This window comes from Macrosteles quadrilineatus, unplaced genomic scaffold, assembly GCF_028750875.1.
Source record: "Macrosteles quadrilineatus isolate MER2022 unplaced genomic scaffold, UCM_ALF_1.0 Scaffold_2__2_contigs__length_208266976, whole genome shotgun sequence".
NCBI lineage: Eukaryota > Metazoa > Arthropoda > Insecta > Hemiptera > Cicadellidae > Macrosteles > Macrosteles quadrilineatus.
The window spans coordinates 134,370,472-134,495,617 of record NW_026542595.1 but is presented as its reverse complement, the minus strand read 5'-3'; the positions used below and the strand labels follow the sequence as shown (position 1 = coordinate 134,495,617).

The window sequence follows — 125,146 nt, the reverse complement described above, 5'->3', positions numbered from 1 at the left end:
CTTTCCTCTTCATGGTACTTTTCCATATAGGAATACTATTAAAAGTTAGGATGAACAATTCATCAGTTTCATAAACAGTGCTTCAGCATTAAAAGTGAATTGAAATAGTAGGCGTAGGTATATTTGTTCACCAGAAAATGTTAAAAGTGTGCACTAAGATTGTTCCCAGGGCTTCTCTTTTTACGTTTTGACGGTTTTGATTATATCACATGGCTTGCCAGATCTGACCGCTTGCCATTTTTTGTTATGGGATCTGGTTATGAGCAAGATTTCAGTTACAAAACCTCACACACTCGCTGATTTCAGAACTATAAGAAATCAAAGGGGGTAATACTATAATGTACGTGATACACCCTACTAAAAGGAATTACCGTGTGAATGTGGTTGGTGAACCCCTATATGATTTTATGTTCTATAAATTATAATGGTGTATCTTAGTAGTAGTGTGTGTTTATTTGATCCTAGAGAATCTTTTATTTTTAATCTATTAAATATAGTAGATTGATGGTCACAGTGATGAGATACGGCCAGTTTAATTTTGATTTCCGACTATAGAAACAACAAACAATAAAATTTCTGGAACTAGGGTCTTTCTTGATTTCAAGTACTGTAACAGGTTTCGCTGTTAAGATGGATTTGCTTAAAAAGTACTATCAATATATAGTTTGATTTTGAATTTAATAATGTTAAAAAATAACATACCTCAGAATTACTAGATTATAAACAATGCTGTGTGGTAAAGTTTCCTAATGTGGCCTACAAAAATTAATTAACAGTTTGTCATGTAAAGAAATCTACGTACCTCTAAAGATATTGAATTCACAATGGAAAGTTGGTTGCCTAAAGCGTTTAACATGTTTAACGTTGAACATAGCACATACATCTAATCATATGAAAAATATTTACACACTAACCATTAAAAGTTATAGATGTACACTCTCTTTAATGCCCACCAGTGGTATGTTACACACTTGAACAAATGGGTCAACCAAATGAAAAGTATGATTTTCATTTTCACAAAATGCGAATGTAGCAAACTTGACTTCAAAAGCAAATATTTCAATTATACTTTCACTAAGAGGATTTAATGTAACAATGACAAATTGACCATTTCATCAAAGATAAATTCTTTGAACTGTGTGAACTTGATAAAGATGCAACTGTGATGTTTTATCAGTCCATGTGCAATAAACCATTTTACAACAAAGTTGTAGTTAAACTGATTAGCGTTAAGAAATTACTATTGGAAAATAAAATACCTGTACATTATTCGACAAAGTTTTGTGGTTTATCAATAATTTATGCCCAATTTATTCAAATGCAAATCAATCAGCATACAATTATTTTTTTTAATGCCATGTTAAATAATTATGTACCGTAATATTTATAATATTGTATAGTCTCTATACATTTTATCAGAACACTGACTCACAATATTTGCTTCTCATCAGTTTGAGAGTTACCTTATATGAATACCTAGATATGAAACAATATGTTGTCAATGATAGAACAGGTGAATAGTTATCAACGAAGAAAAAGTGTGTTTATTTAATTTTTACATCTACTTTACGGTATTACAAATTTACAAAGAGTAAAATATATTCACAATATAATAACAAATATCCATGCAAACATTTATCACAGGTTAAGGAGCTTTTCCAAAACTATTTAAGTTAAAATAAACATTTATAACCATTTCAGTCAAATCCAATATGGAGACTAGATTGAATAATTGCACTTAGCTGAATAAGACTGTAGAGTACCTATTGAGACAAATACAATCACAAGAATATGAAGTTACCATCTTGTAATGCACTGTAGTGAAGTATCGTTAATTTAATAAAATTGAAACGAAGTAAAATCTTTAAAAAATCAAATCAATATACATCACATACCCTCAGGGGGGTCACAAGCATATGGGAGACCAGGTTCGTAACCCGGAGCTGCACTCTCAGACAAAACCAATTCTTTTCTTCTATGATCAGTACATTTTCTCTTTGGAGATCAAGCTTTTCTTTTCTCTTACTGAAGAGCTTTTACACTTCCGTTTGCTTCTTCGTTTCAGACAACCCCAGAGTTGTCTCTACGATGGCCTAGTGCTTATGGAATTTCAAGGATACAAGGAGACCTCCTGAAGTAAACTGCCTACCTCTGGCACGCAGTACTCGAGTGGTCGATTCTTTCCTTAGCTGATAGTATGACCAAGTAACCTCTCGATGTAGAAATATCACAACCATTAGGACATCCTCTGGCAAACCCGGCAACAGGGAAAACAGACATTGATATCAATGCAACCTTCAGAATAGTCTCTTTAGAACATCAGCGTGTCGTGAAAGTCGTAAAGGTGGTATAAATTTCCAAAAGAAATTTTCAGAAGGAGAGCAGCGTGCTAATCCTAAGCCCTGCACTTCTACAATCAGAACCAAACAAGTAAGACAACAGTTTGGTTTGGATGTGACAGAACAAAATTGGAGAAAAACCAAGATAGCATTGTTTGGTCTAGTAAGATTGGATGAAGAAAGATTAGCTTAACCCTTTCAGTGCTTTGCAATGATATATCGTTGTGCGTCTTTTTCCCGAAAAGGGCTATGGAACGATATATTTGTGGTTTCCGTTTCATCCGAAAAGCACTAAGCGACGATATATCAGGCCGGCCCAACTTTCGATTGTATTAGTTTAAATGAGCATATCGGTTGAGCGAAGGTTTCTTTTGAATCCTCATATGATCGAGGCCTGATCTATCGTTCTTTAGCACTGTTGAGATAACAAATTTTATTTTTACAGATTTTTTCCCTCCCACACTAGACTTTGCCCCCTTGGCAAGCCTAGCACGTTTCAGACAAAATAAATAAATAACTCTAGCACTTTTCGGAAAATTACAAAAAAATATTCTAGGATCAAAAGGGTTAAATCAAGCTGAAAAGAGAAATTTGTGAAAAGATAAGAATTGGAATACCATAAAATAATTGGTAAAACATTATAAAAGAGTGTGTAATGGCCAAAGCAATGAAATAGGACATTAACAGTGAGTAGAAACTTTTAAAAGTGAAGAAGGGCAATGTTACCTAGGGAAAAAGGATGAAAGACGGTTTTCAGCAAACCTGAGAGATCAATATATTGTAACAGATTATCAGATAAAAGTTTCCACAAATCCTTGTGAGACTTGTTTGTTTGAATAAAAATAGTCTGGTTCAATTGTTGACACATTAAGAAACAGCAGTGCCCCCACCCAGATGTGTCTTTTGCTTCAAACTCCCTCACTACCTGTACAGTGTACAACTTAAGGTGTTTTGTACATCATTTCATATGTCCCATAGCTAAAATGCTCTTCAAACGTTTCCCAATCACTGAAGATCACAGTGCCCTTTTGTAGTCTGAAGTATACTTTAAGTAATCAGTCATTTCGTACCCAAACAGTTCAAAATCCAGCTGATATTTCTTGTACAATTGCTGCACATCATCAGTAGTCAGCTGTGAGAAGTACATACGAGCAATGTCGCTAGCTGATGTATCAGCTGGTACTGTCTTGTGCTGCCACCTAGGATGCACTAGATGGTCAATGTTGGCTGCTCGTAAAGCATAAACTTGGTCCCATTCCAGGGTTTCCACCTGAAAAAAATACATTATTTTGCTTTCAGGCTTCAGTAGGGATACAATTTAAAAAAATAGTCTAAGCCCTTTTGCTATGAGGGTACCTTAGGAATCGCAACAATGCTTTTCGCACTAAGATTTGAGTTGATAACCTTTATGCTGGTAAGATATACAAAAAAAAAAACATTAAAACTTAATTTGCTTGAGGTGTTTGCATTTATACATATGCATATATACAAGGTTCTTTTGGGGGAGGGATTGATAATAAGGGGATCTGATGGAAGGTATATTTAAAGTAAATATTAATTATGCATCAATAATTATTTTTTAATTGAAAACTAGTTTTCTATAGGATTACTTTGAAATAATGCAAATAAAAATAAAACCCTCTGATGTATTTATTATCATAGACAAAAATAATTAAATATAGACTGTCAGCCGTGCTGTGGTTACCATGGTTACCATAGGTTCAGGCGCACACCACTGGGAGCGCCATGTAGTTACATAGCGCGTATGCCGTAACTACATGGCGCTCCAAGCGGTGGGCGCCAGAACCTATGATAACCGCAGTACAGCTAACGGTCTATATTTAATTCTTTTTGTCTATGTTATTATGCCACAAATATGAAAAGTATATTAAAAAGATAAAAAATCCCAGCCAGCCCATGATTAATTTTTTCTAAAAACACTGATTTTCTCTTATGTAACTAGAATAATGAAGTTTGCATACCTTTGCAATAATGTCATACTTAAGTAGACAAGGTGTGCAGAAGAGGTAGATCGGAATCCAATGGTCGTCTGAGTAGTTGAGTAAATCTAAATCTATCAAATATCTGCAACATATTACAAACAAAATTTAAAATAGTTGTGGTAAAGTCTAATATTTTATAGTTCTTTTAACTCATAAAATCTCACTTTGTAGGACAGAAAAATGCAATGAAATATATTTAGATCATCATTAAAACATCAATAAAGGATTACGTTTGATCTACATATGTTGACAATGAATACATAAAGGTGAAAAAGACATTTATGTTGTTTGTAAGTCATGTTCAAATTATCTGTTTTTGGTTTTAGGTTTTTTACAGTATAAATTCAAATTCAGACACTATAGCAGAATGTGTTGTTGCAAAGGTTTCTTTGTTATACAACGAGTTCAATCAATCATATGCTCAACTTAGAGGACTACTAAAACATTTTCATATTTTTGTCACATCAGCACTGAGATTAATATCAAAACTTTCAGTGCAAATAACATTTTGACAATATGACATAAAAACTAGCTTTTCTGTTCAATTTAGATATGTTTATCAGTATCAAAAGTCAATACTAATAGCTTTGTTCCAACAACTTCCATTGTTGTGCTCTGATTTGTTACCTTACAAACTCGCGGAAAGTAGGTTCCACGCCTGCAGGCTCCACTTGCCAAAGGTACTGCCCTGGTTTCAACAAGTCCTTGGTACGGGTTTGGTTGCCCCCTGGTCTGTACTTTGCGACTATCTTGGCGCCAAATTTCCAGTAGAAGTGCAATGTCCCATGCTCTCCTCCTACTCTGGTGTTCTCCAGCTTATCTCGGTAAGCCGAGAGAAGACGCTCAAATGGATGACGCACAACCAGCAACTTTAGACTGTTCTGCAGAGCCTAAGGATTGATTAATGGATTATTACTGAAATTCGCAATCACTGATTGGCAAATTATATTGAAAGAAAAGCATAGTGGCTGGCTAGGAATGATTTTGAAAAGGGATATGTTTCAGTTCGCTTTCCTGAGAAAATTATAGGGTCAGTCAGTTGGCTAACAAAACTATGATAAAAGTAAAAGGTAACAAAATTTAAAACTGATATTTCGTCTATATATTGTATTTCTTCAGAGGAAGGTTGAAGAAAAATGTTAGTGGGATCAAAAAGTGATATGGAATGTGAAACTAATTTTTTGAACTGGAATTCTTCTGATTTTGAGTGAAGTGTGTGGTGAAAAGGAATGAGGACCTTTTGAACTACCTAAGAAGAGGAGTACGAAGTGTATAAAGATATGATGAAAATGAGAGTTAGTGAAGATGTTGAGGCCTTCAAGACGAGGAGGCAAATTGTTAGCGAGGCCAAATACCACGGATAGAAATGACCATAAAAATATTTATACATCTTTTAAATGAAAACCCACCTCTTCAGCCTCGGGATATTCAAGCTCAGGGAAGACTTTACGAGCTAAAGTGCTCAGTTGCTGTGTCCGCTGATCTTCTCTCAGTTGATCTTCACTGTAACCTCCTAGCAGACACAAGTTGTACAGCCAAGTAGTACTGGCTGCCTTGTATACTGGACACCAGCTCAGTTTGTGAACCCTAGCAGAGAGAATATTAACTTGAATATAAGCTGGTACTAGTCACCCACTTGCCTGAACATCCAGCGTCAAAGTTCAATAAGCCCAGGTTGCTGCTAAATTTATGAAATCAAGAATCAAGAGTTTTATTGCCATTGACCTTTATTTGTACAAAGGAATAAACATAGTCAAAACACATAAAAAACATTCCAAAATAACAAATTCATTCCTCAAGGATGAAGGGAGACCCAAAGATAATTAGCATTCCGAAATTGGAATGTATAATGTGAATATGTGAGCTACCCTAAGATATTTTAGGTATAGAAAGTGGTATGTATTTATTTAATGAAGTGATTGGTTAAATGAACCCTTTGACTGTGATTAGAACTAAAAACATAGAAAGTAGACATGCCATTTCCATGGTCCATGGTTGAGTCCAGTTTCAGAATTAAAATGGATTCCTCCTAAAGAGTGTCCTGAGGTAAATTACTGTCTGTCAAAAACTTCAACAATTGAACCAAGGCACAACCAAAAACAACTCCCATCAACTACTACAGTACATACCTAACCAAAATTTAGGGAGAAAATAATATTTTAGAATTTAGTACTAGCACACTCGATGATGGCCCATTAAACTAAATAAATTTTGATAAAAGTTTGGGTGCATCTGGTCCATAGATGGTACTTCTGTATCCAATAGTCAAACACAAAACTCACCAAACCTAGCTCATTTTACCTTCATGTTTTTTTGTTTTTTTAGCTGATATTTGAAAAAGGTTTAGATTTATATTACAGTGCCAGGGTTTTATTAGCTCCAACTCACAAGTCAATGTAGAAGACGCCATACTGTGGAGTGGGAGGATGCTTAAACCCAGAAGGAGAAGAAGAATCTCGGTAAAGCCCCAGGTTGTATTTGTGGCAAACCGTCTGCACTCGAAGCAGTCTCTTGGAATTGTGAATCTCAGCTTTTCTCTGGAATAAAACATGAAATGCAATCAAACAAACTTAACTGAGCAAGAAGATTGCTTAAACCAAACAGAAGAAGCCTCATCAATTCTACTACAACCAGTGGCGGATCGAGAGGGGGGGGGCAAAGGGGGCAACCAACCGCCCCCCCCCCCTCGGGCAAATATATATATATATATATGGCATATATATATTTTTACTGGATGTAAATCAGTAGTGCATACACATTGCGTAAGATAATATGTCCCACTAACTTTGGATAAAGAAATGGGATAAAACTGTCATTTTGGAGACTTAGTTTACACTAATTTTTTGCCCCCGAACCCCCTGGTTCGCCCCCCACCCCCCCTATGACTGTCCTAGATCCGCCACTGACTACAACTTGTGAAAACAAACATGAACAATAGAATGGAGATGCCCCTTAAATTTTGGATGAAATGTAGAGCACAAGGGCCTGAGTTTGAAGAATGTTTGTGAGGTGCCCTCCAACTAGAAATTGTGTTTGGTTAGTAATTGAAAGTAACGTTTTTTATTGTTCTGAATTGTGTTTGATATGAAAGTTTATGATAGTTAGTGCCAGTCAGAGTACCTTACCATATTATGACTTTAGTTTCAACAAGATTTCCACTTTCAGGTAGGAGTTTAAATAATTGCGTAACACAAGACATGTTAATACTACCAGCCATCAAACCCCAAATTTTGAGGGACCTGGCAGTGAATGTGTTAACATAATGCATGGTTAAATTTTATATCTAATTACTTAAAGTACGATACTCACGATTGCATACTGTATTTGTCTCTCTGACAAAACTGCATCAGTCTTGTGTTCTGAGCTGGGGAGATCCTCTGTGTATTTGACAAGAGTGATGGTAGACAACACTGTAGTCAGCAAAACTAGCAGTGCTACCAACCTAGGCCAGGTCAGCCTCCACCTCCACATCTACAAATCAAACTGTATCAGTCTTGTGTTCTGAGCTGGGGAGATCATCTGTGTATTTGATCAGGGTGATGGTAGACAACACTGTAGTCAGCAAAACTAGCAGTGCTACCAACCTAGGCCAGGTCAGCCTCCACCTCCACATCTACAAATCAAACTGTATCAGTCTTGTGTTCTGAGCTGGGGAGATCCTGAGTGTATTTGACAAGAGTGATGGTAGACAATACTGTAGTCAGCAAAACTAGCAGTGCTACCAACCTAGGCCAGGTCAGCCTCCACCTCCACATCTACAAATCAAACTGTATCAGTCTTGTGTTCTGAGCTGGGGAGATCCTGAGTGTATTTGACAAAAGTGATGGTAGACAACACTGTAGTCAGCAAAACTAGCAGTGCTACCAACCTAGGCCAGGTCAGCCTCCACCTCCACATCTACAAATCAAACTGTATCAGTCTTGTGTTCTGAGCTGGGGAGATCCTGAGTGTATTTGACAAAAGTGATGGTAGACAATACTGTAGTCAGCAAAACTAGCAGTGCTACCAACCTAGGCCAGGTCAGCCTCCACCTCCACATCTACAAATCAAACTGTATCAGTCTTGTGTTCTGAGCTGGGGAGATCATCTGTGTATTTGATCAGGGTGATGGTAGACAACACTGTAGTCAGCAAAACTAGCAGTGCTACCAACCTAGGCCAGGTCAGCCTCCACCTCCACATCTACAAATCAAACTGTATCAGTCTTGTGTTCTGAGCTGGGGAGATCCTGAGTGTATTTGACAAAAGTGATGGTAGACAACACTGTAGTCAGCACCACTAGCAGTGCTACCAACCTAGGCCAGGTCAGTCTCCACCTCCACATCTACAAATCAAACTGTATCAGTCTTGTGTTCTGAGCTGGGGAGATCCTGAGTGTATTTGATCAGGGTGATGGTAGACAATACTGTAGTCAGCACCACTAGCAGTGCTACCAACCTAGGCCAGGTCAGCCTCCACCTCCACATCTACAAATCAAACTGTATCAGTCTTGTGTTCTGAGCTGGGGAGATCCTGAGTGTATTTGATCAGGGTGATGGTAGACAACACTGTAGTCAGCACCACTAGCAGTGCTACCAACCTAGGCCAGGTCAGCCTCCACCTCCACATCTACAAATCAAACTGTATCAGTCTTGTGTTCTGAGCTGGGGAGATCCTGAGTGTATTTGACAAAAGTGATGGTAGACAACACTGTAGTCAGCACCACTAGCAGTGCTACCAACCTAGGCCAGGTCAGTCTCCACCTCCACATCTACAAATCAAACTGTATCAGTCTTGTGTTCTGAGCTGGGGAGATCATCTGTGTATTTGATCAGGGTGATGGTAGACAACACTGTAGTCAGCAAAACTAGCAGTGCTACCAACCTAGGGCAGGTCAGCCTCCACCTCCACATCTACAAATCAAACTGTATCAGTCTTGTGTTCTGAGCTGGGGAGATCATCTGTGTATTTGATCAGGGTGATGGTAGACAACACTGTAGTCAGCACCACTAGCAGTGCTACCAACCTAGGCCAGGTCAGCCTCCACCTCCACATCTACAAATCAAACTGTATCAGTCTTGTGTTCTGAGCTGGGGAGATCCTGTGTGTATTTGATCAGGGTGATGGTAGACAATACTGTAGTCAGCACCACTAGCAGTGCTACCAACCTAGGCCAGGTCAGCCTCCACCTCCACATCTACAAATCAAACTGTATCAGTCTTGTGTTCTGAGCTGGGGAGATCCTGTGTGTATTTGATCAGGGTGATGGTAGACAACACTGTAGTCAGCACCACTAGCAGTGCTACCAACCTAGGCCAGGTCAGCCTCCACCTCCACATCTACAAATCAAACTGTATCAGTCTTGTGTTCTGAGCTGGGGAGATCATCTGTGTATTTGATCAGGGTGATGGTAGACAACACTGTAGTCAGCAAAACTAGCAGTGCTACCAACCTAGGCCAGGTCAGCCTCCACCTCCACATCTACAAATCAAACTGTATCAGTCTTGTGTTCTGAGCTGGGGAGATCCTGAGTGTATTTGACAAAAGTGATGGTAGACAACACTGTAGTCAGCAAAACTAGCAGTGCTACCAACCTAGGCCAGGTCAGCCTCCACCTCCACATCTACAAATCAAACTGTATCAGTCTTGTGTTCTGAGCTGGGGAGATCCTGAGTGTATTTGACAAAAGTGATGGTAGACAACACTGTAGTCAGCAAAACTAGCAGTGCTACCAACCTAGGCCAGGTCAGCCTCCACCTCCACATCTACAAATCAAACTGTATCAGTCTTGTGTTCTGAGCTGGGGAGATCATCTGTGTATTTGATCAGGGTGATGGTAGACAACACTGTAGTCAGCACCACTAGCAGTGCTACCAACCTAGGCCAGGTCAGCCTCCACCTCCACATCTACAAATCAAACTGTATCAGTCTTGTGTTCTGAGCTGGGGAGATCCTGAGTGTATTTGACAAAAGTGATGGTAGACAACACTGTAGTCAGCAAAACTAGCAGTGCTACCAACCTAGGCCAGGTCAGCCTCCACCTCCACATCTACAAATCAAACTGTATCAGTCTTGTGTTCTGAGCTGGGGAGATCATCTGTGTATTTGATCAGGGTGATGGTAGACAATACTGTAGTCAGCACCACTAGCAGTGCTACCAACCTAGGCCAGGTCAGCCTCCACCTCCACATCTACAAATCAAACTGCATCAGTCTTGTGTTCTGAGCTGGGGAGATCCTGAGTGTATTTGACAAAAGTGATGGTAGACAACACTGTAGTCAGCAAAACTAGCAGTGCTACCAACCTAGGCCAGGTCAGCCTCCACCTCCACATCTACAAATCAAACTGTATCAGTCTTGTGTTCTGAGCTGGGGAGATCATCTGTGTATTTGATCAGGGTGATGGTAGACAACACTGTAGTCAGCACCACTAGCAGTGCTACCAACCTAGGCCAGGTCAGCCTCCACCTCCACATCTACAAATCAAACTGTATCAGTCTTGTGTTCTGAGCTGGGGAGATCCTGAGTGTATTTGACAAAAGTGATGGTAGACAACACTGTAGTCAGCAAAACTAGCAGTGCTACCAACCTAGGCCAGGTCAGCCTCCACCTCCACATCTACAAATCAAACTGTATCAGTCTTGTGTTCTGAGCTGGGGAGATCCTGAGTGTATTTGACAAGAGTGATGGTAGACAATACTGTAGTCAGCACCACTAGCAGTGCTACCAACCTAGGCCAGGTCAGCCTCCACCTCCACATCTACAAATCAAACTGTATCAGTCTTGTGTTCTGAGCTGGGGAGATCCTGAGTGTATTTGACAAAAGTGATGGTAGACAACACTGTAGTCAGCAAAACTAGCAGTGCTACCAACCTAGGCCAGGTCAGCCTCCACCTCCACATCTACAAATCAAACTGTATCAGTCTTGTGTTCTGAGCTGGGGAGATCATCTGTGTATTTGATCAGGGTGATGGTAGACAACACTGTAGTCAGCACCACTAGCAGTGCTACCAACCTAGGCCAGGTCAGCCTCCACCTCCACATCTACAAATCAAACTGTATCAGTCTTGTGTTCTGAGCTGGGGAGATCATCTGTGTATTTGATCAGGGTGATGGTAGACAACACTGTAGTCAGCACCACTAGCAGTGCTACCAACCTAGGCCAGGTCAGCCTCCACCTCCACATCTACAAATCAAACTGTATCAGTCTTGTGTTCTGAGCTGGGGAGATCCTGAGTGTATTTGACAAAAGTGATGGTAGACAACACTGTAGTCAGCAAAACTAGCAGTGCTACCAACCTAGGCCAGGTCAGCCTCCACCTCCACATCTACAAATCAAACTGTATCAGTCTTGTGTTCTGAGCTGGGGAGATCATCTGTGTATTTGATCAGGGTGATGGTAGACAACACTGTAGTCAGCAAAACTAGCAGTGCTACCAACCTAGGCCAGGTCAGCCTCCACCTCCACATCTACAAATCAAACTGTATCAGTCTTGTGTTCTGAGCTGGGGAGATCATCTGTGTATTTGATCAGGGTGATGGTAGACAACACTGTAGTCAGCACCACTAGCAGTGCTACCAACCTAGGCCAGGTCAGCCTCCACCTCCACATCTACAAATCAAACTGTATCAGTCTTGTGTTCTGAGCTGGGGAGATCCTGTGTGTATTTGATCAGGGTGATGGTAGACAATACTGTAGTCAGCACCACTAGCAGTGCTACCAACCTAGGCCAGGTCAGCCTCCACCTCCACATCTACAAATCAAACTGTATCAGTCTTGTGTTCTGAGCTGGGGAGATCATCTGTGTATTTGATCAGGGTGATGGTAGACAACACTGTAGTCAGCACCACTAGCAGTGCTACCAACCTAGGCCAGGTCAGTCTCCACCTCCACATCTACAAATCAAACTGTATCAGTCTTGTGTTCTGAGCTGGGGAGATCATCTGTGTATTTGATCAGGGTGATGGTAGACAACACTGTAGTCAGCACCACTAGCAGTGCTACCAACCTAGGCCAGGTCAGCCTCCACCTCCACATCTACAAATCAAACTGTATCAGTCTTGTGTTCTGAGCTGGGGAGATCCTGAGTGTATTTGACAAAAGTGATGGTAGACAACACTGTAGTCAGCAAAACTAGCAGTGCTACCAACCTAGGCCAGGTCAGCCTCCACCTCCACATCTACAAATCAAACTGTATCAGTCTTGTGTTCTGAGCTGGGGAGATCATCTGTGTATTTGATCAGGGTGATGGTAGACAACACTGTAGTCAGCACCACTAGCAGTGCTACCAACCTAGGCCAGGTCAGCCTCCACCTCCACATCTACAAATCAAACTGTATCAGTCTTGTGTTCTGAGCTGGGGAGATCCTGTGTGTATTTGATCAGGGTGATGGTAGACAACACTGTAGTCAGCACCACTAGCAGTGCTACCAACCTAGGCCAGGTCAGCCTCCACCTCCACATCTACAAATCAAACTGTATCAGTCTTGTGTTCTGAGCTGGGGAGATCATCTGTGTATTTGATCAGGGTGATGGTAGACAACACTGTAGTCAGCAAAACTAGCAGTGCTACCAACCTAGGCCAGGTCAGCCTCCACCTCCACATCTACAAATCAAACTGTATCAGTCTTGTGTTCTGAGCTGGGGAGATCCTGTGTGTATTTGACAAGAATGATGGTAGACAACACTGTAGTCAGCAAAACTAGCAGTGCTACCAACCTAGGCCAGGTCAGCCTCCACCTCCACATCTACAAATCAAACTGTATCAGTCTTGTGTTCTGAGCTGGGGAGATCCTGAGTGTATTTGACAAAAGTGATGGTAGACAACACTGTAGTCAGCACCACTAGCAGTGCTACCAACCTAGGCCAGGTCAGCCTCCACCTCCACATCTACAAATCAAACTGTATCAGTCTTGTGTTCTGAGCTGGGGAGATCCTGTGTGTATTTGATCAGGGTGATGGTAGACAACACTGTAGTCAGCACCACTAGCAGTGCTACCAACCTAGGCCAGGTCAGCCTCCACCTCCACATCTACAAATCAAACTGTATCAGTCTTGTGTTCTGAGCTGGGGAGATCATCTGTGTATTCGATCAGGGTGATGGTAGACAACACTGTAGTCAGCACCACTAGCAGTGCTACCAACCTAGGCCAGGTCAGCCTCCACCTCCACATCTACAAATCAAACTGTATCAGTCTTGTGTTCTGAGCTGGGGAGATCATCTGTGTATTTGATCAGGGTGATGGTAGACAACACTGTAGTCAGCACCACTAGCAGTGCTACCAACCTAGGCCAGGTCAGCCTCCACCTCCACATCTACAAATCAAACTGTATCAGTCTTGTGTTCTGAGCTGGGGAGATCATCTGTGTATTCGATCAGGGTGATGGTAGACAACACTGTAGTCAGCACCACTAGCAGTGCTACCAACCTAGGCCAGGTCAGCCTCCACCTCCACATCTACAAATCAAACTGTGTAGGAAATTCTCATAAAGATATCCTTTTACATTAATTTGCCAATATATAGCAACATATATGTATGGAAATATTTGTATCTGTTTCCTCATAATAATCGCAGCCATCAGCTGTAAAATTTGAAGATAAAAACCTTCCTTTGTCTAAAGATTTTTTTTTTTTATTATGTGTAATTGTTAACACCAGTATATTTAACAAAATCACACTCACATATTTAATTGTGCATGCTAATTTTGTTGTTTATTTTTTGCCCAGTATTTTTTCATAGTCAAGATTATTTATATTTTCTTGTTGTTGCTTGTACGTTGAATACTCTTATCCATTATTCTTTGTAACAAGGTTTCTTGTTATTTAGATAATCATTTAGTGTTTCTTTTAGCGACAAATTTCATTGCATGATAATTATATGGAGAAGTTTTTGATAAACTAAAATAAAGTAGTATAATATCTATCTTTTTTGGATAGTATTGGTACTTAGATACACTCATAGATTTATTAACCCTTCGGACGGGCAAAATCATGACATAGGACAGGAAAAAATTAGAGGAAAAAATTAAATTTGTTTTTCATTTTTGTGTTTTGTTACACAAGTATACATAAAAGAAACACAGTGGAACACATCATACTGTCAATAGTTATTTGTGTAACTAGTGGTGAAAGTGGCACTTTGCTGCACACGAGAGCAATGTTTACGCACGAGCCGCAGGCGAGTGCGGAATGATCTCGAGTGCAGCAAAGGCCTTTTTCACTCGTGTTACACATTATATTTTTCCTACAGTCACTATAAAACATAAATAATTAATCTTTCAAACACTATACAACACGTTTTTAGGTTCAGCTAGCAACACAATTACACAAATGGTGCCCTGGAGAAAGTAGTACCCGTGGTCCGTATCACTCCGCTATTTTTCCTTGGCAAGAAATGTGCTCCGTCTTTTGAGAATATAGTTCCGTATGTTTTTGTAATTTGAAGTGGTTTCCGCGCCTAAAAAAAATGCTTTAAAGGTATTTTCTTGTTTATTAAGACCGTAGGAATGTTTTAAAACGTTTAATAGAAATCACCAAAGACTTATACGGATATATCCGTCACCGTCCGGGAAGGGTTAAAAGTGGACATATCGGTAGGATTGATAACTAATGGTAGATGTATAAGAATTTAAACATCTCTGCCGCAGCTAACCTGCCAATTAGCAAATTTTTTTAATCATCTCTTAGGTTTGCTATAGGGATGGTAAGTGTGGTTATAGTAAAATGTATGAAAAAATTATGAAAACTTGCCAAATTTGGTCAAAATACATCTCTAAAGAAACATAAGATCTACAAAACGGTTTGAAAGAAAATGGGGAATATTAAGGATAAAATATGAGAATAAAACTCATTTTCGCCCCATAAAACTCCACCCATAGACAGAGCATGCTGGTTTGCAAACTTGTTCAAATAAACATAAGCTCACTAATTTTTAGGAAAATTATATTTATTTCTAAAATTAAATAATTTAATTGAATGAATTCCATATGTCAATAAGTAATATGCTACTACAAAAGTAGGAAACACAAATCAAACATTTTGTTCATGGCAGAAAGCACTTCCCATTTCACTGTTTAATATTTTATCTTAAATCATAAAGCATGACTTAACTCATTCATAGTACATCACGAAAATAACATTATTAGTTTAACAACCACATGTAGGCCTACCTATCCAAATTAATTCTTGATGCAAACAATTTTGCAATGTAACATAATCAGAAATCAGAAATATTTATTTGTCATTGGAGATTACAAAAATGCATTGACAATTGTCATGTATATAGCATGGCTACAGTCAGGCTAGACATTACAACTAACATGTCCAATATGTTAATTATTTTGGTGTCAGCTCTGTGGATTACCAACAGTATGGAATGCGATTTAACAATAAATACATTTTGTAAATAAATATGAAAATTTAACAAAGAATAAATTATATGAACCAACAACAAAATACAGATATTAAGATAAAAATTTATAAAAATTAACAATTGCAACAAAGTTGATGGACAATTAAAATATAAACAACAGTAGACAAGGTCCTGCTAACAAGAGATAAAAACAGTATAACAAACGCTGATAGACAATTAAGTTAAAAGATTAACAACAGTATAAACTAACCAAGATTAACAACAATATAAACTAACCTAGGCACTGACAATGAGTCTAAAACTGAACTTCCTTTACGGCCATGAAGTCGTCAATAGAAAAAAAGGGTTTCTTAATAGCCAGTCATAAAATTTACTTAAAAATAAAGAATGTCTACCTGGATAAAATTGAACGGTCTTACTCAATTTATTAAATACCTTATCGGACATAACAACATGACTTTTCAATGTTTTACTCAGCCTATTAAATGTTCTGTTTATCTGACAATTACTTCTTGTATTATATGTATGGACTTGATTGTTAAAAATTGAAGTTGGTAGATTCTTTAAAGCATAAGACATAAGATCAAAAATGTACAAATTAACAACAGTTTGAATTTTTAACTCGAGGAATAAAGGTTTACTATGAGCGTCTTGGGTGGAACTGCAATCCTACATAATGTAATGTAATAAAGAATTTACACATCACTTCATCTAAACTATTCACTCTTAAACAAATCAGCTGATGTAAACAACTAACCTCACTCAACGCTGTGATGACAGTGGCAGTGGATGTGGAAGACTCCAAGACGATATCAAGTAAGCACTGGTTGTGGTTGACCTTGAGAAGAGCATCGAACCTGTCTTGTTTGGCTATCTCAACCTGTCATAGTTGGTTGACCACCAGAACCGGAAGGCAGTGCCATTGTTATTGTTTAATTTCCTTCCAAGAGAGGGAGAAGTTTTCCTGATGGGATCAGTTAGCTACATTATGGCACTTAACAAATAACACAAATGTTTATTTTTTTAGTAACCTGACCATTTAGTTTTGGATAATTGATCAAGGATGCACCTTGTTTGTATTCTATTAATATTCTAAACAACAATTTTTTGTAAAATAAGTTAGGCAAAAACACTCCTTTTTAAATGAAAGAAAACAATGTGTACAGTAAATTGTATTGAGTTTAAAAAGACTCTTTTCACACAAACGGTCATTGTATTTTGTCCATATAGTTAATTTGCTTTATGCTTGGAAAAGAAATTTTAGTATTATTTTATTTTTTTATTATTATTTCCATAGTTTACTGTTAATATGAGTATTTAGAAGAATTTAGAGAATTTATAATTATTTGTGTGATTCTTAAAAGTTAGTTTCTTTATAAATAAATGTAAAATAAGTTGGTTAATCTTCCTTCAAACATTTTATCTTTTAAAATTCATGTTTCTGGCCCCTGTACTATTTTATTTAGACAATAACAGGTTTTACGTACCTCCGTCAAATAGTCCAAAATGATTAAATTGCACAGTCAGTACTAGTAGCTTATGCTTACATGTTTTGTCGAGAAGAGAACATTCTCAAAGCCTGCAACACAATTAGAACACAGGTAAAACCAACACGACACGGACATAAAATGTTTTAATAGTTTGTTTTAATTGTGTTCTTGACAAGATGTAACTTTTGAGAATGTTTTCTTCGCAACGAAACATGTAAGCTGCTGAGCAATCTTAATCATTGGACTATTTGATGGAGGTGCTTAAAAACCTGTTATTGTAATTTTATACTTAACTCTTATTTTGTTATTGTGTTTTCCATTTATAAGAAAAATGTAAAATATTTTCAAATAAATATGCAATTTTGCATACCGTAGTATTTTTTTTTCTTTTAGTGATAAAATCAATATAACCAGTACTAGATTGTTGGTACGGTATGTCAAATAATTTATCTTGCATTAAGTCAAATTTATTGAAATGAAATTAAAATAAAATAAAAAAGTGCTGTGTTAAACAAGAAGGTAAAATTACACATCGTAAAGTTATGAGACCAGATGTTATCATTGCAATATCAAACAACTAGGTCGCTGGTTCGATCCCAGCTGGATCGATTCTGGATCCAGATCAGGGCTGTTTTAATATATGGGGCCCATAGCGCATCACACAAAAACCGTGGGCATGATCCAGATGCTATTAGTCATTGGTCTATTAATAATGCTATCAATGATAAAAGACCAGTGTTAAATACAGTAGTACCTAACAAGAAAATTGCTTAGATTATTCCCTAACAAAAAGTGTAAAAAAACCCAATGACGTCAATAGGCCTACCTAATGCACTAACAAAGTTACGTTTGGTCAGTAAGGCACAAGGAATTGAAGAAAAACTTTATTTCAAACATAATTGACATAACCTAGATAGTTGTTTTGTCTTTGGCGTGACCCGACGAAAGACGGCCGTTTATCAAACAACGTTTCTCTGTAGTATAGTAGAGCCATACAGCAGCATTGCAATGCAATAACAATCAGCTGTGTCCTGTGAACAAATCAGTTCTTGAGTTTTGTCAACTTTAGAATTTTAATAGTTCATACAGTTTTATAGCAATACAGTTGTCATTTGCACTGAAACTTTGTTATGAGTGTTATTGTTTTTAATGAACTACCCAGCACTAAACCTAAGATCCTCAGGTTTTAGATTGATGAATTAAACATCATCAATCTAAACACCCCCTCAGCTACGCCCTTGTACATTTTCACAATTTTTTTGTTTTATAGGCACAATCTGTCCCATATATAGCAGTACAGCACACTTTACTCTTGAAAATAGAAATACTTTGTTAGAAACAACACACAGTACAACGTTGAGTTTTAACGAATATATTATTACGGTTTATTACACATACATTTTTATTTTTATTAAGGAGAAAGGAAGGATACACAACTAACTCACCTGAATAAAGAGTCCCAGAAGGTCAATAGAACACATAGAAAGTACACATTAAACTGATATTTCGCCCCTTTCAGGGGCTTCTTCAGAGGTAGAAGGTAGAATGGCAGTTATAGTTCTAATCGTAACTGCCATTCTACCTTCTGCCTCTGAAGAAGCCCCTGAAAGGGACGAAATATCAGTTTAATGTGTACTTTCTATGTGTTCTATTGACCTCCTAGGACTCTTTATTCAGGTGAGTTATTTGTGTATTATTCCTTCCTCCTTAATAATTATTCCAAAGCCAAGTTGCCTTCATGACACAATTGGATTTTGTTGCTGCAATGAGGATGGTTACTAAACATGAGTAATAAAAAATCCGAATTTACAAAAGTTTTTTTAGTGAGGGTCGGATCTGGATATCGGACTACCGGATCCGCCGGATTTGAGCTAGAACCGACGCCCGATCGGATCCGGTTTTTTCAAGGTCCGAATCCGGATCTGGTACCGACATTTTATTGGATCCGCCCATCACTAGTTTTTTTACTTCGTAACTGATGGGCCCACAGGTTACCATTTTGGTAAAGAATATGGTAATGAAAAGGTAACCCGAATAGACATAGCATCATAGCTGCTTACAAAAATAATTTACCAAGCCATAAGTAAACTTAACCAACAAGTATTGTCAAGATACAAAATCTAGCAAACTTCTTCTAAATGTCTCATATGTTATCCAAGTAAACTGGCTTGGTAATATGATTTTTACAATGTAGTTGACTTACCAATAAGAGTATCCCAGATGTGCTTTTCCATTGGAATCGAGGAGACCAACTATCGTGTCCACAGTTCCCATGTTTCTGCTCAGATTAAAGTAAAATTCGATGCCCCAAGTTGCTAAAGATAACGACTTTAAGACACCTGAAATATTAATATTCAAATAAAAATTTAGTCTGCTTTTCATTGAGAAGTCTTAACAATTTTAAATATATACCTTAAAAATGTGTAAACCAAAACCAAAAAATAGCCAGCTAAATATTTCTATTGCGAGACTGTATAAATCCATCAAAAGCCACAACACAATTCACAAGTCCTCCAATCGTAGTAAAATTCCCATCATCCGTATCACCAATTATCTGGATAACTACAAGGAGAAAAATATATAAAATCTACCAGAAAAATTAGTTTTTAGAAGTTTGCAGTAATCTTTTAAATATTTTAATTTGTGTAATGTACATAATGCACTGTTCTATAACACTGTGTTTTATACTATGTATGTAATGTCAAAACAAACATTTACTAAAATTAGTTTTAAACTGTTTATTGTTTATCATAAATAACTTTTTTCATAAAACTAAAATAATCTAAATTTTTTGATTATTTGTATAAGAAATTTGGGAAGTTGGTCCCAATGGACCCGGATAGTAGGAATTCTGATGTAAAGTTTCCAATAGACTGCCTGTATTATATCAACAGCAAAGCTTTGAAAAATTAACAATAGCATGGTGGACAGACTCCTTGAACTGTGTTTCTTTAGGAGATATTTCAAATCATAACATTTATAGTACCATACAGTAGTCACTTAAACAACACAAAAACAATACTTACAACAGGAGCCGAACCAGAGGTATAGGCCTCGGATGGAGAGCCAATAGCAAGACGGTGTGTGGTTCACATTGTAGACTGTCAGGATCAGAGCGATCAGACTTGCAAGTCCGCTCAGTACAACAGCCACCACGGTTGCCAACCACGCAACACCATTGATGAACCTCTCTCTGACCAACAGCACCGGCAGGGCTACCAACCTTACGCCAAGTCAGAATCACACAATTGTCATCATCAAGCAGAAATTACCGATACTATAGTTTTGGACAGCCTATGGTGAACCAAGAGTTGGGTCTTGGTCCTAAACCAGGTATTGTTTACTAGGTGGTCAATCCTTTATTACTGCTACTAGTGCTACTTGTAAGCTCACACTAAAAAGAACCCTACTCAAATAAGTATTTTTTTGCAATACAATATTACAAATAAAATTATAGTATTGTTTTCTCAAAAATGTCTGTTAATTTTTCGGTTGATAGGTCTACTTATCTGAAACTGTTTATTGTTTTTCGGCAAAACAGCAACCAGACATTGTTTTAAAAAAAAACCATTAGACAAAATTAATTTTTTTTTTCTTAAACAGCAATCTCACAAGAATCCATTTTATAGATCTGAATTGCAAATTATTTAGTAAAGAAGACATGATTGATACATGTGAGTGGGGTAACATTGTACACAAGAAAAGGTATACTTCATCATTATAATGTACAAAAGACTTACCAACATCCTGTGTCGTGTTGGAGCAGGAATGGAGGAGTTTCCCGGAGTTGTAGAGCTCCTGGATGTCATCCTGTGGGTGACCCTCACACGACCAGGCACATACGTTCAGGTACAACAGACAGGTGACTGCAAAGTTATAATATATTAGTGTGGAGTTGGTATAGTATTTTTTTTTTTTACTTTAGTGAATACACAAGTTCAAACATCATAAGCCACTAACATATTATTGGGCTTTATTTCCAAAACTAAGTTGAATTATGTTGAATTGAAATTGAACCATGCTTGTTTATTAGTGATTGAAATTTTTCAGAAATAGAATCACATCACTTTTAGAAGGATGATTGCTAGAAAATAAAAGTAAATAGCTCATGTAAAGTAAGTCTCAGGTACAGTCTATGTACAATCTCCGACAGAACATGTACTCCATGACAACACTATAAATACCTCAGGATACTTACTGGACAACATAGCTTCATCAGAGGTGTTGCCACACACCATGGAGCCTTGGTACAGTCCGTAGCTAATGTGACACTCAGGTACAGTCACTGCCACAACCCAGCTCTGTGACATCTCCGACACTATGTGTACTCCATGGGAGCACAGGGACAACACGAATGTTGCCAAGATGTACCCTCTGTATTGCCTCTTCATCATGTGTTGAGTGTTGTCTTGCATTACATCAGTTCCTATCTTATCTAGGATTATTGGTTATTACTAGCCCTGGCTAAGATAACACTGCTATTGTGACACAGATGATAATATTGATATGGTTATAATGCTGATGAGTGTACTCATTGCAAGGAATCTTATTTAACATTCTCATATTCCTTTACTCCCTAATAGAACAAACAGTTTACAATACACTAAGGTTTGGCTTAGGTTGATATTTATTTAGCTTATTTGATTTGAGCTCTCTATCATCTTTTTCAATGATATGACCTGAACCTGAAAGTAAAGCTTATTTATTATGCAGTACAATCTCCAAATAGGCCTAGGATTCAGTTTTACTATTCAAAGCAAATGGAAAGAATTTTTTTTTAATACCGTAGTTTTTTTTAACAAGTGATTTAGCCTAGTTGAAATTTAATGTAAAATTTCTAGTCTCTATTATTTTCTAAAACATTCTAACTCTATACATACCCTTTTGTATATTCTTTCTTCAATTTATCTTATTAGAATCAAAATAGTATGGTTAAAGATTTTAAGGTAAATAAAAATGCACAAATTAATTTGAGGAAATATGCTTTTTTAATAATTACAACAATTCAAACAAGTATTATTCTTCCAATATTGAAGTAGAGAGCATTGCACATATCATAAAATCGTATTGTAGATTATAAAATTTTCAGCTCAAATACAGGGAGCGGCAGAAATATCTGACGGTTTTCAAGCGAGTACAGTCCGGCAGCCGAGTGGAGGGGGGTGGTGGGGAGCGGCTCATTCTCAAGGCCAAATGTGACTATTTTAGTCGCCATGGAGCAGTGGACCAATATACATCGCGCGTTTGCCGTTGAGGAGTTTTTTAAAAATGGCGATTCTGTTGTTGGTACGCAACGAAAGTTTCGGAGGCATTTTAATGTGGCTCGTGGGGAACCTATCCCATCCCGAAACACCATCAAATTGTAGGTGGATACCTTTAGATCACAGGATCAACTGCAAAACGTAGGCCTACAGGCCGTCCAAGGCCAGTGAGGACGCCTGAGAACGTGGAGCGAGTGCGACAAGCTGTGCTAACGACCCCGCATCGCCCGGAGCGTAGACAAGCTGCTGCTCTTGGCATGTCTGATCGCTGTCGGGTGAAAGTGAAGGCCTGAGTGCAATATTCATCGAATATAGCGATCAGACATGCCAAGAGCAGCAGCTTGTCTACGCTCCGGGCGATGCGGGGTCGTTAGCACAGCTTGTCGCACTCGCTCCACGTTCTCAGGCGTCCTCACTGGCCTTGGACGGCCTGTAGGCCTACGTTTTGCAGTTGATCCTGTGATCTAAAGGTATCCACCCACAATTTGATGGTGTTTCGGGATGGGATAGGTTCCCCACGAGCCACATTAAAATGCCTCCGAAACTTACGTTGCGTACCAACAACAGAATCGCCATTTTTAAAAAACGCCTCAACGGCAAACGCGCGATGTATATTGGTCCACTGCTCCATGGCGACTAAAATAGTCACATTTGGCCTTGAGAATGAGCCGCTCCCCACCACCCCCCTCCACTCGGCTGCCGGACTGTACTCGCTTGAAAACCGTCAGATATTTCTGCCGCTCCCTGTACTTAGGATTATGATTTTTTTAGATAAATGACCTTTATTATTTTAATGATATATAAAAGGTTTCATTTCGTTAAATTGCCTCCCTGTATATTATCAACAGGAAATATGTTAAGTATCAAAAGCAATATTCACAAAATGATGCTTTATACTTTAAAAAACTAGCTACTGGCAGATTAATTCAGGTACATAGAAAAATTAAAACAACAATTTACTACAAATAGCACTTACATGGAAATAGAAATACAAATATGAGTTACAAGGCAAGGAGAGTATTTTATAACCTAGTTATAACCAATTGCAAAAGAGGAAATTGTGAGTAAGGGCCCTTTGGTGGCCGCCACTGGTTGCCCGGCACAGCTTTAACATTATTTTAAATGGGAGCATTCACACACAGCCATTGCAGTTGCCGGCCAGAACAAAGTGGCCGAGCAGTGTCTCCTCGCGCAACTGCTAGTCGGCAACCGCAGTGACGGCAACTCGTCGCGAGGCATTGAATTAAATGGGAGCTTTCACACGAAGCAACCAGTGGCTGCCACGGTGGATGCGTACGCAGCTACTATTTTGGTTCAGTTCCCGTGCAGACTGCAGAGACAAATGCAGTGTGGTAGTTGTTGTGTGTTTTCGTATTGAATTGTTTGTTTGTGAAAATGAGTGATCAGAAGAAAAATAAAGAGGACGTTGCTGAAAAAGAAGAAAGAAAGAAGACAAAGGAAGAAGAACTGAATAAGAGACTAAACAAAATAATAGAAAACAAAGTGAATACAGATCTAATTTGCGAAATTGAAAAGTACCCGGCAATTTGGGATAGTACGCCTGTGTCTTCGCCTTCTTTATGATCAATGCGAGAAGATGTTCATTGTTCGACAGCATCTTTGAACTTTGATTTAAAGGAGACCACAAAAGTAATTTATATCAAGTTGTGTAATGTGTTACGATTTTAGCCCAAAGATAAAGAGGATAGGGTCTGGTTGGTTTCCAACCATTGTTAAGTTTCTGCCTGACTGAACCATTTTTGCCTGACTGAAAAGGAAAAGTTTTAATTAATAGGCGAGCACAATTACAAAAAAAAAAAAAAAAAACAATTTTCTAGTCAAGTAACCTAGTTTGTATCCTGGACTAATTTTAAAACAAATATTGAATTAGAATTTCTCTATTATTGTTGACAATTTTGATATACCGTACCAAATTTGTAACTATTAAGTGTTCAATGACCTTAAAATTGTGCAAAATAAATTTAGTTAATTTATTAATAAGTCTTATTTTTGGTAACAAATATCTAAAAAAAAAATCTTTTTGACAATTTTTGAACCATTTTAAAAATATAAAAAATGTTAATTTTTATTCTTAAGGAATAACCGATTAAAATTGCCTACAGCTTTATAACAACAAATTCTTTTGTAGAGGAGATTTGAAGAACCTATAAAAAAGGGATTTTGTGGGCCCCACTCACTTTATTATTTTCTTCACAACTTGTTAGGCAGACAAAGATACACAAAAAATCTAGTAACTCACAACTAATTAATTGTCCTGATAGGTAGGCTATATCAATACTCATCAGGTATGCAAAACTAAACCAAGTTTCCTTTAACTCACTTTTTTTCAGAACTAAATTTTCTTGGTATCTTTGTGTACTTGACAAGTTCAGGAAAAAACAAAAGTGAGTTAAACAAAACTTGGTTAGGTATTGCATACCTGACGAGTATTGGTATATTTATTAAAAACCCAAATTGGTAGGTTTTTCCTTAGCTCCTGACGAAATATAAGCATGGAATGTACATAGAATACTTTACAGGTAACAACAATATACGTTTTGTAATAATTAACAACAGTCATGTAACCACTTACAATCTAACATATGGCTTGCGTATGGTTACGCTAATTGGCGTAGACAACTTTTCCCACAGTAACTTCCGAAAGATCCTGCCAAGCCTCTAGGATTCCATCCACAGTGACAGTGTGGTGAATATTCGGTCTAGAGAGGAAAAAATAAGATTAAAAACTGTACTTGCAGCCTACCTAATGGGTGAGCTTTTTGAATATTGGAAATCCAAAAGGTTTCTCAAACTATTCTAGGTTGTATTAATATTTTTCTGTGAAGTTTGCATTCTGCTCATATATTATATTTTAGCAAGTTTATGTTTAACAAGACTTAAAACAATTGGGCCAGTTTACTATTACTAAACATAGTTTTGTTTGTATCCATTTTATTTGCAAAACCAAACTGAAAGGGTAACTTATATACCATAAATAAGCTGGTGCATAATTTATGCCCAAACAGCTATCAAAAGAAAAATTGAAAGATAATAGAACTACAACAAAGCACATTCTACAAGAAGTTCAATAACTAAATGTCTCTGATTAAAAAGCTTATTACAATTGGCTACAAACTTATTTAGCGAGCATTCTTTAACTTAAAGTACCTATCTTTGTTGTTGCCATTTCAATTAATAAAGTATAAAAGTATGTTTTTTACCAACCTCTCACGCTCTTTATAGTTTTCTTTTCCCCCTGACAGTTAGACTTTTTCAAACAATCCCCTGTCCCTAACTCTCCGACTATCCTGGTCAATGCTTATCAATTTAGGTTAACTCTGTAAAAGACATACCAATGACTTTTTCTATTATTCACACTTGGTGACTGGTGAATTTACCTGATGGTGTAGGTGGATAGTTTCTCAATGATATCCATGAGAATGTGCTGATATTTGCCCTGTTGTGTGCTAGAGAGGAACCACGCCTGGTCGAACAGAAAGCCTAAGCTAGCACAGCGCAATGACATCTGCCTGGAAACCGGAGGATCAAGCTGAAACAACAGACAACAGTTAAAGAGACTCAATTAAATTACTTTAAATATTCACAAATTAATAATTCAATACTTATCTGGTTTGTTGTACAATATTTGCCTTAACATAGCTCCTGTAACAGCATTTCACTGTCTACTATGATATTATTATTGGTTATTTCATGGTCTTTGGCTAAGTCTTCATTATTGATTTTTTACTAATCTTAAAAATATAATTGTGTTGTTTTAGCTTAGTGAACTACCAAAATAGCTTTGAGCAAATCAGAAATCAACAAAAATTAAAATTAAAATTTTAAGTCAAAAATTTTTTGTAGACTCCTAAATTTCCTGTTACTGTAATAATTTTTTTTAAAAGAGCTTCATTGATTAAATCAATATGCTGGTTCTTTGTTATAAAATATAATGTTTCCAATAACACTGAGGTTTAAGTCCTAAACACAGAGCACAGAATAAATATAGAGGCAGCACTTGCTGTCTGGAGTGAGGCAGGCTTGTCGCACCAAGATGACGGCAGGCCCGGTCTGCATTTACATTTAAACCAATATATTGTTACCATGGAGACCACCAATCAATATTTACTTTTAAAACTCTCACCTCAGAACTTTGAAAGCCCACGGGGCAGAGTCCTAGGTCAATATCAAAGGGGGAATAGTTTTATGTTTATCCTCGGAGCGGTAGCTTCATCTAATTCATAAATTAGCATAGAATAACACAGTGGTAATGACGCTGAGTTTTCCAAGTTTTGAGCCCGACTCTCTCACCAAGATGGCGGAAATCGGCTTCACTACTGGTATAGCTGTAGGTATAGGAGTGATGACTATATTTATTCTATGCTCTGTGGTCCTAAATGACGTAGTCTGTCTAAACCTTGTAGGGTTCTACACTCTGCAGTCCAGACCTTTTACATTGGATCAAACATTTTGGCCCTTGGGTTTCAGCAAAATCAAGTACGTTCCCGCTTTCACAGCAAAGTCGTGAACATCTTCTGGGGTTACAGTGAAATCTGAAACTTCTTCTGAATTCACAGTAAAATTTTGAACAACTTTCGAGGCCTTGAAAAAATCAAGAACGTCTTCCGCGGTCACTGCAATATCGGAAACTTCTTCCAACATTATCATCGTCAATTGTAAACTTAATTGACCTGGTGTATATTCATTACCTGTAGGTTACAGTTGGTGGTGACCCATCTAGCCCCCACACCCAGACATGACACCAACTCATGGTTGCTAGGCGACACCCCCTCCTCATCCTTGCTGAGGTTGGAGTCCATCTCTCCGCAATTCTTGTTACTCTGAACATATCAAAATACTTGTTCACTGGATATTTAGATCTTGGCAGTTTAAATGCTAATACATTTTTTTCAACACAGTTCTAACATTACAAACTCTGAAATGTAAATTAACTTCAAAAACTCATTAAGTCAACTACAAAATATTAAATACTACATATAAATCCAGGTGGTAAGATTGGTAATTTGGTAATTGGTGAGATTAAATTGTTCTACATACAGTAAACTGAGAGAAAAGGGTCATAACCGAAATGCAACACTAAACTATCAGATGCAAAGTTTCTGTACCTGTGAGGAGTTAGGAGGCCTGAGATCGATGACCATGTCCACTCCCAGATCAGCTGTTTCCTTCATACAAGCAGCACGTAGTGTCGACTTGTTCTCCATATCCACAACATGCACTGCAACATCCAAGTAGTTCAACATAAAGAGTCAATTTTTGTATGGTATTTATTACAGGATTTTCACCATATTTAATAAAAAATGGTGACAATTTTAAAACCCTAAAACTACAGTGATAAGATGGGGAAAATATAATGAAATTGTTGATGAAGAAGACATAGGCCTGTAGTCACAGCCAAATCCTAAACATCTCCCGCAGTCGTGTTGACATCATCATGGCCTCCCGCCGTTACAAAAACATGATCGTCTTCTACGATCGTGGCAAAAGCGTGAATTGAATACCTTGATCGTGAAATCTTTACAGTCTCATTATGCGATCGCAATATTATCAAGATAGGCCTACTAAAATCTCGGCTTATTAGCTCAAATTTTTACTAGGTCAACTCACTCTAACGTTTAGGCTAGGTCTGACTCAGCTCAAAAATCTTTACTGTGTACTTCATGTTCTCTATGAAGTATTGTCTATAAAATACCCTAAATTTTGGCAAAAACCCAATTATCCTAATAGTTGATTAACCAAATGTGAAACGGTCGTATTTGATTGGATATTTGGAGTTATACAGTAAATATTAATGAGTGTAGGAATTAATAATATTTTTACAGTATTTTGTTTACAGGAAAAAACTTATTGCCTACATTTCCTACCAGTTTTGTTGTGAAATTTAAGTTTTATGCTACGATACCTGAAATGGTTAATAACCAATACAAACATAACTTACCATTTCCAATAAAAATGTTCGACAAAGAAAATTATAACTAATGTGACATACTAGGTACCTAAAACTGACAACCTATAAAACAAAAATGGAATTGATAAAAATTGCAACCGAGACATCACTAGTTAAAATGAAAACGAACTTTCTGATGTCAAAACATAGCTCACCTATCTCAATAAAACACTTATTTTATCATTATATAAGTGTGTTACACTTACCAAGTTTGTCAGACAATGTCTGCAGGTATAATTTCTCATCAGAGGAAGAACAGGTAGCGATGACCCTGGCACCCCAATGATGAGCCAGCTGTATCAAGGCACTACCAAGGGCTGTAGCTCCATTCAGCACCAATACTACACAACGTAGTAAGTACAAACAGATGCCTTGATCTATCTTGATTACGCACTAAGCAGTTTGGATTTTTCAAAAAGGGAAGAGCTGAGCTAGCTTAGCTAGAGTCCAGGAGCTAAAGCCGGGTTTACACGATGCCAGTTGGCGAGACAATTGTCAGGAGACAACTGACTGGCTTGGAATTACTGGCTTCGTGTAAACACTTCAGGCCAATTGGCAAGCCAATTGGCCCGCCAACTGTCCCGAAATTCAGTTGTCTCCGGGAGTAGACTGAGGACAATGAGCTGGGCCCAGTGAGGCCCCCACCCCTCGAAAACCCAGTTGTTGTGACAATTGGCGCCGTGTAAACGGTGTAGAGGCCAATAGCACTGTCTTGTCTTTTGGCAGTAGTACCCTGGTTCACTGTATGTCTGGGCAAGTGTTGGCCACGTGTGAACAGGTTCTCGTTCAACTTGCCTGGCCTACGACAATTCCAAAACCACGTGATGCCAATTGGCAAAGACAATTGTCTCGCCAACTGGCATCGTGTAAACCCGGCTTAATAGATAATAAGAAGTCACACACAAAGTATAACATTGATATTTCGTCCCTATACATTAGCACTTCATTAGGGGAGATTGAAGAGAATTGTTAGAAACGGGTGTCTTCAGAGTTACCAACAGTGGCCACAAAAAAGGACTAGAAACTGATACTATGTTCAACTTCAACACAAGAAAAGAGAAGTATTCTGTATGTATTTACACCAACACTTTTAGGGAAATCTAAGAAGGTAACTGAGCGGGAATGTTTGAGTTATTATCTTAAATTAAATTGAGGTTAAAACAATTTCTAGAGTCTGTAATGCACTTGTGGTCTAATTTCCACCTTCTCAGTAGAAAAGTGTTGAATCGGATAGCCTATTCAGTTTATTGCTTTGGTGAAGCTAGAATCAAAATCTAACTAGTAACTGAACTAGTTCAAGTTCTTGTTAATTATAGAATATTATTTCTCTAATAGATTTAAAGAAAAAAAACTCTCATAAGTACAATTCTAGGAGAACCTTATATGTTATGCCTAGCGTGAACAATAAATATACCAAGAGAACTAAACATTATTTAGTGCCATATTTGTTTAATGAGTTACCATTGAGTTTGAGTAATTTTAAGTCATACTCTTCCTTGAAAGCTGAATTAAAAAGATTTTTAATTAATTTTTAAAGATTTCAGAATTTATCTTTGTTAATAGTTATAATTCTATGCGTTGTTATTGTTAAATATTGTTTAAATAGTTTAAGTAAAACATGGGATTGTTAATTAGGCTACCTGTAGTAATTTGTTGTTTTTTTTCAAATTATTTACTTGTATTAATTTTTTTGTTATATTAGTTTTTCCTATTATTGTTAAAACAATGAAAGAAATGGTAATGAAATGTGAAAACTTATCTATTTAATACAACGGATTGGGAGAATAGCTTGATTTTTGTGAATGGACTTTTGAACTGGACTTTATCTATAGCTGTGGACAAGCCTACTGAGGCTTTTGTAGCTTTGTATAAAATGTATTTTGTTTATTATGTTTTTGTTGCATGAAATAAATAAAATAAAATAAATATCTATTGAGCAGTGGATATTTAAAATCACTTTAAAATTTAAAAAGTACCCTTGTAATAACTTTTTACAGCGCTATAATTTCAGTATTTTAATAGCTCCCCCAAACAACCCTTCAAGTACAGTAGTCGCAGCTAGTCTGGGCGCGCGGACCCTTGTGTACTAACCGTCCCCCACGCCAAAGCCATGAAGACAGCGCTGAGGCGCTGAACAACCTCAGAGAGCCGTGTGGGCCAGATGTTTTTGGTAATGAGCAATAAACACTCCCCTCTACACCCCCCGCCACAGCGCTGCCGCGCGCCCAGACTAGCTGCGACTACTGTAACAACAATGAATACCGTTATTTCCAGAAAACACTCAAACTTTCTGGCCAGCCCTTTCCCAACACAGCCAGTTTCCCACGCATTAAATAGCTTGTAAGTCCTGCCAACCTATACATCCTACACGGTAGAGAATGTCATTTGCATCGTCGTTTTTTCAAAATCCAGAATGTATTGTTTGCATTGTTGTTCTACGGAGATTTTTCATTTAATGAAATAATTGTAGGCTAATGTATAATTTGGCAAGATACAAACCTGTATCTCCACTAACCAGTCGCCCCAAGTAGTACAGAGCGAGGTAAGATCGGACACATTCCCCCACACACCCTGCAGCGTCCACAAAACTCACAGAGTTCGGCTTTATCACTGGAAAAAAACAGATCTGCGTCACTTTTACTGTTGGAGTTCATCAACATGTTTAAAAAATTGATTAAAAGATATTCCAAGTCATTAGTCTTAATTAATTTCAATCAATACAAACGCATTGTCAACGCATGTTTTTGCTGATCGGCGCTGGGACAACCACTGTTTAACCTGGCATCTGACGGTCAACAACAATGCAAAATTATAATCGACTCCTGCCGACTCTTAAGTTAACTCTTCATTTCAATCAACCACGGTATAATTGTTCTTGTTACACCAATTTGTACGTTCTACAATAACTCAAAAGACAATGTCTGTGTCAAAATAAAATACAAAATGCAGAAGCTTTTACTCCTCCAACTTACCAACATCGAACTCCTGAAGGACAACTTTGTCAGCACAGCCTGATTGTTGACTATCAAGTGGAATAACACCTTCAACAAACACAAAATTATGTAAGTTATCATGGTGTTAACCATGTACAACATAAATAATTCATCTACACTTGTATGATTGAGATGGCATAGCATAGAAACAAATTTTTATTTTATGTACAGTAGGCTAACAGCCATTCTATGAGTGTACCTATTGAATTGGTCAGATAGCCAAGACGTTATAGTTATCGCCTTTAAATCCAATCTACCATCTGAAAAGTAGATGAGTTAACCATGCTTTTAGGAACGGTAGGTATCAAATGAGGCGACTTTCAAAGTGATTATGATTTTCATTACAGACCCAAAATAGACTAAATTTAAAGTTGAGTAGCCTAAGTAAGTGTTTGTTTCATGGTAAATTTAGGACAATTTCTAGACAATCTTTAAATATTTATATTAACTAGGCCTAATTACTAATAGTAATATCAAATGGTAGCACATCTGCGATTCACAAATCTATCTGTTAGGCCTACCTGTAACTTGGTCCCCAACATGAAGAGAAGTTACATCACTTCCAACAGCTCTAACGATTCCAGCAATATCTTGGCCTGCTGGTAATCGGTTGCATCCCATTTTACGGATCAGAGACGTCAAACTAGCTCCATCACCCAAAGGCACTGATAAGCCACAAGCTTTGACTTCAACAAGGATCCCATACTTCCCAAGCTCTGGTAGGGTTTCCTAAGAAATAATAACACTCGCCACATTAGGAAAAACTCGTACCTATAGACCTAATGGGAAGAACAATACAACTTCAAAACTTCTTGAGCATATTAGCCAACATTTCGTTTCCACAGTTTAATCTCATCTTCATCTCCAGCAAAGGATTGAGTGATGACAGTTTAATATCTTGCGATTAGCCTATATTTGTTATGTTATTAAATAGGCTAATTGACAACTATGAGTCAGATTGAAACAGATTTTAGATTCGCATTTGCGAAACTTTTAACTTAACACTTGACAAGCTTGATTTTGATACACTTATCACACGCATTAGCATTGAATATAAACACTAGGTGACTTTTTTATTCATGATTTTGTCCCAGGTTGTGCCACAATCATTGTAGCAGTTAGGATGATGGTTCCAATAAGTGAGGGATGACTGAGGAGGGCCTAATTCAATTTATTGCACATCTAAAAAAATATGAAAGAATATGAAAAAAGAATATGAAGCGGATATTCGGCATGCAGGTATCTCCTGAGTAAAGTTCGTTTAACAAGTAAGAGTCAGTTCTACTTTATAATTTGACGCTTGACGATGACGGAGGAAAATCTAGTTTGCATTTACGAATGAGCATAGTAAAGTTTCATAGCTCCTTTCTTCTTAGCTGTAGAGGAGAAAGTATCAGAACAGCCCAAGTGGGCTCATCACACAATGAAAAGTCATCGTCTTGAAGCCACCTGACAGCTTTTGACAGGATTTGACTGTTTACATTGAAATAAATTCTGTAAAGCACCCCTAGCTAGGTAAAAAAAAAAACGTAGGACTATGGTCTATAACACCAAACTCACTTAGTATATTTACCTCTTTAGACATGATGTAATTTGGCGTTATAGATAAGCTGTCATACTCTAGAAAAACCGAGTGATTCGTCTTCATTATTCAGATTTCGAAAATCGAGTATTTGAGATAAAGGAAGAATGAATATTGGATAAACTCCTCAACGGAGGTTCAATTCATTACTTTTGACAACCACCTTACCATAGATTATAGCGGAAAACTTGGAAGAGTATTTTAACTACTAGTTTGATAAACTAATTCTTTGTATTCGCGCCTAAAAGCTAATAAGTTAGTTTAAATCAAGAAAACGCGTCCTTGACCACAGATGATATAGATCTAGGTCTACACAAGACTGCAAACCAGAGAATCAATAATTTCAAATTAAGAAATATGGGAATTGTTTACAAAAACATAACCTAAATACCATATTTCATTCTTTTTGTCTATGATACCATCTACATGACAGATCAGCTGATAACCCTTTTTCCATCCATCACAGCAGAAGGCTGAAGAATCAGCTCATTTAGCTACAGAGTAATTTTGATACACTCATCACACGCATTAGCATTGAATATAAACACTAGGATACTAATTAAAAGTATGTTACAAATCTGATATTGCTTCTTATGTGATCATATAAAAGTGATTTCAACCAGAATCAACAATAAATTATGTGGCAATGACTTTTGAGTACTTGCAAACTGCAAGTAGACTTTTAATCCTATTATAAAAATTAGCAGCACGTCAAGGCACTACCACGACAACCTGCCACCAAAAAGAAGAAGAAATTGAGGCGGTGGTTGACGTGGTGGCTCCTTGTCGGTGTGGCATCCGGACGCGAGCGTGCACGACAACCAGCCATCTCGGGTAAATGTGTGGTGGTGGTGGTACGTTGTCAAGATGGTCCCTAGATGGTCCCAACATCAACTCGCCATCTCTTTACTTTAGTGTTGTCGAGGTGGCACCTAATACATAGTGCAAGGTGGCGGGTTTACGGCCCCATGAAGCGCACACATTAACCCGCCATCTTCTGAATAAAGTGGTAGCGAGTTTCAAGCTGGTATCTTGGAATGCTAACTATGTTATTCTTAATTTATGCTAATGGTGTTATTTTTAAAGTGATAATAAACATTATAAGAAGACTGACACTTGATTAACAACCCTGGTACACAAAAATAAATATATTGTGGCCCAAAATAAATAGTTACATGTGAAGGTTTTAATATTTGCTATTTAAGGGTAGGTACACGTCCCATTACATCCCAATCCCATTACAATTCCAAACATCCATTACAATCCATTAAAATAATCCCATTACATCCATTGTCACCATAGTGCAAGGTGATGTGTTTTTTTGCCGTTTTTGCCCCTAACCAAAACACCAAAATGTCAGGGTGGCACCTTGACGGCGGCCCGTAAAATATGAAGCCTTTTAAAACATATTTTATGTTGGTTAAAATTTGTCAAGTTTAAATTTAAATTTTTTTAAACAATAAAATGCAATTTGATAGAAATTGAAAGTAATGTATTGCGTTGATTCAGGTAAGGGAGGAAAAGCGCGCTAATTTACTATATATGAGCAGTCCCTTACTTTATCTAGATGTTAATTCAAATACCACACACAAAAATACTTCAATTTAAAACGTTTAAAACTCGTTGAAGTCTTCTGCGCGTCTGGTTTTTTTTAGGGCAGAGTGTGCTCACATCGTCCAATTGTTAATCTCTTATTTTATATACAATTCAGGAAATGTTATAAATAATTATTATAATTGAAGGGGTGAGTGGATGAAGGGGGTAAGTAACATTTTGTTACTTTTGAGATAAATGGACTTAAAGTTTGCAGGTTATAACTTTTAAATTTTTTCATTCTTTAAACGCTGTTAGGAAGGGGATGCGGAATACTATCCCCCGGAAAACTACCCCCCCCCAGGTGAAACGTGACGTCACAAAATCTGCTAACTAACCAATATGGGAGCCGTGTCCGCGACTGGAATACTACCCCCCCCCCCTAGAAAAACCATGCTATTTAATTTTAATTCAACTAATTCTCTTGTATAATAGAAAATGCATGTGGTGAATATAAAACATTTTCGATTTTCGAAATGTTACAGCAAGTTTGGTTGGTTAGGTTAGGTTAGATTAGAACTGTTTGACAACTAAATTTGAGTGTCCGTGACTGGAAAACTGCCCCCCCGGTCTCTGACGTCAATATGACGTAGGAATCTGTTTGGGGGGGGGGGGTAGTTTTCCGAGGGGCAGTCTTCCGGCGACCCGTTAGGAAGGGCAGAGAAGTAAATTTTTGTGTGCAATACTTAATGAAAATTGAAATGTTCCTTACTATTAAAATTTTAACTTTTCTATTACTTACCTCCTTTATCCACTTAAAAAAAATTGTTTCGTAGTGGAAGAAGGGGTTAAGTGATGTAAACGATTATAATAAATTATTTTTGGTAAAAAAAATACTTTATTTCAACATGTTACCGTAAAAAGTACATTTATATAAGGTTGTTGCACCAAAATAAACTTAAATGTAACAAGTCAACTTACTTAAAGTCTTTATCATAGACTTTATGTGCTGACTTGTAACTTTGTCCAAAAAATAGTAACTAAAAGCCAGCTATGCAAAAGAAATGCCACAATATAAAAAATACTAAATATTTTTTAAATGTGCAAGTAATAACTGTCTTTTATTAAATGCTTATCAGTCTTATCTCTGCAATCTTTCTAAGAAATATTTATTTTTCATGTACAATCTTTTACTTCTTCGAAGCAGTTACCTATAAAGAATAGCTAAAAACTCGTTGTACTAAGTGGGTCCAATACGGTCCGATACATTTTTAAAACGCACTAAAATGCAAATAGGAAATGTTCAAGGTAATGTTCATTGTCAGCTGATTTGGAAATTATGTTAGCTGCAGTACGTACGCTACTACTATTACCTAACAATAAGGGAGTAAGTGCAGGGGACAAGTGCGCAGAGTTATGGATGAAGGGGGTAAGTGAAACTTTACATGGATGAAGGGGGCAAGTGAAGCACAAAGAGTTATGGATGAAGGGTGTAAGTGAAACTTAACGTGGATGAAGGGGGCAAGTGAAGCACTTACCACCTTTATACACTCCATTTGGGTGCATTCCCTGTACTTAACCCCTAAGCTAAAAAAAAATACCTCAGCTATTATTATACTTAGGACTATGGGAGTCAGTGTACTAAATAGAGCATCACTTACACCCTTTAACTAACTCAATTTTTACAAAATTGTTACTTGCCCCCTTCATCCACTCAACCCTTCAATTGGTATTCTATTTAGAAAATATCATGCATGATACCTACGTAATACTATGGCAAAACCCAACAATCCGTGTGTTTCTCTCCTTTTCTTTTAGCTCTTAGTGTACGTTTTTACTCCGATAACATCGGGCAACAAAAAAAAAAAAAAACAAACAAACAAACTTCTAGACTTAAAATGATGTTAAACAGACACCATTCTAGTTTACGCAAGTGTTACTAAAATAGGAACAATATGACTGGGCATTAAGGTCTACAAAAACTTTTTGCAAGCAAATTTGTTTTAACCGTCATTGTGAGGAAAGTCCAAATAGTAGTTTTGTGCCTCGCCTGTTATCGACCAGTGATAAGATAGGTAGCAATCAATAACACACACCTTGTTTGAAACTGTTAATTCGATCTGCAATTGTAGCAAGATTGAACAGATGTATTCGGTTAGAATTTTCTAGTTTAATTTAATTGTTTTTTTGGTTGTGACAAGGTAGCTGAAGTGTTATGGTTATCACCATAGCGATCTATCACTCATCTTCGCCTAGCTATCTCAACGACATAAAATTAATTTAGTGCTGGCTGGTTTGACCACGTGGAAAGTCCAGCTGTCTCTTTAGACAGGACCAATATACATACTGTAGCTCAATGTCATAAGAACAGCTGATCCCAGTATTCAACCATTGAAAATTTCTGACTTCATCTTCTCGAACTGGAGACTTTCTGAATGTCGCAAGCACTAAAATGTTCAAAATTCAAAGGTTTTTAGATTCACACGTCTTTGGTTCGTCTTTTAAGCTTAATTTAAATTGCTTAACTCTGCCTCTTTCTGATGATTGAACTTGCGGTCTAGACGGGTCATAGAGAGGGCTAGGCATTCCATTTAACTATTATCCGTCGAATTGCGGTCAACATTGAGGAGGATCATTAGGTTTTTAATTCAATCTCCAAGAAACATATGGTGTGGCGATAAGGGTGGAATGGAATGAGCTGATATAAGTAGCTTTCTTACTGACTAAGATCAGCTGTTTCTTAGCAAAACACCATTTAGGGCTTTAGTTCAATGATTAAGGACAGCTGTTCCAGTTTCAACTGCTGACTTTTCATGATCAACCAAGACCACACTAAAAATACCCCCGCCGCAGCAAACCTGCAGACTAAGCGAATTTCAACTTGTCTGATTACATTTTTACTCAAATATTTCCATAAATAAGACATATTTATTCCCTATTTAAATAGCATTAAATTTAACAAGTGCTTAGGTTTGCTGCTACGGGGAAGGTAAAAAGTGTTTTTTGACCATACGTGAATAGTATGGGATGAAATAAATAAATTTGCCAAATTTTATCAATATATATCCATAAACAAGTAAACTACAACAATTTTTATTTTCTCCATAAGAATAACATGGGAATTTTAAATTAAACTATTTTTTAATTTTCTCCGTGACCGTTAGGCATACAACAGCGCTTCAATATACTAAATTATTTCTTTTTTTAAGCTCTACAAAACGGTTTAGAAATAAATTGCAAATTTTTTTTGTTTTTAGGGTAAAAAATGGGAAAAACACATTTTTACCCCATAAAACCCCCCATAAACCCCTGTTCCCATGGTCCGATTATGCTGGATCACGAACTCGTTCGAATAAACGTAGGTTTACACGTTTGTACCAAATTTCATCAAAATCGGATCATTTTTGCTCGAGTTATCGCGCTAACGGACACATATATATATATATGAATTTGAACGGATGGTGTTTTTGGCCTCTAGGGACCTCAAAATGAAAAAAAATCGGTCCCGCGTCCAGGTCTTACCATGAGTACTACGGTAATAGCTTATTCCCTATATGGGAAATTCGCTAAAACTATTTTTTTTTTTGCCTTGAATCAAACCACTAAAATTTTGATTTCCAGGCGAACAACATAACTTAAACTACAAATAAAACTACTAACAACGAATTTATTCGGTTATTGGGTCTGATGATGATTGGAATGTCCAATCGAAATCGATCACCACTTACCATCATTTATGTATACCGTCTTGTGAGTTAATAGTATAAGCGTAAGTATATGTTTTAAGTGTTATTAGACGTATCTTTTATTTACTTTCCGTAAACAAATTGGGAAACATTATCCCATACCATTTTTACTACAACCCCTCGTTGATTTGGATATACAACAAATACTTTAATATTTTTCAATGAAAAGGCGACCATACAAAGTAGAATATCTGCTACCTTTTAGTATGTGCCTGCATGCTCTATGCATAATTTTGGACGATAGAAATATATAGTATGCAAATAATCGATTCTATGGTTGTTCTAGAAGTAAAATTGTAACTAATATTTACTTAAACGGGATTTTCGGTGAAAACAAATGGATTTATATAATGAGATTAACCAATCTAGTAAATAATAGTTTCACAATTTAATTTTTAAGATAACACGTTTTAAGTTTTGGTTTCAAGATTGTGCATCAATAATACCACAGACAAAATAGTACTCTCTGTCTCGTGAAAATTCAAACTTAATAAAAAAAAGGAGCTATAACGGGGCCGTTTGGACACTCCTTTAACAGTGATAAAAAAGCTTAAAAGAGCTTGAAAAGGAATTTTTTGTCAGAAAATGAAATACAAACCAGTAAAGTACTGGTCAATGTAACCTGCACACCACCACATACAAACTCCTGTCGATTGGACTGGTAGTGTTAAAAGGGCCAGGGTTTACTATGCTAAAATCATGTGACAATGGATTTGTGAGTGAGATAGATAACCACAACACACGGCGAGGAAGTGAAAAATCAAACCAAAGTCAAAGTGAACCAAAGTCAAGTACAATCGAGTAATTGTACGAAGCCAGGATCGTGACGTCACATACTCGAGATAGGCAGAAGTGAGAGGCTATAAACTTATTGAACATTGTGGGAGCAATTGCCTACTCAGGTTCAATAGCTACATGAGTTCAGTCGAGTACCTGATAATAGGAAATCCATCATTTGGGTATACTCTCAATAATCGCGATTGAGCTGGAATCGGAAAGGTTTGATATATACAATCAATTAATGTCTATGTTACTGTTTTATGAACTTTTTGTTGAACTGGTTTTCATCTAACATGTGCGTTTCTCGTGTGCTCGTTTTTATAGAACTTTTTTTAAGACCTGATTACATTTTGCTTGTGGTTGTTAGTGCTCGCCTACTTATCAGGAAGTTGCCGCGGTGCGAACCTGACTCCTAAGAAAAGTCACAAGCTTTTGTTGGCTATAAACTTTACCCACCTGGTTCTTGTTCTAGGTCTAAGGATAGATTCTAGATCTCGAAACGTAGCGAATGTTGAATAAATCAGTAATGAATCAATGAATGACTTCCTCAGTAATATGTTTTTATAATTCAAATGCAGGTGTATGTCGAGGATTAAAAGGTGCGTCAACAAGGATTTCAACCACCTTATTTTGTAGCAGGAGAAACATGGACACACGAGATGAATACCAAATCTCTAAACATCCATGTCTTTTGAAAGAAATATGCGTACTGTCCAATGGACATGATAGCAGCCTTAGGCAAGTAAGTCGTTTATAGGAAGACAGACCTTTGAAGATCTATTCGATACAGAATCCTATTAGATGATAGTCTGCTACAAAATTCACCCTTGATGCATATTCCATAAGTTTATGATCAAGATGGAAACCAACAAGAACGTGAATAATTAAATACAATTTACATACGTGATTAAAAAATTATCATTTTGAGCCTTATTCTACAATACTTGTCATTCGCCTATTGGGCCTGATGATTGGAGTGTCCAACCGTAATCGACCACCACTTACCATATATTAAATATATTTATCGTCTTGTAAGTTAACAATAGTGTAGATATATGTTGTGTTATTAGACGTATTTTCATTTACGTTCCGCCCTATTCTACCACAGTACCTCGTTCAGTACCATAGTTACCTCGGCTGTCAAAGGATCGTATTTGTGATAAAAAAACACCTTGCTTTTTGTGTCATGTAAGGTTAAGTCTGAGCAAATTGCTCCTGATAGACTTTGTCCTTCACTATTCATTTTTTAGTATATTTAAAAAAATTTAAATAATTGCTACAGCTAATCCATATTTATAAATGGTATGTGTACCCTCAGGGTTTATAACTAAATACGACGTAAAATTTGTCTGAACTTCGCCCTAATGGATATTTTTAGATTTTATATTAATTTCATCCGGTTCTTCAATAATTTGCCGCTATATTAACAGTTTGTTTGGAGTGAGGCACACTTCTAACGATACTTTGGTTCAACGACGTGCACTAGACGCTAATCTCCAACTCAATTCGAGTACGACTATGTTGTAGTTTTCAAAGAGAGGCCAAAAAATGCCTCTTATTTGGGGGATTAATTTTAAGTGCGACATTGTTCTCTACCAACGATATGTTCTAGATAATTGAGCAATTACTGTTAAATGTGGTATTTTGTTGCCGAAAGAAATAGTCAAATCAATTGCACTATTTTTTGTTTGAAAATCCGATTCTTGTTATGCTATTTATACAAACTAAGCAATCGACGACTGTGATTTGTAAACGTTGTTTATACAAATTAAGCAATCGACGACTGTGGTTTGTAACCGATGTTTATACAAATTAAGCAATCGACATCGGTGAGTTGTACCCGATGTTTATACAAATTAAGCAATCGACGACTGTGGTTTGTAACCGATGTTTATACAAATTAAGCAATCGACATCGGTGATTTGTACCCGATGTTTATACAAATTAAGCAATCGACGACTGTGGTTTGTAACCGATGTTTATACAAATTAAGCAATCGACATCGGTGAGTTGACAGCTTCCGTGAAGGAACTGTGTGAGAAGACAAACAGATAAGAGCCTCGGCCGCTCCTTGAGTAAAGATTGCACGAGCGGTTATCACCTTGGACGTCAGCTGGTACAACTGTAATATTTTTAATCAGTACTTGACACGTTTGCCAAATTAATTAACCTATTTTAAGTGAGATTTTAATTTTTTGCAAACATTTTTTAGTGATGTTTAAACCGTCATCTTGCAAAAAAAAAAACGTAAACATGCAAATGGTTAACCAATGGTGTTTTACATATCAGATTCAAAAAATTAATACATTATGTGAAACAAACATAGGCTATTTGTTATTCGCCTCCTTCATCGTAGTTTCATTTTTTGTAGTTCATTGTGAATAGATCTATGCAACTTCAATTTCATCTCAGCCACTAGATTCAGACATGCCAAATCATGACAACAGCTTCTTTCATTAAAGAGTATGGAAGTCTCATCTTTACAGTTGTGACAAACATGATACTGTAACACCAAGGTTTGCGTAACATAGTGTGTAGTATGTAATGTACATCATATGCATCTTAAAATGATGCAACATTTGAAGATACGTTTCAAGCTTTTTCTTGATTCAGATGGCTTTTGCCATTGCTATTCATTCTAACAAAATATCCAAGTTATATAGCAAATCCAGGGTCTGGAACATCCCTTTCAAAAACAAAAAATATACCAATGAGAAAAAAACAATAAATTCAAAAAATAATCGAGTATGAGGTAATAACCATTTCTTCAATGCTGAAAATATAAAAACTTTTTGTAACATTGGTTGTCACATTGAATGATCATCATAAATCTTGAATATATTCAATTTTGCCTATAGCTAATCAAATACCAACACCAGTAGTTTGAGGCGAGATGTAGAGGATGCGCGGCGCAGTCACCTGATAAGTGACACCTGCCGATTATCCTATCAGTATTGATAACAGGTTCGATTGGGCCAATAGTCAGTGATAGTCAGGTGTTTGGGCGACATGGCGCTGTACAACTCCTACGACGCGGACCCCAGCTACATCAGCGACGGGTCTACATGGCACTTCCTGCCTCCGGACTACCCCATCTCTCCAGAGGACGACTTCCGGTATGGGTGAGTTCAATTGTTTATTAAGAGAATGTTTCAAGAACTTTTGGCTGTATACTTCGTCAAGGTTGTGTAAGCCATGTTGAAAAGCATCAGCGGGAGTTGTGTAAAGACTTAGAATATAGGTAGAACTAGGCCTACTGTAGAAGTTTCATTCCTGTAAATATGTAAAGACATACAATCACCTCCAGGGGGTGCTGAAGGTGCTCCAGCACCCCCTGAAATTCTCATAAAATTCAGTTATTAAGTTCTTACATTTTCCTATGGTCCGCAATGAATCGAAATAAGAGATTTTAAATTCTCAGATCATCTTACGCACAATTTTGCTCTAAAACTTACAACAAAGAAGTTTAAAATTTAATCCAAAATTTACAGCCTGGACCCCTTATGTGTTGGGGGGGCTAAACCCCCCTTGCTGACCCGTAAATGTAAACCCCCCCCCCAAAAAAGAAAATCCTAGCTACGTCCTTGTTAATTTGTAGAGTGGATTAAATTTACTCCTTTAGCCAGTTTAATAGAAATGAGAGTCATTGCATTGCATCCGAATGCTAATGTTAAAGGACCGTTGTCTTATATGTGGTGTTAAGATTAGCAGCTTAGACCCATAGTTTTGGTCGTGGTTTTTTGGAGAATCTAAACCTCAACGGAATTAGTTGAAATTGTCTAGTTGTCTGCCGTTTTTGGCAGATTACTATTTTAATTAGTCCTTAGTAAATTTGCCAGTATTAAAATTAAAACTTCGTCAAATTGTGTCATCTTTAAAACATACAACTGGCGTTTTGTAATATCTTTGATGGTAGATTAAACCAGGCATTCTATTTGCATGTTAAAGTTTTAGCATGAACTAAACGTACTACCTTAGTCATTTTTAGAAGATTAATGACAGTAGCTTAATTAAATTGAATCTCAAAGTCAATGAGAAAATTGTATGCCCGTCATATATGGTGTGACAATATATTACCAACACTTCTATGTCTTGTCTTTAGTTTCTAGTTTCTTTGAAGAATCAAAACCTCATTGGATTCTGTTTGAATTGTCAAGGTTGTTTTTGGCTGACCCGGGATTGAATTAGCTCTTTTACTACGTAGGTATAATTTGCCGGTGTTAAATTGGCCTCAGTAAGGATTTAAAGTTTTTAATTGAAAAAATCCCTTACTTCTTGGGCGAACCAAAAAATTTTAAACACCTAGCCTAATGGTCTTGGTCTAGTCAATACTACAACATATAGACGCATTCTTATGTCAAATCCCCTTTAGGGCTCCACCCCAGTGGCTTTGGAGTTTTCCATGTTAAACTTATGAGTATTCATATTTTAAAGGTCCGTGAAGTTGGCGTACCCATATTAGCGTATCCACTTTTGATCATACCAATCGTTAGTTCATCGTTAGTTCTTGATAGTTCCCAAATTTTGTCGTTAGTTCTCAAAAAATAAAAAAGTTATAGCCGATAATAAGTGGGTACGCTAACTTCACACTTCCGGGTTCTAGCGCACGCCGTTTCCTGATGAGAAATGTTTACATCTATATATCAATCGTTAGTTCTTCGTTAGTTCTCGATAGTTCTCCAATATTAACGTTAGTTCTCAAAAAATAAAAAAGTTACGAGGCATACAAAGTGGGTACGCCAACTTCACAATTATAGAATTTCCAGCAGGCACACTTTTTTGAATAAAAATGCTTACATCTATATACCAATCGTTTGTTCTTCGTTAGTTCTCGATAGTTCTCCAATATTAACGTTAGTTCTCAAAAAATAAAAAAGTTACGAGGCATACAAAGTGGGTACGCCAACTTCACAATTATAGAATTTCCAGCGGGCACACTTTTTTGAATAAAAATGCTTACATCTATATACCAATCGTTAGTTCTTCGTTAGTTCTCGATAGTTCTCCAATATTAACGTTAGTTCTCAAAAAATAAAAAAGTTACGAGGCATACAAAGTGGGTACGCCAACTTCACAATTATAGAATTTCCAGCGGGCACACTTTTTTGAATAAAAATGCTTACATCTATATACCAATCGTTAGTTCTTCGTTAGTTCTCGATTGTTCTCCAATATTAACGTTAGTTCTCAAAAAATAAAAAAGTTACGAGGCATACAAAGTGGGTACGCCAACTTCACAATTATAGAATTTCCAGCGGGCACACTTTTTTGAATAAAAATGCTTACATCTATATACCAATCGTTAGTTCTTCGTTAGTTCTCGATAGTTCTCCAATATTAACGTTAGTTCTCAAAAAATAAAAAAGTTACGAGGCATACAAAGTGGGTACGCCAACTTCACAATTATAGAATTTCCAGCGGGCACACTTTTTTGAATAAAAATGCTTACATCTATATACCAATCGTTAGTTCTTCGTTAGTTCTCGATAGTTCTCCAATATTAACGTTGGTTCTCAAAAAATAAAAAAGTTACGAGGCATACAAAGTGGGTACGCCAACTTCACAATTATAGAATTTCCAGCGGGCACACTTTTTTGAATAAAAATGCTTACATCTATATACCAATCGTTAGTTCTTCGTTAGTTCTCGATAGTTCTCCAATATTAACGTTAGTTATCAAAAAATAAAAAAGTTACGAGGCATACAAAGTGGGTACGCTAACTTCACAGTTATACAATTTCCAGCGGGCACAGTTTTTTGAATAAAAATGAATATATCTATATACCAATCGTTAGTTCTTTGTTAGTTCTCGATAGTTTTTCAATATTTACGTTAGTTCTCAAAAATAAAAAAAAGTTACGAGTCATACAAGGTGGGTACGCAAACTTCACAATCATACAATTTCCAGCGGGCACAGTTTTCTGACTATAAATGCTTATATCTATATACCAATCGTTAGTTCTTCGTTAGTTCTCGATTTTTCTCAAAAACGTACCCTCAACTATTCTTTCAAACATTCACAGCATCGTTCTTAAACAGTTTCAAAATACGTTCAAAATTAAAAGTGTTAGGTTATTAATATATACCGAGAATAAATATTGTTATCTTATGATAAATTAGTTATAATAAAATATTAATTGAAATTTAGTTTAATGATTTGAAAAAAGGGGATTTTATTCAAGTTCCATGCCTTTAGCCGGCTCCAGACTGTACCCACGCAAAGTACAGAACAGCAACTCGCCGAATCGCGAGTAGTATGACAGCAAATGCTCGTGCTCGTGTTTTCCGTTCATTGCCGGTATTTTTGCACACATCAAAGTGAAGGAATATTTTTGCCATTCTTGAAACGAACAGTTGGTGGGAAAACAGCACATGTGTGTAGACACATGTAGATATAGATATAAGCATTTATAGTCAGAAAACTGTGCCCACTGGAAATTGTATGATTGTAAAGTTTGCGTACCCACTTTGTATGCCTCGTAACTTTTTTATTTTTGTAGAACGAACGTTAATATTGGAGAACTATCGAGAACTAACGAAGAGCTAACGATTGGTATATAGATATAAGCATTTTTATTCAAAAAAGTGTGCCCGCTGGAAATTCTATAATTGTGAAGTTGGCGTACCCACTTTGTATGCCTCGTAACTTTTTTATTTTTTTAAAACTAACGTTAATATTGGAGAACTATCGAGAACTAACGAAGAACTAACGATTGGTATATAGATATAAGCATTTTTATTCAAAAAAGTGTGCCCGCTGGAAATTCTATAATTGTGAAGTTGGCGTACCCACTTTGTATGCCTCGTAACTTTTTTATTTTTTTAAAACTAACGTTAATATTGGAGAACTATCGAGAACTAACGAAGAACTAACGATTGGTATATAGATATAAGCATTTTTATTCAAAAAAGTGTGCCCGCTGGAAATTCTATAATTGTGAAGTTGGCGTACCCACTTTGTATGCCTCGTAACTTTTTTATTTTTTGAGAACTAACGTTAATATTGGAGAACTATCGAGAACTAACGAAGAACTAACGATTGGTATATAGATGTAAGCATTTTTATTCAAAAAAGTGTGCCCGCTGGAAATTCTATAATTGTGAAGTTGGCGTACCCACTCTGTATGCCTCGTAACTTTTTTATTTTTTGAGAACTAACGTTAATATTGGAGAACTATCGAGAACTAACGAAGAACTAACGATTGGTATATAGATGTAAGCATTTTTATTCAAAAAAGTGTGCCCGCTGGAAATTCTATAATTGTGAAGTTGGCGTACCCACTTTGTATGCCTCGTAACTTTTTTATTTTTTGAGAACTAACGTTAATATTGGAGAACTATCGAGAACTAACGAAGAACTAACGATTGATATATAGATGTAAACATTTCTCATCAGGAAACGGCGTGCGCTAGAACCCGGAAGTGTGAAGTTAGCGTACCCACTTATTATCGGCTATAACGTTTTTATTTTTTGAGAACTAACTACAAAATTTGGGAACTATCGAGAACTAACGATGAACTAACGATTGGAATGATCAAAAGTGGATACGCTAATATGGGTACGCCAACTTCACGGACCTATATTTTAAAGGAATAAAAGAATTTTGTCAGCTGTTTTAACTACACAAGTTGGTTCTATACTATTAAAACCATCATTGGCTATGGTAGATGTGCTATATAGTATACCGTAAATTAATAGCTATTTACCTAACCCGCCATGTTAAACTTCCCTATCCCAAGCGTGATGTATACAACTTCTTTACTTCTTCTTCGATGTAAAGTTGAAAAAACTCACTCGGTGATGTAATGAAACCCATTTAATTAACATTGAGTGCTTAACTTAAAAATTATACCTCTATCTCCATAGCTATTACCTTACAAGTGTAGTAAGAGCGTTTTTACATCACGCAGGTGAATGTTGTGCAACGAGCGGAAGCGAGTTGCATAATTTACCGAAGTGATGTAAACACGCTCTTGCGTAACGTGTAACGTACAAGATTTTACCTGACCCGACAATATACAGGAGGTTACGAACAATATTTTTCATTATCCATTTCACTCATCTTCTAACAGTAACGTTCATTTACAAACAAAAGCTAGGTTAGGAAAATTCTTCAAAACATAACAATAAATTTCAAGCGCACAGCTGATTTCTAGCGTTGAACGTCGTTGGCTCCATAGAGGTATATTTTTTAAGCTAAGCACTCAATGTTATTTAAATGGGTTTCATTACATCACCGAGTGAGTTTTTTCAACTTTAAATCACTCGAGAAGTAACGAAGTTATATACATCATGCTTGGGATAGGGAAGTTTAACATGGCGGGTTAGGTAAAAGAAAAAAAATTTCTTAAACCATGTCCTCTCCCTTTGCAAACGCAAAGCACGAGTATAACTGCAATAAGCATTTCATACTTATACGCCAACCCCGTACGAAGTACGGGTACTCTGTTAGTAACTTACATAATATACCGAAATAGTGTGAGCGGAGTAGATTCCGATCATAAATTGCAAAGATGAGAACCAAGAAAAACTTGGTGGAAGAGTGAAATAAAATTGTTTAAGAAAATAAGATTTTTGCTGTTCAAAAGTCATCACAATTTAACATAAGATTTTTAAATGGACGCATTTGTTACAAAAAGTTATCAAATTAAAAACACTGCAGAAGTCACTAAAAAGGTCTGAAACGTCAATACTATTATGGTATGAACACACCATATCAATGAATTGATTGATAATTGGTATAGTTCAAAGAGATATTGGCCAATAAAACATTTATCAAATAAAGTAGTTTAAGCTCTATCGTAAAAATTACCTAAACGTAAACGCGACATGTGCTAAAACCAAAAACTTTGAAGAAGGTATTAAAATATAGAATTAAATTTAAACTATTTTGGTTTTATTATATTGTCAGTTACGTAATTAAAGTAAACAATGTCTTACGAACGAATAAGCTTTAGCAATTCTTCGTACACCACCTTCTCCTCTTCAGTTGGTTCGTATGTCCACCTAGTCCCTTCTTCATCTTCATACACACCAGGAGGGATCCGATAAGCATCCTTCTTGATTTTCACTATGCCTCTGTAAGGATGGAAAAATTCAAAAGGAAAAACACACGAGCACATCCCGTTGTAGCACCACCAGCATAGGAGTAACAAGTAGGAGGAAGGAAAAACTACTAAAAATGTTTTCAGGAACAGAATGACGAAGTGTGAAAACCTTCTGGTGGAAACATTTAGAATTTCGTGCACGAGACAAGGAACTCCGAAAAATAAATATTTCCAAAGCGACATCTGCAAGCAACTCTCCGAATATTGGTCATTTTCGGTGACTTGGAACGCCCTGTCGTCCTCAGCTTGGGTGCTTGAGTTGGTCAAAGGAAGAACACTGGCGATTTCAGGCATCTCTGGTGTTCCACTTTCGTAATCCTTCTTGAATCCATCCAGATCGTAGTCATTTTCTGTCACAGTTCCGTTTAAAAACGTTTCTTCAGTGGAATCATAGTCTTTCCCATTCACTAGTCTCTTCTTAGGGGACTTTCTAAGCTGGTCTAACTCGTAGTCGATTTGGTAGTCGTATTCTCTCAAGGGAATTTCTCTATATTCTTCTCTTGTCTCTGGTTGATTGTCAGTTAAACTGTCGAACCGTTCTAATTTTCTTTCGTCAATCACAAGGCCTAGCGATGCCAACATTTTGGAGGGGATTCGTTCAAGATCTTCTTCGAAGTCACTGGAGCTAATCCTTATATCATTCTTCCACACGAGTCTGGTTTCAGAGATGTATTGGAAAACTTCAATTGTCACTAATAATGTGATGAGTTTCATAATTTGTTATTTTAAAAAGTGCGTTTATGGATAGAGAACTTAACATTTAACTTCCTCTGAAAAACATTTTCTTGTAGAATCAAAACATAACTGCACCACATTTTGTCTCAGCTGTTGGTGTTGGTACAATAAATCAGAAAAAAATAATGTCTACTTTGTCCAAACAAACGCTAACACTTAACTTAACAGGTGTAAAAATATAAGTTTTATAGGTATTTAATTATTGTTTTATTTTTGCGTTTTAGGAATAGAAAGGGGTTCAAATCTTATCTATTAACAGTTCTTTAAGGCTTCTGCTCGTGAGATACCAAACTAAAAAGTTATTTCTTTAATGCGATATTCACTCTTTTGCGTTCCTCAATAGAAGTCCTCGCCAAAAGATACTCACTAAACATTCATAAATGGCTTGACGTTTTTGTAAATTCAGTTTTTGACGACAACTAGCTAAACGAAAACGAACTTTACAGTGAGTAAGACTGACACAAAATGTTCAAATCAATGCAGACAGACACGTGTGTGCGCCGCCTCTGAACATGACGAGGTCTCAAAGAGCATGAGGAAAACCAACGAGAAAATGGATTTCCTATGGACAAAAACAATCGGCTAAACGAAGAACAATTATTTTTTTAACCTACGTAAAATGCAAAGGTTACAGAAATTCACCGGCTTAAAAATGAATGCATAATGACTAGTTAGTTGTTATATGTTTGTTGTCCTTTGTTTGATCAACCATAAGGTTCATTAGAGAGGAGTGTAAGATGTGTTTAGTAGTTAGAGGTGCACCCAACATATCTTTATCCCTTTCACATGATATATATAGACTTATCATCTACACTTAGTCCTGCAAAATCCACAGACTGTTCTTCCTTTTTTTTCTCATTCACTCTACCATACAATCCCCTCCACCCAGTTATCCACCAACGACTTATCAAATGACTTTAACATTCCCCGGAAATAATCCAGGAGCGGATGTTGGATGAATGGGAGGTGGCTAACGACGATCACGGCCTTGGCTGAGTCGGATAAGTGAATGGACGGATGAATGGAAGCTGTTTATACTGACATCAAGCTAATGGGGCCACCCGCATGCCTCTCAAAAACACTTTACCCTTTCCCGGCTACCGACCGTGGACTTTTGTGGGCCTTAGGGATTGAAGATTGAATACTATTTGACAAACGTAGAGAATTCGATTCGATACAGTTTTCATTGAAACACAATCGTATGTAGGTCTTAAATATACTTCCTGGGACTCATTACTTCTGTGATTATACATGAAGTGGGTGTCAAGTTTTTCTCTCATGTGGTTTTACTTCACGACTCATGCTGTCTGTTGGCCAACGGTTTTACATTAGTTTGCGCCTCAAGAAGAATTGATTAGGCTAAAACCCTCGAGGTTACTGATATAGAGCTAATACATTATCTTGTGAATATTCTGGCTTGAAGATCGAATAAACTTTGACAAACGTGGGGCATTTGAATCGATACAGTTAATATTAAGTCAAACAATCGTATGAAGAGGTATTATCGAAACACACCTCTTGGAACTTGGAGGATTACGTCAGAGCTCCTCGTCACTTCTCCAATTATTCATAAGTGGAAATAAAATGTTTATATATTCTTGAGTGACCATCAAACGTAAAATAAGAATAACAGTAAAAAGACTCATTTAAGCTTAAGATTAAGCAACCAAAAACTTTAGAAAATGAATTTCCAGCATATCATTTTCCACGATCAAATTAATCGGATGTTATGTTCGATAAAAATAGCTTCGACCTTTACAACACAAACTCCTTTAACCACTCAAAATGTACCAAGAATAAAATATAGACTTCTTTTTTGGTCTGCTTAAATAAATCCATATCCATAAACGATTTTACAGTGACATTTCCGTGTACAAATAACTTGTCACATTTTATTCACGATACGTAATCATAAAAGCCTAAATAGTTTCCTCTATTATAGCCCGTGTTAAAGGGGGTGAAGGACATTATCAACTTTATTGATAGTAAAATCTCTAATGTCAACTGGACCATTGAGTAAAGCTTAATCTATTTAACCTTTACCACCACCATTACGTCTGTTGTTAATGGATACACTTTATCATGTTTAAGGTCCCAATCCTGATATTACATAAAAAACATCGCCAACACAATGAGGTAATGCCTGGAAGTTGTTCTTAGCGAAAAAAAATTTAAGGTTGTTTTTTTTATTTGCAGATTAAATATGACTTAAGCAAACGAATGAACGATAGTAATCCCGAGTACAGTGTTGTTTTTTTCTGTAAAAGCAAAAAAAAATATCCCTGAATATCAATGTATCTCCTTAATGCAATATCCTAATGCGATAACTAAACTAGACGACCACAGAAGAAGAACTTGACAAGTCCAATTTTTTGCATTTTCTGTTTTTTTATATAAATTTGCATAATTTCTAAGATTTACTCAGTACAGAGAAATAACTTTAAACGTCTAGAGAAATAAGTGATAGAAGCTTAAATGGGAGAACTTGAGTTGTACATGTTTTAAAAACGCTGTCATGAAAAATATACATGTGCCTTATCAAGTTCTTCCTCTGTGGCCTTCTAATATAATATGTATACAATTATTTTAACTAAATACATAATCCTAACTAAATACAAAACCTTGATAGCTGAGTGGTTATAACGGTTGCCAAATAGTGAAACGTTCGCCAGTTCGATCCTGAGAATTCTAGAGGCTTTTTGGTGGTCATAATTGGGTTATATGTATATTCAACCTGCGCAGCCCGGTTGCAGAAATTAGCCCGGACAGCCCGGGTCTTATACAGGGTGGCTGGTCATCAGTGTTACAACATTTTTTTGGCGTAAGTACAAAGTAATTGCAGTGTAATGATGCATATAAAAGGTTCTAAGTCCAAAAATTAGCTTCCCAAAGAATAATTTTATGTTTTTCAAAAATAACTATGTTTTCAAACCTAATACAGCTATTTCTCAATTACCGGTAAATGGATTTGAGTAGACAATGTCATTTTCGTGTTCTACATTAAATTTTGAATAAGAATAATAGAAAATGACGGAGGATCAGTTGTAAAAACCCCATTGTAAATAGATTCAAAGATAAAAATTAAGATGTTTCATAAAAATTTAAAAAACATTGGTCTATTGTATTTGTTCACACCCTGTATACAAGAAAGTGGCCGATTATGTTAAAAACTGCGCCATTTTATAAGCTTTCTAACCATATGCTACACTATTGAGGTTTAGATATTCTGTTGTTTGTTTTAGTGGTTTGAATGCCAGAAAACAGGGTGTCTTTAACATTTAAAACATAGAAAGCCGGCATGTATATAAGCAAAAGTTGTATTTTTGTTTCAGCTTGAAAAACAGTAAAAAAGTTCCCTGTTTTCTGGTATTCAAACCACTAAAACAAACAACAGAATATCTTAACCTCAATAGTGTAGCATATGGTTAGAAAGCTTATAAAATGGCGCAGTTTTTAACATAATCGGCCACTTTCTTGTATACAGGGTGTGAACAAATACAATAGACAAATGTTTTTTAATTTGTATCAAACATCTTAATTTTTATCTTTGAATCTATTTACAATGGGGTTTTTACAAGTTATTTTTGAAAAACATAAAATAATTCTTTGGGAAGCTAATTTTTGGACTTGGAACCTTTTATATGCATCATAACACTGCATTTACTTTGTACTTACGCCAAAAAAATTTTGTAACACTGATGACCAGCCACCCTGTATATCAGCCCGGGAAGCCCGGGTGTAGAAAATAAGCCCGGTCAGCCCGGGTCTACAAATTCAGCCCGGGTGTATAAAATCAGCCCGTGCAGCCCGGGTGTAGAAAATCAGCCCGTGCAGCCCGGGTGTAGAAAATCAGCCAGGTTGCAAAAATTAGCCCGGACAGCCCGGGTCTTAAATATCAGCCCGGGATGCCGATTTTATACACCCGGGCTGATTTTCACACCCCGGCTGCTCGGGCTGATTTTCTACACCAAGGCTTCCCGGGCTGATATATAAGACCCGGGCTGCACGCGCTGATTTTCTACACCCGGGCTGATTTTCACACCCCGGCTGAAATTAGCCCGGACAGCCCGGGTTTTATATATTAGCCCGGGCAGCCCTGGTGTAAAAAAAAGCCCGGTCAGCCCGGGTCTACAAAATCAGCCCGGTGTAGAATATCAGCCCAGGTATATAAAATCAGCCCGCGCAGCCCGGTTGCAGAAATTAGCCCGGACAGCCCGGGTCTTATATATTAGCCCGGGATGCCCGGGTGTAAAAATCAGCCCGGGTGTATAAAATCAGCCCGCGCAGCCCGGTTGCAGAAATTAGCCCGGACAGCCCGGGTCTTATATATTAGCCCGGGATGCCCGGGTGTAAAAATCAGCCCGGGTGTATAAAATCAGCCCGCGCAGCCCGGTTGCAGAAGTTAGCCCGAATAGCCCGGTAGCCCGTGTGTATAGAATCAGCCCACGCAGTTTGGTTGTAGAAATTAGCCCGGGTGTATAAAGTCAGCCCGCTCAGCCCGGTTGCAGAATTTAGCCCGGACAGCCCGGGTCTTAAATATCAGCCCAGGCAGCCCGGTAGTAGAAAATAAGCCCAGTCAGCCAGGGCAGCCCGGGTGTATAAAATCAGCACGCGCAGCCTGGTTGTAGAAATTAGCCCGGGTCTTAAATATCAGCTCGGGAAGCCCGGGTGTATAAAATAAGCTCGGTCAGCCCTGGTCTACAAAATCAGCACGGGTGTAGAAAATAAACCCGTGTAGAAAATAAACCCGTGTAGAAAATAAGTCCGGTCAGCCCGGGTGTAGAAAATCAGCCCGGGTGTATAAAATCAGCCCGCGAAGCCCGGTTGCAGAAATTAGCCCAGACAGCCCTGGTCTTAAATATCAGCTCGGATGTAGAAAATCAGCTCGGGCGGCCCGGTTGTACAAAATCAGCCCGCGCAACCCCGGTTGGAAAAAATCCACTCTAGTACCATGAATAAAAAAATCCATGAGGGAAATTGGAGGGATAAGTATTTCGAAAAGTTCCCTCGCAAACTGACAGAATCCGGGTGGTCGTTCAATTGTTTCACAGCCAGGATGAGTGCGAGCACTCTAAGCGAGCCCGGGTGGCCTGGTAGTAGAAAATCGACCCCGGTCTAAAAATCAGCCCGAGCAGCCGGGTCGTGAAAATCAGCCCGGGCTGCCTGGGCTGATTTTCACGACCCGGCTGCTTAAATATGTCGGCCCGGAAAGCCTGGGTGTAGAAAATAAGCCCGGTCAGCCCGGGTCTACAAATTCAGCCCGGGTGTATAAAATTAGCCCGCGCAGCCCGGTTGCAGAAATTAGTCTAGACAGCCCGGGACTTAAATATCAGCCCGGGATGCCCGGGTGTAAAAATCAGCCCGGGTAAATAAAATCAGCCCGCCCAGCCCGGTTGCAGAAATTAGCCCGGACAGCCTGGGCTATTTTCTACACCCGGGCTACCCGAGCTGATTTTCACACCCCGGCTGCTCGGGGTGATTTTCTACACCCGGGCCGCCGGGCTGACTTTCTCCACCCAGGCTGATTTTAATTTTTTAAATTTTAAATTTTTTTTTATTTTAGATTTAAATTTTTTGCAGCCCGGGTGTATAAAATCAGACCGCGCAGCCCGGTTGTAGAAATTAGCCCGATTGTATAAAGTCAGCCCTTTCAGCCCGGTTGCAGAAATTAGCCCGTACAGCCCGGGTCTTAAATATCAGCCCGGGATGCCCGGAAAATAAGCCCGGTCAGCCCGGGTCTACAAATTCTACCCGGGTGTATAAAATCAGCCTGCGCAGCCCGGTTGTAGAAATTAGCCCGGACAGCCCGGGCTAATTTCTACACCCGGGCTACCCGGGCTGATTTTCACACTCCGGCTGCTAGGTGCGATTTTCTACACCCGGGCTGGTTTTTTACACTCGGACCACCCGGGCTGATTTTCTACAACAGGGCTGCCCGGGCCGATTTTCTGTACCCGGGCTGGTTTTAAATCAGTCCTGACAGCCCGGGTGTAGAAAATCAGCCCGGGCAGCCCAGGTGTAGAAAATCAGCCCGGGTTGTCCGAGTGTAAAAAACCAGCCCGGTTGTAGAAAATCGCACCTAGCAGCCGGAGTGTGAAAATCAGCCCGGGTAGCCCGGGTGTAGAAATTAGCCCGGGCTGTCCGGGCTAATTTCTACAACCGGGCTGCGCAGGCTGATTTTATACACCCGGGTAGAATTTGTAGACCCGGGCTGACCGGGCTTATTTTCCGGGCATCCCGGGCTGATATTTAAGACCCGGGCTGTACGGGCTAATTTCTGCAACCGGGCTGCCCGGGCTGATATTTAAGACCCGGGCTGTCTAGGCTAATTTCTGCAACCGGGCTGCGCGGGCTAATTTTATACACCCGGGCTGAATTTGTAGACCCGGGCTGACCGGGCTTATTTTCTACACCCAGGCTTTCCGGGCTGATATATTTAAGACCCGGGCTGTACACCCGGGTTGATTTTCTAAACCCGGACTTCCCGAGCTGATATTTAAGACCCGGGCTGACCGGGCTTATTTTCTACACCCGGGCTGCTTGGGCTGATATTTAAGACCCGGGCTGTCCGGGCTAATTTCTGCAACCGGGCTGAAAGGGCTGACTTTATACAATCGGGCTAATTTCTACAACCGGGCTGCGCGGTCTGATTTTATACACCCGGGCTGCAAAAATTTTACATCTAAAATAAAAAAAAAATTTAAAATTTAAAAAATTAAAATCAGCCTGGGTGGAGAAAGTCAGCCCGGCGGCCCGGGTGTAGAAAATCACCCCGAGCAGCCGGGGTGTGAAAATCAGCTCGGGCAGCCGATTGTAGAAAATCGTAAATTATCATATTTAGGGTTTCAACCCCCTCGGAAGGAGTAGATCTGTCAACACTTAGTACCATCATGAGCTTCCAAAGCTATATATCGCCATAAACAAACATATTTGAAGTATTTTTATTATTTTGATACAAAAATATAATATAATATATATAGTATGTTTTTAAAAAGTCAATGAGGGAAATTGGAGGGATAAGTATTTCGAAAAGTCCCTTCGCTACCTGACAGAATCCGGGTGGTGGTTTAATTTTGGGTTTCAAACCCCTAGGAAGGAGTAGATTTGCCAACACTCAAGTACCACCATGAGCTTCCAAAGCTATATACTGTATTGCCATTAGCAAATATATTTAAAGTATTTTTTTTGTAGTTTAATACAAAAATAAAATATAATATACGTACTGTAGTATGTTTTTAAAAAATCAATGAGGGAAATTCAAGAGATAAGTATTTCGAAAAGTTCCCTCGCTACCTGACAGAATCCGGGTGGTGGTTCAATTGTTTTACAAACCTTCGAAACTGACAATTATAATACGCTTTAATCGTCGCGGTTCAAGTATCTCGGGACGGCCATTAAACACGTGGTGGTTCAATAACAGTCGGGCTGTGTCCGGGCACTGTAAGCGAGCCCGGGCGGCCTAGGTGTGGAAAATCGACCCGGGTCAAAAACGTCGGCCCAGCAAGGAAGGGTTCCCCAAGGAGGCCGATGGGACAGGGCTATACAGGTCGCACGGGGCTGTCGGGTTGGCGACATGGGCCGGGCCGTTGTGGTCAACCCGTCTCTACCGGGAATGTAGAAAATCAGCCCGCGCAGCCCGGGTGTAGAAAATCAGTCCGGGTGGAGAAAATCAGCTCGGGTGGAGAAAATCAGCTTGGGTGGAGAAAATCAGCCCGGGTGGAGAAAATCAGCGGGTTCAAGAGGCTTTTTGGTGGTTCCAAACTGGACCCAGCATCCTTGAAATGGTCCAAGCTAAAGAACCATTTGGATTGAGTCATAAAAAAACTACACATGTCATTCATCCAACACCTTTCAATCATCACCGCCATAAAAGTGTTGTAAAAATCTAGTTTATCTTGTAAATCCCAGCGGTGACAGAATATAATATCCTAAAAGCTCGTTGTCTATACAATCCTTTACTCAACAATTTGGTAGAAACTCATTTAAAATCAACCCCTTGGGGACTCGAGACTCCGTCGCATGACGAATGTAACGAAGTAAGGTGACAGCGGCTCAAACAGTAATTGCGCCGGAGAAGGTGGTAGAGTGGATACTCCAGCGATGGACTAATTGCGCCCCTCACGCCATGGGAACTGAGCCACCTGGTCTGTGAGTGTGTCTGTGTGTGTTTGCTTAGGTGGCATCGCTGCTCCAAATCACCCAGGTTATTGTTATTGCCACCAAACGCCCCAATCACCAAAGCACCGCCGTTTACCAAGTTTTGTGTGTTTAGGTCGAACAGCCGACTCCTGATTTACAAATTTGTTTAGAGTAAACATTAGCCACGGATGTCTTTTGGGTTTGAAAAGGTTTGTAGGTTTTGTCATGCCACCTACGGTAATAGATTTTGTAATTTATTGTTTTATTTATTTTATTGGTAAAAAATGTCAATGCATTTCAAGAAAAAAAGAATTCAGTCAATATTGAACAATTTGTCAACAAATACAATAATTGATATAATAATTGATTTATTCATTCACCGCTTTGCACTACACCATTGCTTACATGTTAAGGTATATTTGTTGATTAGTTATTACTCCCAGTGGCTAATACTCGTTTACCGAGTGTTAAAAATTTCACAAAGGTGATTCATAGCCTTTTTCCACATTGAAATATCTGCATTCGATAACGTCAATAGTGCCTGTAACTGAATAAAAATAGTTATATTGAGGTAAAACAATTTCTATGACAGTTAAAGGAATGTTCACGATCGAACTTTGGAAGAGTACTAGGCATAGATCAAAGGAATAGACACTCCTTTTATTTTGTCTACTCCTTGTATCTATGATATAGGGTTCATGCCTATTGTGGAGTCAGGGAGTCAGCCACTGAGACATTTAAAATTTCAGAGATCTAAAATTCTCTTCCTGTCAATATTTTAGGGTACAATGTTAATAAACATGATTAATTTAGTCGCTGTATTTTTAACACAAACAACCAGTAATAATATTCTCCCAACAAAACTGTCGAGGGTGGCATCGTCAAATGTTAATTGGTGGAGCGAACGTACAACATTAAGGTCAACTTTAAGTATATAAAAAAATGTATAAATCATAATACAAATTAACATCGTTCACTGTCACGATTTGGGGAAAATAATCACTACATTACGAAAATATTTCGAGCAACGGAATCGTAGGGCGGCATCTACAGTTACTCAGAATAATAAAATGTTTATTGGCGGAACATAAAGCTCGTTCGTGTTTCGGCGGGGTGGGCAGCTTCGTCGTTAAAGGATGATTTGTGACCGGGAACTGAACAGGTGGCGCTCCGTGGCACAGACTGGTACTAACTCTAACCTAACCTAATTATCCCATCGATCAACAACAACTCTATCCACAAGTCTTTGGTTCATGCCTCCAGCCAATCAGGGATAAGTATAGCGCAGTGTCAATCTGGTCCTTGTAACTCATATCTACATCTTAATAAACTCTTAATTCAACCATTGATATTGGGGACTGAAATTCGTTTATTCAGCCAAAAATTTAAAAACAACATTTGATTAGCCAAGTCTGAAAAATACAATTCATTTTAGGATAATCTTGAAAAAGTATATATACAAATCAGCTTAATAACACAATAATCTTACCATCTATGTACAACGAAAATTAAGCTTATCATCCTCTGTTACAGATTGTAAAAACTCCTTGACGCTGTAACATGGGATGAGGAATTCATTAGATGTTCTTTCAAACGTTTTATTCAGGCACAGAGATAGGTCATTGTGTAGTTTAATACCGTTATAGAGTGTATGTTTTCTAAAGATGGAGGCTAGATATTTAAAAATGGTAAATCGTGTAAATTTCACATAGTATGGACAAAGATAAAACATACTCCCTTATGGACAAGTTAAAGATTTATCTGAGGATACAATAACGAATATAAACTAGGGAAGGTTAAAATTTGCTATTTCTTGAAGTCGGCATCATCTTGAAGTTGGTGATAGGGTAGTGAAAACATAATTCGCACTGCCCATTGGTGTTTCTTCCAAGTAGGCTTGAAGTAGACAACCATCTAAGAGTAATGGACCAGCTGTAGACAATTGTTTATCCGAAAAGTTCTGAAGCTAACGAGTCAATCAAGTAGAGCGCAACTGTCTAAAATTATATTTTCAATTTTAGTTTTTGTTGCTGTAAAAGTTTATTTGATTTGCAAGATGCTATTTTTTGACGTCGTTGTCTCTGTTTGACTTGATTAAAAGTTGTATTTGACAGAAATAAATAATTTACATAAGCGCTCTGATATAGTGGCTCGATTCAACAGTGTTCATTTTTGTTATATGTACACAGAAACAATAAATATCTTTGTGTCCTTCATATACAACCAAAGAATGTGTATGAATATGTGTTGTTTATTTTCAACTCTAACAATACAGAAGTCTCGCATATCCAGCCCGGTGCTGTGCCAGATCGTAGGTGGGGTTAGTCACTAAGCCTGTTATCACAGTGATAAGCCTATAAGCCCTATCTTGTTATCAATATTGGGATCATGGTGATTTACAAATAGTGAATAACTGTTATCAATGAAACACAGGTGGTGAGTAGGAAACTCGAAAATATCAGTGATACATGCAATTGATATATAATAGGTATACATCCCATTGTTGTAGTCAATTTTGAAATAAATACCCCCGCCGCAGCAAACCTGCCGGCTAAGCGAATTTCCATTTGTCTTAATTGATTTTCAATTAAATCTATTTCAATAACATTAGATTATGCAAGGACCTAGGTTTGCTGCTACAATAGAACTAATAAAGTGTGTTTTTAGTCAAATATTAATATCTTAGTATAAAATAAATAAATTTGCCAAGTTTTATCAAAATATATCCATAAACAATCAAACTACAGAATTTTACAATATTCTCCATAAAAATAACATAGGGATTTTAAATTTAACATTTTTTTAATTTTCTTCGTTACTAATAATTGTACAAAAACACTTTAACATACTAAATTGTTAGTTTTTTAAGCTTTTTAAAAAGGTTTAGAGAGAAATAGGGAAACTTTGTGTTTTGAGGGTCAAATATTAGAAAATTCAATTTTTACGTCATAAAACCCCCGTAAAACCCCGTTCCCATGGTCCGATCATGCTGGTTCGTGAACTCATTCAATTTTATTCCACCCTATACCTTTAAACCAAATTTAATCAAAATCAGTCAAAAACTACTTAAGTTATCGTGTTCACGGATACACACACATGATTTTTCATGTTGCTATATATATAAACAAATTTGAACGAATGGTGTTTTTGGCCTCTGGGGACATCAAAATGAAAAAATAAATCGGTAACGTTCCTAGGTCTTAATGTGCCATCTACGGTAATAACTACTTCCCTATGGGTACATTCTCTAAAAGGAACAAAAATTACGCAACGTATATAAAAACATGTCACAATATGTATGCAAAATTAGCCATTATTAACAGTTGTAGTACCATCAGGGTGGCGAGGAGTAACAAAATTCGCTCGAGGAAAACTCCCCTCGTATCTCGTTTTAGGCCAAAGTATTCACGCAAAATCACTTTTCAACACGCCACAAATCCGGGGTAACAAGATGGCGTGGAAACTTGACGTTGCAACTTTACAGCGGGTAAAAGTGCAGTTGCACTCGGGAATCAATTTGGGAGGCCGCAAGCACGCCACAACTCCAAAACAATTCTGGGGCTGTCGCTCACGTCGACGGGCGACGGGCCCCCGACAGCAAAATTGATTCCACCAGGCTTGCTGTCAAGTGCTGCTTTCGGGGCTGCCTGAAAACTTGAGTAGTGGAAATACTTTTAGGAATTATTTATAGATGGGATAGGGGGTGAATTGATGTTAAGTTTTGATGTCAATGCTCTGAACGCAATCGAAGTTTACCTAACTACAAATTTAATTAGTTTAATAATGATCTAAAAGAAAAACTTTTTAGTTAACTTAGTTCATGCACGGGCATGTTCGTTTCACCCAATTAAAAAACAATGAATATCTAGTTGTGCATTCAACTATTCTATTACTGATCCCATAGATCGTTCCCCCCTATTTAGCACAAACTGCTATTTGGGTATTTTAGACCAAGTAGACACATTTTTTTAACTCTAGAGTATGGCTGTGACTACTACAGGGTGTTTATTCTGCAATTATTCCATTCACATTTTTGCATTTAGGTACTTATTTAAATCGTTAAATATGTGACATTGTGAAAAAACGACTCCTATTTTTGTCTTAAAAATTCATAAACATTGTGCAATGAAAAAATAGCGGTGAAATATTAAAAAAATATATATTTAAACCAACATTGCCAATTCCTCATTAATACTGTGCGAATCATAAAATTATACTGCCCATAAACACACAACGTCTAAAAAAACAAAAAAAACATTGACGGTACGTCGACATATAAGGGTTTTTATTGTGCGTTTATTCTTACCTTTAATCGCCTTTTAAAAGCTTTTTGCAAGGGAACGGTCCGATTCTATTTCACTCTGTGATACTTCCTTGCACCATTTACGTTTCAAACAAAACATTTAAAAATAAAAATACCCCCACCGTAGCAAACCTGCCGTCCAAGCGAATTTCCATTTGCCTGGATTGATTTTCAATTAAATCTATTTAAATAACATTAGGTTTAACGAGTACCTAGGTTTGCTGCTACAACAGAACTGATAAAGTGTGTTTTTAGTAAAATATTAATAGCTTGTTATAAAGTAAATAAATTTGGCAGCTTTGATCAAAATATATCAACAAACAAGCAAACTATAACATTTTACAATATTCTCCTTTAAAATAACGTGGAATTGTAATAATACAATTATTTAAATTTTCTCCGTAACTAAACCGTACAACAACACTTTTATATACTGAATTGTTTGTTTTTTAAGCTCTACAAAACGGTCTAGAGAGAAATTGGGAAATTTTGTGTTTTGATGATAAAAATGAGAAAAAATGTTATCCAATGAAAACCCCCCGTAAAACCTCGTTCCCATGGTCCGATCATGCTGGTTTGCGAACTCATCCAAGTTCATCGCGCCTTACACCTTCAAACCAAATTTTAGTAAAATCTGACAAAAATTGCTCAAGTTATCGCGTTTACGGACACACATACAACTCTATATATATGTGTATAAAAATTTGATCGAATTGTGTTTTTGGCCTCTGGAGACATCAAAATAAAAAAAGTAAATCGGTCCCGTTCCTAGGTCTTACCGTGCCACCTACGGTAATAGCTACTTCCTATAGGGAAATTCAAATTGAAATTAATTTATTAGGGAAATTGATAAGAATGAAACTTATATCAGTAATTTAACCCTTTAACCGCGTCCAAGAGTTCGCATGAGTTGAAAATGTGAGACATATTATGTAATAATTGAAAAAAATAAATTTAGGCTAGTTATATGTATTTAATTTAAATACATATGTGTATTCTAAAGAATTTTTTTTTATAAAACTTCACCGATATTTTAGAATTTTATTTTCAAAAAACTTTGGTGAAGTCTTTATCTAAAATTTTATTTTACTCAATATTACCAGTTCTTAATGAAGAAGACGTTTTTTGTATTGACTAGACTTGCGCTGAATCGGTGTTATTGTTGATTTGGTTTTTAATAGACTTTGTAGTACTAGGTGAATAGTAATAGAATTACTAGGTGGAATCTGAAACTATTTGTAGATGGAATAAATCGCTTTCAAGTAATGTATAGCTTTGAAAAATAACTGAATTCTCGATTTATTTATTTACAGTGTGGCTTTAAGCCTAAAAGAGGTACCAATATGGCCATCTCTGAATTTGTTAAAAGATGTATCTATGGGCTGGATGGTAAGAACACTGTGTTTGGTAGCTTCTATGATATGTCAAAAGCTTTTGACACTATCTCACATGCTGTTTTGTTGCACAAACTTAAATTTTACAGTTTTGACGACTTAACCATTGATTTGGTGAAATCTTTCCTGACTGAGAGACTACAAGCAGTGTATTATAATGGCTGTTTTCCCATTATTTAGGTGTAAGAACTGGTGTCCCACAGGGCTCAATTATGGGTCCTGTCTTTTTTATTGTATATCTGAATGACTTATCTTTTGCTGTTAATAATGACCATGTTAATTTTTTTTTGTTTGCTGATGATTTGACTGTTCAAATTTTCAATGTAATGATGTCTTATTTGCAAAAAATGTTCTAATCAAGGTTAATGATATTGTTAAGGACTGGTCAGCTGCAAATTCACTTTGTCTTAATGAACAGAAAACTCAAAATTTGGAATTTTGTTTGAGGTCATATGCAAATGAGAGTATTAATTCTGTTAAGTTTTTAGGAATTCTTCCTCAAAGCAATGTAAAATGGGACAAACTTACCGTAATGTTATGCAGTAAATTACCCAAGGGAACTTTTATGTTGATTAGGCTAAGATCGATTGTGTCAACGGATATTCTCATTACAGTTTACTATGCCTACCTTCTTAGCTATATATTATGGAATTATTGTATGGTTAAATGACACTAATGTTACGGAATTGTTAATTGAACAAAAGCGTGCTATTAAAGTCATAGCAAATGATGACATGAGGACTCACAGTAAGCCATTGATTAGAAAATTCAATATACTCACTGTACCTGCAATTTATATTTTAGAATGTCTGTTGTTTATTAAAAGATATTTACATACTATAACTAAAAATAAAAATGTTCATAACTATTTCACTAGAAACTGTAACTCACTTAGAATTTCCCAGTGTAATTAACAAATTACTCTGAATTGTTTTGTTGAAATAGGAAAACAACTGTATAATTCTCTACCCTCTTATTATAATTTAGAATTTAACTGTTTTAAGAGGAACGTTAAGCACTTTTTGATTAGTATTAGTCCATATGACATAATTGAGTTTTTCCTTAATGTTAATGACCATGTATAGTAGGCCTATAACTAAAAATGCCTGTGAGTATCTGTGGACTGTTTTATAGTTGTATTTATTATAACTAGTTGACACTGCTATGCATTGTAAAATGTTCTGGCAATAAAGATTTGATTTGATTTTATAGTAGAACATTCTACAACAGAAACAAACCCCTCTTCTACTGTAAGAGGTCAATCTTTTTTTTTTTTTAAGACAATGTGGTCTGTGCTTTCCTTGGATTCCGAACCACTGGGTCACGATATTATCAGATAAATAATAGTTATTGTTGATCAATTGATTGGCGGGATTCTCATCCCGAGCTCCCATCGACTGCCGGGATCTTACCGCTAGACCAACAGCACGTCCTGCTTCAGTAAAGGGTTAAAATCGTTTAAAATACAATACGTATTCATTCAATTACTACCCTTCAATTCATGGTAATTAAATAAAGGAATTTTAACATAATTAATAGATTACTAGTTGTTGCTTGGAAATTCACTGTGAATAAAATCAAATATAATATGTACGATTTCTTGAAATATCTTCTCACCAGAAATACCAACATATCTGATGAGCACAAATTGTATAGACTAGGAAACGTGTTGTAATACAACACTGTAGTAATATTTAGAAGGTTCTTTATGCCGTAACCGTTAATGTAGTTAATGTAGTGTAATGTAGTTTTATTGTAAAAATTGACTTGTTTTTTAAAATAATGACGAGAATAATAATTTAGTTAGAATAGACAGTATTGTGTATTGTGCAAAGTGATTGTGTTTTGTGAAATAATGAAGAGAATTTATATTTTACTTAGAATCCCAAATGTTTTATAAACTATTTAAATATAATGAATAAAGTACACACGTGTCCCTTTCCATTTCCGGGTTTAATTAACTTGCCTCAATAATTAATTTAAGTTGTTCATGAATATTAGTGTTATTCATGAATGAGTTTAATTGTTATATGATTTTGTAAAATCAATAACCCTTAACGTTATATAATTTTTTTTATCACTCGTTTGTTACTGTAAAATAATATATAAGTGATGTGATTTATTTTAAAATATACTTATTGTGATAATAAGGTATAAAGCTAAATTTTGAAATACTGTAATGGTGACTATGTTTTTTTTTTACTGGAAAAAGTGTAAAAAATATACCATTACAGAACTAACTAGACCTATCAATTTTCTTCAAACATTTATTAGATATCCGATAGACCTGTCAGATAATTTCAGGACTTGTTTTACAGCTTAAGCTTATTCAATTCAACCAATCACATGCGCATTAAAATATTTCTGCTGTGTTACACAGAAAAAAATTTAAGGGATTTGACTAAATTGGTAAACTGGTGGCTTTTACTAGCAAAGTTTAATTTTCATTTCTGGATGACTAATTGCTTAACCACTGCATAAGTGGTTTGTCCTTTATTCTGAAATTAAAAAATAGCTACTAAAAATGTTACAACAATCAAATGAACATCGTTTGCTTAAGTTAGGCCTACTTACATGTTATTTTCCATGATTATGGACAACACTCAAAAGGTTTTAGAATGAAGATTTCTTTACACTTTATAAATACATCCCCATTTTATCAAACTATATGCTCAGATTAGAATCTGCAAATACGTAAATGTATTCAGGAATAAAGTAATGAAAAGTCAAAATCACATTATTTAATTAAGCTTAAAAATTGGACATGATTAACAAGTAAATGCACAAATTTCTATAATCCGATTATACTGTACATATCAATATTACCAAAAGTTCCACCACAATTTCAAGACCATTAAAAAAAAAAACATAATTTTTCACTTACAGTACACACGATTACGATAATTCAACCACATGTACGATTCGGATTAAAACCGTTCTTGCAAAATGAGTTATTTCACATACCCATTAATTTAGAATTCCACCACATCAACTACACGTAAAAAAGCTGTCCTACGAGAAAAATATGTTTCCATACCGATTAATTTAGAATTTTACAAGAAGAATTCAAACCCGTCGCGAAAAAGTTTGTTTGCAGCTTTCAACTTTTGTTTGCAACAGCCTAAACGCCGGGGAAGTACTCCACGAGACGATAAAACAATCGTTATCACATGACCGATAATTTGTGGCCCGTCCAACTGAAATATCACCGCTCACTTAGAACCACACAGCACATAATCGAACGCCACAATACCCCGCGAACAATAAGGGTGCACGTGTGACTCCAGCCAATCCTAGCACCCCACAGGGAGCCAATGGCGTGACGCCGCCGTCGCGTTCCCATTGGCCGCCCGCTAGCCCCTCCCTCGCCCATTGGCGGCCACAAGTGGTAACAGGAGAAGGTTTCGAGTTTTCCAAATTCAAGTGTGGAGGGTGCTAGTGCTCAAGTGGAGCCGAGTGGCCGACAAACACTCCTCTGGGACGTTTCAATTACAATTTGCATTTTGGAACCGGTTAGAAGTTTGAGAAAGTTCGAAGTACACGGGGTTGAAAGTAAAATAGTTTGTGGCAGTGTTGAATTTTAACTAAATTCAAGAACTTCGGACCTGTGAAGGCGACTGTGTTTTCCGTGGTTTGAGCGGGAAGTTTCAACGGTTGGAATAGGTGAAAAGTGGTTGTGCTGAATTTTAGGACGCTGTGGACTCTTTTTTATGTGGTACTGAGTTTGAACGACCATGAAGTGATAGTGTTAGTGACATTCCCAAGTGTTAGTGATCATGACGGACTCCACGAAGGCCCGTGCCCCCCGTGTTCCCCACACGCCGTTGCTGTGGTGCCCCACGTTGTTACCCCCTTGGTGTTCGTTTCTACCAGCCGCATGGTGTAACCCTGCCGCAATACGGTCTGCCTTCCCTGGGTATGTATTTCTATATGATGTTTATTTCCATTCTAGTAACTAGAATATAAATGGGCTAAATATTTGGCTAAAGGTTTCTTCAAGAAGAGAGGGAATAAAGTATCATGCGTGATTCAAACAAAAAAACCCTATTTTACTACATAAACCTTTTTATATGTCAATACATTGCCTTCATTGGGTGTTTATTTACCTATATCATTGTATATTTGCTTTGCACTAACTGAATTTATGAATGGGCTAAATTTTTCCAATGTTAGTTCGAGAGACAAGTGAAAAATTGTTAAAAAAATTTACAAATTGTGAATATTTGTATTGTTAATATTTTTGTTACTATTGATATTGTTACTACTGTGGTTATTGTTCACTATTTGTACAACTTTTACTATTTTGTTTCCTGTAATTTCAAGTTGTAAATGTTTTTCATTGTAAAGTGGCTATGCCGTTGGGAAATAAAATAAATAAATAAAAACGTATTATCCAAGATCCAACCCGAAAGGTATTAAGTAATAAAAGGTCCAAACACGATTTAATCAAAAGGGCGCAATTTATCGTGCATATATTAGATAATGTTTTTTTAATTCATTTTTAAACCAATCACACATTGGGGATGATCTATGTGGACAGTGTTGATTTTACCGTTAATTATTCGTTTTAAACATTTAAATGCGTTCAAGGAATACGAACTTAGTGCAATAAACCATCGATTATTGCAGTATACATTAAATTCTAACATGTAAATTACCAAACAAGCTTGTTTCATTGTTATAATGAAATAATTTGGATGTGAGACCTTTTCTCGTCGAGACTGAGGCTGAATTTCAATAGTAAACGTAAATACAATTATTGAGTCTTATATACTAGGTGAAACAAAATGTAACATACTTGACCTAAAGCAGAAAGCCTTATTTTTTCAATAGTATAATTTTTGTTTGATAAAATCCAGATAATCTGTAATCGTTTTAATTAATTATGTGTAAACTGTCTTACAGACTCGCACATAGGAGTACAGAGATTAAATTTAAAACGATTTTATGTTTTAGGTATTAATGTATGGAATCTAGTATTTACAGTAAAATAATTTACAGCAAATTTAATATAAGAATAATATACAAAGAAGTTTATAAGAATTAGACATGTTATGATATACTTTATGTTAAATAGGTTGGGATTAAAAACCGATTGGTGGCCATCGTATAAAATATTATAATCGAACGAAAACAATAAAACGATTATACGAAATACAGAATTATTATTTAGACTAATATAAACTTTTAAAAGTGGAAGGTTTTTGTAAAAAATACGTTTAACGTCTAAAGATACTTACACTCTTTCAAAAGGCTACTTAAACACAATTGAATACAACAATACCACCACCTTTTATTCTTAAAGTAGATATAAAATATAGATTGTTATTTATATTCAACATATTTATTCATATCGCAAAAAATTGGTTTAACAATTATAATTTCAACTAAAGTACCATTCATGGATAGATAAAAAACACAATTTTAAGCTGTGAATGTAGTTATACATAAAATATGGATTTACAGTAATACTGCGTTAATTTAAATTCAAATGCAGTATACTGTTATGTGAAAATATTTTTTGAACTTGGTAATTTTCTGTAATGTATTCAAAACAAGTCGGATTCCCTAATACATGTATACAACTCTTTCTCTACCTAAGCCACGCGCGTTGTAGTCTCCGTTACTACAATGCTTGACGTTTATTTATTTATCAAGATGTAATAATTATTGTATAACTTACAAATCTGGTATTTTATCCGTATTCCTTTTAATAGTAGGACTACCGCGTTTTGATTGAAATAAAACCGGGCCAAACTGTAATAGTCATTAAACATATAAATGTAATTTCATTCTAATAATGACGATTTAGTTTTCTTGTGGCTTAAGTTGTAACTGAGTATACCACCTGAACAAATAAAAAAATTCAGTTGATTTTTCCTCCTTTAAATCGATATTCTAAAACATGTTTGCTGGCTACTGTTAGCCTATATATTTTGTTATAACCCCTAAAGACAATTTTAAGCTTAAGTGTGAAAGTACCTTCATTGGGAATCTGATCTTTTATTCTGTTTACTGCTGTAAATTTTAATAAAGTATGTAAATGTAGTAGTTTTTAAAGTCAGTGGGCTGATAATATTTTTCAAACACTAACCTCTCTCCTAAATATCGAATTCTGATATTGAGCCATTCTGCGTTCATCGTAGATAAAGTAGTACGTATATTTACTACGCACAGTGTTATGCAAAAACGTTTTAACATGTGTTCCATAGCGCCATACACTTCCATTATTAGTCAATGTACATCAACACTATTTAGTATTTTGGATAAAGTTGCTATTTAAATATAAAAGACAAAAACAACTACGAATTATACAACAAAAATACAAATGTATGAACACACAAACTACAATAGTAGGGTAAATAAAATAACACATTATTGACACCAATATTAAATGGCCAAAAGATTCACAGGAACTTAAAAAATGAAAGCCAAAATTTGTTGTAAAAAACGTGAGTTTCTTTTATACTTTATTGCTTTTACAATCGACATAAACTATACCATGGATCGGTCCCCCGTTACTGAAAACTTAACACAGTGAGTAAAAATAAATAAATAAAAAAAAAAGGTTAAACACATTAATTAGCAAACAGCACAAACTTAAGTTTAGCAATCAAATCATCCATATAAATTGATTGAAATATAAATTACGCTTAATTTATTTATTTATTTATTCATACCAACGGTCAAACCAATACATAAATATGACAAAATTTTATAGACTTAAACAGTATATTCCAAAAAGATTTAAATTTCAGGCCATCCCTTTCAAAACGAAAAAATTGCCTAATCTTACAAATAAATTATTCTCATTCAGACACTTACAGAATGAATCTATAAAACCTACTGGTCGTTATGCCAGTCCCCATATAGCCCTCCTTCAAAACGGAAACATGTAAAAGGGATCACCAGATCTTTCAAACAAATTACTCTCATTCAAAAACTTCCTTAATTAATCTTCAATAACATATAATATATCCTAAATAGTTCACATTGTGAAAATAAATATAAATGTAAATTGATCTTCCGATCTTATAAAATTAATCAACCTAATTCAAAACATTTAAGAATGAATCATTTTACAATCTACTCCACCGTTCGTTATCCCAGTTATCTAATAACTATTCAAACATCTGACATAAAAACGAATAAATGTAAAATGGACAGTCAGATCTTACAAACTGCCCTCCAAAAATGAATGTTTTACAATCTACTCCACGTTCGTTATCCTAATTCCAACCTAGTTCTCCAAAATTAACTTTTCCACCCCCAGACCTGAAAACGAAAAAAATATCATCAGCTCTTTCAAACAACCTGCCTTCCTTCACAAACTTCAAGAATGAATCTTAACAATGAACTCCACGGTCATTATCCTAGTTCCCACCTAGTTCTCTAAACTCAACCTTTCCACCCTCTGACCTGTAAACGAAAAAGTCATCAGCTCTTTCAAACAAATTGCCCTCATTCACAAACTTCAAAGATGAATCTTTTACAACCTACTCCACCGGTCACCCTAGTTCTCCAAAATCTAATCTTCAACCCTGTGACTTGAACACGAAAAGAATGTAATATGGATAGCTCTTGCGAAAAACCTGCCCTCATTCACTTCAAGAATAGATCTTTTACAAGGTACTCCACGGTCGTTATCCTAGTTCCCACCAAGTTCTCCAAACTCCACTGTTCATCCCTTTGTATCGCCAGGGACGTGCCGTTCCACAGCCTCCTCGTTTACGTCGCAGGTTCTAGTGGAGGTAACCTGTCCATAAATCCTATTAGAAAGTAAATTGGTTCCCAAAAGTCGCTACTTGAAACACCTGAGTAATCCTCGGGCCCACGTCCCTCGCACGTCTGCACCATTGTAACTCTCGGACAAGTGGCTGTAAATTGTAAACTAGCTGGGGCAAAAAACACTTTGACACCTCCCGCTACTCACCCTCTGGGGGATGATAGTGGTGCAATTAATGTTTGGCAATGTGTTCCGTTATATACAAAGCTAAAAAGTCTGAATATTCGACAGAAATCAGAAATTTACATCAGTGCTATCTGTGGTTGGCACTTAAACTATACGTCCATTTCAACAACTGGCTACAACTTTGACATTGGGGATGGAGTGTCTAATTTAACTTAATTAACACTTGCAAAATTAATTAATTGTATACATAACTGTATATACGCTTTACTCGTGTTTTGCAACGTACAATGAAGTTCTGAAAAGCTACTGATAAAACCAAGCTAGGCTGAAAATACTTTTAATTCCAGCCAGTTTGGTGCACACAATGGAAAATGATACACTGGGTACAAGGGTGTAATTATTATTAAGTAACGTAATGTGTTCCTTTTAACATAATTATAATTATTAGCTTTACTCGTGCTCTGCAATAGGTGATATGATAATGATAAAATAATGTATTGTATGTACGAAACAAATAAGGATAGGTAAATCAAGTCAGGACGACCTGTGTATTAGAGAACTGTCAGCAAAAGCCATACGATATCTGTGCATTAGTCGTGTGTGGCGGGCGGTGCTCACATTAGGGTTGTGAGTATTTGTGTAATGGTCGCGTGAGACATACGTCACGCCCTTGTATGTAGCCTCACACCATCTCACTTACACACAAACACTCGTCTTCTCTCTCACTCACTCATGCACTATAACAATTCGCGATATTATGTGGGAACTGTTCGTATATTACGACTAAGTGAAATAAGTTTAAATTACTCGATTACCCAAGAACAAACGACGGTGAAAAAAATAGGACCTTTGGGGACGGTGGCACTGCTAGGAAGTCATATTATTTAAATCAGGAGGGATGGGCAAAAAATATTAAAGTATTCAGGTTGAAAGTAATAGCTTTCAGCTATTTAAAATTTGCATGAGGACTACTGCAATTTCTCTGAGTATTTGCTAACCTAAGGAAACAAATGTTAAAATCCTCAGTCTCCGGAAATTTACAAATATATAAGGACTACTGCAGTTTCTGAAGTCATGTGCTTCCAACACGAGGAATAGGTTCAAACACTTCTGTCTCCAAAGTCCAGCTCTTTGCAATTTTTTATGATTACTGTGTTTTCCAAAGTTATAAGCTTCCATCAAGGATAATAGTTTGTAGATCCTTTTCACAAACTTGTAACGAATTTAAAATAATGGTTGTCTGGTTGTTTGAGCATTTCATAAATCAGTAAAGACTACTCTAGTTTTTTTAACGCTACACTACACTTTTTTAACGAACTTCCCACGCAACGATTTAGTCCAGAAAGAAGCTGTTTACCGCCAGCTTTATCAAATGGGGGTTTCATTACGTTGTGACTGTACTGTCACCGGACACCAACCACCTCATTATATTTGGCAATGAGTGGTTACAAACTAAAAAATTATGAGTAGTAATTGTTAGTCCTTTTAGTAGGTGGGGAGAAGGATTTGTACAGATTTTTATTGATAAGTTATCTTAGAGTAGTAAGGCGTAAAATATCGTACGTCACTCGTCCAAAATGTGTTCACCGTACTCGTATGGTAAATGCCACAATTGTATGGGAACGACCACACTTGTCCGGTAAACACTTATTTTCGGGACTAGTGACGTAATATGTGTACTATTACAGAATAAAGAAGTGTAGACTATTAATTAATTGTAGGATATTCATATTTAACTTGTAAAATCCAGCTTATTGAAAATACTAAATCGACAGAGAATTGAATAATCTCAGCGTGATACAGAGGGCACTTTTTATTTATATATTATGTACGTTTTATAAAACACTCATTGACAAGTCATTTCTGATGCAGGTTGCTGGACATGAAAATGGCTCCTCAAGCACGACCTTCTGGCTTCCACATCTGCGACATCCTCGACCTCAACGATGGCAAAGTCACCCCTGGCCAAGAGCCACTTCCACCCCAGACCTCAGGTAAGGAACTGTAACACAGTGCTATTAAGATCCATGCGTTAGCCCCAGAGCTGAAATATAACAAAAATGGGATTTACCCTCGTTAACAGCTCAACATTTGCGGTTACGACCGTTTTAGCATCCAATATTTATCTTCAGACAGGTTAGGATCTCTGCTGAAGCAACGTTAAACACAAAACACGAAACGTTATTAAATATTACGACGGCCCTGAAGGGACATTCTGTTTCTTTTTGTCTTCATCATCATCATCATTTCATCATCATTTTTATTAAACGGCAAACACCATTTTACAAGTGGGTTTAACAAGATTACATTATACATTGTGCATTATACATACATACCAACAACGACAGAGCCATTTGAAAATGAGCGAAAAACAGTTTCCAGCATAAACAAAAAAACAATAAGACAATCGATAGAAAAATCAACAATAAATAACAATAAAAATAAATAACAATATAAATAAATAACAATAAAATACATAACAATATAAATAAGTAACAATCCCGTTATATTACAAATTATTATATTACAAGATATTAATATTCGAGAAGATAATCAATCAACAATAGAAATAACACAAATGATTGAAAGGAATATATCATTAAAAACTATAGAAAACAACAACAAGGAGTAACAACAATTGATAAAGATTTTTAAAAAAGTAACAGGGATTAAAATATTAAGAATGAAAACGATACAGTGATAAATCTCAGACAAAAAGAAAAACTTGAATTGACAGAATAATATTGCTTGGCAGTTGGCACTTCCTCTCACTGATTGTGTGGCCCTTTAGAGGCACCACCAAAAACACACTCACTTCACTGCACATGTGGCACTTGAAGTGTAGCCCTCTAGAGGCACCACCAAAAGCACAAAGACTAAAGCTGGATCTGGTCAGCAGCCCACTTAAACACTACTCTCCTAAAGAGTGGCAAGGAAGGCCCGAAGAACTCAAGTTGAGCTGCATTTCCCAGACGAAGTAAACGGGGAACTGTGCTATGGTAAGCGTAGGCAGTTGGCTGGTGATGCTTGGAGAAGGGTCGAGATCTCCGGGTGGAGACTGGGACATGAAAGTTAATCAGTTCAAGAAATTCAGGACTGTCCACCTGACCATTGATGATCTTGAAGAGTAGTCTTTCATTCTACTTCGACTTTTATCTCGAAGTACTTCGACTTTTTTCTCGAAGTACTTCGACTTTATTCTCGAATATGCTTATTATAGTTTGTTATAACGAAGTGACTATTCGCACGTCAAAATCACTGTCAAAATGCTCCACAGCCCGTTCCCGTTCCAGTTTTCTGTTACAGTTCCAGTATTACAAAATAATGCAACGGGAACTTTCAGAACGTTCAGTTTCAGTTACTGTACTTCTAAGTTATAGGCCTAAGAAGCCTTGAAACGTTCAAGAACAATCGATATAGCCAGAAAGAAAGGTGTCAAAAGAAAAACACATAAGTTATAATTTGAAATATTATCAATTGACTTACAGATGCATACACAGTGGTACAAGGAAAAGTACAAGCTCGGCAAAGCGTATTAGTAATTAGCTGTATTAGTAATTTCTTTATTTAATGTATTATTTCTCTTCCCGCTTCCGCTGTCGCTATAAGATGGTAAAAATGGCTGGCCGACAGTGACAGAGGTCATAGTCAGAGACAGAGAAAGAAGTCTGAAGTTTGACAGAAACAGAACATTAGAACAGAACAGAATCAGCGAGCACATAATAATAATAATAATAATATTTTGTTATGTGTTCGCTGAACAGAATGAACTAGCTCAGTGGAATGAACCAATGAACGTATTTGTATTGAAGTTGAGTTGAGGTTAGACTAGACTAGAAATGTCGAAGTACTTCGAGAAAAAAGACGAAGTACTTCGAGAAAAAAGTCGAAGTAGAATGAAAGACAAAAAGAAACAGAATGTCCCTTCAGGGCCGTCGTACAATATACAAAACATTAAAGTGAGTGATTTTTACGTTCTAATCTTGTTTAAACGGATATTACTTTATACCTAAAAAGTAAGTATATATCTACAAATCTTGAACTTATAAAGACGTAGTAAACACCTTATAAACACGGGTTTTGTAATTTTTCTTAGTATATGACAAACAAATTAGTTATTGTTTTAGGCCTACACTTATTTCGTTTATCTGTCTACCACATGCAATTTTGTACTGTCTCAACCACTTTTAAGAGAAACCCTTTCATCTCTCATTCAGACTAAGATGCTAACCACTATTATTCCATTCACAAAATTTAGATGGTTTAAAGGGAAATTCCCCTACCATATTTTTGCGTAATGTAAGTTACAGCTAATTGATGTTTTGATAAACCTCAGCTTTTTAACTACTGTTTTAAAATGAGGATCAAGTGGAGGGAGTAGATTTCTTCCCCTAAACAGCCTAAATTTTGTGAACGGTCTATAGTAGGCCAGAAACACGCCCCAAAGACAACTTTTCAAGACAAAAATACAGAGATACTCTTCACTACTACAACTACAGTCGTATTGTTAATGTTGCAGGGCCCGAGTTGACGACTCTCACACCCCACGGTCTGTTGTTCTCCAACCCCCAGCTCCCAGAGTCCATCCCGCCCCACTGGCCCACGTCGCTGACGGAACTCAGGGGTGAGTACCTCCCCTAGCTACAGCACCCTGCATCCCACACACTCCCGGTGTTTACACGATTGATGTACGATCGTAACTGGGCCAACGTTTGCTCAAGCTTGATAAATGAATTTCAACTGTTTGCGCGGGAAGAGCGGTGAGAATGGCGGGAAGAATGATTGACGTTTTTTGGAGGGAAATGCTTTTACAAAGATATTATTTATGAGTTTTACTGTGGAATAATGTAATTAATTTTCCTATTATGAGTTGTAAAATTTTTAATTGAATGTTATTTTGTAGGAAGATCTTTCTTACTTTTTACCTCTTATTCATTTATGAAAGTTAAATAGCCAGATTCATTGAATCGACATTTGAAATGGGGTTTTCGAGAATTATATTTAGGGTGGATATAATTTTTTCTTGATTTTGTTTCTTGAAATCGTGATCAATAAGGTAACATAAAATTTTGTTGAGCTCTTCCTTAGTGAATTGAAGGATTCGTTGATTATAATTGTAGTAAAGTATAAAAACCCATGTATTCAGTTTTAAATAAGTCTAAAATGTCAAATGAAACAATGCATCTTCTAGCAAAGTTAGCTTCTAAAAAAAGTGAACTTTAATATACAGAATACGAATATTTTAAGCTATTTCGATCTTCGTCATTGAAAAGCGTATGGACAAAATATTAGAATACTGTAGCTAAATATTAGCTTTGAATGCATGTACACAATCGTGAACTATATAACCATCTCCTTGTAAAATTAAAAAAGGTCTATCCCACCGAGCAGCGATAGTGTTCAATACAGTATTCAATGCAGTATAAAAATTGTTCAAACATGCCAATGTGAAAAGGCGTTTAGTTTCACTAAAACAACTTTATTACTATCAACCATCACAGTGCGACTAAAGGGACACGTCGGCCTTGACAGTAACAAGAACCTCAAAAACAAGACTACAAGATCGCACCATTCATCCGAAACTCATCTCAATCCACACTTGGCTTAAAATACCTTCGTATGGTCACCATTTCAGTTAAAAGTATTAAAATATTAAAAGAGAAAATAGAAAACTTCTCCAAAAAGTCTATGTCCTATATGAAAAGCTGACTATTGAGATAACTTATCTATACAAATCAAATGCTTATACCAAAGTTCAACCCACTCTTCAAGAAACTCCTTTAAATTAAACGACCCATTATTCTGCGATCACGTGATTTAAATGACCGAGTGACGTTTCTCGTGATGTTGACCCAAACGAGGCATGAAATCCAACTCAATCGATGGCAAGGGGCGGTGGTAACTCAAGCTAACTCTTTCATCAGTCTCTCATAAACTGAATTGATCAAGGCATTAATGAGCCCAAGGGCTTTATTAAAATCGGGCGGGTCCCAAAATGGCGGCCCTGAGCACTTACCCTTTCACACGAGTAGCAGCCGGTCGACACCCTACTCGCACAAAGACAAATTCATTTATTACTCATATGTAAATCGACACTTCAAAATGAAACCAGATGTTCGCATGAGTTGTGGTACTTGTTACGGTTTTTGTGTTTGGGATTTCATCGTTAGACTCCAATATTCAAAAGGGGTTGTCGAGTTTTGTTCGTTTAGTTTTGGCTCAATTTTAATCAGTCTCTGTGATTCTAGCAAAACCCTATGTGAAATGATAGATAATTAAATACGTTTCAACAATACTGCAACGTTACATTTTACTTGCTCAGTTAATTGTGAAATGAAGAAATAACCGAACACGGCAACACAGTGGTTCGACCGGACTGCACCATCCTTCCATTGGTCACCATTGGTTTGCCATGACTTACGGTACACCATATGGATACTTCGCTGCCTTTAGATTACCTCACAGATAAGTAAGTATTCTATGATGACGGAAAGCTGAGGCTAAAAGTAAAAGAAGAAAACAATTAAATATTTTGTGGAATACGTTCTCGACTAATGATTAGAAGGTCGTACATTGGACCCTAACATAAGGTTGCTTTAGGTTTATTCGAAACCAAGTCCTAGTTGTATGAATGATTCTGGTTTAATTACCTGAACCAAGTCGAAATGAAGGCTATCATCTGATTTATTAATAAACATCCCTTCTTTAATACTCTTCGCCTTACTACAGACTGGTGTTTCAGCGTTGAAGTAAATCCAACCCAATATAACTTACGAAAACTTTCTATCCCAGCGATGAAAACTGGATAAGAATGGGTGTATAATTCCCCCACAATTACAGTTCTCCATATCGGCGGTCTCTGATGTGATATCGATCCTTAGAAGACACGCTACGGCTTCAACTGAGTGCCTACCTAGTCACGACTGGGTGCTAAAGTGTTCTAATGATTTGAGTGCAGTTAAGTGTATTCATTTGTAATCAGATAGTGTTAGCACGCACATGCATTTAAACTGTGTAAATCACTTCACTATTGTTGCAAATAAAGGGACGAAACTGGAAAACGTTTTGTTTTTTTCCACATATTCATCAAGCATTCTTGTGCAAATGTTTACTAAAAAAAACTTAATATTATTTTTTTGTTTACTAGAAAAAAATATATTCAAGAAGATAACATTTATCAGTACGTATGGGTTATTTTCGTTCCTTCGTCACTTTATAATTATTTTCTTAGGCTCCAAAATTTTTATCCAAATATTTCTTTTACAGTACTTACTTCATCCATCGAATTTGTTCTGTTCTCAATTAATTCATCCTACTTCGATTTAAATAGAAAGTAAGGCTATGTTAGGGTGAATATTTAGCTTTTTCTTCTTGATAATTTATTGTTTATCGGATGCTGCAAATTTCAAGAAATTTACCTTTAAGGTTTGTTTGGTTCAAAAGCTGGTTTATTAAAGTAAAAACAGTAATTATTGAAATGACATACTGCGTCTGATAATCTATTCTATAGTACGGTGGCGAGGGCTATAGTACGTTAATTTTCACATGAAAAATATCTACAGCTTTGGGATACTTTCATGATTTAATCTGAAATGTTCATCATAAAAGGTAGGTTAGAGGTTCGGGTTTATTTTCTGTACGTACGGGTTCATTCCCTAGCATTCAATAAAATCTTCGGGGTTTGTATGGCTTTACCTAGCGCGTTGGACTTTCCACCTTGACTAGCTTAGACACTACATCCTAACATGTGTTATTCCATCCATGGTAAAAGCTAAATTTGAACCCGACAAAGATCCCTCCCCCGGCTAGCCACTGTGTAAAACACGATTTCATCGACAGACGATTACGTCCGGGTCGCCACCTTTGTCGGGAGCGTCTCATTGTACCGAATGGATACCAGATTAGAAGAAAATAAGGAGATGGCGAACTAGATTGATGCGGCAGATGTCTATATAGATTACAGGGCAACAATGAGGTGTGCAGATGCACAATGGTAGATCAGCAGCCGGCAGCAGCCCCAATGGTGGGGGTATTGTGTACCTCTCATGGTGGATTACATGGGGCAAAATGTCGGTCGTGACAATTGTCAGGGACAATTACTGAGGGGGAGTTGTCGGTTGTGGGAAATGTAATTAGAGTTCACAATTTGGAGGTAGTTAAGGGTGATACTGCTGCGTATGAGTTCTTGTAGAAACTGAAGACAGTTTCATGATTGTGTCCAGTGTTCAGGACATTGGTTAAAACAGCTTGAAAAATATTTGACCAAACAAAATGATATATTTAAAACTATTTATCACGGTTTCTTTTAGTCTGGTGTTAAAACCTGAGAGTAAAGTACATACCGTAAAACTTACTCTAAAATAGGAGAAAATAATTTAGTACACATCATCGCCCTCCAACTTCACCGGACAAAAAGTACGAATCAAAATAGGCTTCATAGCAATAGTATGACAAATCCATTTATTTAGAAACTATTCTTCTTCTCTTGATATTATAGCTAAAGAGGAAAGGCAAGAATGTTAAACTTATTAAATCAGTTATAGACAGACATTTGGCTACAGCGCACTCCAATTTTACTTGACAAGAAACACATAAAACAGGCCTCACGTTTTACAATAGCAATTAATTGTCAATGCTGATACTATTGCAGTCTTCATACTATTTTCATTTATTTACTTAAGTTCGTCAACATATATTTACATTAAATATTAAATGAAGGTGATAAACATCCTTCCGTGCTTTTAATCGTTTATAGTATAATTATTTATCATCATACACCCTTTTTAATTCAAAGATGCAAGTGCAATCAGGTACAAATGTTCATACAATCTTCTAAAAAAGACTATGAAGTATATTGTGTGCTGGCAAAGGTTTCCTAAAGTAAAAGTTCACACTACCGTGTAACCAAATCCCAAAACTCACTCACTCTAAAACTCAACAGTTTCACTTACTTTCTCCAAAGCAGACCTTTAATAATTTTAAAACCTCATCTCGTTTTCAGGATTAAGCGGACCTCAGCAACAAGCGTCCCCCGACAGCACCTCCGCCTCAGCCACGGAAGGCACGGACTCCGGCAGCACCTCGCTGGTCCATGACCCCCAGGAGTTGGAGGACGAGGGTGACGATGGCCACGAGAGCGATCACTCCAGAGGTGACCACAGTCAGCCACCCGGCCAGGGGCACAAGAAGAGGAAGCGGCGAGTGCTCTTCAGCAAGGTAAACTTTTGAAAACCACTGTTCTACTCCTTGGCTGCGCACTAGATTTATGAAATTCTTATTTTAGGAAGAGTAAGACAATCATTAACAAATCGCAAGCACGTAAAATGACTAGAATTTTCAAAGCAGAGAGGATAACATACAGAAATTGTGACCCTATTGATAAAATATACTATTATTCACCTAATAACTCTCTCAAACAAATATAATGTTTTACAAATTATATGGGTACTTGCATTATTCGTTTTTGTAATTTTTTAGTTTTTTTTATCGAACCCTATAGAAATGCACAACTTACGCACGGATCCCCTTTCACATATATACACTAATATACTATTCACACAGAACATGTTCTAATGATACGATAGTATTTTTTATCAAGACTGTTTTCTTCCTCGAAATCAGCAGACGAATTTTCAAAACGGCTAAAATCAGTAAATTGACGTCTAATGTCCTTGCTTTTTACACTGATAATTACTTTTAACTATCCTTGAGCATACTTTTTTCCTGTAACACATGTATTAAGCAGCCATTATTAGTTAAGTATGACGAAAACTCAAATTCTTGATTGAGAATTTTTATCTTGATGTTTGATATTAACAATAGACTCAAGCCTTACGTGCAAATAGTTTTACTGCAATTTCCCTGTATCAATTGGCAGAGTTGACGAATCGTTATTTCTGATACTACATATCCTAGATATCTTTGCTTTTCACTGATACACACTAGTTATATCAGACAGACCGTCCATCAGAATGACATATGACATGCTTGAGTGCTTGTCTTGTTATCTCTGTTTAAATAAAGCAAAACAACCACCTTTTCTTTGTGTACACGCTTATGGTGTAATTTATCAATATTGTTTGTGTTATATAGGAATAAGATGCAATATAACTATTTTCATGGCATAACAACGCTGAATACCAAACTCTGCTTTAGAATACGAAGAGTCTCGTCTGTTTTAAGAACGATAAGTTAACCATTGATTGTTTTCTCTACTATTCCAAAATCAAACCACAAAACATCCTAAATAATATAGGAAGATCTAACAGACCTAGAGCATATTTATGCACTCAAAATGTAAAGCTCAAGGTTGACACATAATTTGATTGATAATTTTATATTTTAAACGCTTTAGAACATTTTGTTTATGATGAGTAATGTTTTCAGGCACAAACATACGAGCTGGAGAGGAGGTTTCGACAGCAACGCTACCTGTCGGCGCCGGAGAGAGAACACCTAGCCTCCATCATACATCTCACACCTACACAAGTCAAGATCTGGTTCCAGAACCACAGGTAATTGAATATTTAAGATTGATAGCTTTGAATCAAGTTTATATTCTCCTATAAATTGTCTTGTTTTAAAATATGCCTTTAATCGTCGGTCTTGGTATGGTTGTGTATCGAAGGATATAGTTACCAATAACAGCAATTTTGAAGTAGTTAAAAAATAGCACGTTTCAAATAAAAAAAAAAAATACTTGTAATTTATTAAAGGGATTATTTTATATTTTTTTATAGTATATCTGTGTGTTGACATTTTATACAGTTCCAGAATGTTCACATATTATGACTAAAAATGAGCACTTGTTTTTTAACCAAAGTGTTTGATTAATGTTGTATAGGTATATAGGTTAAATGCTAGAATCTATGTTATCAAGCTAGAGGGTCTAGCATTCGCGATTGGGACTTAGGTAAACCCACCAATCACTATTGTCGGGACCACGTAAGTTTGCAGTTTAGGGAGGAGCCCATTGACCATATGGTTTTGAATGAACCAATGAGAACCGTGCGATGTTGCCAAATCTAATAATACCAGCTGATTTGAAAATATTGCTGAGTATATTTTAATTAGTGTTGTCAACGGGCGATGTGGCAACGTCGCACTAGCCTTGTCTTGTGATTGGCTTCCACCAACTGCAAACTTACGTGGTCCCGACAATAGTGGTTTATATCTATGTGGTAATGCATCGACCCTCTCGACCTAGTCTGGAATTAGTGTAAACTGTTTCAGACTAAAGTATAACGTCCTAGGATAAGGATTCATGTAAATGAATGACATGTGAGAATTCAAAGTTCTAACATCACTATATTCTCTAGGTACAAGACCAAAAGAGCACAGCAAGAGAAGGGGATGCACATCGACCCTCACGGCGGCTCCTCCCTACCATCCCCTAGGAGAGTGGCTGTCCCAGTTCTGGTGAGGGATGGTAAACCTTGCACATCCCAGGGGAAACCCAACGATCCTCTGGTGTTACCTTCTTATCAGCATCCCCTCATGCCGCAGCAACGGTGGTGGTAGGCGAGGCTTGGCCTGAACCGAGCGAGGTACAGGCTACATAGGCAAAACCAGTGAAGGACAGGCTTCATGGTAACATCACTAGTGAAGGACAAGCTTCATAGCAACATGTACGTGATGGGCTACATAGGCAAAAAACACGAGGGGCTACAAGCAACAGTGTAATATTGTGTGCAGTACAGGTCCAGACAATTATCAGATCTAGTTCCTGCTTTGATGCATTGACTTTGGATAACAAGAGATCATTCTTATTGGTAGCCTACGGAGAGGTGCCAATTTTGCGTGTTTTGAGATACGAGAGGATAAGAATATACTGACGTGAACCAAGGCCACACTAAAAAAAAACAGGCCGTAATGCTCGTCAAGCATGACGTTACGATAGAAGACGGCTATGACGTATAAGTACTTATTGATTTATTTTCCAATGAAAGATTAAAACAAGCAGCTGATCACAAACGGCTAAATTGCGTCATTGCCGTCTTCTATCGTGACGTCATGCTTGACGAGCATTGGGTGAACTGGACGAATTTTTGCAAGATTTATACACCCATTTAAATCTTGCAGAAATCCGTTTAGGTGTGTTTTCCATCCGTGTTCCAATTTGTTTGTTGTTCAAAAAAGTCGCAAAAGTCTAAAACAGTATATATTTCTTCACCACACATTATATTAAGCTCTAATTATTTACAACCAAAACATAGTACTGTGACTATTTGTTTCCTAATACATTTTACACCGTTTGTACATTTTATGTGGTACTAAAAATTATTGTGTTAATTTTAAACCGTTAATTAAGAGTGTACTTAACGATAACTTTCAATTAGTTTTGTATCAAAGTTCTTGTAGCACACCAAAATTGGGTGTGCCTGTAACGATGTGAATGTTTCTCTTTGTATCTCAAGTCAATGTAAGATTAAAAGTTATCGGTTTAGGGCATGGATAGTGAATAGGCCCGTTTTTAGATGCTGGCCGTTTTATATTGCTCTTGGTTCAAATAATCATTTTTTTTTTATAGAATGAGTGATTCAAACTAATAATGTAACATGTAACTATTACAAACAATAGCTGAGGTATTATAGCCTTAATTTAGATTCTCTCTTAATCCTCTTAAAATACGTCCTTTCTTCAAAAACTAAACTTTCAATTTTTTAAATAAAAAAGATGTTATTGTAGATTCCTCTACAGCTTCTCTTCTCTAGTACATATTCATTGTCTATCACTACATATTGGGAACTGAGCCAAAAATATTACATTGTTGCAACAAAGCAAAATGACAAAGTGAGTTTGATCTCTTTTGATTCTTTATTGTTTCTTCTCTGTCTCTAATAACATATTTCTACTTCAGTCACATCCACCAAAACTCAAGAGACGAACTAAAGTTTCTAAGATTGACATGTAAACATTCCTACTTTACACTTTTTTAGTTAAATGTTGTCAAATATTTAAAGAATTTAAAATGTTAATCATTACTGTAAAATGTGTCTTTGGCTTTATTTAGATTAAGAAATTTAGAATAGATATTCTTAATACCAAAATGAATTTAAGTGTATTTTCTATTTATAAAGTTTTCACTGTATTCTCTCTTCGTTTATCGATTCAAAATAGGATCCAAATATTAGATGATAAAATACATAGAAGTAATCAAATCTTTCGTATTAGCAATGCAGTCTATTGGAATCGCTAGAATGATGATTCCTTGTTGGAAGACTATTGACTAGTTATTTATTTTTTTAATTTATAACTTGAGCCAAACTTTTTCGCATTCCAATTTCCTCTGTAAAATATCTGTTCTACATGTATTCCATTTAAGTGGCAAACATAGTTAGAGTGTTTTATTTTACTAGAAGTAATTATAAAAATACATTTTTTACGACATTTTATCATGTTTGCAATTTTGAAAGTAGAAAATCTAACTTTTTACTCATCTAACAGTTTGCCACTACCATTTACCCTAGAATAGGTCTGTAATGTTATGTCCATGTTCAGTACAGTAGAGAGTCTAACTATGTTTTTACTATGGAGTTTAAGTTTTAGGATGTTCAATGTAATAACTGTATATATTCAGACGTTTGTCTATAAATCTGTTTATAGTGTGATAGTTTGTCAGAAGCCAATCCATAATCAGTGTAAACAACATGTAAAAATTGAATTTTAAGTTTCTGAAGAACACTTTACAAGCTTAATAATATAAAATAAAATTGTCTTTAAAGTAAAACCGCGTCATACACCTGATCAATTGAGCTAAAGTTTCGGTTCTTTGCAGATGATAATTTTCAGAGCATTAATTGAGCACTACAACCCTGAATAAATACTATTACTGTATATACATCGTTCGTTAACTAAATAGTAGTGCCCCGTTACTATGCTCTGAAAATGGTCATCTTCAACGATGGCGAAACTATATCCCAAGGTATCAGATGTGGCACTGATACTCCGAAGACGGGTGTGTAGTTTTATAACAGTACAAACCTTACTCCTAGTTTAACAAACAAGTTTTACGATTCAAACTCAATCATACAAAACAAACTGAGTAGCTTATAACTTAACTGAGTTTTTATGTGAGCTTGAATCATTGTATAAATAACCAAAATTTCCTTCTCAACAGATTTCATTTACAATCCTACATTTTCTTCCAAAATTGCATTGGCCTCTGACAGCGTAGTCTTCGGACTTGTACAGTCTCTGTAAATAATATAGATACCGGTAATATAGAAATCTAATTTATTGTATTAGACATACATGTCAATAAAGTATTATTGCTGATAAGATAGTGTCTAATTGAAATCCCGAGAGATACCGCTACTGACAGCTGATAAGGCCCAAGATCACAGCGAGGTATGTGACTAGTCACGTGGTTATCAGTCAGACCTTGGCTAGAGAATTAGTCATGACTTGAAGGTTTTGTGATTTCAGTATTGTACCGTTTTTGTAACTGAAACCTTTGTACTTGGAACAAGACATTTGACTTCCATTTTGATGTGGTCAGTTTTAAAATAAACACGGACATAGTTGAGTTGAGCCATTTAATAGACGTAGGTTGCCAATTATAAATTTTGCTTTAAATTTTTGAAAGCAAATCAAACTGAAAGAACCGAATACTTCAATTGAATTAGTTAATTGAAAAAGGTAGGTTACACATTATAAATAATTGAACTGAGATAGACATTTCTTCTTTAGGCGAATTTATCCATTGAGCGTAAAGGAACATATTTCTTTACGAGTTAGATGCCATTGAGTCGAAGAAGGAGCAGATTTCAGGAATATGAAGAAAATGTATACCTCAGTCCAATTTGTAGTGTATACCTTTTTCAACTCACGAAATTTAACTATGAGGTTACAGCACAGAACAGAGTCAGTTTATTTGAGTCTTTAACGAGCCATGAACTCAAGTTTTGGATAAGTGAGTCAGCAAGGCAAAACCAAATATCCCTGGTGAAGTCTCCTGGACGCTCTGAAGAAGCAGGTTGATGAGTTTCGTTCCAGCTTGCAGAGGATTCTTCGAGAAGAGTGATATTCTGTGGCCATTTTAAATTTCGCATCGTACCTTGTGTGGTATTATTGTAAGTATAAAAGACAGCATCTTTTGACGAAGAAACCTTCATTGTATAAAGTTATATATGTACTGTAATAAGTGTTTGTTACATAATTGAAAACCTACATGTAAAAAAATTTACCAAGGTTGCGTCCCATCTCAATTAATAATATGGAAAACAAAATAGAGACTGCGGTATGTTTGCGTAGCATTTGAAAGTCTCTCTGCACCTTTCCCATGGTTGAATAAAAACCATCGATCATGTTGCTTTCCTCCGAAGCACCATTCACGTTGCCGGTTTTCCTCAGGATGATCTACCTCAAAAGATTATCTCGTTTCTAAGGTGGGATCCGAACAAGGCTAGGTAGAATGCTCTAGTTGCTTCAGAGGTGCTGATATCTCGTCAACTAGCTCAATTAAGGAAATCAGCATTGGGTAAACTATAGTATCATGTAAACTATAAATTAACTTGGTATGAAATGCTCAGACAGAAAATTTTGACAGTAGCAGTGACTCATTCAACTATGTTCAAATTTAAATTGCCTCCAGTAAGTCAAGGGTACTTTTGTCAGTAGTAAGTTATATTTTAGTAATTTTGTTTTGGCACAAAATCAATGGTAATTTTTCCAACATGAGTCATTGGTTAGAGATTTTGTTGTTCTGGCACACACGAATTACATCCTTTAATATCTTTTTACTAAATGTCCATACCTAATAAGATATTGACATAACCTACAATGAATTTAAATTGATTAATTATTATCTGATCATTGGATAGGCGGCACATTTCTTCAAATCTTTAGATGTCAGAACATAAAAAATTCGCGTCACATAATGTTATATTGTATCACACAACCAACAATATAGGTGGTATAAGAATGGAAAAAGATTAAAAATTACATAAAGTAATACTAAATTCAAAGTAAAAACGCCAACGTAAAACAAACATTTTTAATTGTTTTGGTGATATTCAAGTGAAGTTTTTGAAGAAACACTACCTTGAGAAGTAAAAACATGGAAACGTTGCTAAAGTAGGGCTCTTAATTAGACAATAATTAAGACGAAGAGCTCCTTTGGCGCCTCCATTTTTAAATTACCCCCTCCTTCTCCACCCACCTTCACATCCTTCTCCTTCTTTAAGGACCTTCGCTCCTTAGGATCCGTGAGGGGCTGGTTATGAAGAGTAATGTAAAGGTGTTAATTAATACCAGTGAAAAGGTTGCCTTTTTAATAACCAAGGGTGGGGAGGGATTTAAAAGGTGCTCTAAAAATGGGTTCTTTCCTAAAACTTGTGCTATGCATTTATACTTACTAGTGGCCACCCAGTGGTCGGAAACTCGACCAAAAATATGTAATGTACTGGCTTCTCTATTTTCGCCCTATGCTGTAAATAAAACATGTGATTGTAATTACTTTCATTTGTTTTGATTTTCTGTTTAGTTTATATTTTGTGGTTATTTTCGTCACTAGCATGGTAACCGATAAGACTCATATATTTTTTTTATTACAAATTATTTTTTTTCATTATTTTTTAGCCTATTTTAATTTATAAAGGGGTTCTGCACGTATACAGGAAAATATATTTCCAACAGTACATGCATAGGTTTTCCCAGCGATGCTCATAAGCTGAGAAAATTTGTCTAGGCTATACCGGTTAAAGTTCTGTACCGATGATGCGATTTTCATCTGATCCACGTCCAGTTTCAAGTTTCTTTTGGGTCGCTGAACGCAAAATAAAGAAAAATCCCAATTTTTTATCTTTACAGAATTAATAAGTGGCTGCGAGATATCCCTAGTCAAAGCCAATAGAATCTTGTATAGAAAAAAGGCTGTATTTAAAAGAGTATTGAAAATGTTGCTATTACATTAATGCTCTCAATTCGGTCTCTTTAAGGGGATAGCTTAACAGCTTAATTTTTTATCAACACAACTATAGTAAGCCATTGTTATACTTAACACTATGTATCTTCAAAGGCATAAATTACATGCATGTTATATTCTTTGGGTTTAAAAATATTAATCCTATTTTGTATTACCTTTTTTACGTATTAAACTGTAATATTTAGAATACTTGAAATTGAACTAATGATTTCCTAAATATTAAGTGTATATAAAGTAAGATTTGCGGATGAGTGGAAAACGTAATTGTAAATTTTGTACTGCATTAAAGGAGCACAAATAATTTTCTCCGATTTTGTTTCAAACAACAGTTGGTTTGATCGTAAAATCAATTATTTTCATGTTGTTTCTAAATTTTTTTAACCCATCGCTTAGACATATTTTATATGTCCCGTTAGCATCCCAAACCTAAATACCTCTTTGCTGCTCCTCTAATTCTATGCCAAAGCTTCACATAAAAACTGAATTTTACAGCACAACTATAATACAACCCACAGGGAAAAACATCTCGAACGTCCCTCTCTAAAGTTTGACCGAAGCAAATAAACATCAAGTTTAGCACAAAAGCTTGTCCAAAATAATCGTGGAGGGCAAACATTTTGGGGGAAGAACAATAGCAAGACAGCCGGAACCAGATCAACTGGTAAAAAGGCGACCGGAAGTGAAGTTGAGTTTCCTGTGGCGGTAGAGGGTGCTCTACGGAGTCTGGGGTGGACCACTGGAGCACCATTGGAGCACTGCGGAGTGCGGAGCATTGTCGAGAGTCGGCGGGTTGGAAACTGCTCAACTTTGAAACTTAACCGCAGACGAGAGGAGGTGCTTAGTTGGCTGAGTTACAACTGCAATTGTGAGTGTGTGGTGGAAAATCAAGTAAGTAGTCGCCCAAAATGAATATAGTGTGACTTCTAGTTGAACTGCATATTTTGATAGTTTAATTATAGTTTGCTATTTAAAAATTTACTAATTTGAGCTCACTATGTTCATTTGTGTTTCGCGGCTTAAGGATTAAGGTTAAAGTTACCGTCTGATGCTGATGCATAGAGTTAGCATTTTTCAATACACGTTTGAAATCAACATACAATGAATATTTTTAAACCTTCTTGATACTTGTGAAACCCCCCACCTAACGATTTTAAGCTAGGCTGCATAATATTCGATTAATGCACACTGTTTATTTTTTTCAATCGTTGTCACACCATAAGGAATACAGTACGTTGTTGAGGTATTTCGTTTCAGTTAAATGTTCTATTAAATCAATCAATACAAAACATTTTGAGGTTTTGGTTGGAAATTCATCGATCCACCATTATTGCATATAATAATTTCCAGCTTCTCTATTTTAAAATATTCAGTAATTTGCATTTATTGTACTAAACCTCTAAAGAGTTTTAACATCACAGAATATGTTTAAACACCTTGATGATTTTAAAAGTAAAAACTTTTCATGCAAGTACTTGTATAGAAAATATTTTCAATCAATTTTACGGAGGGATTTCGAAGAAGTCATCTTTATTCTATGGATATCTTAGGAACTACATAAGGAAAATACAAATCGTTAACTAAATCTACAGATCGTATGGTTGGGATCAAAACATAGAAGATTGATAAACAAAATAATTTGTATTTTGTAGATTAACTATTAGTGTTCGTGTTTGATGGCAATAAAAGAGAGTCGGAATATTCTTTGAATACAACACCCAAATTTATAGGCTATTAAATTTATATATTACATACATATTTTACGAAACCCTACCGGGGATTTAAATTTAATTGAATCCCATATATATAATAAAATTAAATTAAATTTAATCCCATATATATAATAAAAAATACCCTAACATGACTAAATCATTGAAATCCAAAAATAATTCCAACAAACAAAATCCACCTTTTTTATTAAAATTTATCACTACAAAGCACAGACGTGATCGTCAAGGAAAAAATAAAACCCGGTGCACAGGATGAAAGAAATAACGAAGCGGAAGGGGACAGTTATATTTCAGGAGAAAAAAACACACGGTTGACAGTGTATATTCACCGCTCGCGGAGGTGCAGAAAACCCTTTGTATGAAACGATATGGCTCCGCGTCAGAGTCGGGCGTTTATCAAGGCAGCGACACAGCGCAATATGTTAGCCGGTATTAGCGACATCATCCACACATACATTCTTTACTTTCGCTACAATAAACGTGGCAAATTGCTCCCAGAATCAGCCGGGGGTCCGGCAAAAAACGCGGGAGAATTGTCCCGCCCGGAAAAATCTACTAATAAATTACAAGGGGCGGCGGGTAAAAAAACGACAATAGAATAAGTGACCCGAGCGTGGGGGCGAGATTCTGTCGGATTTTGGGTCTTTACGTCACTGTAGGGTTATGAAGAATTGTTAGATTATCTTTTTTATAATTTTGAAATTATTTAGTAAAAATTCTAGTTGAAACATCCTCCAAGAAGGAGGTTGTAGCGTATTTTTTCTAGCGGCCTATATTCATGCGGTTTAAAGAATGAGGGACACCATTCAATCAAATCAAAAACCAAAAAGATATAGCAATAAAAGTGAATATTTTCTCACAAAATTTACTTAATTAACAGTTTTTAAAATCTATTAATTTAAAATTGATTTGTACCCATGAATTGCATAAGTAGCTAATTTCAATCAATCAATCATTGTAACCATCAGTTAAATAGCCCAAGATTTTGTTGGAATAGTTAAACTCATATAATCGACATACATCTTTACACACTGTATTTGGCTACGTATTGAAATATGCACACCACATTCTCTAAATTTGCGATTCTTACTACAGTATGTCGAAAACCTTCGATTTATCTGACAAACTTATTGTTCATCAAGCCAATAGACTTCCATTTCGTTTAGTTTAATATGACAGTAGTAAACTGGCTTGACGATCAAGTGACTTGTGATTTGTCGCAAAGATGTTGGCCCAATTTTACCTGGTTTTACAAACTAAACTACCTAGTCCTAGTCTTCACATAAGGGCTGAATACCAGACTTTATGGAACTATGTGTTTACGGTGTTTTAGTCATCTCTTGGCCTCAAGAGTCCTCATCAGCAGTAGCCATATTATATTTTAGTCCATAACAGCAATGTTAAATTTGAAAGAATCATTCGAAGCAGTATGCCGGTTTTACTTATAAAGATATATTTGAAAATTTATGATTATATTTACAACATAGAGTACTAAAGAATGAAGTAAAGATATTTAAAATATTTATTTTTGTCTTTACTTAATAAATAATTTAAGGCTTAATTTATGATCAATAACTTATTAAGTGGAGACAAAATCACTCCCTAGAGCACCGCTAAACCTAAATTTTAACACCTCAATCATTATTTTATCATAAAAAGTTTTTTTTAGATATTCTGTCTCAAAGTTAAAATACACTTTTGTTAATAGTTAGTAGTTTTGGTTGTGGGACTAAAATTGAATATGGCTACCACTTATGAAGACTCTTCAAATAAAACCCGTGTCCGTGTGTCAAGAGTTGAGACAGTTTGTACACACTGGTCAATAATGACCATAAAATAGTGAGATCACTGTCCAAATTGATACCATCACTCGCCCACCGCCAGGTAGCGCAGAGTCACCGGAAGCGCCCGTGTTGCACGTGTTGACTTCCGGTTGACACGTGGCACTGTCACGCCTGCACTAATGCATCTACTTCCGGTCTGGACGGTTATTGTTTCAAAAACCACAAAGTCACGTGGCCAGGACACGTGATCACTTGTTGGGATTTTACTGGGGCGGAAAACGCGAGAAACATCTTCCCTCATCTTGAAAATTTACTTAAAGGGGTATTGTTTGCTATTTTCTTTTTAAACAAATGAGACATAAACTTGATTTTAGAGTTATTTGAGGTATTTAAAAACCTTGAAATAAAGCTATTGTGTGACCATCCAGATTCAGAATTTAATGTTGCACGCTGAAAAAGTTTATACTCTAAGTACTGTAGCTATTTTCCATTTGGCTGTTGGTTAGTCTCATTTATGTATGAAGTTTAGATTCGAAAAAAACTTATAGACCATTTACTTTCAAAGTGTTAATACATTATGTAATTTTAGACAAGAGATCTAGCTCGCAATCCAAATGCTTACAGTATCTCCAATTGTTCTATTAATGCACCTTTTTTCGAATGACTTTTCTTTACCTTCACTCAACAAAGAATCTTGATAATAGAACGGTAAAATTTTTTTTCTGCAGTACTGAACATTCCTCTTTTATCAGTTTGTGGGAAATGTCAACAACGTTAACAAAATAAAGGTAATTTTGCACAAGGAGTACAAGAGTGCATACCAAGACTTTAATAAACATATTGCTATGAGATGGGATTTTCCCAATTAAATATTGAATAGTCTTTACAGCAACGGTAAGAAAATCTACTAATTACATTTGATTCGTTTACTCTTTTCAAATATATCAATGGTATACTACCCTGCACGTTATTTAACAAATCGAAAAGGATATTGATTTTAACATGGTTATTTTCTGCCAGTGCATGTATAAACTTACTAATAAACTTAAAATAAGTTGGTACTAGTATCATCTCACATTCTAACATAAACTTAATCACATTCATCTCCAAACAAGAAAACAAAACAAGTTGTAATTTACCGACGGAAGTTCGGAATAAAACAAATCCAGACGAAACTACCGTTGTTTAAAAATTTATCGTCGAAAAGAAGCCAAGAGGAAGTTCGGCTGGCGTGTTGTACCCAAAATTGTTCGGATCCGACAAACTTTACGACTGCTAAGTTTCTGGTGGTAATCGCGGTGCATATTCCACCCTCCGCCCCTGATATTGATAGCTTCCCCTTCTCGGCTCACTACTCCCGCCCGGGACAAGCACTTATTCACTTAGTGCGGCAAACATTTCATACTGACGACACGGTCAAAAGCGTGGAAAACATCGCTTCCGGCAAGGGATAGGGCAGGGAGTCGTTGAGTCAACTAATTAACACGGTGGGAAAGCTAGGAGAAATTACAATAATATGTCATTACTAAACTCAAAAACGTTAAAGCAACATGAAGGGAACGCATTGTGTGTATCCATTCGTTTTATCGTTCCACAATCCAAGAAGGCAAAATTATTGGACACTGAGAAGTATGTTTAGGTGAATCAAAGTGAAAAACCTCAAAAAAGGGAAAAGATTGCGTATTATCACTATTGCGTAGAGAAATAAACATCAGACAAGACATGCTTTTAGGTTGTCTACTTACCCTGTTATGATATAGCAAATCCATCACATGGTTCTAGGACTTCTAGACTCCCTGCTACCTCTACGAAAAGTAGTGAAACGTCTTTTTTCCTAATCAGTGATTAGAAATGTCTACCGCAATAATCCTTCAAACGACAGCAAACAAAAGATAAGATAATATAATATATAAGACTTACCGTCTTGAAGCAATCCAGTTTTTGTACTTAGTGTACAGCTGTTTCGGCTTTATAAAGCCATCCTCAGCACATTCTTCTAGAGGTCAATTCATTATAAATATGCGAACATTCTGGTTCTTGTCAACTTTTTACAACACATTTTACACAACATAAAAGATGAAAACATAAACTTTGGTAGGCCTACCCTACTTGTATGTCGCGACATAGGCCTACCAAAGTTTATGTTTTCATCTTTTATGTTGTGTAAAATGTGTTGTAAAAAGTTGAGAAGAACCAGAATGTTCGCATATTTATAATGAACGAGAGGTCGTCCAGTGGTCGAAACTCGACCAAAAATATGTAATGTACTCACTTATCTATTTTCACCCCACACTGTAAATAAAACATGTGATTGGAGTTTCCTCCATTTGTTTTGATTTTCTGTTTATATTTCGTTGTTATTTCGTAACCAGCATAGCAACGCATAAGATCCATGTTAATTTTTTCAAATTTTTAAACTCATTTTTTGTGCTTATCTTTGAGCCTATTTAAATTTATAAAGGGATTCTGCACACCTACAGGAAAATAGCTTTCCAACGGTATGCGTAGATTTTCCCTACGATTCACACGAGCTGAGAAAAAAGGTTTTAAAGAAACATGCTTGCCTATTAATATATAGATAGATTGACCTCTAGAAGAATGTGCTGAGGATGGCTTTATAAAGCCGAAACAGCTGCAAAAACTGGATTGCTTCAAGACGGTAAGTCTTATATATTATATTATTTAAAAAGCAAATCCTGGTCAGCCAACCACAAAGAAAAGATAAGAAAGTAAAATGTAGGTGAGAAGTACACAAAGGGGTGTTGTATCCAAAATAGCTACTGTAATTTCTCTAGATGGAACGGGCGATCTTCTATACATTTTTGTTTTTACGCGTTTACGATTACCATTAACCAGCATATATTCAAGTGGTTCACGAGCTGGGACTACACCCGAAATCGAGCTAAATAGTTATTTGATTATTTACGGTTGAAATTCTGTCAAAAATATCACCACGAAAGTTAAAGAATGAAAAACTAAGATTTCAAAGATTGAATAAGATTCCGAATTCTCTTCGCCCCTCAAATTTTGACCGGGTGTCACTTTTCTCATACGATAGAGGGCAAACGTCGGCGTGTTTGACACAAGGGGGGGGGGGGGTGAAATTTGCAAACAGGGGCGAAAAGCGACCGCCACTGCGGGTAAAGATCAGCAGAGTAGAGCACAGTAGAGCACCCTACACGATGGGGTGGGTGTGATTGGCACGGCTTAGCAGGCGCAATATACCCCAGATATAGCTAATTTAATAAGGTGTCAGCTATTGCTTTCGCTTTACAAATTATATCCCGTCGTAAGCCGGTGATAATACTTTCACACCCTCGTTGTTCCGGGGGCGGCCGAGGATCACTTGGTGGATTGAATGTGCATGCGCAACATGGTTATGAAACAAATATATGCTACCATCGACTATTGGATTAAGAATCGGATTCTATACTTGTTTAGGCAATTTTATTTCTAACTGTCAATGTCTATATACACCGGCTGATTGGTTGTAGCACACAGTAAAGATTATACTTTTGATTCTGCGGTTGTAGCACTCGCCTGACAATCAACGGTCACCGGTTCGACTCTTAGAAAAGCTAGGAGCTTCTTGATAAAAGTATTGGGCTTTTTAGATGGTCCAAGCTAAAGAAACGTTTGATCCTAAACAGAAACAAAGCTTCAGAGATTAAAATACTATTTTTTGTCTACACTCGATTTAGTCATATTCAGCTTAAACACACCTCGCTGTTTTAAAAGTAATGCCAACAACAAAAAGAATCCACAAATTTTCTCTTTTTACTGTGCAATAACTTTGATAATCCATTGATAAGTGTATTACCTTTCTCTTGTCTCACAGTTGCTTTAACTACAACTAAGACTTTTTTAGAAATTTAGCATTTCAATAGACTAAGTTGTGCAACTAAATCTTGTTTATTTAATTAACGGTTGTGTGTTCTTTCTGCAGAAATTTAAAAGAGCCTCTTCATTCTTTTCTGTAACCTAATTTCGTTGCGAAACACAGGTATAAAAATAATAAAAATAAAAATGGATTATTTATCAATTGTGAATTAATTTTTTTTTTTTATTGTTAAAGATTATGTCAATGTCTTTACCTTATACGCTACACTTGGCTTATTTAGTGAGATAATTTGAAGTTGAGTCATTCCTATAATTTTTTAATATATTGTAAAACGTATTAAGAGTTTGGCCAATACGGTAAGATTTGATCGAAGTAGGGGGGAACTGGGCGTTTAAAAACAGCGCGTGCAAATATATTATTTTAGCATGTTAGATGGGCAGTATGAGGAGTCAAGGAGTTGAGATGTGTAGGTGAGTGTAGAGGCGCGTGGCGCGGCGGTCCGGAACGGTAGGTGTGGGTTGGGCGAGGTATAATCAGAAGGTAGTATGTTATTATTATAATAGCTAGGGATAGGATGTTGTGATGAGCGTGTGATTATAGAGTAGAAGCGGCGCATTTTGATGGTGCTGTGATGGGTGTGTAATTATAGAGTAGAAGTGGAACATGTTGATGGTTATGTGACCCAAGTGTGGGAATGGGGTTTCATGATGAACGGCACGTGTAATGCTATAACTGAGGGTGGACCTAAATCATGATGTAATATTATATAGCTGATGGTTCTGTTGACTTTTTAATAATTTCTAAAGTTGTTTTATTTAAATAAATTGTTTTAATATTTTAACTGGGGCAAACCGATATGTTTAGGTGTAGATATGTCAATATAAGGATAGATGTTTAACATTATGGTAACATGGAGATGGAATGTCTAGTTTTGTTAATAGTTTAAGGTTTGAGTCATATTAGTTATTAGTCGGATTATTTTATTTGTGTAATGTGTAAAAAAGTAGTATAATGTTTACTATTAGTGCATATAAAATGTTGTATTATCATCTGCTTTTAATAAGCATATTAGGTAAACATAATAATTTTAACACACCATTGTGAGTGAATATAATTTAATTCTTATGGTAGAATGTTTATTATTGTTTTATATGGGAAATCATAAATCATAGGTTAACATAATATTAACCATTGTTTTATAACAAGTTAGTTTATTTGCTAATGTAGGATAGTTAAATATGTGAGCTAAGATGGTAATACATATTCCGGTTTTATTTTTTAAGAGGATAGTTTTAAAGGTAATAACGCGTATTAAATATGTTTGAGATATATAGTATTGTTATTTTTAAAATGTCCTACTCCACATTTAAATTTAGATTAATGGAAATTTTTGATTGCTAAATTTCATGTAGTGAGGACGTGCACTCGTATCTTGGCTGATACTGTTCTGCGCACTCGTCCACGTGACTGGGTGATGCTGATACCCACGTGTCAGCTACCGTCCGCATGTGCTAGTTCAGTCCGTCGAGCAACGACCTCGTGCGACCTCCGCGTCCGGGTATATATACTTCGATATTCTTATCGGGCTCCATCAGTCCCACTACAGCACCACGATGGCTTCAACTGCGTTGACTACTCCTTCAGTCTGGGACATCAGCTATGTTGAGGGAGCTGGGATCGAGTGCGCTGACGACCTTTACATAATCTTAAAGAGTATTTTTCCTCAAGGAAATATCGAGGTATGTGTAGTATATCCTAGTTTCGAACTTTTAACTAATAAATTTTTAATATTTGAGTTTTATACGAAGATTTCATCCCTAAACTATTAAGTTGTTCTGATTTTTGTCTGTAAACTAAACAATTAATTGTTTTTTACCTATATTATCTTTTTATTAACTTGTAAATGATTTTTTGAAAGAAATCCAACTCTGTGAAATAACAATAGTAGTTCTACACCTAATAATATTATTTGGTATTAAATTATGTAAGTACATACTTGGATTAGTTAATATTACATCTCATTTAATATGAATTGTAAACCATTTCTGTATTAAACTAAAACATATTGTTTTAATAATTTAAATTTTCTATTTACTAAAAATATTTACTAATAATATTATATATTGATTTTAGTTTACTCATATTGAAGCTGATAAAGGATTTTAATATAAGCTAGTTGCTACTCACGGGCTTTATTCCATTTAACTTCATAAGTGTTAATAAAACTATTGATTTGTTAATTTAAGCTGAAATAAGCAAAACATAATATAACAATATAAACAAAATATAATCTGACCTGATTTTAATAAATAAATTAGAAGAAAAACATATAGATGAATACAGCTGAGGTATTTTTAATACTAGGCATATGGAAAGTTATCTTTAGAAAGTAATTGCGACCTTATAAGGTAATTTAAGATATAATGGATATAATATAGTTTTGTGTAAGGTTTCTTGTTATGACGAACATTTTAAGTATATGGTTTATGAGGGTGTGACTTATAGTTTTCTTAAAAAGTTCATAGATACTTCTGACTTTATAGATATAATCGTGAGAGAGTATACTCATCAATCATATGTTTATTTAACCATTTTGAAAAGTTAAAATGTATACATAACCCACTTGATGTTTATTTCTGTTTGGGTATGGTTAACAAACCTCAATTAATTTGATTTAAATGGAGATTGAATTCTTTTATTAGCTGTTTTTATAATGTATTAACTATTAATATTTTAAAACATACTATTTTAAAATGACTTTTTTTAAATATATATAATATGAGTTGATAAAGTTCATTATTACTTCATGCATAAATCATAATAATATTTATTAAAACTGTTTTAATGTTTGACAAATATAATTAAGCTATTTATTTATCCATATTCAAAAGTTTAATTAAACACATAGCCCACTTGATACTTATTTATGTTTAAATATAGTAAAAAAAAACTTCAATTAATTTAAATGGGGAATAATTTGTTTTACTAACCGCTTTTAAGATTTGACCAAGTTTATTACTGTATGAAAAAAGTTTATGTACAGATCAAAATATTATTTATTGAGCTGTTTTATTGTTTGTTAAATTTAATAAAGCTATTTTTTCTGTTTTGTTTAGATCACTAAGCGGGATGAGATTACCTACAGGGTGAAACTCCCATACTGTACAAAACATGCATCGATCATCTGCAAGTTTGGGGAGTTCGCTGCGGCCGTCACCGTGGTGTGTTCCGGGGCAGATTTGACCATGGCTCAGACCAGGAGGTTGGCGTTCCTAAAGGCTAACATGAAGAGAATCCACTACGGTGACGGTCAGTAACAAAACATACTGAAATAGTATACCACTGTAGAAGCTAACGGCCATTAGTGATAGACATGAAGATTAGTAAATAGTAGTGAACTGTAGTTAAAGTGAAAATTAATAAAAGTTAATTGTGGAAAATGAGACTAGTATTTTCTAACCTTTAAAGTGTTAGGTAAGAAGATAAAAAGACTAATTCAAAAATGCAGTCATACATTTCAACTATAAAGTGCAAACGTTGCACGGTTTGTGATTTGTGGTACCGCGAAAGTGATGCACATTTAAAAAGCCTTGAACATTTTACTAAGCTATATGGGTTTTGCCCAATAGTTGAAACTGAAAGTGCTGCTAAATGCAGACTACAGACATTTTTTCTAAAAAATGGACTTGATATTTTAGACTATGTCGGCTTTTTTGACCATTGTAAACCGTTTATCATTGATAAACTAGAGGAAAAGCTTGCTACATGTAAGGCAGTGAAATGTAATTTTATTTTAAAATCTGTCTATGTGAAAGATGGTATCCTGAAAGATAGGAAAGAGTTAGCTTTTAAAACCCGTAATGAGGCAGTGTTTGAATCAACAGATTTAGATCAATTTTGTGACGAGTTCTTTGTTAAATTAACAAAGGAGGAAAACAATTTTCTAAGTAAAGGATCAGGTTGGAGTCTTAGTAAAATTATTGGTATTGAAATCAGAATAAACAAATACACACCTCTTAAAGGTAAAAAACATATTCCCCTTCCTGCGGATATAGCTTCTAAACATGCAGTTATAAATGTTGTAAATGATGACCCCAATTGTTTTAAATATGCGATATTGTCAAAATTTGTTGAAGGTGGTAATGCACATAGAGTTTCAAAATATAACAATCCAGAGCTAGAAAATAAATATAATTGGGATGTCATTCAATTTCCTGTTTCTGTAAAAGATATACCCAAGTTTGAAAAAGCTAATAACATTAGTGTGAATGTGTTCGGGTTGGAAAAAGATTTGAAAACTAAAAAACATTATGTATTTCCAATTAAAATTTGTAAAACTGAAAAATCAGACCATAGGGATTTGTTACTGTTAAAAAATGATATAACAACACATTTTGCATATATAAGTAATTTTGAAAAACTAGTATGTCACCAAATTACAAATCATCATGGAAGAATTTATGTGTGTAAGAGTTGCCTCATTCATTTCACAACAAAAACGGGTTTTGAAAAGCATAAAATAATGTGTAATTCAAATACGCCAGTAAAAGTTGAAATGCCGGATGAAACAGAAAGTAAATTACGTTTTACTAACTTTAAAAATAAACAAATTGTGCCCTTTGTAGTTTATGCTGATTTTGAGGCATTACTAGTTAAACAAAATCCTTGCCCGATTTGTAATGAGGCAACTTGTTCAGAACCCAAAGTGTGCTTTTTAAAATCTAAAGAAATAGATGAAAATCATTCATATACTGAGAAACAAACTAAACATGTTCCTATGAGCTTTGCTTATCATATAGTAAATACATTAGGAATAAGATCAGAACCAGTGGTGTACCGTGGTGAAGATGCAGGTAGGGTTTTTGTGGAAAAATTAAAACAGGAAGCTCTAAAAGTTATGGATATTTATAATGATATAGTTCCCATGAGGGATTTAACTACTGATGAAATAAATACATTTGAATCGTCAACAAAATGTCATATATGCGAATTAGATTTTGAAGCAGATGATGTAATTGTAAAAGATCATTGTCATATATCTGGCTGTTTTAGAGGGGCGGCACATAATAAATGTAACTTACTCTTTCAAAATCCAAACTTTTTACCCGTTATAATGCACAATCTTAGTTCATATGACCTCCACTTCGTGTGCCAAAATTTAAATATTGACGATTATGCTATTAAAGTCATACCAAACACAGAGGAGAAATACATTTCACTCAGTAAAAAAGTTAGTAATAAGTTTGAAATCAGATTCATTGACTCTTTTAGATTTATGAGTAGTAGTTTAGACGCATTGTCACAAAATCTAAGTCATGACCAATTTAGGGAAACAAAAGCACACTTTGGGGATGAATGTAACCTAGTAACTAAAAAAGGTATCTTTTGTTATGAATATTGCTCAAGTTGGGATAAATTGAGTGAAACTTGTTTGCCTGCTAAAAATCAATTTTTTAGCACATTAAATAACTCTGATATAGCTCAAAGTCAATATGAGCACGCTCATAAAGTATGGGAAAAGTTTAATATTAAGAACTTGGGTGAATACTCAGATTTGTATCTTAAAACAGATACATTGATTCTTGCGGATATATTTGAAAATTTCAGGAAAGTGTGTAAATCAAATTATGATCTGGACCCTGCGTGGTATTATACTGCACCGGGCCTCTCTTGGGACGCCTGTTTAAAGATGACTGGTATTGAATTAGATTTAATTACGGATTATGAACAATTTATGTTAATAGAGAAGGGTATTAGAGGTGGCATCTCGCAAGTAATAACTCGTTTTAGCGAGGCAAAGAACAAATATATTGATAGTACATCCTCAGATTTGAATGTTGATGATTTAGATTCCACTTATTTAATGTATTACGACGTTAATAATCTTTATGGTTGGGCCATGTCCCAACCGATGCCTCATAAAGATTTTTCATGGTGTTCAAACGAGGAGCTAAAATCATTACCGGATAGAATTTTACAAACTAAAAAATCCGATGAATTTGGATATATTCTAGAAGTAGATTTAACATATCCACAATCGCTGCATGATAAACATGCAGCGTTTCCTTTCTGCCCAGAGAACAAGAAACCCCCAAATGGTAGGTTTGAAAAACTTTTGACAACCCTAGATAATAAAACGAATTATGTTTTACACGTCCAAAATCTGAAACAGGCTATGAAACACGGTCTAGTCCTAACTAAAATACACCGAGCTATAAAGTTCCGTCAATCGAATTGGTTAGAACAGTATATAAACAAAAATACTGAACTTAGAGCGGCTGCCAAGAATCCTTTTGAAAAGGATTTCTTTAAACTCATGAATAATTCCTATTTTGGGAAAACAATGGAAAATGTCCGTAAGAGGTTAAATATGGAGTTAGTTTGTAACAACAATCGGAGACTTTCCAAATTAATTTCAAAACCTAATTTCTTAGACAGAACAATCTTTTCAAATGACTTGGTAGCCGTACACCTGTCAAAAACAAGGGTAAAATTCAATAAACCAATTTATATCGGTTTAGCTGTGCCAGAACTAAGTAAAAAATTGATGTATAGGTATCATTACCAAACCTTTGCGAAAGTTTTTGGATTCGAAAACATGCAATTAAACTACCAAGATACCGATAGTTTTGTGTATACAATTAAATGTCATGATGTGTATAATTTAATGAAAGAAAACCCTGAGATTTTTGATTTTAGCAATTACCCTGAAACCCATCCTTGCTTTTCATTAGCAAGAAAAGCACAGGTTGGACTTATGAAAGATGAATATGGTGCAATTGTATTGCGAAAATTCTTAGGATTAAGAAGTAAATTGTATTCAATATTAACTGCAGAATTCTCATGTACAAAAAGAGCTAAAGGTGTAAAGAAATCCGTAGTTCAAAAAGAAATAGATTTTTCAGATTTTGAAAATACTCTGTTTAATAATGTAACACAATATAGGAGTATGCATTTGTTTAGAAGTTTTAAACATATTTTGTATACTTGTAATTTAAGTAAAGTAGCACTATCATCATTTGATGATAAAAGGTTTGTAATGAATGATAATATACACACATTACCTCATGGTCATTTTTCAATAAAAAATGATCGTAAAAGAAAACAAGCCATTCATAATGAACTCAAAGTAAAAAGAATGAAAATTAATTGATTTATAGTTCTTGTTACTGTTAATGATAATATTATTGCACATATAGTTTAACATGTTGTTGTTAAAAGTTTTTTTCTTTTTCAGATAAAATCGTTTTTGTCGTAAAAATGAGCAAATTTAACTTTTTTGATACCGATTGTTTTATCACCCAATTAAAATAAACGTTATTATAGTTACATAATTATACATAGACTCATCTTCTTCTATTTACAGAAAATGCGGTGACAGTTAAAGTAATGCGAGTTCCCGGTCATCCAATTTATGAGGAGATAATCACCATCCCAAAGTACCACTCTGATGGATGTTCGGGCGTAGATCTACACGCCCACCTACCCGGCCCACTTAATCGGTTGCGCTTGTATCCGAATAACTACACATTAGTGCCTACGGGTATCGCTGTGGCCATCCCATACGGGTATGAAGGACAGATACGTCCACGTTCCGGCTTAGCTCTATTGAATGGGATCACCGTCCTAAATTCCCCGGGGACAATTGACTCCGACTTTCGAGGCCAAATTATGGTATTATTGGTCAACTTCAGTGCCACTATGTATGAAATTGTTGATAATGAGCGTATCGCTCAACTTGTAGTCAGTAAAGTAAACAGAATACGGTGGCAAGAGGTCTCATCCTTAAAGAAAACTAAACGTGGGGGTAATGGGTGGGGATCAACCGGTAGCGCTGGGGGCTCAACAGATTCCGATCCTCAGATTGATTTAACTTCAGATGCTAAGTCCGATTCAACTCTAGAGGAAGTTATAGTCATAGACTGAACAAGGCATACCTGCACGATTTTTATATTTGTTTTATAAATAAAACAAATCATATACTCTAAATAAACAAAAAAAAATATATATAAATTAGTAATGTCAATAACTTATATTAATATTGAGAAAAATCATTTAATTAATTTCATATTCACACGAATTGCTTGTTTTCTTGATTGAAATTGTTATCAAAACAACTGTTCATATCAAACACCATGTTGTATCTGTAATATCTAAGAATGGTATGTATTGCATTCTATTGTATTTTATATTAATGTTGAATAAAATTAAAATTACTAACACCAAACTGTATTTATCTATTTACCCTATTCCCTATAAACTATGTTAATATGATTAAGATATTTCAGTCTTCATACGACAGCTCGTGGTAACGGACTGCTACTATAAATTGTGATCCAAATGGATAATATTATATATAATGATGTGCAAGCATATGAATATAATAATTTTAGTAGACAGAAAAAACGTGTGAACTTTTCAAACCTTTGCACTAAATACATTCCTGGTAAAAAGCGATTTTGTGGTAACTATTGTCATCAAAAGAATCAAATTTACAACCGAAGATGTTGGAGACATAAAAAAACTAATAGTGCTTCACTTCCTCCAATTATAATTTTAATGATAGTTTCAGATAAAATTTATAATAAAAACATGTGGACTGATTTTCTAGTTTCATGTGATAAGCACAATGTTCCTCTTGAGCTATTAATATATAATGAACATATGTACAAAGGAACAGTAAGAAACAGTTATAATTTTATATCTAGATTTCGTCCAATAGCTAAAGTTTATTCCAAAAAATATTTAATAGCTTCTTTAAAAAATGCACATGGTAGCATTACTTACGCAAACGTATATTACGATATGTTAAATTATGTTACTAAAATTCCACAAGTGCACAAATGTTTTGTTATAACTGAAACAAGTATACCTATCCGATCACCAATTACGCTTTATAGGACTGCAATAGCAATTAAAAACTGCGCACTTGATATAAGCTATAATGTAAAATATTCTAACAAAATACCTCATTCTCTTCCACTTAAGGCGAGAGGAAAACGTTTTGAACTTGTTAATAATAGAGCTCAGTGCATGTATTCTATTTCTTTTTAAAAAAATGCCTTGCCATGTCTTAAGCTGTATAGTAAGTATTTTGGAATCATAGATGGTATCCATGGGTATGAAATTATTAACCCAGATCTTTTAAAAGAATGGGAAGGTTATACTGCGGCAATGCTTGATGAATTTTGGTTACTGAATTCGTATATCATCCATCTTTACTTTAATAATAAGCTATATCCAATAAAATATATTAAAACTAATGTAGAATCAGAACTTCCTGAAATGGATCGGTTGATTGTTGCAGACATTCCAGAGTGGAGAAATAACATTCGTAGATCTACTCGGTTCTATTCATTTAAAAACCCCAACTGTTTAAAAATGTTTGATGATTATAGTAAAAGATATTATATTGGATTAGCTAAAGATGGGAAAATAAAGTTTGCTAATAATTTTTGTACATCTTTAAACAATATAATTAAATATCTGAGAATGACAAAACAAAACGTTCTTTTTTTTAGATCAGTGATGATAAGATAGTAGAATTCATTTTATCATAATGTAATATATAACTTATCATCAGTTACCATTAAACCTTTAAAGAGTAATGAAGTTGAGCATTGATAAATTTGGAGGTTATTTAGGTTATACAAGTAAAGATAGGTTACCTCCTGGGCTTCCAGGTGTAGGGTATAATTTGACACCTTCCAACGACTATGACATTGGTAAGAAACGTCTTACGAATATTGGTCTAGCAATAGATTCTAATGATGCTGTGAACATAGATTATGTTAAATCAAATTGTCTCATTTTAGAAAAAAATGAAGTTAACTTAAGAAAAAGGAAGTTGGCTGATGTAGCTGATCCAGAATTGGATACTGATGCGGTAAACAAACAATATTTAAAAAATAGGATTAACAAGGGTTTGGAAAATTGTGTCACATTTAATATTGTAACAAATACAATTAACTGTAGGAATAGTAGAATAACGAATGTATCTAACCCTATCAGTGAAAATGACGCTATTACATTAAGATACCTAAAATTGCATTGTTTAGAACATGAAAATGGTCATTTTAATGCAAAAAAATTTAAAATTACAAATATTGCTGAGCCGGAGGAATCGACCGATGCAGTTACAAAACAGTTTACTGAAAAATATACGACTCAACAAATAAATGATAAATGTCTAATATTTGGTGTTGATGAGATTGATTGTAAAAACTATAAGCTAAATAACTTCAAGATTGTGAATATTCCAACAAATAGTTTTCATGCAATTAACAAATTATACTTTGATAAGGAGATTCTAAACTTTGATAATATCATTAGTGGGAAACTCCAATCGTTTATAAAACTAGAAAAAGGTGAAGTAAATTTAAAAAATTATAAGGTTATTATAAATGGTGCTGAAAATGAAGAATCACCAGTTAATCTGAAACAAGTTAATTTATTATTAGGAAAGTATATTTTTATCAATGATAAGAATGAAATAAATATAAATAATGTATACCTACGGAACGTTAAAAAACCTATAGAAACACATGATGCTGCAAATAAGGAGTATGTAGATCAAGCTGTACGAAGTAATAATACAACCTTAGTTAATGTTATAATTAAGGATTTACTAACAGGTTTTGTAAAGCCAGATGAGAATAACGTTATTGATTTAAAAAAATTTAATATAAAACTAGTTGTTAATATGAGTGATAATGATAATTCACCTGTAATTAATAGACAGTTTACTGCTTTTAAAAACAGAATAGCTTCAGAAATGTCTAGAATAGATGAAAAGCTCAATGTATTCTACCCTTCGCCATCATCACGTGCGAGATCGGGAGATAAAACTGGTAAGCCATTATCAGATGTGATTAATTTGATGGCTAATGAGTTAACTAATTTAAGATCTGAAATAAGAAAATTAAAAGAATCTAAATCGACTGAAGATGATGATAAGGATGATTTTTGGGATAGGGTGAATAAATTGGATAGTAAGTAAAAACTGTTTATCAGTATGGTCTTAGACTTCAAGCGAGGAGGTGGTCTGCTAAACAAATTAATTAATAGTCTACCATTTGAATCTCATATACCCGGCTATCGGTTTTGTGGTCCAGGGACTAAATTGGAAAAACGTTTAAAAAGAGGTGATGTAGGTATTAACCCACTAGACAATTACTGTAAGGATCACGATATTGCTTATGCTGAGAGTAAGGATTTGAAAAGTAGACATACAGCTGATAGGATATTAGCAGAGAGAGCTTGGACGCGAGTATCGGCTCCAGACGCTAAGGCAGGTGAAAAGGTTGCTGCGTACGCAGTTACGAACGCGATGAAAGCAAAGGTAAAACTAGGTGCGGGAATGAAAAGAGTGAAAAAAATACAACTAATGGTAAAAAAACTAAAATAGTTAAAGGTATGAAGAAAAAAGGTTTGAAGGTACAAAAGAAAAAACATCTTCGAGATGCTATAAGAGCAGCTAAAAACGTCCTCAAGAAAAGCAAGAGCAAAGAGTTAAAAGTGTTAGTACCTGCAGTTTTAAAAGCCGCAAGAAAAGCAGTTAAGGGTAATAAAAAAGATAATATAAAAAAACCCAGGATTATTCCAATTCCAAAGTCTGGAGGAGCTCTACCATTTCTATTACCACTATTTGCAGGATTGTCTGCAGTAGGAAGTCTAGCTGGAGGAGCAGCTTCCGTATATAAAGCTATCAATGAAGTGAGACGTGCAAAAAAGGAAAATGTAAATGATGTTAAAATTCATAAAGGTAAGGGGTTGTACTTAAGACCTTACAAGCAAGGAATGGGAATTTTTTTAGACCAAACGCACTAAATAACTTTGACATTGAGAAATATGCCAAAATATTAAAAATCCCAAATTTTAGAGGTGTGTTCGCAAAAGACAATCTGCCTACGTCTCCGTGGGAAAAAGAAGCAGTTATAATTAACTTGGACAACGATGATGGACCTGGGACCCATTGGGTTGCTCTACGCAAAACTGGACTACAAGTTAAATACTATGATAGTTTTGGAAATTTAAAACCTCCATTAGAAGTAATCAAGTATTTAAAAAATTGTGTAATATTGTATAATTATAACAGAGAACAAAACTATAATACTGAAATTTGTGGTCATTTATGTTTAAAATTTCTTTGCGAATATAAGTAAATATTACTAATTAATTGTGTTAGTGTTTATTAGTTCCTCAACCCGATAACATGTCAAACCTATTTGTATTAACTGGAAAAGGTCCCATTTTAAGTTGTGAAATTTTCCCAAAAATTGAATTAAAAAGTGAACATGATTATGTTTTAGGATTAATTAATTTTGAAACCTTTAATTCCATCCCAAATGTTGAAGAGGGGTGTAATAAGTTTTATTATATCGACAATGAAGGATCTCAAGTTGGTATAAAAATACCTACAGGTTCATATGAAATTGCGGATTTACAAAAGTATTTAAGAAAAATATTTAATGATAAAAGAGGTGAAACCGAAACAGACATTGAAGGTGCATCCTCCAGTTTTAAAAGTGCTTATAATATAAAACATAATGTTCTCATTACAATACAGTCAAACAATAATACCTTAAAAAGTGAAATAAAATGTTCAAAGGATATTGATTTTACTCCTTCCGACTCGATTGGACCTTTACTAGGTTTCAAAAATAGAAAGTTGAGCAAATTTCAAAGTCATATTTCAGATGAGACTGTTAACATCCTTAAGGTTAATACTATAAATCTCGAATTAAATATAGTAACATCCTCATTCGTAAATGGGAAACCGAGTCACGTGATTCATACATTTTTCCCCACTGTGCCACCCGGTTTTAAAATTGTTGAAACACCTGCTAATATTATCTACCTCCCAATTAATACAAGGTCAATTGACCATTTATCTCTTAAAATAACAGATCAAAACGGAAAACCTATCAATTTCCGTGACGAGAGCATCACAGTAACACTACATCTCAAAAGCTTGTAACCATGCCGATGATCTATCTCCCCATCAAAAACACGTCTTACATGAAGATTGGTGGCATTACTACACCAGCCTCCGTGAAGAAAGGTTCTCCACCGAAACAAGGTTCTCTTACTAAGATCAACAAAGAATTTTTACTCTCATTAGGATTTAAGATAAAAAATGGCTGGTAATATATTACAAGTAAAAGAAAAAATTTATTTTGATGAATCAATAAATAAAATTGAAATTCACTCTCATCAGCCTTATGCTAATTCGTCATTTAAAAATAATGATGAAATTAGAATACCAATTCAACACCAGGATATATATACATATCCTTGTAATAGTACACTTTATATTGAAGGTGAAGTTACGGCTACAAATACTAAATTTATAAATAATGGATTTTTATTTTTATTTGATGAGATAAGATATGAAATTGGTGGTGTGGAAATCGATAGAGTAAAAAATGTTGGAATAACAAGCACGATGAAAGGTTACCTTTCATTTAGTGAAAGTGATGTGAAAATGTTAACTAATGCAGGTTGGACTAATGAAAAGGATGGTTTATTATCTCTTAAAGAAGATACTCAAAAACGTGGTACATACTACTTTAATGTTTGTATTCCTTTAAAAACACTATTAGGATTTGCTGAGGACTATAATAAAATTATATTAAATGTAAAACAAGAACTCATTTTAATAAGATCGAGGACGGATCTTAATGCCATATTTGGAACAACCACCACTACAGGTGCTGGTACTACAGCTACAAGCGTCGAACCCAATGCAGATATAAATATTAAGAAGATTCAATGGCGAGTGCCTTATGTGTATCCATCAGACAGCGAAAAGATTTCTTTGCTAAAAGTTATAGACAAAAATCAATCGGTCTATGTTAATTTTAGAACGTGGGAACTTTATGAATACCCCTTATTACCCGAATCGACCAGACACACATGGAGTGTAAAAACATCAACCCAATTGGAAAAACCTAGATATGTTATATTAGCATTTCAGACAGACCGTTCAAGCAATATTAAAAAACACATGAGTCGCTTTGATATATGTGATATTTCAAATGTAAAACTTTATTTGAATTCGGAATGTTACCCATATGATGATATGAATTTAGATCCGTCAAAAAACCATCTAGCAATTCTTTATGAAATGTATATCAAATTTCAAGAAAACTACTATTTTAAAAAGGGTGAGCCACTATTTTCATTTAATGACTATATCAATTATGCTCCCTTAGTAGTTATTGATTGTACAAGGCAGAATGAGTCTATTAAGTCCGGCCCTGTTGACATAAGGTTGGAATTTGAATCAAAAAATACAATGCCGGCAAACACAACAGCTTATTGTATGATCCTCCATGATAGAGTTATAGAATATAACCCAATGACAAGTATTGTTAAAAGATTGGTTTAGGAAGTGTTTAGGAAGTCATACCGTTTAAGGTTAAAGGGTCAACAGGTTATGAGCTCATAGATCATCATGATTAACTCGTAAGGTCATCAGGTCACGGGTATAAAAACAACAATTTTCTTCCATTAGCTCATTTCTACTTTAGTCGTCAACAAGATGTCAGACAGAAAGGTTATTTGTGATATTCAAGGTTTTCGTGGTTTCCGAAATGAATTCATCATAAAGGAAGCAGCATTTCTCTCTTCTTCTGGAAGCAAGGTGCAGTCGCTGGTTTTCAAGCCTCCATACCCTCTCACAGCTCTACCTGAAACACAGCAAAAGGTTGCATCATGGGTAAAACACTTTTACCACGGAATGGATTGGAATGATGGATACGTCCCATACCATGAAATGAAGAACGTTTTTAATAAGATTTTCGAAAACTATGACTCTATTTATGTTAAAGGGTCGGAAAAACTAAGTGTTATTAAAGGTATTTTAACGGACCAGAATAAACACGTTTTTGATATGGACACAATCTTTTGTCCTCGAATTAACGAATTAAAAAAACAAACACGTTTCAGAAAATGCTTTTATCACATGCAAAAAACAGATCAGTGTGCTAGTGAAAATGTTCGATTGCTTCTACACTGGTATACGGATAATATTTTGAAAAAGTCCGCACTTTTACAAACCGAAGAAAGTGTCATAAGAAAAATTGGTGAAATAATTGGTAAATTCAATAAACGTGATGAATATGGGAATCCATCATTGACAAATCTGCACATACCAGAAATATCATATCTCCCAAAAGAGTACATAGTCCATCATGTCTCACTGCCCGACCTCCAGTATGTGTGGGACTTTCTTCCGAGCTGCACGAAGAATAAACTGAAGGATCTCATCTATTGTACCGGTCACCATAATCAGCCCAAAGACGCGGACCACATTGACGGACCACCACCGAAGAAGGAGCATTGCCAACTATGTATGCAGCAGAACTAGAACTTTTTATCTCCGGAGATCCACATATTACTCAGCATTTTAATGGGATATTTGACGCAAGAGTAAATCTACATCGTTTCATCAAATATCCGAGTTCATATATTTTTAATACTGGAAATTATTGGGTTGCAGTATTTATTGACCAATTTCATCACGGGGAATATTTTGATAGCTACGGCCTACCTCCTCCTTACAAGATCTTTTTGTTTCTTGAACACTTTTGCACGAAATGGGATTATAACCATGTGAGAGTGCAAAGTGAGTTTTCCAATATTTCCGGAAAATGTGTATTATTATACTTGAAACTCCGCTCATCAAATCAAGAAACTGGCGACTTCATTTACAAACTTAACCACCATACCGAAGAAGATAAAGACATTTATATTGAAAATTTGTTTTTTAATAGTTTTGGTAGTTCAAAAATAAACTCTGTAAAACTTGCTATGGAAAAAATGAAATTGTTATATTGTAGAATGGAAAACAGGACCATGTGGAAATAAAGTGTTTTGATTATATCCTCTTCTTTCATTTATACCTTACTATTGTTAAGTTAGCATAAGTTAGTATTTTTAATGCATTATCATCATTTCGTAACAAGACTTCAAGCTAGAAGGTTGCCATAACTTACAAATTTGAAAATGAAAATATTAAAACAAAAACAAAAAATTAATATTGAAAGTTTTGATTGGAAACATACATCTTCCAGACAAAGGCATAGTAATCTCCTCCCTAACTCTATTAGGTGTTTAATTGCAGGGCCATCATCCTGTGGTAAAACTGCAGTATTATTAAGTCTGGTTACTGACCCAAACGGGTTAAGGTTTGAAAATATTTACATCTATTCAAAATCATTATATCAACCAAAATATAAATTTTTAGAAAATGTTTTAAATAAAGTTAAAGGTGTTGGCTATTATAAATATTCAGAAAACGAGGAAGTAATTAAACCATGTGATGCTAAGAAAAACTCAATATTCATATTTGATGACATAATATGTGATAAGCAAAACAATGTAAGTGCTTTTTTTAGTATGGGTCGACATAAAGATGTTGACTGTTTTTATCTTTGCCAATCATACACCCGAGTGCCAAAACAGTTAATAAGAGATAATGCAAATATGCTAATTATTTTTAAGCAAGATAGTAACAACCTCAAACATATTTTTAACAATCATGTTAACCCAGACATGACATTTGAGGAATTTCAAAAAATGTGTCAAAACTGTTGGAAAGAAAAATATGGCTTTCTTGTTATCGATAAGGAAAGTGATTTAAAAAATGGGAGGTATCGTAATGGTTTTGATAAATTTATTATAATAGAATAAAAGTGAGAATATCAAACAGTTTACATTCATCTCTAGATGAGTATGGACATCAAGAGGGAGTTAATTAAAACCAGCAATGCTGTTAGAAAAAAATATTTAGCTTTAAAAAGGGGTACCATCAATGATGAAGAAATATTTAAAAAGAAATTCAAACCAATTGTTGAACCAATTACAGAAATTGTAAAAGATATCAAAGAAAAAAATAAAAAAAGAAAATTGAGAAAAGCATTTTTAAAAACAAAAAAGGATGATGGTGAAACTGATTATTTGTTACCACCGGACAACCAAGAAGATGCTGACAAGGAAAGTTTAGCTCACAGTGTCGAACAAATATCAGAGGAATCAGAGTCTGAAAGTGAAAGTAATGAATCATTTAATGATTATTTAGAAAAATCTACTAAGAATGTGAAAAATGAGATGGATCATACATACGGAGTCTATTTAGGAGAAGATGGTAAATGGATGATTGGTAACAGTAAAATCAGATATTCTCCATCAGATAATATCATAAAAATTAATAACTCAAGTTTTAAACCTACTAAAGGATTGTTAGAATTGATGTTTAAAAAGAAACCGAATAAATCACTTATCACGAAAAATGATTTGGACTCTTATAAAGAAATTTTGATGCTCACAAATGCTCACTTAGTCAAATACACCGATGGTGAGAGGATTCAAGCAACAAACACATTGAAATATCGAAATTATATAAAAAGCTTATTCAAAAGAGGAAGTGGTTTAAAAACACCATACATAAAACTTGATAGTTATCCATGCGCTCCAGACTATGTCCATTATAATAATGTAAATGAAATAGTAGAAAGATTGCGAATATTAAAAGCATCTGAGGCAGCTGGTAATAACAGTCATAATAACGAAATAGTTAATATTATTTCAGAACTTAAAGATAGTGGAGTTATATATTAAGTAAGATGGGTGTTAAGGAAGATATTGCAAATGAACTACACAAACCAGTGAGAAAAAACTTTATTAGACGTAAAGTAGTTGTAAAGGGATATGATAATCATTGGCAATGTGATTTAATTGATATGACTAAATATGCTAAATTTAACAAATGCTTCAAATACATCCTTACAATAATTGATGTATTTTCTAAATATGCCTGGTCAAAACCATTAAAAACCAAAACAGGAAAGGAAATTACTTTAGCTATGGAAGAGGTTTTTAAACAGGGTAGATTTCCAAAAAATATTCAGTCTGACTTAGGAACTGAATTTTATAATGATATATTCAAAAAATTAATGATAAAATATAAAATAAATCATTATTCTACATTTAGCAATTTAAAAGCTAGTGTGGTTGAGCGTTTTAACCGCACTTTAAAGAATATAATGTGGAAACAATTTACAATAAATGGTAATTACAACTGGATCAATATACTTCAAACATTGATGAAGTTCTACAATACAAAAAAACACTCTACCATCAAAATGAAACCTTGTGATGTTACGAAAAAGCATGAAAGTGAATTACTTCAAACAGTTTACTCGTACGATCGGTCAAAGCTTAAAAGCAAACAAAAATTTGATATTGATGATTTTGTACGAATAAGCAAGTATAAAAGTGAATTTGCAAAAGGGTATACTCCAAACTATTCAACTGAAATATTCCGTATCATTCAAGTACAACCAACAGATCCCATCACTTACAAACTTGTGGATGCAGAAAATCAACCAATATCTGGAGGATTCTATCAAGAGGAGTTAACAAAGGTGAAACATAGTGATACATACCTGGTCGAAAAAGTCATCAAGAAAAAAGACAATAAGGTTCTTGTAAAGTGGTTAGGTTTTCCGTCCAGTAAAAACTCATGGATAAGTAAAGATGATGTTATTTAAAATTAAACATTGTAATACAATTTTAAATACTAAATAAATAATACTTTATACTTTTAAAGTTTGTTTTTACTAACACCCATATATTCTTTTATCGTAACCAATATTTTGCATGTAAAAAAATAAACTATATTAATTTACTCACCTTTATATATTGTGGAATCGAACCCGGGCCGCCAGTTTGGAAGCCTGAAGCGATGACCACTGCACCACCCCGCCGAGAGTTTTAGCATATCCATAAAAAACTATTAAATTACTTTTTGATAATACACTTTTAAAACATATAATAAGATAGTTACCCGAACAATAACATGCATTAATCATCACTTTTAACAACCTTTAATAACGTCAATAACCTTCGATAACCTTTGATAACCTCAACTGACTTTAACACAACATTACATAACACATTACATAACACACACACACTTACAATTATAATACACCATTACATAACCATACATGCACCTACCATTACAACACACCTATAACACCTCGCCCAACCCACACCTACCGTTCCGGACCGCCGCGCCACGCGCCTCTACACTCACCTACACATCTCAACTCCTTGACTCCTCATACTGCCCATCTAACATGCTAAAATAATATATTTGCACGCGCTGTTTTTAAACGCCCAGTTCCCCTCTACTGATCGAAACGCAAGTGAGTAACCTGCGTCGGTTTGTCCCGGCCTATCGTCTTAAATGTTTCGTAATTTCTGTTTGTTAAATAATAAACTATATTATGTGTTGACCTGTATTTATATAATGATGAAGAATTCCGTCGGATTTTAGACTATCTTCTACACGATGTTTTACAGGATTCGATCATGTGTCTTTGTACCCGAAACTAGTCATCCATTGACTAAAAATAAGACTGAAGACGGACCAAGGTACGTAACCTATTATATATTCGAAACGCAAGGTACTGAATAACCAAATATTGCATTTTGTCAAAAAAATTAAAAGAAAAATACGTAAACTTTTACTATAAAGTAAAATAAAAGTGTATAATCCATTCACACTATATGATGTACACAACTACGCAAAATAATACAGAAATAAAGTTGTATTAATTTACTACGATTTCATCAACATCTAAAACCAACCATCGCTAATTATTGAGACAAAAGCTCATCAGTGTTAAATTATTTTCCCTCGTAAATTAATAAAGTGAAAACAACTTGAAGTTTTTTACCCCTTAAAACTTTACTTATCTCGAAGTGTTGGTGAAAAGAATTGAATGTGTGAGTTTGAAGGTTGAAATTGCTTTACACCATTTCACAAGTTAGAGTGGACTTCGTCCAGAGCCCTCCTGCTGCTGAGCTTCGAATTTAGATTACAATAGCCCCAAGTCTAATGGAAGTTTAGAAAGCCCTAGGACATCTTACAACGTATTTTTGTTATCTTAAGACTTGGTATGAAACTAAAAAATAAATAAGATGAAGGCAAACTCGGGAAGTCATCAAAAAGTCAATTGAAATTGCAATTTCATTGAACAAATTTAATAATCAGTACTATTTAGTATCGCAGACAAGGGTGAGCTTACACATTTTATTAGAATGTCACAGTAAACAACTCTTTTGCACATTTTTATTAATTTTTAAAAATCTTCTCTTCTAACAGTTCAACATTTTAGTAGCGGTGCATGTAATTTAAAATTGCCAAATTTTACACCACCAAATTTGTACACATTTATACGAAGACTTTAACCAATTTTCTCATCAGTTTGGCTCTCAACAAGCTCTCAGTTGAAACCCTTTTCGAGTTTCGGAAGTAGCAGATTACGAGGGAGGCGCATAACGTCGCTCAGCTGATATATCAGCACTTCCGGTACCAATAAATACCCCCCTCCCCCCTGGACAGCGATAAATATCTCGGTTGGGGATGATATGGTCATATTCCGTGCTAAACTAACAAAAGGGTGGAGTGGGAGTAAGACGATTGAGAAGATAGCAGCCACTTGTAAGTATGTGTTGAGTACTTTTGAAAAATCGAAATTAATTCCTCATATCCTATCCTATTTTGTTGCTTGTATACGAGCTTAGTCTGTTTGTCTGTCTAGATCTCAAAATCCAGCGGATTTTTACTAAATTTTGGAATTAGGGACTTATAGCCCTAAAAACGTGATTGGTAAAAGCCACTACCTCAGGAAAATTCTCATTTCGCTACACAAATCATTTGAAAATTTTAACATTTAACATTGGCCTTATGAGTTGCAATGTAACTATGTTGGTTTGGGAAAAATAACAAGGAAAGGTAAACAAAATAATTGTCACATGTATTTATAACAAGCCATCCACAGTACACTAGCAAATTACAAAATACAGTACGAAGGAAAAAACATCAGTTGTGTAATTGAGAAAAGATTACACTGAAGATTATTTTATATAGGGTAAAAAAGTGGCGATCAAATATTACTACTAATACTGATTATTTTACTTAGCTGCATCCCCCCAAAACTTAATCCCCGAAGTACTGAGGCATCCAAGTTAACTAAATACATCTGGGGGTTTTAATTGGCATAAAACTATTACCATATGCTTATTCCCAATAAAAAATAACAGGATCTAAATTTATTTAGAAGTAGCAGCGAAAAAGTGAAAAATCGTTGTCACAAGCCATTTTTTAATTACAGTAATATAATTTTATTTATTTAATATTTTTATCTGCTGTCATTGGTAATCGTAAAAATCGAACCACGGGGGCTAGAGTCATTGAAAACCGTGGTTCAATTTTTACGATTACCAATGACAGCAGATAAAAATATGATATAAACAAAATCATATTACTGTAATTTCAAAATGGCTTATGACAACGATTTTTCACTTTTTCACTACTACTTCTAGTAGTACCCCTCTGTGAGAACAAATTCTGTGTAAGTAGCACTTAAGAAAGATCATCTTTTGTTTACTTGCATACTTTTACACTAGAAAGTTTTTATTATTCCACCGACAAAATGTTTATGGTTTGTAATAAAAATGTTTTCGTAAATTATAAAATGTCTGTTTACTATGTTGTTTTAACGAACAATAACGTTTTAAACCCAATCAAATACAACCGAGCAAGGCTCGGCCCCCGGTACTTTGTATAATGTAAAGAAGAAAATTACTTACGTTAGATTTTGTGTTTTGATAGTATTTTGTCCTAAGCCAACGACAATTAAGTAAATCCCCCTCTTTTTGAACTTGGACTAATGAATGAAGTATATAGTTGTTTTATGCTTTATATTTTAGACGTGAAAAACAGCTACAGTTGTTTTTAGAAAACGATATCATATCGTATTGGAAAATAGCCTACATAATTACAAGTCAGTGATAAGTTAAGGGTTATCACGTAATAAATAAAAAAATTTAAACTTAACTCAGAGAAATAGAAAATAGTAAATGAATTCAAATATATCAAGGATCTTGAAGAACAGTTACAACAACGAAGAACAATATGAAAATCAGCTGATCAGAGCTAACTTGCTGAGATTGCTTGTACCAATGATGCCCCAATTTTTCTTAGGATTGTACTCACAAAAGCACATCTTTATGTTTCTCTAACACATTTTCCAAAACGTGCAACAAAACGGATGCAACCAAAGCCAATAACTCATTTTGCATACAAATCCTATTGTTTGCATCAGAATATATGGCAGGCGAGACTGCAGACTGTGTTTTATAGGGCAATGATACAGGTGACAAAGAGGCTAGGTGAAATATACCTCCCATGCGTCACTGGGAACAGCTCTGCTAAACTTGTGAGCTACGGTCTTCCCCAGCCACGACCTGTGTATAGTTACGTTGCAACGTATAATCGTTGTCTGAGGCTATTTTCAACATATGTCCAAGATTATTTAATTAAGGTGAGATTAATAATTTTCCAGTATAATGTTTTAGCATAATTGGTGAAGTTCTTAAGAACATTGGAAACAAATTCACATTGATTTCGCTGGTCTATGTAAGACAAACTCTTCACTATTACAGAGTTTACCCAAATTGGATGGAAATTGTACAACTATTTTAGAACAGCTTATAAGAAGGTTAAGATTAAGGATTATATTTTATACACTTGGGATTCCTCTGGACAAGAACTGAAGGAATCGCAAATTGTCTGTCGGAGCAATGTGCCTCAATTAACACCATGAACCTTAAAACTTCCTCCAGTAAAATAATGTTGTTAATATACACGTGTTTCATTTATTAGCACCGTAGTACCAAAGCAGAAGAACTGGAAAGCCATAAAAGATTAAGATGGAGTCATGAACATGAAACAAATTTTAAGTGACACTTCGGGAGGAAATGCTATTTTTACTACGTAATGTTAGACAAAACTTAAGAACAAGGTTGTATCTTATGATAAAAGGCATAACACCTTGCCTTGAGTCAACTCGATAGAAAACAATGGTCTTAGTAAGAAGTTTGGTTGCATTTATGAAAAACTAAATTTTATTTTTTTATTTTATTGACTTGCTAATACAAGTTATTGTTAGTCTGCTCAATAAATGACTTATTGAAGCAGGATGGTAGGTGTTGGAGATAGAGTGCAAGCAACGAAATAGGAAATAAATAGAATTTTTTCAAAATTATGAATCATCTTGCGGATAGAAAAAACTTGCAAATTAAGGAGTCCCCTATCATATGTTACAAATTGTGTTGTCGAAAATGTTCAAATGTGCAAAATGTTCTTGCGAATTTGTAAGGGAGAATTTATATGCATTATTTCATTAACCACCAGCACATTTGATTGTTACACATTAGAAGAAAGAAAACTCCCGACGCAGAGCCAAAGCCACTTCAAGACCACGTTCAATGATCTGAATACTCGCAAGTCAGAAGGACGTCCCGCAGTCTCGAAGCCACAGAGCCCTCCAGGACTGAATGGAGAACTACGCGCTTCCCCAAACAAGGCTCGCTGGACAAAGGTGCGCCCGTGAAATATGTTGCAAATTAGCCACCTTCCACTGTGAGTTATTGGGGACTATTGCTGTGAAATTGAATGAAAACAACCCCCGTGGTGACCCTCTTCCTGTCCGGGGCTGACACCCCCGCACTCACACACGCACACGCACGTATTCACACCACCACACAAGCATCACTAGAGCGCAAGGGATGCGTGGCCTTGGCTGGAAAATTATTAAAATACGTATTTATGAAAGTATTACAAAACTATTTTTCCTACAGTTACCTGACAAAGCGTGCTTTCTTGTACTGATTATATCACGCAAAGTAGATAATTGCTACAATACTCACTTTTGATGCACTCTTTTTACTTTTGCCGCACGCATTTTTTGCCGCACCTAAGTATTTCAGCCAAACAACAACAAAATCAATTACATACAACAAATTCACATCAATTACAATTATCATTAGCTCATTTATTATTTTTATTATTTTTACTCTCTGTATTCTTTTATTCTTCTTTGCATTATCTTCATTTGCATTCATTGTCTCACCCTGCCATTGCATTACTTGTTCAAATGTTTGTTTGAATAACTTTTGTTTGCATAGTTGCATATTTGATTTTATATCTATTTGTATTGTCTCATTATATTAGTAGCATGTAACTTAATGATTGGAACATATTATTGTCTCATGTATTTGTTGAGTCTGTATTTAATGTATTTATTAAGAGCATTTTCATCAGCTTTAGGCATCATTGTACTTGCATGTTAACGGATTATTAAACATCAAAATATTTATTATAAATAGATTATAGTTGTAATTTTGTTATAACTGATTGTATATTACAGTGTTTCCCACTTCGTTCAACACTTGTATTTAACGTAACCTAAAAACATGCTGTACAGTGTTTAAAAGACTAGTTATTTATATTTCTTATAGTATCTGTAGGAAATTTATAATGTGTAACACGAGTGAAAAGTGCCTTAGCTGCACTCAAGAAACTCACTAGTTACACAAATAACTATTGTTACACCTACACACTTTCTCACATTGTATCTTATAGGAATAATAAACCTTCGGACGGACTTTCGAAGTAAAAATGTTAAAGGAACGGATTTTGAAACAATTTAAAATAATTTGTCAATGTTTTTGGACAGATACTTTTTGAAGTATCGCACATACCCTGAGAGCTTCCATGTTTAATGACTACCGGACCGATTTTTTAATCAGATAAAAGGTTACTAGAATTTATGCTTATCAAACCAATGCAAAACATTACTTTTGAGGTATTTACTTTTGGATCAAGTACAATCAGTAATAGTTTTTTAGTGTTAAGCATCTTAGAGCAATAAGATATAGTCCACAGTCGTTTACTATGGAAATTACCTCTTGCCACTTTAGTAACATATTTTTAAGATTAAATATATATCAAGACTAAATTATAATAACTTCATTCTTTTATGTTTTATATCGAATTGAAATTAAATTATTTATTTATATTCTACAAAAACGTGAAAATATAGATCCAAACTTTTCGTTGTAGCGTGGATTAAAGAGTGGACTTTAATCCATGATACCTTAACCCTAAGAGATATAGACTACTACAAAATATTTTGACCCTAAGGTCTACTCTTAAATCTATTGTTGGAGTTCAACTAAGGCTGTAGGCCTACATTTCTAGGAAACTCATATGATTAAAACATAATAAAAATTCACTTACACCAATACAAAATATTAATCAAGGTCACCAATCGCAACTAATGGCATGAGTAATGCCCGGCAATATCGGATAGGGTGAAGCGATTCCGGAGCAAATGGCCCGGTTTTTGGCAAACGACATAAAAAATGTGACAGTGAGGGAAATTGGGCAGTCGAGTGAACTGGATTGGACACGCTTTGACCGAGGCGTTATCTCTCCACCCCGCTGGCTACAGACACCCCGCGCTTATCAGTGGGCCTATATCATACACAGTCATCGTGACAGCGGCTACATGTGTGGGGGCAAGGAGAAGTGGAAAATTAAGACGTGTACTTTTCTTTGGTAGGGGTGAGAGGAGAGAAATTTAATTACTTGACAAATCCTAAATTGGACTGCGGTGGGTGGCAAGACACTGGTTGTGGTGAATGTATGTTTATCGTTTTATTTGGATTTAATTTTACATGAAGGATTATTGTTCTAAAATCCACGTATGGTCGTGTTCTAAGATTTTTCTTAAGCTACACAGCTTTTCCACAAATAGCTAAATTTATTATGTACTGTTATACGATCCAAAACACGTCACCAAAACTAATTCATTCCTTTAGTTGTCTTTTTGTATTATTACTCAAATGTAGTTTGTTGCTATTGTTAAATGCCTTAGCATAAATGGTTAATCTGTACTTTTCTCTTGTGTGGAATTTGAAATATCAATCAAGAATACACTTGTTGAAGATACTAGAATATGAATTTACTTTACTATTTTACTCCACCTTACCCATTCATGCGGGTCCCAAGAGCGCTGTAGGTTATGAGTGTAATGAATAAGTTGCATCATATTATGTTTAGGCTATTGGAGAAAAACATGAGTATTCACTAGTCATTTGGAGAGTGATCATGTTCCAATTATGAGTATTCTGTACATTTTAACGCCGGAATGTTTATCACCCGATGCATTGTATAGTTAGCAATATACCCTCAGAATCCTCTTCAGTCCATGATTATCCTAGACTATTCATCCCGAAGTATTATCTTCGATAATAAATACTATCCCCGGAGTTGTTAGTTGATTAATTAATATATTAATTTTACCTTTAATTCATGAGTATCTCACTCGTCCCCGAAAAAGTGTTCTCTTTTTATACACATTATTGACAAATTATCCTTGACGTAAGTATTCTCTGGTTGTAATAATCCAAATAGATTATTCTAAGAGATAATTAGAAAAATATATCTTATTCTCTTATCAAAAGTATCATAGACTAGCCATCTTTTGGGTGAGTATCCTGGAAATGGTGTCCTTGGACTGAGTACCCTTAGAAAATGAGTATTCTAGGTAGGATATTCTGGGATTAGGTATATTAATGGAACACGTATCTTAGGCTACTCTATAACTGGTGAGAAGTATCTTGGACTAGTTATTCTTTGGCTATGGAGTCACTGGTCAGGTTGTACTGCACCTCCTTAAACTGGTTACCCTCAGGAATCAAGGTTTCAAGATAGAATGTGTTCTGACAATAGGAATATTCAGGAATAACTTATGTTTGAAGTCAAGCTGTACTAAGAGTATTTCTGTACTCTGTATCTCCATGGAGTGGGGTATCCTCAGTATCCTGGGTGGAATGTTTTGAGATAATGTATATTCAGGTAATAAGTACATTTGACAAGTTTCGTCCAACGTAAAGCTGTACTAGGAGTATTTCGGTATTTTATATCTCCTTGGAGTGGGTACCCTCAGTATCCTACCTAGGATGTTTTGAGAGTAGGTATTTTAAGGTAATAAGTATTTCAGACTAGTTATTTTTGAAGTCAAGCTGTACGAAGATTATTTTGGTATTCTATATATCCTTGGATTGGGTACCCTTAGTATCCTACCTAAGACGTTTTTGACAGTATTCCGGTAATGAGTCCGGAGGACCAGCTATCCTGTGTTCATTACTATCCTCTTTGCCAGGTGGTGTCCACGGCCCAGCGATGGTCGAGGGTGGGTGGCCGCCCAGCCACGCCGCAGGGACACCTTTAAGCCCTTAATCCTTATTGGCTAAACGCCCGTCAAAATAAACCCCCAACGTCTATATTCACCAAGTGGACCTCCGTGTAGTGGACTATTGTTCTTTGGCTCTTAATCTTGTTAGTTGACCTACAAAGAGAGTATGGAAAAGAATTAAACAGCCGTGATCTAAGTGGCATACTTTTCAAACTTTCTCATAAAATCCCGGAGTTACCAGATCATCCATCATATAGGTACTTTAACTATAAGCTCACAACAATTTGCTTAATGGAGAGACGATTAAGTCTTAGTTGAATTGTTTGTTTTAACAATAGTCTTTATTTTATGAATAACCATGCGAAACTAATATTAGGATTCATGGAAGGACTTTTGTCATCAAACGCGATCATAATGAAACAAAAATAAAAATAAAATCAATACATGATCACAAGCAGTATTACCAACTAAGTGACCTTTACATAATCACAATAAGTAATATTAAACTATATTAAATATTATCATAAACAGTACTAACAAGTAACTAACATAATCATCGACTAAAACTATTCACCCAGCTCTACTGTACTTCAAGAAATCATACTACAGAACACTATACTTAAGTAATCACCACGAATAACCTTATCACATACCCTCATCGGATATCACAAATATCACAATCACTTGACTCCCTAAACACCAAGATCCACCCCAGAGGAGGCCGGGGGTCAAAAAAGTGCTTAGTCTGTTATCAACCTTCTGGGCCAGTGGTTGAGGTGATTGATGGTAGTCACCCCATAAAACAGTGGTCATTAACCCCCCCCCCCCCCGGGCAATATGTTTTGGTGAATCTGCCTCAGCTGCCCTCGCCTGCACTCTCGGCAGATTGCTTTCAAACCCTAGCTTTCCTTACACTCCGTTATGTGGGTAACGGATCGTTTGAATAGTGTTTTGTAGGCCTACCTATTCAACGAAATATACCTATGCATAATCAGATGTTTTAATGCATACGCTGCTGGGCTCAAGTAGCTCTTTTTCTCCCTAGAGCGAAAAAGAATCAGCTGATATAAGGAAAAAATTGTTCCGATTAACTGAAGTACACTATCCAATTGTTATTCGAGTTTGTCTTATTTTATCATCGTGCCTTATTGTATTATTATTTCACTACAATTTATCAATTTACTCAAATCAACATTTATACAAGTTTAAATGTAAAACAATGTCCGTTTGAATTTTAATTTATTATTGTGTTGGCAGAGAAATACATGCTGCATCTTAATTAAGTGACGGCTGTTCAGACAGTGAAATTTAAATAAAGTAGGTGTACTTTTAATCCCTAGGGTAAAAAAAAACTAATTGGAGTAGAACGATTTGTGCAACTTATGAGCTCAATGGCTCAATGGTACTTTTTGAGGAAGGAAAACAATAACCTAGTTCAAAAAAGGTATTTTGCACACGCATTGTTCATTAAATTGGGTCTACAGTTATGTTACTACGTACTGTATGTGACAACTACAACATAATAACATTTTTATTCAAACATATTCACATTATTTTTATTGGTAATGCTTCCTCTCCATTTACCTGTATCTAAAAAACAGTCATTCTATTCTGAAGTGTTACCTCCAAAAGAGGATTTGCACATTTCAATAAAGTTTCAAGGATTAAACTTACAAAACGTCAAATTATAATGAAGTTATGGTTATTTCAAACTATGTAGGGACAAACTTTCCTCTAAAACCACTCTCCTGTCACCTCCATCCTGGAACAAATACTCTTTGCTAATTGTTTCTCTTCTAGATGGGTTTGAACATTTGGATCCTGGCTAATGAAACAGCTAATCTTAGAAACAAAGCTACACAGATCATCTCACTCCATCCTACACCTCTCATATTTGGGTTAAAATACACACCTATTTGGCGCCCCATCTCAATTGATAATGATAGATATTCAATGAATTAACTTAAAAATATCAAATCTATTACCTACTTTCTTTACCATCCTCCTGTGACCTCCATTCTGGATTTTTTCCTCCCAAAACATTTTGATAATACTAATAAATTTTCAAAACTATTATACTTCCAAAACGGCATGTCCATTGATTTTTGGCTTACCCTTTAGCCAGCGAAAAGTTCTACAGAATCATCCCTTCTTCGATGTCTCTCCCATCCAGGTAAATAGCATTTAAATTCCAAAGTGTTTCATCTCCAAAAATATCGTAATATTTCGATTAGTTTGCATTGATTAAACTTTCAAAATGACAATTTCCTTCACATTAATCATCCGTTGCAATTTCTGAAAGTTCTTATAATTACCCACCCTACCTCCCTATTTAGGAGATGCATCTTCCCTCTGGAGTCTCCTATCCTACAAAAACATTTTGACAAATTTGCTGTGATCCATCTGCAATGTCAAATCTATTCATATTCCGTTTTTCCCTTCAACCAGTGACAGTTTCTCCTCATTCACCACCCTCCTGACGCCTACCTCATCCTGGGAACAGGACCTCCATTCTGAAGTGTTTCCTCCCAAATATTGTGAGCCTGGAAGGGTTGAGCTGGTGACATTGTGTTGACAAACAAGCTCGCCAGCTGCCCGTGTGTGAGGTCCTGTACTTGCTGTCGTACTCACCAAAATGGCCGGTCTTTGTATACTGTATTGTCAGCCTCCCCCACTGTCAATAAGGCATTGTGAGAATGGGTCGGGATAAATGCTACTTTGGCCTTATTGAATGAACCCAACTTTTAGACACTATACAAGATTTTGGGTCTCGAACGCATTTCATTGCCACATGAGTAGGTTGAAGATTGGCAGGTGACCTAGTGGATTACAAATTTAAAAAAGTTTACTTACCTTGTTAATTATGCTGTAGATTTTCTAAATTTTTACATAAATAGTTGAGTAGTTGTGTGGTTGTTTGGTACTTTATAGCTTAAAATGAGAGCATTTTGCTGGTTCGAAATTGGATCCAAACTGTATCCCAGGATGTCTTTGATGAAAGACAAACTGCAACTGCATGTCTTTGAGTTTGTAAACTGAGTCAGGATGTCTTTGATGATAGAGGCCTCAAAAATACATACCCCAGTAAACATGCAGACTAAGCGAA

The 125,146-nt window shown here is 35.6% G+C and overlaps 3 protein-coding genes across 5 annotated transcripts; 1 reads left to right on the top strand and 2 right to left on the bottom strand.

Annotated features, from left to right (window-relative positions):
* Positions 1 to 18,053: 18,053 nt before the first annotated feature.
* On the bottom strand, positions 18,054 to 25,126 carry LOC128987736 (uncharacterized). The gene is made up of 6 exons (XM_054408741.1): positions 25,037 to 25,126; positions 21,381 to 21,617; positions 20,923 to 21,048; positions 20,209 to 20,397; positions 19,386 to 19,521; positions 18,054 to 18,213 (listed from the first exon to the last, which is right to left on the bottom strand). Exons 1-6 carry the CDS (start codon positions 25,044 to 25,046, stop codon positions 18,072 to 18,074), a joined length of 840 nt encoding a protein of 279 aa, XP_054264716.1. The 5' UTR covers positions 25,047 to 25,126; the 3' UTR covers positions 18,054 to 18,071.
* LOC128987735 (quinone oxidoreductase-like protein 1) lies at positions 24,985 to 33,319 on the bottom strand. Its single transcript, XM_054408740.1, has 9 exons — positions 32,978 to 33,319; positions 31,926 to 32,133; positions 31,384 to 31,452; positions 30,911 to 31,021; positions 28,618 to 28,752; positions 27,570 to 27,682; positions 27,153 to 27,284; positions 25,842 to 25,993; positions 24,985 to 25,163 (listed from the first exon to the last, which is right to left on the bottom strand). Exons 1-9 carry the CDS (start codon positions 33,050 to 33,052, stop codon positions 25,067 to 25,069), a joined length of 1,092 nt encoding a protein of 363 aa, XP_054264715.1. The 5' UTR covers positions 33,053 to 33,319; the 3' UTR covers positions 24,985 to 25,066.
* Positions 33,320 to 42,042: 8,723 nt separating this feature from the next.
* On the top strand, positions 42,043 to 82,449 carry LOC128986284 (homeobox protein vnd-like). Of its 3 annotated transcripts, none has more exons than XM_054406562.1 (6): positions 42,043 to 42,167; positions 72,509 to 72,630; positions 75,156 to 75,260; positions 79,638 to 79,852; positions 81,023 to 81,150; positions 81,955 to 82,448. In XM_054406562.1, the coding sequence occupies exons 1-6, from the start codon at positions 42,055 to 42,057 to the stop codon at positions 82,154 to 82,156; spliced, it is 885 nt and encodes a 294-aa protein (XP_054262537.1). In that variant the 5' UTR covers positions 42,043 to 42,054; the 3' UTR covers positions 82,157 to 82,448. The 3 variants fall into 3 exon arrangements, with proteins under 3 accessions (XP_054262537.1, XP_054262538.1, XP_054262536.1); XM_054406563.1 differs by having other exon boundaries at positions 42,050 to 42,161; positions 81,955 to 82,449; XM_054406561.1 differs by lacking the exon at positions 42,043 to 42,167 and adding an exon at positions 65,810 to 66,640 and having other exon boundaries at positions 81,955 to 82,449.
* The last annotated feature ends 42,697 nt before the right edge of the window (positions 82,450 to 125,146 follow it).

Coding starts and splice junctions, on each gene's coding strand:
- LOC128987736 (XM_054408741.1), bottom strand. Junction 21,049..21,380: donor TGATGAAGCTATGTTGTCCA/GTAAGTATCCTG, acceptor ATAACTTTGCAG/TCACCTGTCTGTTGTACCTG. Junction 20,398..20,922: donor CAACACGACACAGGATGTTG/GTAAGTCTTTTG, acceptor TAAGGTTGGTAG/CCCTGCCGGTGCTGTTGGTC.
- LOC128986284 (XM_054406561.1), top strand. CDS start 66,501: ATGACGGACTCCACGAAGGCCCGTGCCCCCCGTGTTCCCCACACGCCG. Junction 75,261..79,637: donor GTCGCTGACGGAACTCAGGG/GTGAGTACCTCC, acceptor TCTCGTTTTCAG/GATTAAGCGGACCTCAGCAA. Junction 81,151..81,954: donor ATCTGGTTCCAGAACCACAG/GTAATTGAATAT, acceptor TATATTCTCTAG/GTACAAGACCAAAAGAGCAC.
- LOC128987735 (XM_054408740.1), bottom strand. CDS start 33,052: ATGAAGACGAATCACTCGGTTTTTCTAGAGTATGACAGCTTATCTATA. Junction 32,134..32,977: donor ATTACATCATGTCTAAAGAG/GTAAATATACTA, acceptor ATTATTTCTTAG/GAAACCCTACCAGAGCTTGG. Junction 31,022..31,383: donor CCTTCAGGAGTTCGATGTTG/GTAAGTTGGAGG, acceptor GTTTTTTTCCAG/TGATAAAGCCGAACTCTGTG.